General features: G+C 35.3%; 2 protein-coding genes across 3 annotated transcripts; one reads left to right on the top strand and one right to left on the bottom strand.

The window, feature by feature from the left end:
- Nucleotides 1-33,782: 33,782 nt before the first annotated feature.
- On the top strand, nucleotides 33,783-89,226 carry LOC126969259 (alpha-tocopherol transfer protein-like). Of its 2 annotated transcripts, none has more exons than XM_050814631.1 (7): nucleotides 33,783-34,003; nucleotides 70,944-71,123; nucleotides 75,069-75,163; nucleotides 75,966-76,119; nucleotides 80,396-80,589; nucleotides 83,027-83,288; nucleotides 85,416-89,226. In XM_050814631.1, exons 1-7 carry the CDS (start codon nucleotides 33,946-33,948, stop codon nucleotides 85,448-85,450), a joined length of 978 nt encoding a protein of 325 aa, XP_050670588.1. In that variant the 5' UTR covers nucleotides 33,783-33,945; the 3' UTR covers nucleotides 85,451-89,226. The 2 variants fall into 2 exon arrangements, with proteins under 2 accessions (XP_050670588.1, XP_050670590.1); XM_050814633.1 differs by lacking the exon at nucleotides 33,783-34,003 and adding an exon at nucleotides 61,545-61,678.
- A 5,134-nt stretch (nucleotides 89,227-94,360) lies between these two features.
- On the bottom strand, nucleotides 94,361-110,783 carry LOC126969264 (clavesin-1-like). Its single transcript, XM_050814640.1, has 6 exons — nucleotides 110,368-110,783; nucleotides 102,129-102,223; nucleotides 100,759-100,912; nucleotides 99,530-99,723; nucleotides 97,190-97,451; nucleotides 94,361-95,823 (listed from the first exon to the last, which is right to left on the bottom strand). The coding sequence occupies exons 1-6, from the start codon at nucleotides 110,543-110,545 to the stop codon at nucleotides 95,783-95,785; spliced, it is 924 nt and encodes a 307-aa protein (XP_050670597.1). The 5' UTR covers nucleotides 110,546-110,783; the 3' UTR covers nucleotides 94,361-95,782.
- Nucleotides 110,784-129,089: the final 18,306 nt, after the last annotated feature.

The following is a 129,089-nucleotide window of genomic DNA, read 5'->3' as shown; positions in this document are numbered from 1 at the left end:
CAACTCCTCCAGAAACCTCAGCAACCTCATCTCCTTCCTAAATACCTCCGTGAGTGTTTTTGATATGCCAAGATGTTGAGCTCGGTAATTCAAATTCAAATTCAAAAACACTATATTGATGTAGGTCACAAAAATGACACTTATGAATGTCAAAAAAAAATATATAAATATTGTTTCTTATTGAATTTACCGCTACTGCGTAAAGGGTTGAGCTAATGAGAAGAAGTAGCAAGAAACTCATTGCCACTCTTTTTTATTATTTTAGTTGTTTTACAAATCATTTCAATTACAATATATGCAAAGTGACGCAACAAAAATATTCAAAAGTCAAAAGCTGAAAGGCTTACATGAGTAAGACAAAAAAAGAAAAAAAAGTAAATTAATATAAACACAAGAGTTATTGAGTATAGTAGATGCATCAATCCACACATACCGTAAATAAATAGAGGCATTATGTGAGCATTTCATAAAATAAAATATATAATAACTTTAACTTTAAAGGAAATAATAATAATAAAAAAACACATCAAGCAGACGTCCTGGTAACAAGATCATCCAGCCCCCACAAGTTAGGTTAGTTAGGTAAGTAAGGTCAGTTTAGGTAAGTTGCTGACACCTGGACCAGGTAAAAGTACCATGCCACCAGGCAGACCCTGCACAGCCCCTGTCAATTATCCCAGACACTTACTGGCTGCAGTTTTCCCGAAACGATACGACTTAGGGATCTTCAGGCTTAGAGCATACTCCGAACTTAAAGGCCGGCAACGATTCTCTTCACCCTTGGTGTTGTGGATGCACATGGGCGCTTGCCTCACCACTCCACATCCTCCACATTAAAAATAAACAAAATATCACATATTAATTTGGAATCTGTCATTTTTATATGATTGTTCATTGAGTTTTCTCATTTTGGCGCCACTTTATTTTACAATATTTTGCGATATTAAAATGGAGTGGGGTGATAAAGAAAACCGAATCGCTGTGATTGCATTACACAAAGTAGGTTTGGAGCCAAATGCAATTTTTAAAACTCTCCATACGCTTGATATTAGTAAAATATTTGCGTACCGTAATAGATACAATACCGTAATAGAGACCTCTTCTGTTAGTGATAGAGAAAGATTTGATTCTGTACGAAAAAGGTGGTCAACGCAGTAAGGGGAAGAATTCGAAGAAATCCTGTCCAGAAATTTTATCTCGGTAGATGAAGATAGCACCTAACCTAGCACCGTGTTGCGTATTTTAAAAGACGACTTAGGACTTGCAGCCTGTAAGAGACGTACTGGTCATTTCTTAACTGGTAATTTAAAAAAGAATAGGGTGGTAAAATCGAAACAATTACTGAAGCGGTCACAGAAAAAAATTGTTTACAGATGAGAAATTTTTTACAATTGAGCAACATTTTAACAAACAAAATGACCGTATTTATACTGAATCCTAAGGAAGCTTCCCAATTAGTCGATAGAGTACAACGTGGGCACTATCCGACTTCAGTGATGATTTGGTTGGGTATTAGCTATGAAGGAGTGACTGAGCCATATTTTTGTGAAAAAGGTATTGAGAATGGTAATGGAAAAGGTAATGAGACTCTTATGTCTCAACGTGACGAACTTTGGGTTCAATCTAGAAGTCCTGTTATCAGGTGTACGTCTTGGTCATCTCTTTACTATCTCTCAATAAAAATAACAATTATAACCACACTTGACATGGTATGATAATGACGAAAAGTATGCAAAGTATATTTTCATTTTAATAATTCACCGAGCCGATTAATAGTACCAAGGCTGAAACGTACAATCCACAGACCAAACCCTTCAATAATATGATAGTGAAATTTAAAAAGAATCTGTTATTTTACTAGCAAGGATCAAAACGGGAACGTTTGGCCACTGAAAGTTGTTTTGAATACAGATTGATAAACTGATAAGGGACGGTACATCCTTTCCATATAGTTTTCGAAATTAATATTAAACAAAAACATACAAAACTAAAAAGATATTATGTATTACAAAATATATTTTGTTCAGAGTTTAATTCTGGATTTTTGAAGTGAAATCTACTTTAGGCGCCCCCAGCACTTAATTATTATTGAACTATTAGTATTGAATGAGTCTGAGTGGTGTCGTTCGAATAAAGTAGCATTCATTTGAATAAAGAAGCATTCGTTCGAATAAAGTAGCAATTGTTTGGATAAAGAAGTATATTTTGTTCGAATTAAATAGCATTCGTTAAAGCTTATCGCATGTACGCGACAAATTGACGAATATCACGCCAACTGATTTCGATTATTATTTTTTTGGAAAGGATGTACTTCAACGATAGTGAGATGAGAGTTTGGTAAGGTTCTGATTATAGGATCCATGACATAGTACGGAACTCATCAATTCTTAGGTGCAAATTAACTATACACGGCTGATCTTTATATTATGCTGAGCTTATCTTTATATTTGAGTCACCTACGGTAACGTCGTTATAATCAAGTTATTGTTGTAGTCGAATATCAATGGAACTTCTTAACGACTTACAGTAAGGGTGCGATCTGTTGCAGGATTTCTAACCGTCTATAATCAAATTGCAAAGATCTTACGTTTGTGGCTGCAAGTCTGTTTCGAATCTTTGAGGTACATTTTCTCTGTTGAGATAGATGTTTGTCCCCGACTTGTGTGAAACGGCGCTGTATCACGTTTAGTAGTCCTACACACATTCAGACAAAATAGTAAGTAAGCGTACTTCAGATTCACTAAAAATCATAACATAAAAAATAATTGTCAAAAAACAACTGACTTAAAAAAAACTATTAAAAAAATAAAAAATAAAAATTGCCTATTTTTCTACAACTTAATAATCAACTTATTTTTTGTACTTAATCAATATAATGTAGTTACAATAATTTTGGATCAGCCAAGGTAGATTTGCAACTACATACATAGTTATAGGTCAGATATACCTGTGTCGCACGCGCGACGTGAGGAGGCGAGAGACGAGAGCGGGTCCTCGACGCGCGGGAGGACACCGATTCCAAAAATAACAATATTTGTAACTATATTATATTATATACATATATTGATTAGTAGAAAACGTAAGTTGATTATTAAGTTATAGAAGAAAATGCAATTATTTTTTTACTTTTTAGTGCATAATATATTCAGTCATTTTGACAGTATTCCTGTCCATTCTTCCGCGAACAAGTCACACTCGGGGTTTGCGTTCAGAAGCTCGTTGAGCGCGGTGAGGGTGCGTGTTATAGGTGACTGTGCATGCGCTACTGTGTGCCTCTGAGGAACCACAAACAGTTCATGCCCACGGTTACGGAGCTATTATTTCGGAACAAAAACAGACAAAGCTCACTATCATTTAACTTGGAGCATCGACCTTACCATGAAAAACTTTACAGGCAATAATGAGTTGTAGGTACTCTCGCCGAACTTCCAAAGAATTATAGTTCAGAGACCCTAAAAGAAATGGGATTCTCTTGCCAGAGTAATAACATGATCATGAAAGTTCAGTTTATGATCAAATGTGACCCCCCAGGTCTTTAATGTGTGCAGACCTAGTGACTATTTGTCCATCGATTTTATAGTCGAACTGGATGTAGTGCCACATTCGGCCATAAGTCATCATATATCATTTCCTAAGGTTAAGTCCATCTTATTTTTGATACTCCATCCGAGAACAGCATCTATGTCGCCGTGCAAAGCCAAGCAATCAATCTATATCCTTATTTCTGCAAAAAGGTTAATATCATCAGCGTACAGCAAGCACGTAGTGTGTTAGATGACTGCTGGAAGATCATTTATCATCAGTAGAAATAGAGTGGGTCAAGAATCGAGCCCTGACTAACTCCGGAAGGCGTGTGATAGGGGCTGGGACTCTATACGCCGATCCTGACCATATACAAGAACAACACATTTAGTATTTGGGACGAGAAGATTTTACGGAGCTTCCCGAAAGCTTCCCATCCGATTTGAATTGACGAGTGACCTCTTTCGCGAAATGACCTGCCTAACTGGATTGTTTGTCCAAGGTAGACGTACTCGTCAACAATTTTCTCGACTTCCCTCAAAACTTCGGGTTTAGACGAAACGACCCTGCCGTATCGGTCTTCAGCTTCGTCAGTTGGCTCTGCCCAATAAACAAATCTCATGCGAATACTTTGGAGCCTTTCTTACGCTCTATGGCCACCTTCACACAATCTGTATTGTGGCGGCGTATATCGCGAGTCAATGACTTGGAGATCTGTCTATTTAGCTGCCTATACTAGGAAGCATTGTCCGGGGACTGAAGTTATTTGGTGTCTTACATCCATCAATTTGAGGGTGTAGTCTGAGATTTTTCCGGTTCTTTTTAACGGTTGGCCTTGAAGAACTTAGAACCCAACCTTTTGCACGGATGCCACGAACCTGTTATTATACTCGTTCACGTCTTCGCAGTCACTGAGGCATTCCAGCGGTTTTGCAATTCGAGTTGAAAGTTTTAGGAGATTTGGATCTGGATGGGTGCAGGTCGGAGGGTAGACTTCACTAGTCGGGACCGCTCCAGTTTGTGATTAATATTCAATGTGCCTATTACTATACGCTGATCACACCCAGTTTTTACTGAGTTGATCACGGAGACATTAATGAATATGTATTTGGGTCGACATAATGAAGTCGATCTCATTTTTGGTGGCACCATCGGGGCTTATCCAACTCCATTTGCGTTGTTCTGGAGAAGGAGTTCATCATATAGAGTTTTTCGTTGAAGTCTCCCATGACAACGTTGAAGTTGGTCTGCGGAGTGTGAATGGCTATTGAGATGTCCCCATACATGGCCTCCACCTCCTCGTATGAGTGTGTCGAAGTCGAAGCGTAAACCTGTATGACGTTCAACGAATACCATTCAGTAATTCTGAGTATAAGGTACGCTACCCTAGTCGACACCCTCGGGTACGTTGTTGACGAGAGACTTTTGAACGAGGAATCCGACATCACAATGGGACAGTTGGTCGCCATCCCGGAGTACAGCATGTATCTAGAATTTTGGATTATCGAGTCCTCACCCTGTCTTCGGACCTCAGATAGCCCCACGACATCCCATCGTAATCTGGTCAAAGCTTCCTCCAGTACCTCCAACTTCCCGTCGATCCGCGATTGACATTGTATGTCGCCAGGGCTAATGGTCTTTGTTTATGTTAGCCTTGCCAAACCCGGGATTCTTAGCACCCCCTGCCCATAAGTGGCTGCTACCGTGGCCATCACGGATGGGGCCGCCGGGGACTGGGTTCTGGGGCCTTATAGTGTCTGTGTGTTGGGAGGTTTTGCCAGAATTACCACGTTTGGAAGGCGGGTTGACGATCGCAATACTTGGTGTGCTCTTAACTAAAGATGCCGCTGCCCATCCTCCATTGTTTCATTTTGTATCCCTTAGTCGCCTCTTATGACACCCACGGGAGGAAATGGGGTGGTGCTATTCTGGTGCGACGCATCACACAAATAAAACTACTTAATAGAGTTATTCTGATTTTAAATGATTATAAACAAGAGGTCAGAACATAAGCTAAATATAGTATATAGTCTGCTAACTTATAGCATTGCTAATTCACACTCTGTCTTCTTCTATTGACCTAAGTCAGAATGAGAAAAAACACTCCTTAGCTGTTTTAAGTTAGCGGACCATAAGGGGGTAGGCTTAATATTTTTGCTGCTTTATAGCTCCACACGGACGAAGTCGCGAGCAGTAGCTAGTAAGCTAATATCAAGGGATTAACTATACAAATTGCATAATAAAAAAACTGCCTGTAATTATTCAAAATACCATACAATAATGAGCAGCTTATAACTTAGCCGCGGGCGTGATTGTGTTTTTCTTAGAAATAAAACAAACAATGGTTTCGTAACGGATGACTTTGAAACTCACATCTGCCGTATAACGTTAAACAATGAGAATATTCAATAACTAATCCACAATATTCTCTTTGTCTTAAGAAGGTCTTACAACCTCGCTACTTAGCGATCTGTTTTGTACTTAATCTAATAATATACTACCAGCACTTCATCAGTAAACTTCCTGACTCCACAGACGTTGTCCTGTTTATAATAAATAAAATACTGAGATCATTCAGAAATACATGTATGTGTTATTTCTTTCATTGATTTATAGAACAAGAACCCGTGAACCCTAGACCTTCGTTATTTTATAAAAGCTGAAAGCTGTGGGTAAGAACGATGGCCATCAAAACATAATTTATAAGAGGGATGGCATTGTGCATAATGTGGTAGCACATTTTACTAATGTTTTATTATACACCTAAAAATTTTATTAAGTTACAAACAGACTTCATTTTTGATTTTTCCTTCTTGTGAGACGGTATCTGTGGTCAATTATTTTCTGATTTTACACCTAAAAATTTTATTAATTTACAAACAGACTTCATTTTTGATTTTTCCTTCTTGTGAGACGGTATCTGTGGTCAATTATTTTCTGATTTTACACCTAAAAATTTTATTAAGTTACAAACAGGCTTCATTTTTGATTTTTCCTTCTTCTGAGACGGTATCTGTGGTCAATTATTTTCTGATTATACACCTAAAAATTTTATTAATTTACAAACAGACTTCATTTTTGATTTTTCCTTCTTGTGAGACGGTATCTGTGGTCAATTATTTTCTGTGATTTCTTTCTTATACTCTTTGAAATTTTTCCTTTGTAAAAATGTGTATGTACACTAGTACACGCCTACACACAAAATCATAATTTCATTCTATTACTGAAAAACGAGTGGTTGAAACAAAGGTTAATACAGGGTTTTTGGAACTCGTTGTGTGCAAATAGTTTCAAATACCATTTGAAGATCTGGTTGTAGAAAGAAGACTTTTTGAAATCTTATCCTACAAGTTTAGCCAAGATCACATGAAACTTTTTTGGGGCGTTATATACTCGTACAACCATGGACGTTGCAACAATAAACCCGATGCAATGCAGTTCAAAGGGATTTGTAGAAAAACCATGCAAAACTAGGAACTTAGTTCAAAGTTAACAAAAAACTTCATTCCCCTTGAAGACTTTCCTGTCCTCAATTGCAGTAGCTCCTCCTTGTGGGTAATTAAAGAGACAACGCCAGGCTTTTGGTTTGAAAATACTCTTGACAGTCAAAGTAATAATGTGCACACTATGCTCGACAAAACTGTCAATTGCCAGTGACAATTGAACAATTAATTTTGTACATTTCCGGTTTAGGAAACCAAATAGAACATTAAGTTTACAGATTACAGAAAGTCTTTGTTCGCAACAGAAATTCTATATTTTCATAAACTGATCACCATAACATATTCCGGTGGATTTGCGTATTCTTAAACCAATGTGTTTAAAATTTGTAATCAATGCGAGTACTTAATACGTAATATCATGAAAGTGCAAAGTGGAAAATGATTCACAAGCGAAAATAATATGACGATTATATCAATGTTTCCAGTTCGTTACAAGCTTCAATGATATTCTTTATTTCTTAAAAAACACTCAGCCAATATTAAACATGATATACTGCTAGTTAAACGCATGATTGACGAGTTCGTTATATCTCGTACGCACTATATTGCAAAAAGAGGCTTCTTGCTTCACTCATATCGCCAAACATTAAATAAACTTATCTTCTTATATATTATTAACTTGACTTATGTAACATATAAAGTAATTTTCAGTATTGTAATAAGGATGTTCTCCACTTTTTCTTTTTAACAATATCGATTTTGTAATTTAATTTATTATTTTAAATAAAAAATATTTTAAAAATATAATGACTTATAATCAATATTAATTTTTTCCATGTTTTAATCAGTAGCTGTGCTTTGCCATTATAAATTAATTTCTTAACACATTAGTATAACAAATAACTCAAGACAATTTTTGACGGAAGTTCATTGACTGAGTCAGAACAGAATTGTTTTGCAGTTGTTTGTTGACAATTTTTTGTCAACACGTGCACTAAGGTTTGTATGAAAAAATGTTTCCATGCTGTAATACAAATATTGAATTACAGAATCATTTTAATTCAAGAAACACTCGAAATTCACACTTTTAAGTAAATATATTCTAAAATGTTATTTATGTAAATGTAAATAAAGTAATGTAAGTTAAGTGAAGTAATTATAATTAAGTACGTAAATGTAAGTAAAGTAAAGTAATTATAAATGTAACTGTATTTGTTATATAAGTTATTTGCGTAAGAGTTTTTATGATTTATTTATTTAACCCTTTGCAGGAGCACTTTTCATCCTTTAAAACGTATTTTATTTAAACACTCACGTTTATCAAATAATTTACTATACTTATTGTAAAATGATTTTTTTGGAAGACGAGGACAAACAAGCGTACGGGTCACTTGTTGATGTGATCACCGCCGCCCACACTCTCCAGAGGAATCACAGAAGACCGGCAGGGTCTTTAAGAAAAGTATACACGCTTTTTTTGAAAGGATACACTAATCTAGCTTATATAAATATCTGGACGACCGAGCCTTGCTCGGATTTCTAAGAATGTACAAAACTTGAACAAAAAAAACTATAATGACTAAAAAAACTCGTAGGGGTCTGCTGCTTTCTGGACCACCCAATGTCCTCTGATCTGAGCTATTATATATAGCGGCGAAATTTAACTTTGTATTCTAATGTTATTTTAGCTGTTTCTCATTAAAACACGGATAAATCTACATTTTTTAAAATTGAAACCTAGCTAGATCGATTTTTCGCCCCCGAAATTATCTGTACACTAAATCATTAAAATCTATGAAGCCGTTTCCGAATTCAGATTATATATATACAAGAATTGCTCGTTTAAAGGTAAAAGATATAAAGTTCAAAAATTCATTTCTTTTATTATGACTGATCCCTTCATACATAACGCATACATCGTCCACGTATCTGACATAATGCGATATTATGACAAGCGAACCAATTACCGTAATTATGTCATGCGGAGAACCATTCACGTAAATAACGTTGTGCGCATGACAAAATAACTGACAAAGGACATCCTAATATCGGCCTAGATTCAATATCAATAACATTCTTTCTATTATGCAGTGATCGTTTTCTGTATTTTGACTTAATTGTGTGAATTTTTGGCGCTAATAATCAACGGTAGATAGTATGACAAGACTGCTTCCATGTTTTATATGTGTTTATCTACACCCATGCTTTAAATCCTCTATTAAAGATTCTGAAACAGTTAGCTTATGGCCAACATTAAAACACCCAATGTTCTAATAACCATTACATCACCCAAAAGAGTGTTGGAACGTTGTACTGAATTTCATAACAACACTCTTATCTTTTTTTTTCATTACCTTCATGCTCAAAGAGTTTTAACAGACAGCCACATTCTTATTGCTCGATGCGTGGCATCTGTATGAATTTCAAAAAAAGAACATTTTGGTTTACGCGCGTTCCACACCACCAGAACGTCGCGCACCGTAAAAAAAAGTAAGTTATTCGAATCACCGCCATTTTTCTTCGATATTTTTACTGTTTTGTTTACAAAAAATGAGCGATTAATTTCCAAAAGAATATACATAATATTCAAGTGAATTTTAATTATTGCACTATATAAAATGTAAATTACTAGTAAAATAAATAATACTTTCATTAATGCTTAGATTATTTGTATAGAATCAGTAATGGATGATATAAGGTTACTACTAGGACTGGCTGTTTTAATGTTAGCAGTAAGCTAACTGTTTCAGAATCTTTTAGAGGATTCATATTATGGGTGTAGATAAAGTCTTGTATGCAACTGTTGATAATTAGGTATTAAAACACTCATGTGATACTATTATCACACTCGGCTTCACCTCGTGAGATAAATCCACATTCGTGTTTTAATACCCCTTATTACACAACAGTTGCATAAATAACTATTAATGCAGTCTACCAATTGTTATACAATCGTGCAAATAAAATCCAAACTGTTTTTATAATTTTAAAAGAATTATCAGCAAATTGTGTCATGAATCAATTTAGTCGATGGTAGGTACGTGACTGATTGTACATATATATTACAATGACCTTCCAAAATATATTGCGGAGTTGGGGTCAAATGAATTTAAATGTCATATTAAACTAATTTTATTCAATAAATCATACTATTATGTTGTTATTGAGTACACAACTATACAAGTAATATGACAATACGGTACGGTTAATAATAATAACTTTACCAACTCTTTTTCAATAATTTCTTATGGACGAGGCGGAGAAATCAAGTTACCTATTAAAGTGATCTCCGCAGTCTAAGTTCTCTTGCAACACTAGAGGAATAACTCATTATATTTATTACCAGTGGGAGGCTCCTTTGCATAGGATGCCGGCTAGATTATGGGTACCACAACGGCGCCTATTTCTGCCGTGAAGCAGTACTGTGTTAGCATTACTGTGTTTCGGTCTGAAGGACGCCGTAGCTAGTGAAATTACTGGGCAAATGAGACTTAACATCTTATGTCTCAAGTTGACGAGCGCAATTGTAGCGCCGCTCAGAATTTTTAGGGTTTTTCAAGAATCCTGAGCGGCACTGCATTGTAATGGGCAGGACGTATCATCATTACCATCAGCTGAACGTCCTGCTCGTCGCGTCCCTTATTTTAATAAAAAAAAATATATGTAATAGCTATTTTAAGAGGAACCTTACTTGAAATGATGTTTTTTATTTTCATTTATAGGTAATTAATACTATTACTTCTTAATAATACTAATCCTACTGCCACTGGCAGAGTTTTCGTTCAGTTGTATTTTGACCGCGCTTTGAATACAACGCCACGCAATGACAGTGTGTTCAGTGAAAAACTGTCCAAATAACAGCATATACAAACATAAAAATGATTGAGGATAACAAAATTGTGTAACTGGCGTTTATTTATTAACACAGCTTTACTCACGGTCTATCGGTATGGGTGTGGTCCTTCATCAGGGTGAGTGGACCTCCGCATGGTCGGAAATTAGTCGGTACCCATAAATAGTGAGTAAAGCTGTGTTAATTAAATAAAGTTATAATGTCTCATGAAATTTATTTTGCTCACTAATTACTTTACAATTGCTACAATAATTATTTGTTAATGTACCTACAGAACCTGTAACTTACAGATTATTCTCAAATCATGTTTCTACGTCAATATCTATGGTTGAAAGGAGAATGGGACTTTTGGGCCTAATGGTTAACAAGTTGAAATATACTTTTCAAAAAGGGTATATTTTTCTGATGTAAAATAGAAAAAACTAGCTCATTTTACAATCTACAAACCAAAAAAACATTAAAATAAAGAAAATCGATTAAAATGTAATCGAATAAATATTTAATCGATTAAAATAACATTAAGATCCAGTTGTTTTATTTCAATAATATTAGTTAGGTGCATAGTTTATGTTCGGATGACCATATTATTATGAATAAAATATATGATTTTCACAGGAAAAAAAAAATGAACTGAGCAATTATTTTATTATCAATAAATCGATCAATACATCGATTTACATAAAAAATCGATACTAGTGAAATCCATGTTCCTCAACGCTAACTTCACTTTGACATTGACAGTCTGACAGATCATTTTGTTTCTTCATCATTGTCACTTCGTTTCTTGTTGTATTCGTTGAGTTACCGACTTGTTAAATACCTACCCAATTTAATTCCAAGGAAAGTTGTCTCTAGCAGTCTGTTTTACAGTTCATGTATGAATGAGCTAATGCGTATATATTATTCTTATCTGAGAAAATAAAAACTATCTTTTAATTTAGGTATACTATGTCTAATTACCAATTGTCTTATATTATAATGCAAAAAAATGTCGCTACAGTAGTAGATAGGTATACGTAGATAGGTTGGTATTTTTTATCTAAAAAAAATCAAAGGTTGGTTACCCAACTAATATAGGTATGTGATAAATCCTTAGCAGCTAGGCATTTATTAAACCGACTATAGATGTGCTAGGGGAGTAAGGGGAGAACGGAACTAACACCCTATCCGACCCAATTGTCAACCTCACCTGCACGTGCCGTATGGCGGCGGAGTGGTGTGCCGTATGGCGTGTTACCGCTCCGTGGTGCTCCCTGCTAGACAACAGACGAGGATATGGCGACCGAGTTAATGGCGGTATAACCATACACCTGACTGGGAAACCGGTTGGAAGAGGCTACAGCGGCCTTGAAGACTAAATAACTTCTGAAATGACTGGTGCAGAAGGCAAGGGGAATCCACTGCACTATTTTTCCCATGATAGTCACGTATGAATATGAATAGACAACCAAAGAGACGAATCAGGAAGCCATGCGACCCGAATAGCACCCGGCGCTGCACTGCGTCCGGGGCAGACAGTGTGAAATGTGCTACCGGCCATGTGTTTGTAGGCGACCAGGCATCACATGGAAAGAATGCTACTGGAAAACCAGCCATTAAAATTAGAAGAGGCATTAAGATCGGGAACTGGAATGTACGTGGGATACTTCAACCGGGTAAGCTGGACATTGCAGAACAGGAACTCACACGGTATAGCGTCGATATCTGTTGCCTAAGTGAAGCACATCTGAAGGGAAATGGTCATTTTGAAACTACACAAAACATCGTATACTATTCTGATCATGACACAAAAAGTATAAATGGAGTAGCAATTGTACTACTGAAAAACATCAACAACTGCGTAATGAGATATAAGTCTTATAGCGATAGAATCATATCGATTAAAATAAGATCTAATCCGGTGAATCTTAACATCATACAAGTATATGCACTTACTTGTGCCGCAGAGGATGACGAGGTCGAAAATTTCTACCGCACCTTAAAAAACCGCAATCAATGAGACTTCTAATAGGGAATTACTGATCGTGTCAGGTGACTTTAACACAAAAATAGGAGCAACGACAACGGATGATGAATTGCGAGAGGTCATAGGAAGATATGGCCTTGGTCAACGAAATTAGCGTGGCACAAGGTTTATACAATTCGCGGCAGATAATGGTCTTACCATTACGAACAGTATGTTTAAACACCATCACAGAAGACTCTACACGTGGATTTTACCAGACGGGCATTACCGAAATCAAATCGACTATATACTGATCAGGTCAAGATGGAAATCATCCGTTAAAAACACCGTTACTAGGCCGGGCGCAGATTGTGGTACAGATCACCAGTTGCTGGAGGCGGAAGTTAAGGTAAAACTAAAGGCCGCGAGATCCACTGAGAAACGCGCTCGTATAAGTGTCGTGGACTGCGAAATTTTTTCCAAAAGTGTAGAGGAACAGAAACACAACTGGGTAAACCAGAAACCTGATCAGTGTACAGTAGATGAGGTCTGGTCTCAAGCCAAATTGATTATAATAGATTCCGCAAAATCTGCTGAGCGACTGAAGGACGTGACGACAAAACGCCAACGTTGGATGATGGACGAGACTCTCGCGCTTGTCGAAAAAAGACGTGTTTTAAAAGTTACTGGGGCTGACATTACGCAGCAGAACCGCCTAAGTTGCCGAATTCAAGCGGCTTGTCGTCGTGATAAAAATAGGTTTCTTCAAAATATATGTACCGAAATACAAATCCACGGCGAAAAGCATGAAACCAAAGACCTTCACAAGAAGATTCGTGAAATTACAAAAAAGTTCAGTTCTAAAACATAGACCATCGAAAACTCGGAGGGAAAGGTTGTGACTGAACTGGAAAATACTCTGGAAGTCTGGAAGAATTACTGCCAGTCGCTCTTCTTTGACCCTGATTCGCGCAGCTATATCTCCACTGAACCGGAAGATCAGGACTTGGAACCTCTTATTCTTAGAGAAGAAGTTAAAGCTGCAATCAACCATCTAAAAGGAGGGAAGGCAGTTGGAAATGACTGTATTCCAATAGAGACAATCAGATGTTGCGGAGATTTCGGAGTAGATATGTTTCACACTATATGTTACAAAATTTGGGTGAGTGGGATGTGGCCGAAGGAATGGACGCACTCTGTTTTCATACGATTACACAAAAAGGAGTCTACAACGAAATGCAATAACTATCGTCTTATAGCGGTCATACCACATGCCAGCAAAATTTTACTCCATATAGTAAACGAAAGACTGAAGGCTTATATTCTGAAGGAAATAGCACCAGAGCAGGCCAGTTTCGTAATGGGCAAAGGTACACGAGAACAGATCCTAATTGTTAGACAAATAAAAGAGAGAGCAAAGGAATTCAACAGACCGACTTTCATATGCTTCGTTGATTTCCAAAAGGCATTTGATTCTGTTAAATGGCCACAACTATGGAAGATACTCATAGAGATGGGAGTGCCCAAGCACTTGGTGCAAAACCTCAGAGCCCTTTATGAACGTGGTTCCGCTTCAGTCAATGTGGATAATGTCACGTCCGACCCACTTCATCCCTCTGCAGGAGTCAGGCAGGGCTGCATTTTGTCGCCTCTTCTGTTCAATATTTATACGGAGCACATTATGAGGATAGCTCTAGAAGATTGGACAGATGGCATATCAATTGGCGGCAAAAACATATCCAATCTCCGATATGCCGACGACACCACGTTAATAGCGACAAGTAAGGAAAACATTGCTGAATTATTACATCGTATCGAGCATACCAGCCTCCAGTATGGCCTTAAAATAAATCGGCAGAAAACAAAAATGATGATTGTCGATCGAAGTCAAAACAATGCACCAGATATAGTCGAGATTGCTACTTGCGAGGTTGTACAATTTTACATATACTTAGGATCACTTGTCGCTAATACTGGTGGCTCGGAAGACGAAATTAGAAGGCGAATTGCTATTACCAGATCTGCACTGCAGAAGTTGACGAGGATATGGCGGGACAGGAATATCACCAAAGCTACTAAAGTTCAGTTAGTAAGATCTCTAGTGTTTTCCATACTACTATATGGTGCCGAAACATGGACAGTCAAAGAACGAGAGAGACAAAGGATTGACGCACTAGAAATGTGGTGTTGGAGACGAATGCTACGAGTATCTTGGACACAACGCCGCACAAACGTCTCGATACTTGAAGAGGTCAAGGTGGAAGAAAGGCTTTCATCTATAGTCAGAGCCGGTATCCTCAGATACTTCGGACATATCACGCGACGTGGAGAGCATGCCATAGAGAGACTTGTTGTGCAGGGAAGGGTCAACAGCAGTAAGTTAAGAGGACGCTCCCCTATGCGGTGGATAGACCAGATCTAAGCCCTAACCAATACTCCCCTCAACACATGTGCCAGAGAAGCAACAACCAGGGATAACTGGCGTAGAATCGTTCGTCGTTCGACGTGACCACGACTGCTCTGTCAAGAGTAATCCGACGAAGAAGAAGAATTATGCAGTGATAGTTTTGTCTTTTGACTTAATTGTGTGAATTTTTGGCGCTAATAATCAACGGTAGATAGTATGACAAGACTGCTTTCATGTTTATATGTGTTTAATGCAGTCTACCAATTGTCATACAATCGTGCAAATAAAATCCAAACTGTTTTTATAATTTTAAAAGAATTATCAGCAAATTGTGTCATGAATCAATTTAGTCGATGGTAGGTACGTGACTGATTGTGAGGTATTACATATATATTACAATGACCTTCCAAAATATATTGCGGAGTTGGGGTCAAATGAATTTAAATGTCATATTAAACTAATTTTATTCAATAAATCATACTATTATGTTGTTATTGAGTACACAACTATACAAGTAATATGACAATACGGTACGGTTAATAATAATAACTTTACCAACTCTTTTTCAATAATTTCTTATGGACGAGGCGGAGAAATCAAGTTACCTATTAAAGTGATCTCCGCAGTCTAAGTTCTCTTGCAACACTAGAGAAATAACTCATTATATTTATTACCAGTGGGAGGCTCCTTTGCACAGGATGCCGGCTAGATTATGGGTACCACAACGGCGCCTATTTCTGCCGTGAAGCAGTACTGTGTTAGCATTACTGTGTTTCGGTCCGAAGGGCGCCGTAGCTAGTGAAATTACTGGGCAAATGAGACTTAACATCTTATGTCTCAAGTTGACGAGCGCAATTGTAGCGCCGCTCAGAATTTTTGGGGTTTTTCAAGAATCCTGAGCGGCACTGCATTGTAATGGGCAGGACGTATCATCATTACCATCAGCTGAACGTCCTGCTCGTCGCGTCCCTTATTTTAATAAAAAAAAAATATATATATAATAGCTATTTTAAAAGGAACCTTACTTGAAATGACGTTTTTTATTTTTATTTATAGGTAATTAATACTATTACTGCTTAATAATACTAATCCTACTCTGCCACAGGCAGAGTTTTCGTTCAGTTGTGTTTTGACCGCGCTTTGAATACAACGCCACGCAATGACAGTGTGTTCAGTGAAAAACTGTCCAAATAATAGCATATACAAAATAAAAATGATTGAGGATAACAAAATTGTGTAACTGGCGTTTATTTATTAACACATCTTAACTCACGGTCTATCGGTGTGGGTGTGGTCCTTCATCAGGGTTTGGACCTCCGGATGGTCGGAAACTAGTCGGTACCCACACCGATAAATAGTGAGTATAGCTGTGTTAATTAAATAAAGTTATAATGTCTCATGAAATTTATTTTGCTCAATAATTACTTTACAATTCCTACAATAATTATTTGTTAATGTAACATAAACAGTAACTTACAGATTATTCTCAAATCATGTTTCGACGTCAATATCTATGGGTGAAATTTGGTCGATATAACGCGGTCAAGACAGAGACCAGTAGGATGAGGACAACTACAGCTGTGACTTAACATCTTCAGTTAAACTAAACAATCAAGGTTTCGTTCATGACTATAAAATTACCATCTCAATAAGTTAACCAACTTCACTTATTGTTTTCGGTTTAATACACTTGACTTCTATTTGCGGCTTTTAATTCATAATAATATTGTGTTGTTTTCAGGACTACATAGCATAATTCTTCATCTTTCATGTGGCTAGAAGGATTATAATAAAAAAATACAACCAAAAATCAGAAGACTGCTGAACTGCTGCATTAGAAGAATCATATCGGAATTTATGGATAACGCCTCGTCAGGACGATTGGCTTAGTGGTTGGAACTCTGGGGATTTTAGGGATGCGGGTTCGATCCTGCCTTGTCCACAAATTTTGTTGGTATGTAAATTAGATTTTTACGTTTTACATGTCAGCAAATAAAGCGCAGGTATGGGGCTGAACTGGTGAAAGAATGTCCTAATGCCGTTTATTATGAAAGAGGAGAACAAACGAGCGTACGGGTTGATGACACCTGATGTTAAGTGATCTCTGCCACCCACAGTCTCCTGCAACACCTGACGAATGACACGAGCCTTGCCAGCCTTTATTTCAAGGTACTCATGTAATATCCTACTGGAAGTACCGAACAAGGGATTCTCATCCCATAGCCTGGTGGTACGTGAAAGACAGGTGCTTGAAAACCGCACTGTGGAGGAACGCCACACATCCGGATGGTGGGGATGATATCATTATTTGTGGCAAGTCGTGCAAAGGTGGAATTCGGTTCACGTTCAAGAGGTGCCAGAAAAGAGTTCCAAGGGACAGATGTACAAACGAAATAGTAGCGATGGCTGTAATCAGATTTTACTTGAACGGGGTCGATACAAACAATGAACAAATGAATTAATCAATAAATAAAATTAGAATTAATAACACGAACTTAATTTTAAAAATATAAAGTATTCTTTGTTTCGTAAATTAATAATATTAATATGTTTATGGACATATGACTGTAATATGTATGTTATTAAATGAAGGTCTATTATTACTATAATTATTATAAGTACAAATTCTACAAAGGTTAAGTGTTCAAATTACTAGGTTATATATTATGATCTATATAAGCAGAGTATGTTTACTGATAAAACCACATTGCCAATAATATATAGGTATGTATGAAGTAGATACACGTTAACCTTTTTGACCATCAGAATCATTGCAAAAAACTTTCAATAACATTTGAAATACGTTCAATAATTAAATTTGAGATATTTATGTAATTGCCAATAATTCGATCTTTAGCGATGTTTTATATCCATGTAATAATCGGTGCTGAACTGAAGATGCATAAGAAGTTGCAGTTTTATTGTTATAACTCATTTTATAATAACGCTTAATAGTTGGAATTTCGAAGCCACAAAAAACATTTATTGAATATCGACTTTTGAAATTTATACAAAGTTTCATCATACATAGATAGATATTATTATAAAGTTTCTACTTTATATTGGTATTATAACTGCAATTTACTTTAATCATTACTTAAAGTGAATAAGATCATCATAAAATAAGTTTGTAGAGTTTGATTATTAAGTAGGTGTATTTAAGTACATACTATATGCGAGAAAACGTGAGTTTCTTGGCAAATTGTGAAAATCTGTGTCTTAAAAAAGCCATCAGGTTGTTATATGATGTCTACATTATCTGTAATAAGTTTACCCGATATATTATGATCTAATCATCACATTTCGCATATAGATCCTTTTTGATGATATTAGCTACTTCGTTGCAATCAATAAGTGACTACCTAACAATAATAATATGACGAAACAGTCAATTGTATTCTGTTTTGCTGACATGTGGCTGTGTTTGTTTTCATTAAGATAACTCGCGCTTATGTATATATTGTCAACAGGAGTGAAATCTTAATTAAATAAGTACTTACCTCAATAAATTAATATTATTATTATCAATAATTATATTTGCACATGCATTTATATGAGGAGTAAGCTGATAAGAGATGTCTAGCTTTGTTTTTTGGCACTTATCTAAGTATCAAAGTTTGTTAAAGCTTTACAATCTATTTTGTTTTAACAATGTTTTTGAAGTTCTACCTGTTCATATTATACCAATTTGAGATTTTTAACCGACTTCAAAAAAGGAGGAGGTTTCAATTCGTCGGTATGTTCTTTTTTTTTAATGTTTGTTACCTCAAAACTTTCGACTGGGACGGATATTGATAATTCTTTTTTTATTTGAAAGCTAGTGCTTCCCGTGTGGTCCCATTGTAATTTGGTCCAGGTCTGACATTGGCACCCATGAGAAAACCGTAAAAGTCTTAAATTTGCTATACATGCGAATAGCAAAGTGGATGATAAAATAACGAATAACTCAATATCGCGCCAACAGATTTCGATGATTCTTTTTTTAATGGAAAGGGATATACTTCAAAGATAGTTTTGTGAGAGTTTAGATAGCCTCTGATTACGGAATCCATGACAAAGTAACGGAACTCTTCAATTCTTAGCAGCAAATTTATCTTTTTTAAGCTATCCGGATATTTAAGTCATCTATCATAACATAGTTATGGTCGAGTAATTATCCTAGTCGAATATGATGATCAATGGGACTCCTTAACGACTTACAGAAAGGGTGCGTCATCTGTGGCAGAATTTATAACTGTCTGTAATCACATTGCAAAGCACTGACGTTCATTGCTGCATTGAAAAATTTAGTATATCTACACATATTTAGACAAATTTTTAGTTAGTGTACTTCAAATTCACTAAAAAACATAAAATAAAATAAATTTTTAACAAACAAAACAACCAACTTAAAAATCACTTTTCCAAAACATCGTCGTGTCGGTGTCATCCAAGATAGGTTTGTTACTACATACATAGTTATAGGTGAGATGTGCTTGAGTCGTGAGGAGGCGAGAGGCGAGAGCGGTCGCGGCGGAAGGATACCAATTCCAAAAATAACAATAATCGTAACTAGAATTAGATTAAATAATTAGATTATATAAAAATACGCAATTATTTTTATACTTTTTAGTGCACATTATACCTTATATTGTTTTTGAAGTCGGTTGTTTTTTTGTTATAATTTTTTTTTACATTATTATATAAGATATAAAGTAATATAGGGCGTGTTCTGGTGACTGATGTTATTTTTAATAATGAAGGCGTTATATAAAGCTTCTTCTCGGGTAGGGTAGTTATGGATAGGATGTAAGTCAAAATATGAACATAGATTTAGAAACAGTTATACCTTTGTCTCCCATGTTTGTGAAACAATTTAAAGAATTTAGTGTATCCGATAGACTTAGTAGGAACGGTATAATGAAATAGGAAGTCCGTAAGGTTAATTTGTAGAATCACACCTTCGTTTGGGCTAAAATTTAATCTCGGAGTCGAACGATCATATCCATTTATCTTAAAATAGTTATTAAACTGATATGACAACTCCTCTAGTAGCTATTATTATTTCCAGATCAAAATTAATTTGTCGCAGTTCAAAATGACATCAATGGTGTATGATAAAATACATAGATATGTCTCACGTTTTTGGTAAACAATATATTATGTGTAATATTTATAAAAATATATAATATGAAAAAACTACTGACATTATAACTAGATGTTGTATTATAATAACTTATTTGATAACCTGTTTGTACGAAGCATTTATCATATCGAACAATAATTGTAACATCCAGTCTCAATCAAGATTAATTTATAAGTGTTTTCAACAAATTTGCCCATACTAAGGTAGATTAAGCTGAAGAGCGTTCTTATAGATTATAAAATTTTGTATTGTCAAAGAGTTGGTTATATAGAACTTTTTTTTGAATGAAACTTCATACATGTAAATAAATCATTAAATATAAGTACTTTCATTAACATATTTTTTATTATACACGTGGTCTTTTAGGTACTTCACTTTACAATTATTTATTAGACATTCACCACTTCCTTCTGTGTTTTGGAAGCAATAATGTTTGTTAGAAACCCAAAAATATTTGTAAAATATTTTTTTTTTCTACATACAATACAATGTGAAAAATAATATATTTAGATAAAATACTTTTCAAAGGATTGACAACAAAGTGTAATTTTTAACCGACTTCAAAAAGGAGGAGGTTATCAATTCGATCGGTATTTATTTTTAAGTATGTACACCGATTACTCTGAGATTTAGTATCCGATTTACGTAATTCTTCTTTTGTTTGTTATTATGCACTGACTTAAAACCAATCAATAGGTAAGTCAAAGTCAAGCACATATAATAGTATTTTATTAATATTAAAGGTAAAGGTTTGCATAAGAGGTGTATTAAATTAAATTTTTAGTTATTTGATACTTTTCAGTTTGTGAAGTCGGTTTTTTTAAACGTTGTTTCTTTTATTACCTGTATATTTTACATTTACATTTTTATTATTATTTTAGTTCACCCAATGTTTCGTGACCTTTTCAGATCACGTTTTCAGGGAGACTGTTTGAAAATAAAATAAATTTGTTGTCTTTCTCAATTTTTAAGTAGTATTTACCTATTACACAAAAACCCTAAGAGTGGAAAGAGAATGCTAACGCGGACTGTTTACGACTTCTCATTCACAATCGGTTACAGTTCGCTTTCATCTATCTTGCTGTGCCTCCGTTAGAGATGTCCTTCACTGTTATATATTGTAAGGTTAAAGGTGTATTTTAAGAAACTTACAGTACAACATACAAATTGTTATCTCTTGTGTCATAACAATAAAAATGATGATTTTCAGCAAAACCACTGAGAAAGAGTGGTCATTTAATTAATAATGTTATTATATTATGTTCATTATCACAATACATATTACAGTTATATGCGTCAAAATGGAGTCAATGCAACTTGAAGTGTAATAATGTGTCACAATGCACGTTTTAAATGCATTTTTATTTAGTGAGAGTGTGAGAAACGTTTCATTTTTATAACCAGCGGTACTTCCAGCGAATGTTTTATAAACATAATAAACAAAGATAACAATACCATGATAAGTGAATTAAAATAATTAGTGAGTTAACGACATTGTCACAACTTAGTAATGAGAACTCACAAAGTGGGGCATTACGAACGTGAAAATGTCTGCAAATGAAGTACTAAGGTACTAGTGTGTATTAAATGAAGGTTGTCATAGTTGTTGTATTAAATCTTCAGGTACCTGTCACGTATATAAATTGTCAATACCTACCAACCTACCACGATAAAATTAAAAGTTACTCAAAGTTTAAATATACTTCTTTTTTTTCTCCCTATCATGTAATTATGTAGTGACAAAGGTAAGATAAAGACAGAAAGTTTTAAATTTGGAGTAACTTTACTTCGCGTTTTTTAATTATGATATATATATATATATATATAACACACTTAGTGACGTAGTAGTACTTCTTAAAAAGGACTTTTGAAAATGCAAACCCTAAGGGGTAAAGAAGGGGTTGTAAAGTTTGTGTCGAACAAAGTGATTTCCTGGAAGAAATTTCAGGTCAAAAAATTTGTATACCCAATCAATTAATATTTATTTCGTTTTAGTTCCCTCAATATTTCGCCAGATGTCATATATATTTTCATCTCGTTTTTGAATCGCGTAAGTAACTGTTATACACTATTTTTATGTGTGGTTATTTTAGCTTATTCCACTAAAATAGTTAGAAATGTTGTTTATAATGAAATATTGTCGTAAACATCTTCTTAAGCAACAAATGTTGATCTATCAGTTAGTGAATCAAACAGTCACGGCCTGTTCGTTCTTCGATGTCTTCTGTCATTTCGATGGCCACGCGGACGAAGTCGAGGGCAAATGTTAGTATATTGCACTTTTGACAATACATACTTATCTAAGACTATAGACGAGAATTGATCGTTCCTTACCGTTTTTGCCTACTTCTGCCATCGATATTGTGTTTCGTTTTGAAGCCTGAAGGGCGTCGTAGATAGTGACAATACTGGCCTAATGAGACTTATCACTCAACATCTTAATTATATATCTCAAAGTGGCGGGCGCAGTTGTAACGCCGCTCAGTTTATTGTGATTAAACAAATATGACGACCCATATACCCTGCCTACTGAGCTAGAGGTCCCGGATTCGAATCTCGGTACGTGCAGACATTTATATTCAATTCGGATCGGCACTACATTTGCGCTCGTCACCTTGAGACATAAGATGTTAAGTCTCATTTGCCCAGTAATTTCTCTAGCTACGGCGCCCTTCAGACCGAAACATAAGTGCTTTACGGCAGAAAATGGCGCCGTTGTGGTACTCATAATCTAGCCGGCATCCTGTGTAAAGGATCCTCTCACTGGTACTCTGTGTCTTTGGGAAGAAAAGGATTGTTTAGAGACGGCGTGGTTTCCGAATAATATAAATTATTAAAATATGTAAGTTACAAGTTGTCTGTTTGAATATAAGTTCAATGTTAGCCGGTTTCACAATTGCGCCCATATTATAACCGGCACTCTAAAATTTAACGTTACGAAATTGTTCATGATTAATACTTTAGTTTTAACATTATCTTGCACGGATACGCAATTTAATATTTCGTTTGTAATTTTAAAATTGTATATTATAGTTGGCCAATGAATAAATGCCATTAATATATAGAATCTGTTAATATTCCATTATATACAGATGTTTGATAAATTACATCTACTATTTTTATCACTCGATTATTCTGGAACAAAGAACGAAGTACACATAGAATTACTTAGTACGTATAAACTGTACTATTTTTTAACCGACTTCAAAAAGGAGGAGGCTATCAATTCGATCGGTATTTTTTTTTTGACTCCAAAAATTTCAAGTTTCAAATTCCAGTTGTTGAAGTCGGTTTTATTAAACGTAGTTTTTTTTTTTAAATGAAAACTTCTTTAGCGGCGTTGAGCACTTTGCTTGGGTATAAAATGACACATGACCTGATCGGAAATTCGTAAGACAGTCGTTGAAACTATGGAAGCACGTTCATATTTGTGTGTTTTATTAACCACATAAATGCTAGTACTTTTATACTGATAAATAAAGCATTTTTTATACATATATTTGTATTAAAAATGCTTTATTTATCAGTAAAGTATTTGTTTTGGAAATGGAGGACTAACGAGCGTACGGGTCACTCGGTGTTAAGTGATCACTGCCGCCCACATTCTCTTGCAACACCAGAGGAATCACAGAAGCGTTGCCGGCCTTATATAAGAGGAGGAGAGGAGGCAAACGGACATGAGCCTCACGTGATGGGAAGTGGTGAGACAACCGGCCGTGAACATTCAGATCAGAAGACAAGAGATGCGGTGCCGGCCCTTATATAACTACACAAAGTGTAGGTTCTCGTAAATTGCGCGGTTGTAGAACTCCAGACGTCAACAACATGATGCGGGTGGTATTTAGCATTTTGATGTAATATCCGGTCATGGGTGCTGGAACCCGATGGCTGGTGTCAACCCGAATAAGTCCTCTGAGCACTCTTCGCGATGTATGCGGATTACGGTAGAAGATGCAGAGACAACCCACATCTGACTGGCTGTCGATTAATTTATGATATTAATACAACTATTATAAATGCAGAATTAACCCTGTTTATGTATGCGTCTGTTGTCTAAATGAACTATTCCACGCCGACGAAATGGCGCGTAGAAGACAGTAAGAATAAGTAAAAGCGATTGCAATCATTCATTAGGGTCATAAAACATAATATTATGCCGACTACTTTGCCAAGAGTTACGTTGAGGCAGTGTAAAGTCAGTTTGTGAAGAATAATACAATTATTTAAAGATGATCTCCGGTACAAGCCCCACGGTAACATACTGTCCCATATCGCAAACCATGTCCCGTATGGACCACTAATTTTAGACGGATGATGTACAAAAGTTGGCAATTACAATAGGTACGATACACAAAAACAGCATTCATTCGCAAAACTATTGAATTTTAAACGATAGTTATGTAATAAAAAGTACTTACTTCAGCGAAAGTTAATTTATATCTTATAAAAAAAGTGCACTAAACTTCCAAAACAAAATAAAGTTTTGCTCTCCCGGAGATCTTTGTTGTCAAAATTAATACCGAAGTTTTGAGGATTGGATTACGACTGGGTGCGTTGTGCTACTAGATTGTTCCTCTGCCAGGGTCCCAGATCAGAGGTGGCCTTTAAAACCTACAAAATGGAGTGGTCTCTCAGGTAACTAAAATGAGGTGGAGTGGTGACCTTACAGTGGAAGGTAAAAACTGGCTGGAGAAAGCAACAAATACCGAGTTTTGGAAGAAGATAGAGGAGGCATATACCAGGTTGGGATCAAGATTAATATAAGTAATAACATTTCCCGGCGCGAGAGTGAATGCTTTGAGCGCAAGGCGCTCATTCAGGGCAAAGTGGAGGGTACCAGAGGGCGGGGACGGTCACCCATGTGTTGGACCGACCAAATTAAGTGTAGGCGGTCCATTGAATTAGTGCACAAGACTGTCGGCCAGCAGGGAAAAGTGGCGAAGTCTCGTTGGGCGCATCACATCTGCCCCAAAAGATTCCACTTCGTGATGACCACGATCGCTCTGTCAAGAGTGTAACGACGAAGAAGAAGAATAACATTTGTTTAAGGTATAATTATTTAAGTTATTTTTCAAATTCAAATTCAAATATTTTTATTCAAAATGGGATGTGAAATCACCCATTGAAAGTCAAAAAAACTACCTGAGAAGAACGGGCGCAACAAACTCAGCGGCCTTTTTTTTTCATCAAAAATGTTTTACAATCAAAGTAACATTTACAAAGTAACATTGTACAATTAAACTTATTATTTAATAGCCTGAGGGCGGTCGCTCCATTCCCAATCTGTGGTATCATTAAGAAAGTCATTTATGTTATAGTAACCTTTACCACACAAACGTTTTTTAACAATTCTTTTGAATAACGTAACACCTTTGTTTTGAACATTTTCTGGGATCTTGTTGTAAAAGCATATACATCGCCCCACAAAAGACTTACTAACTCGACTTAGCCGAGTAGTAGGCATCATCAGTTTATGTCTGTTCCTGGTGTTAACATTATGGTTATGACAGTTTCTGGCAAATTCACTTATGTGCCTATGAACATAAATTACATTATCAAGAATATATTGATAAGCAACAGTCAAGATGTTAATTTCTTTGATTTTTGCTCTCAATGATTCCCTAGGACCTAGGTTATAAATAGCGCGAATAGCCCTCTTCTGCAGCACAAATATTGTATTAATATCGGCAGCGTTGCCCCATAGCAATATACCATAGGACATAATACTATGGAAATAACTAAAGTATACTAGTCGCGTAGTTTCTATGTCAGTTAAATGTCTAATATTAACATTTAAATGTATGTAATCTAGTAGTAGTCTTGAATAAACATGTTTATTATTATTATTGTAACTATCGCCAGCGAAGGCTTCATTTCACACAGTACACCTACCAGATGACAGCGTTGCGTTTTTCTGCCCTTTATTGTTTCGGTCTGAAGGCGCTGTAGCTAGTGACATTACTGGAAAAATTATACTTATCATATTATTAGGTCTCCAAGGGACGAGTGTTTTGACGTACTATTATGTGCAACTAGACTCCCAATCGCCTATTAAAAGGTCGTCAAATGTCTGAGCGGCGTTTTAGTCGTTTAGACAAACTTATACCGATAATAATAAAACTTTTATTCAAATGAACACCTTATTTCTTATCGATAATGTTCAAAGTCTATTGTATACGCTCATTAGAAGTTCGAACGTGAACACGATGCAAGAACATTTTGTTTTAACAATTGAAGTGTAATTATTTAGCAAAATGATTAAAAATGTCAAGTTAGGTACACAATATTGTTAATTTTAAGTGGCACTTACTTGAAATACGACACTCCAGCCTTTTCACGTTTGAATATGCTGTTATTTGGACAGTTTTTCACTGAACACTTCGTTACTGCGCGGCGTTGTATTTAAAGCGCGGTCGAAACATGAAGTTTTACTTCAGACAATTTTTGGGACAGTGATTACTTATGGTACACAGACGTGGTCGCTAAATATGGGCCTGATGAGTTTCGAGTTTCCCCATAATATAATACTTAGAAGAAACAAAGTCACCGACATAGCCCAAATGATTGCGAAACTTAAGTGGTAGTACGCAGGGCATATAGTTCGACAGACAAATGGCCGTTGGGGCAGCAAAGTCCTCGAATGGCGACAACATACCTACTGGAAGTCGCAGTGTTGGTAAATGGACCGACCATCTGGTCAAGATCGGTGGAATATGTTTGATGAGGGCAGCGCAGGGCTAATAGTCGTGGAGATCTTTGGAGGAGGCCTTTGTCCAGCAGTGGACGTCTACCGGCTGATGATAATGAATTTTTGAGAGTAGTTGTGAGTTTACTTGTTTATTGTTTGTCAATGAGCAGGACGTATAAGTTACCATCAGGTGAAGTCTTTGCTCATCTCGTAATATTTTCTGTCAATGTGAACGGAATACCGTAGTAAACATATTTTTGTATATTTTTCTTAAAACAGTAGAGTAAGTCTGATTTCAGAGAATGTAAGTATTAACAGTACAGATTAATAAAATAAAATAGTGTTTTTTATATTAAAATCCTTTAAAACTTTTTTACTGGCTGGGTGTAGGTATAAGTTCTCAACTTGGTAACTAAACAAATACAAGAGGCTTTTATTAAGTAAATACGTAGGTACAACGTCACTTCAATGTCGTGGCTTATAGAGCATGAACGCATAAAGAATATATTATAAAGATATCTTTAGAATTTTATCTGTATGCTAAATAGACATTTTATGAAGTAAAAAATCTATGCTCATAAATACAGTTGAATTTTCTGTTTGTATGGTCAGAAAAGTTGGATGGACACCAGAAAAACTATTTGTTTTTCTGTTTGTTTCGAGATTTTGAAGGTATTGCTTCTGAAAGATAGTCCATGTTATAAGGACTAGCTTAAGACATTCAGCCATCAAACTACTTCAAAAGGACTGTATAGGTTCTAATAAAAATTAAAATATTTACAGCCAATAAAATAAGATACTTATAGAACGTCACAAACTACCACCCATTAGAAAATATATGCTTTAGCCCTGAGAAGAAATTGTACAAGAAACTTAGCTGGCTTTTTTTTAATTATAATTCAAAAATTTATTATATAAATTTATCATAGCCTGAGGGCGAACGCTATAATTCCAAGGTATGGCATCATTATGAATTGTGTCTTAACGCCATCTGTCGGCTTCTACAGATACTAAGTAAAATACGCACATAATATTATCACTTTTATGCTAACATAACGTAGATTGATGAGTAGCAGTTATGATAAAATACTCTAGATGGCGCTAATTTAAAACTAAATAGATGTATATAGAAACGGAAAAATATTATTATAAATTAAATTAAGGGGCTGTTTCAGTGTACAAGTAAAGAAGCAGATTGTTAAAGGTTAGATAAATTAATCGCTACATAAAAGTTCCAAATAAAATAGATTGCGTTTCGTTTGATTTATCTTATCTGGCAGGTCGGTTCCGCAAAGTTGGCAACGTCACACTCAATAGGTAGTTCCGTTTGACCAAATGAAAATAATAAAAAAACTGTTTCTTACATGAAATAATTTTGTTTCATATTTACAATTTTCTATTTGTATACCTATATCTCTAAATAGCACTTCTACCACTATTTTCACTATACAATCAATCATCACATAGGTACATACCTCATTATTTTGGACTTTGGGAGCTTATAAAATGCTCACAGAATACCTTTATTGATTTATGGTGTATGTGGATGATGCAGCTACTGTACTCAATAACTTTTGTATTAATTTACATTTATTTTTTTGACTTACTCGTGTAAGACATTGACTATTTGACGTTTGAGTGTGTTTGTTGCATCATTTTACATTTTACATATTATCTGTAAATCTTGATATAAAAGAGTGGCAATGAGTTTCTTGCTACTTTTTCTCATTAGCTCAACCCTTTACGAAGTAGCGGTAGATTCAATAAGAAAAATATTTTTTTATTTTTTTGACATTCATAAGTGTCATTTTCGTGACCTACTTGAATAAACTGATTTTGATTTGATTTGATTTGACATTATTATAGTATTTCACATTACATTATCATACACATTAAAAGTGAAATTTTATTGCTCGACAGATAGAAATCAAAGAAATTATAACCACCAAATTTAAACCACAATTATGTTACCATTTAGTAATTTGAAAAGCCTGATATTTTAGATAAAATTCCGGACTTTTTAGTTGATCACGATTAAATTTCGTTTCTCGTAAATATCAAAGACTTATATGATACTATAATTAATATATAGTTTAATTACATCTAATTAAAAATAAATCCGGACAAGTAAGACAACCGGACAAATCCGGACGGAGGATAACTCTAGTTGAGTTAGAAGTAGGTTTGACTAGGTACATCTGCGGAGTATGTATTCAGTTATTGAGTTTAGCTGAGTATATTATAGTACATTGTACATTCTCCTCATCTCAGGGCCTCACGGTGCAGGTGTCTCGGTGTTTTCCTCACGAAACGGCACTTACATTCACTGAGACCGATACGTTTGTTGCTGTCTTCGGCAGTGCATGCAGCAACTCCAGCAAACACTGACGTAAGCCGGACATGAGAAGGTGCAGGAGTAACAACGAACACGTCCCACACCAACGGACTTTTTTTTTATGGAACAGGAGGACAAACGAGCGTACGGGTCACCTGGTGTTAAGTGATCACCGCCGCCCACAATCTCTTGCAACACCAGAGAAATCACAGGAGCGTTGCCGGCCTTTTAGGAAGGTATACGCGCGAAAATATTGATGCTGGTGGGGTGACTGTGATGGCCTGACTAAGCTGGTAAATTACTTTCGACCAGATGAGCCACTTTCCTATTTGCCCCTTTAATAATATAGTAAACACATGGCTCTAAACTATAAAAAAAAACGAAAAAACAACTGACTTAAAAAACACTATTCCAAAACAATAGATATAATGTATACTAAAAAGTATAAAAAAATTGCGTATTTTTATACAATCTAATTCTAGTTACGATTATTGTTATTTTTTGAATCGGTGTCCGCCGCGACCCGCTCTCGCCTCTCGCCTCCTCACGACTCAAGCACATCTCACCTATAACTATGTATGTAGTAACAAAACTATATAGGATGACACTGACTCCAAAAATTACAATAATCGTAACTAGAATTAGATTAACTAATTAGATTGTATCCAAATACGCAATTATTTTTATACTTTTTAGTGCACATTATATGTTTGTGACTATGCTGCCCCGGGGCTTAAAAAGAATAGGGTAGTCCCAGGTCCAAGGGGGTCGTAGGAGGCGACTACGGGCTTTTTGAAAGTGGGAGAGTCACGCTGCCGTCTTATTACGTCAGCATAATCGGGCCGGACTCGTGCGGGTTACTTACCACAGTCGCACAGAATAACGGCGTAAAGTAGCGACCTAGTGCCGCTATGTTTCGCATAGGTTAGTGTCGAGGACCGGAGGCCATCCCCCTCCCCATCACCCCCCAACAAAAATATGAGAGCGGTCCATAAAAAGATATTACCCCAGGAGGGTACCGGCTACACCAGAGTCGAAGAATCCCTCCCCGAGCATACAGCACAGTACCGCTAATATCTAAGGACAAACAGGGCAGCAACACCACGGCACCCCGCTCCATGCTTAATGTGGACTTCTGTAATATCAGAGGAATTCACTCCAATTTAAACGCCGTCCACCACCACCTTGAGACGGCGCAGCCGCCCTTGTGTTTCCTTACGGAGACGCAGATTTCTCGACCTAGCGATACGTCATATTTAACGTACCCCGGCTATAAAATTGAGCATAATTTCATGCCTCATGCCGGGGTATATGTGTACGTTCGGGAGGATTTTGAGGGTAGGGACCTGTCTATTCTCTGGCTCCGCGTAGATTTAGAGGACCGCGTCCGCATCTATGCGTGTGTCTACAGGTCCCATAGTGCTAACGCAGAAACGGATCACCTCATGGACTGCATTCAAGCGGCATTTGATGACGTGCTTGCTCAGATCCCCTCCACTGAAATCGTAGTCTTGGGTGATTTCAACGGTCACAATGCCGAATGGCTTGGATCACGTACTTCAGACTACGCAGGGCGATCTGTGCAAAATTTTGCATTGGCGTATGGTCTATCCCGATTGGTTGAGTCGCCAACGCTGCTCCCGGATGTGGATAGCCACATGCCGTCCTAATTAGATCTTCTGCTGACTACACATCCCGCTGGTTACCAGGTCTCTGTCGACGCCCCTCTCGGAACGTCCGACCATTGCCTGGTCAGGAGTGTAGTGCCTATCCGACGCCAACGTCGCAGACCACCAGCGACCCGCCGCGTTTGGCACTACAAGTCAGCAGATTGGGATAGGATGCGTTCCTTTTTTTGCATCCTACCCTTGGAGCAGGGTTTGTTTCGCTTCGGATGATCCTAGTGCCTGCGCCGTTGCAGTAGCCGATGTGATACTGCAAGGCATGGATATTTTTATACCAAGCTCTGTAGTACCGATCGGTGGCAGATCACAGCCCTGGTTCGATGCGTCAGTTAAACTTAAAGCAGCATCTGACTGCAAAAAACCGGCGTATCGAACTTGGGTTGCGGCGCTGGGCTCAAAGGATCCTAACGTGTCAGAACTCCATGCCTGAAGTACAGTTCCGACAGAAAACTGTTAGGCGAGCTCTGTTTTCGTCGGACGTCAGGAAGTCGAGCGGGCCGGATGGCATTTCTCCAATCGTGCTTAGAACGTGTGCCCCTGAGTTGACGCCGGTGCTAACGCGTTTATTCCGACACTCTTATTTAAAAGGCGTAGTCCCTGATTCATGGAAGTCAGCCCATGTCCATCCGATCCCAAAAAAAGGAGACGGTTCGGATCCGGCAAACTACAGGCCTATTGCTATTACCTCCCTATTCTCCAAAATCATGGAGAGCATAATTAACCGCCAGCTCTTGGTATACCCTGAGGGTCACCAGTTGATCAACGACCGGCAGTACGGCTTTCGCCATGGTCGGTCGACTGGCCATCTTCTGGCATACCTAACACATATGCGGGCTATTGAAAGCAAGGGGGAAGGCCTGGCGTTAGCCTGGATATAGCGAAGTCCTTTGATCGTGTATGGCACAAGGCGCTCCTCTCAAAACTTCCATCATTTGGGCTTCCCGAGAGCTTATGCAAGTGGACCTCCAGCTTCCTCACTGGGCGCAGCACACAGGTCGTTGTCGATGGTTATTGCTCGAATCCCAAGCCCGTGAACGCTGGAGTGCCCCAGGCTGTGTGCTATCTCCCAAGCTGTTTCTTCTGCATATCAATGATATGTTGGACACCGCCAACACACATTGCTATGCAGACGACAGCACTGGTGATGCCGTATACACGGGCCATGCAGATCTCTCTCGGGAAAACGTCGACCAGTGCCGGGAGAAACTTGTGTCTTCCGTCGAGTCCTCTCTCGAGAAGGTCGCGGAATGGGGTAAGTTGAACCTTGTCCAATTTAACCCCCAGAAGACTCAAGTTTGCGCGTTTACCACTATAAAAACCCCATTTGCCGTATCAACGCTGTTCGAGAACACTTCCATTAAAGCCTCGCCTAGTATCGGAATACTGGGTCTCGAAATCTCGAGCGATTGCCAATTCCGTGGCCATCTGGAGGGGCAAAGCCAAATTGGCTTCGAAGAAACTGGGCGTCATAAATAGAGCACGGCAATACTTCAAGCCGGCCCACATTCTAGCGCTCTACAAAGCGCAGGTCCGGCCTCACATGGAGTATTGCTGTCATCTCTGGTCTGGCGCACCCCAGTATCAGCTCAATCCATTTGACCGCGTGCAACGCAGAGCAGCTCGAATTGTCAGGGACCTAGCGCTCTGTGAACGGCTGGATCACTTGGCGTTGCGTAGAGACGTCGCTTCATTGTGTGTCTTCTACCGCATTTATCACGGGGAGTGTTCCGAAGAGCTGTTTAACCTGATTCCTGCCGCCGAATTTCACATTCGCACGATACGCCACAAGTTAGGATATCATCCCCACCATCTGGATTTGTGGCGGTCCTCCACAGTGCGGTTTTCAAGGAGCTTTCTTCCACGTACTACGAAGCTGTGGAATGAGCTTCCTTGTGCGGTATTTCCGGGACGATACGACATGGGTACCTTCAAGAAAAGCGTGTACACCTTCCTTAAAGGCCGGCAACGTTCTCGTGATTCCTCTGGTGTTGCCAGAGAATGTGGGCGGCGGTGATCACTTAACACCAGGTGACCCGAACGCTCGTTTGTCCTCCTATTCCATAAAAAAAAATACAATGGAACCACACGGGAAGCACCAGCTTTCAAATAAAAAAAGAATTATCTAAATCGGTTAACAAACATAAAAAAAGAACATACCGACGAATTGAGAACCCCTCTGAAGTCGGTTAAAAAAATTGTTATTCTTGCAGGCCATTCATTACATATTAAATTATGTGTTGACAAAAGGCTTGTGAAAGTTGAAACCATTCATTATTTTCAAGACACAATTTTGCCACCACCAAGGTGGCAATTTTGATAAAATTATGTCTTTATAATGTACTTGCATAAGTTCAAAACTTTTTCTATTACACTTAAGTTCAATAATTAAATAACAATGCCTCTCAAGGGATGAAAATTTCTTGGAAGCTCGGGTATAAGGTTAAGCGACCAATATTTTTCATAGATTATAAAATACCTATGTAGTGTCTCTAAGTCGAAAGAATTTTAATTGTTTTATCTAAACTATGCAAAAATATATTACAAGTATTTACTCACTGTGTACGAAGTAGGTAGGAACCGCAATCTCATTATTAGAAGTAAAAATTAAGGATAATATTATAATCCTAGGCACCACAGACGACACCATAGCCCACGGGGCACGGAGTATGCGCATTGTGCCTTAAAAATATTTACGGTTCACCGTGACGTTTCAGAATTCAGACTCTAGTTAAGTCAGTATCAGTAACGACAGTAACCAGTTAGGCAGTTACGTGTCAAACATCGTCGTGAGAACACGTTTCGACGCGGCTACACTTATCCGGATCAAAACAATAGATAAAGTGATCGTATATAACGAAACCATATGAGAAATACGATTTAAAAAGCTTACGTTTACCGTTGTGTTCAAAACTAATAACAATAGGTGGTCGTAACAACTAACAATGCCTGCAGAAACGGAAGCTTTGTCTAAAGTTGTGTTTCGTGATATCACCAACGATGGTAAGTTTTGATACCTACATTTGAACAACCACTGTTAATTCGAGATTAATAACAAAAACCGGCGTTTAAATTGAATCTATTATCTCCTCTATCTATCTACTTATATCGGAAGCTTCTTAAAGTGTTCGGTTTTTGACACACGGCTTTGCTTGATCCACTTAAAAATAACAGTAAAATGCAACTTTGCTTATGTGGGTCAAGTGTGTAAAAACCTAATCGAAATATTTAACTTTTCAGTAAGTATTTAGGTCTAACATAATATTTAAACGTACCTAATACTACTAGTGAATCATTCCAATAATTTTGTTATTCATTATCATAATACCTACATATCTTTGGCATAGTACCTACCAGTATACATCGTAAAGTTATGAAGGCTGAAGCTAAGTTGTTAAAATTGTTTTATAAGAGAATTCTGTTTATTTAGAAAGCTCTACTTTTTTAAATAAACAATAAATAATAATAAATAATATTAAATAAACAAATAAAGAAGAAAATACATTTTCCATAACTCTGACATTCATAAGTGTATATAATTATGACATAAACAGTTTGTAATTTTGTATAGTGTATCCGTGTATCCCGCATATCTGGGACTAAATAAACAAATTTAATTTGAGTACCATCACAAATTAATTTTGATTTGATAAATTTTAAACACTTGTTTTTTTACGAAAGATTAGGCATTATTGTCAAAAGAGAGCACAGAATAGAATAGACAACGTATAATATATATGTAAACTGTATAGGTACCTACTCTACACATACTACCTATTTTACGGAAGGCATACAGATATATAACTTATATCCATAGGGATACAACAGCAAGGTATATCACGGGCTTAACCATCTTACTGTGATATATACACGAAAATTCTTGTGTAAATAAATTAAAAATCTTAATACCTAATGTAATTAATGAAAGGTTGATGCATCCAATGTACGATAATTTATATTTATACAGTTAATTCTATATTACTTTTTGTGAAATAGTTTATATTATTGCATTGATGCATCCCCTTACAAACTAATTTGTTATGTATACAAAGAATACAGCCATTGTAAAATACTCTATTTGATTGAAAAGAGTGGCCGTGGAAATTACACAATTACCCATTATAGCTATTACTTAATACTGGATGATTTCGTATTTCAAAACACAGTTGAGGCCTCCTCAGCTTAGGTCTTTAATGCAACTGAAATTAAGAAATACAAACCCAAGTAATGTTTGGTAATGCCTAGTTGATTATTTCATTCATCATTCTTTGCCTTTAAGATTAGTTTTGAAGATAAGGTCCTCATGGTATATGTCCTTATGAGTTGGATGTCGCGATTATAGTTACATTCTTAGTAATATAGCTATAAAGTATATCTTTAAGTGGTTATCAATATGTGTCGCAATTTTAGCGATTTTTCGAATCTCCCTCTCCACTTGGTGGCTCGTCTTAAGATTTTTCTCAAGCTAGTTAGGTACCTACTCAATATCTTCGCGAGTTTTACACAATGCGTATTTTTAATGTACATTTACTTATCTGCACTTTGTTGTATTGCATTGGATTTATGCGTTATTATTTTTATTTACGACAGTTAGCTATCATTATTTTTAAACTCAATTTAACCCAGATTTCACACTGACTCTCGAGGTGAACACAAAACATGAAGTGATATCTGGACCCCTCGCGCCTAGTACCTTTTATTGATAATAATTATTAATAAAATAAAATAAGTAACAAATTGTTTTGCATTATTAATGATTATTATTTGATAACCCTTTGGTTGTGCCGTCTGTGTAAAAAAGTATTTGTTAGACCGTTTTGTTTAAAATAAGTCATCATATTTTATGCAAATCAATTTAAATATAAATATGTATCTATTAATTGTAGTTATTATTTTAAGTAAATAGATAAAAGTTCATGCAAACAAATATTCCTATAAAGACAAATGAACTTATTTCATATCCTTATAACTATTAACTATTTCACGGTAGATATATAGTTATATCCATACGGATATATAACTATATAACCGGTCTTAACCAACTTTAACAGGCACTAATGCGACATCGTCATAAAACTTACGTCGATTTCACTTTTCTTATATATTAGCAATGAGTTATACATTAGGTACGTTTTCATAATTTAATAATAAAATAAAATAACTGAACATATTTTGTTAAAATTTAATTAGATATTGATTGATCATTGATTAAAGAATATAATAAGAAAGTCATAATCTTACTATATACATATATGTATAAATTACGTGACACGTTGTTTGTCCGCGATGGACTCCTAAACTAATGAAAGGATTTAGATCGAGTTTACTTCATGGAGTGCAGTTTAGTCCAACTTGAGAGATAGGATACTTTTTATTTCGATTTAGGACCCATAATTATTTTTATTTCCAATATTTGTTTTGTATGGTCATATTTTCTGTGAGAGAATTAAGTGACCCACGGTTTGACAGTTCCACTGTGAAACAATTTCATTATAACAACAGCGAGCATATTGTACGAAATAATTCTTGATTTTTTGAAATATTACCTATTGGCAAATTCCTATAAAACACAATTTTTTTATTATCTACAGAACAACGTCTGTCGGGTAAGCTAGTAAGATAATATTAATAAAATAGCCTCGGTAAGTCACACTACTTAGCTATCAAATAGAAAAAATATATAATAATAGGTACATATAAATTACTAAATATTTGTTTTATCTTGAACTAGTTGTGATCATGCAAGGGCTAAGGCTAGGGTTGCTAAGTTATCTGTAAGATTCTCTGCATCTTAATTGTGATGTCAGAGAGCGTAGTAGAGTAAACAGAGATTACTTGTCACATTCATATTACATTAGGAACAAACATAAACTTGTTATGCCTACTACTCGGTTGGGTCGAGTTAGTAAGTCTTTTGTTGGGCGATGTATATGCTTCTACAATATGATCCCAGAAAATGTACAAAACAAATGTGTTACGAAATTTAAAAGAATTGTTAAAAAAACGTTTGTGTGGGAAAGGTTATTATAGCATAAACGATTTCTTTAATGACACCACGGACTGGGAATAAAGCGAACACCCTCAGGCTCTTTAATTATAAATGTTTATTGTACGATATTACATTGTAATCCATATTTTATATTTAAAAAAAAAAGCCCGCTGAGTTTCTTGCGCCCATTCTTTTCAGGTCTGAGGCAGTCTCTTTTGAATGGGTGGTAGATTTGACGTTCAATAAGTGATTTTAAATCCTAATTTATCATTCATTATCATCATTATTATCGAATAAAAATATTTGAATTTGAATTTGAATTGACTTGACTGGTAGAGTCTGCATTTAGAAACATTCGTGTGTTATGGGTATGGCTACCTACCACTGCATAGTTCGCTAAATAAAAAAGTTTTTTACTGTAAGCGATTGGTATGGGCTGAAAAATTTAGATTTTGTACAAAGAGTATTTCTACATGCTTTATTAGTCTTAAAGTTTACAAAGTACACCTACATGAAACAGAGTACAATACTAAATATTTCAAAGTACGGTTGGCGACCCTACCAAAGTATTTGTTTTGGAATGCATTTAAATGTTTTTGTTTCATTCATGATTTAAACAAAACAATAATTAACAAGCAAATCAATTAGATGTTCCGGTTACAGTATGACTAATCTTGTTCATATTTTTAATTAATTGATTCACTTCCGGTCATGTTTGTGAGCAAGGTCTAGCTCACTTTGTTTAAAGAACAAACAAACACACGAACACATAATTTAATATAAACCCATCTATCAACATGGACCTAAATCCAAATTCCAACTTAGTGTTTTTAAAGTGAAAACTTCTTTTGGAACACATATTTTTTTAAATGTTAGTCCGATCCGTCACGCTCTGAAGTGAAAGGCTCGATCGGGTGAACTCGGGACTGGCAAGTGTACCCGAGCGAGATAGATACAGTCAGCTCTTCGCTGTCGTGTTGCCATTGTTTCTAATACGTAATAATTTATTAGTAACTAGCTGACCCGACAGACGTTGTTCTGTACATAATAAATAAAATAATGTTTTTGTATGAATTTGTCAATAATATATCATAACATCAAAAATTACTTCGTAAAATATGCACCCTGCTGTCGTAATGAAATTGTTTCACAGCAGAACTGTCAAACCGTGCGTCAATAAATTCTCTCATAGAATTTATGTATGGACACATCAAAGGAAAATAAATTTGTTGTTTTTATTTAATTTAGCAGCTGTTTCCTATTTATTCATCTTTTAAACCTTCTCTGGACTTCCACAAATAATTCAATTAGCCAAATCGGTCCAGCCGTTCTCGAGTTGTAGCGAGACTAACGAACAGCAATTCATTTTTATATATATAGATAATAATTATTTATCAATTATTTGGTTTACATTGTGAGGTTAGTGTGTGTAGTTAGTGGTTTATCGTGCGAATATTATATATATTGAGAAAATATTATAAACATTTAAGTAACTTTATACAAACAATTATTGTCATTTCTTATGTTAATTAACACCTATTGTATCTTTTGTAGAATACGTATATATATACGCATTTATATATACAATTAAATAAATAATAATAATTTTTAAATTTGTGACTAGTTTATCATTTAAAATACGATCCATAATAATACTACTTATTATATTATATAAATGGATTGCTATTGCCAATGAAGTTTCTGCCGTGCGATCTGAACGCACTCAATTTTTTTTTAAATTGAAATTTCGCTGCGGCACGATGTTTTCCAAAGCACTACTACCGCGGTACGTGATTTTTACTGAAAAAAAAAACCGAATAATGAGTTGCATTTCATCTTTGAAGTTCCTTTTAAATAATAAAGGAACTACTGCTATAGAATTATTGTTATTTTATTACGTTTTAAACTAAAGGTAAATAGTTAGTAGCATGTCTACGGGTTTTAATTACTGCTTTAAGTTTTTGACATTTCTCTCGATGATAGAGTTCGAATGGAACTCTATCATAATAAGAAAACGCCGTACGGCTCTTATTGTGCCGCTGTCGGAGCTCGCATCAAAGATCGACTGTTACCTGGAGCTGGTCACTCTGACACACAACCTGACAGCGATCTGAGGTGATGTGCGTGCCATAGAGCGAGGTCGTGCTGGAATGTCCAAATAAACGGAAGCACGTCTCCAGCATTCAGATAACATTGGTACTTCCAGTATATTTTAGTATTGCTATGGGGCGACGCAACGATATTAATACCATCTTTGTGAAGAAGAGGGCTATTCGCGATATTTATAACCTAGCTCCTAATGAATCATTGAGAGCAAAATTTGCTGTTGCTTCTCAATATATTCTTGATAATGTTATGTATGTAGTAGGTACATAGGCACATAAGTGAAGTTGCTGGAAAATATTATAGCCATAATGTTTATACCAAGAACAGACACAAACTTATAATGTCTACTACTCGGGTAAGTCGAGTTAGTGAGTCTTTTGTGGGGCGATGTATATGCTTTTACAACAAGATCCCAGAAAATGTTCAAAACAACGACCGCTCTCCGACTATTAAATAATAAGTTTTATTGCACGATATAACATTATAATATATTGAGAAATAAAAGAAGCCCGCTGAGTTTGTTGCGCCCGTTCTTCTCAGTGTGAGGCAACCTTTTTCCAGTCGGTGGTAGTTTTTGACTTTCATTAACTGATATCCTATTATCCTATTATTGAATACAAATTGATCCTAGTTCCTTTCATCTGTTGAACGGAAAAGATTTATCTTTTACATACCTTTCCCACCATTCCTTAATGCCACTTTTCTATATTTAGGGTCAAATGTTTTATTCGAAATGTGTTTATGCATATATCCTATGCAAAAACATGCGACTATTACAGCACGTAATATCACCAAACCTACAACCACAAAGCCGTTCTATTTAAAAAACATACTGTAGTGAGTAAAAAAAATTATTGAAGTAGGCGTTACTTTGCGGAAATCCATAATTATCCAAATGATTTGAGTGTTCTCTATTTAAATTATATAAAAACTAGCTGACCCGGCAAACGTTGTTTTGCCATATAATTTGTATTGATCTTTTCCTTGCTAGTTGACAAGAGATGGCGCTAGTTGTATTCATTAGTAACAATCTTCTTTTATATTTTAGTTTTATAAATTATAGCCTATTTGTTATTCTGGTGTGTAAGCTATATTATTGTAAAGTTTCATCAAAATCTTTTCAGTAGATTTTGCGTTAAAGAAGTTCAAACATACATCCAGACATACAAACTTTCACATTTATAATATTAGTAGGATGTAAGCACACTTTACACCTTAGTCGTGTGTCAACTGTCATTGTCCGAATAAAATCTGACCTAAATAAATATTTTACATTGCTGCTTATTGACCTGTGACAAAGAATATTTTAAGCAATTATTGGAGTAAATACGGCAATGTATAGATGTATCAGTTGAAACTTATTATTATGATGTAATTCAACATCTTGTTTAATATTTCGGGTTTTTTTTTAATACGTCGTGATTTGTCTTTATGTATTAGAACGTCATTGGAGTTTTTACTCGAAGTTTTCATCGCACTTTGACGTGAAGTTCGTTGAAATAAGGCTGCTTGTATTGTTATTTTACTGCGAGTGATAAGTTTTACAGGAAAACCTGAGCCAGGTTATACCATTTTTGCCACTTTTAGAATTCATTTTTGATAGGTAAATAATAACATTCAGAAACTGAAATAAATATAGATTTTAGGATCCACTCTTTGTTCTTACCATGTACCCGTTTAATACACGATACAATACAATTTCTCGATAGAAAAAAAATCCCGAACGCACTTCGATTTACAGTTTTTTTTCAAGCCAAATTACATTTTAAACATGTTATAAAAAACTCTTTATCTTCTATAATTAATACCACTTTATAGTTAATTTTGGAATCGATTCTACCTGATCGTTCTTTTTTTCATTACATTTATATATTTTTTTATCGATTATTCAAGTGATTTTTGAAGGTTACTCATCGAGGAGGCTTTGCTTCATGCCCGCGAATAGGTTATTTCGATTGGTAAAACGTCAGGTTAAACGCTCAAACATACTCTTACTATTAACCTTGTTATAAGTAAGTAGGTATTGTAGACACAATTGTGAATATTGATTGGTCACGTGACTTTATAAACAATTGAACATATTTAAAATATACACACGTATTATATTAAGAACATATCAATTATTACTGTATGTTCTGTATAGCTCAACAGATTTTCTAAATATTAGCGTCTGTTTTACATTTACAAGTAGAGTTCTGTGGATTTTTATTATAATTTTGTGACGGAAAGATCAATTTAGTCTTTGTTTTTCTGCAAAATATTTAAATCACTTAATTACTCCTAATTTGGTTACTTTTTATTTCTATTGTTATTCATAGTTTACACACATATTTCCTCCAGTCGCTTAAAGTTTCATGTACACAGGGTTCCCACAGGACAACATTTGTTTGCGTCCACTACAAGATTATATTAAAATAAAATATATTTAAACATGAAAAGGAGTTATAAAGTTATATAGTTCTGCGGCTTACGTTTTAAACCTTTATAAAGTATTTTTTAAAAGAAATGTTAAAATATTGATGACCGCACTAGTCATTATATAAATATAACATTTGTTTAAAAGTTACTAAATCGTCTCCGCAAATAAATGTATTTATGTGTAGAAATAAAAATATGCATATAAATATGTGACATAAGCAATGGATGAGTAACTCTGCCGGAACTGATAGAAAACCTTGATGAATTATGACGAATGTACAAAGTTCTGTAAGTAATAATTAAAATTACTTTAAGCCGCGACCACAGATTATTAATTTATACAAATGATTTAAGTTTTCTTTAGTGTCGAATTGTTTTAAAAACAAATATTGGCGGAATTAACACTAAAGAAAACTTAAATCATTTGTATAATTATGGATTTCCGCAAAGTAACGCCTAATTCAATAAATTTTCTTATTAATTTATGTTTATTATATAGAAACTCTCCAACATACACTGCTATGCAGACGACAGCACTGGTGATGCCGTATGGGAATCGTCGACCAGTGCCGGGAGAAACTTGTGTCTTGATACGACTCCTCTTTTGAGAAGGTCGTGGGGTAAATTATACCATGTCTAATTTAACCCCCAGAAGACTCAAGTTTGCGCGTTTACCACTACACATTCTAGCGCTTTACAAAGCGCAGGTCTGTGTGGCCGACACATGGCGTATTGCTGTCATCTCTGGTCTGGCGCACCCCAGTATCAGCTTGATCCATTTGACCGCGTGCAACGTAGAGCAGCTCGAATTGTCGGGGACACATCGGCTGGATCACTTGGCGTTGCGTAGAGAGGTCGCATCATTGTGTGTCTTCTACCGCATTTATCACGGGGAGTGTTCCGAAGAGCTGTCTGTCTTTCACCTGATTCCTGCCGCTGACATTCCATTCATTCCACCTTCGCACAACACGCCACAAATTGGGATATCATCCACACCATCTGGATGTGTGCGGTCCTCCACAGTGTGCTTTGCACGGAGCTTTCTTTCACGTACTACAAAGCTGTGGAATGAGCCTCCTTGTGATATGTTTCCGGGACAATAAGACATGGGTACCTTCAAAAAAGCACGTACACCTTGTAGAATAAATAAAAAAAAAATAATAAAAATGTAGAAAGCAATGACGTTCTGTATATTATACATATGGACATATCATTCTGATAGCGGAACAGCAAAAGTGTGCTTGCTCACTTTTCTCCTTAGTCGTCTGTCATCACTGTCCGAATAAAATGTGAACTGAACATTGCTGCTAATTGACCAAGAATATTTTAAACAACTGGAGTCAATGCGGCAATGTATAGATATATCATACGAAGCTACGTATAACAACTTAACTAACGTAACAAAGGCAATATAATACACCATTATAAGTTTATTATACACAGTATATATCTACATACATATCTATTTAGAACGTCATTGGTAAAAAGTGATTCATCCCGAGGTCATAATGATGAACACACTGTAAAGTCGTTCCATCAAACATATTACAGTATATTTTTATTGAATTAGGTGTTACTTTGCGGAAATCCATAATTATACAAATGATTTAAGTTTTCTTTAGTATTGGCGGAATTAACACTAAAGAAAACTTAAATCATTTGTATATTACAGTATATTATAATCAGCTTTTGTTCACGACTCCGTCTGCGTGGTCGCATTACGTTCCCTCGGTAACTCTAACCAAAAAAAAAACTGACACACCACTTTTACATTGTAATTATTATTATGACTGGTACTCACGATATTTATTTTATATATTTATTTTCATGTAATCAACAGCGTCACAATTTATATACTTAATAATTACATTATTAAGTATAAAAATAAGGCCAAAACTGATTACATTATACCTATATACTGTAATCAGTTTTATTTTTATATTAAACAAAAGAAGTAACATTTTATGATTTAAACAAGCCAGAAAGGGATAACAAAATATTTACAATTACTATAGTAAGCAACTTAGAAAATAAGCCTTACAAAATAAGGTTAAGTTAGGTAAGTGTGTGTGCGTGTATGTAAGGTTGTGTGACTGTGTGTAGTGTATTTGAGGGTATGTAGTATGTGTGTGTGTGTGTTAAGATAATCATTGCAGTCAATGTATATTTCTTATTTCTTTTTTTAGCTGTAATTTGGACAAGCAAAACATATCTAAATTAAAATAAGCTTTATTGTAGGTGAGAGCCAGACGTTGCAGAACACAGTTTTGTGTGTAGTTGGTGTTAGCTTTTGATACAGCCAGAAGGTGCGTGTGACGAGTTCTAAATGATGGGACGTTCAATGAACAACTAATCGCTAATAAGGAGGGACAATCAATTTTACCATTTAGGATTGCTTGCAATAGCAGCATATCGTTTAGCTTTCTTCGATTGGATGCCGATATTCGATCCAATTGCATGAATCGTGGTCACGGCGGAACTCCGCCGTCATCGGATCAAATATCGGCATCAAATATATATATATCGTGAGTACCCGTTATAATAATTACAATGTTGAAGTTCCATGAAAGCTTAATAACATACACCACTTTTATTTTTTAAAGAATTTCACTTTTTTAATACCAGAGGAATCATTAGGGCTCTTTAGAAAATTGTACTAGCTCTAATTCTAACTCTAATTGTACTACCCATGTCGTATAACCCTGCTTATTCCATAGTTTCGTTGTACATGGAAGAAAGCCCTTTCAAACAGCACTGTAGAGTGTAGAGGAACCCTAGGCATCTTAATGTAGATGATATCTTAATTCATGTCGTGTCATGCCAAGGTATCAAAAAAATTTAATAGCCGATCGTTGTAATGGTTCGAGCTGATACTGGGGTGCTCACTCTTCGATGATATCTGTCATTGCATGAAGCTTCAATACAATCAACTACAGATAAAAAAAAACCCTTTTTATTTAGAAACAAACATGACCGAGCTAGAACGCCCGCGCCGTACTGAATATTACCGGTTTTTTTAAAAGTGGTCTGAAAGTCTTTTAAAAGATCCGATTGTCTTTTAAAAGGCGCAAAAAAAGGTTGGTTTTTTTTCGTATCCTTCGATTTTGATAAATAAAATAAAATAATTATATCTAAATAAGATTTAAATTACCTATCTTGATACAATTGGAAAGAAATTATTATTTTTTTATTTTATGACATAATATTGAAATTTATTTAATTATCGGCCATTGGTGGTGGGCCAGACACGAGAGCTACAAGAGGCTTATCTTATATCTTTAAACGAGCAATTCTTGTATATATATATATATATAATCTGAATCTCGGAAACGGCTCCAACGATTTTCATAAAATTAAGTATGCAGGGGATTTCGGGGGTGATAAATCGATCTAGCTAGGTTTCAATTTAAAAAAAAAATGGTTTTATCCATGTTTGAATGAGAAACAGCTACAATAACATTAGAATACAAAGGTAAATTTCGCCACTATATACAAGACTATTATAGCTCAGAATTGGGACATTGGGTGATCCGGAAAGCAGAAGACCCCGGTTCAAATCCAGATGTCCTATATATAAGTTTTTTTTTTTGTTCAAGTTTTGTACATTCTTAAAAATCCGAGCAAGGCTCAGTCGTCCGGATATTGATAATATAATGTGTGATAAAAGTTGTATGTATGTGCATACTAAAAATTCACCATGATCATTTTTCTTAACGCGACAAAGCTGATTCTGTTCAGCTGATGGGTAGCCTGCCCAATGCGGTGCCGCTCCGGTTTCTTGAAAAACCGAACGCGAGACCGAAACACAATAATGTTTACACATTTCTGCATCACGGCAGAAATAGGCGTCGTTGTTTTACCCATAATCAAGCCGGCGTCCAGTATGACGACTCCTACTGGTAAAACTATAACATATGAAATAATTAACAAGATAAATAAATTAAATTATTTAACTTTCGTGATTCATAATTCAATTATCTATTAATACGGCTTTACTCACGTTTTTGTCGGTGTCGGTACCGACTAGTTTCGGACCATTCGGAGGTCCTCCATCAGGGTGAGTGTGGTGTGGTGCAATTAGACCCATAGTGCTGATGATCACGTAGTGGACATTGTGAGTACATTCTGTGCACCCGTGGACACCAATAGTGATACAGTGTCAGTGATACCGTGATCGTCATCACCGGCTCCCCCCGCCCTGTCCAGCCGCGCACTACGAGCTCAAGTCCGCAGTAAGAGATGGGACGTTATCGCGAACCCACCACACTCACCCTGATGAAGGACCTCCGAATGGTCCGATACTAGTCGGTACCGACACCGACAAAAACGTGAGTAAAGCCGTATTAATAGATAAAAGATAAATAAAGTGGGTCATAATCATAATAGTATGTTTATATTCAGATGTAGATATCCTGTCGTAATTATCTCGCGGCCAGTGATCTATGAACCGCCCATATTTGTACACATTGTCATAATGTGCTAATGTTTTGCAATCCTTATCAATTCCGTTCCGAATGATTGCACTACCCGCACATGACCCAAATACTGTTATAAAACCATTGTTTATTACAGAATGGTTCGCTATGATTTTTCTCATAATTGGCTTTTCATACTACATTTATAATTATAACAAGATAAATGCCAGAACAAATCTTTGTTTTTGATTTTAAAAAGTATATATATAAGTAATATTGATTATACTAAAGTTAATTGCAGGTTGTGGCTAACTTTTATAGACCACCTACCGCTAATACATTATATAATAACTAGTGGACCCGACAGACGTTGTCCTGAACACACGTCTTAAATTTGAAAAGTCGGTCCAGCCGTTAGGAGGAGTTCACTAACATACACATGAGCAGGAGAATTAAATTATATGAACGGAATTGAGAATCTAATCCAATCTCAAATTCACTGGAACACACAAAAAAATCATCAAAATCGGTCCTGCCGTTAAGGAGGTAGTTCAATTGTGAATCTTAACCATTCTCGAATCCACCTGAAGACAGACACCAATCTCAAATTCACTGGAACACACAAAAAAATCATGAAAATCGTTTAGGAGGAGTTCAGTTACAACAGACGCACAATAACAGAAAGATGCAGAATAGATCAGTGGGATCTTGTACTATGTTATGTTCTTCAATACTTTTTATATGTATAAAGGTCCTCAAAGTTTTTTTATGGGGACATAATCAATTGCCCGCTCTGATACACTCACCCACACACACACACACATGTGTAAGTGTGCTTAACAACACACATTCATTTGTAAAGGTAAAAAGACTTTTTCTTTTTAATATTGCATACAATAAAAAGGTTGCTGGTAGTCGAGGTGTTAAGTTTGAGTAGGATTGGATATATTATGGCTCCGAGCTATATAATATGTATAATAACGATATACACAACCGTAGGGATGAGGAGATGGTTTGAAAACAGCGCTGCATGGAAACATGAATCCATGATCCCATCTCAGGTGAAGCCGAGCCTTCTCTTTTTGCCTATAGCTCCATCGCTTTATTATGCATTTAATTTTTGTAATGTTCTCTTTCCATGATGATCCTATTTTGGAGAACTGAATTGATATTATCTGCTACACCATTTTATGTATCTCTTAAGCTTATGCCTACGTAAGCAATGTAAGTTAATTTTTCTGCGATTTAGTAGCAAACATTTATTTATATATTTTCACAAAATATTAACCTGGTTCTAATACCTACATACTTTCGTGAAATTAGCAAACTGACTGTGAAAACCGTATCAGAATCAATAGTCAGTCAGTCGAGCTAGCGGATATATATGCAATGTATATATTGATAGCGCGGATTGCGGTTAATGTAATTTCGGCGATTGCTTTTATACTTACTCTATAGAGAAGTTCCAAGTAAAGGTTTCTTGACGTATACCCCACACCGATGCAATCACATCCAACAAACTGGTGTTAACAGTCTCTACGGGCTCATTTCATTATAGCGAGCGGTTTGCGTGCGCGTGGAAGTCTTGAGCTTGTGCAAGTATAGATGGCGCTAGTTGTCGCTTATATCGCGCTAACAAGATTCATGTGTGTATAGTTAGACTTCTCATGTAATGATATTTGATGTCTATGACTTGTCGATATCATCAAAATCGGTTACAGTAACTATTTTTTGAAGTAGTGGAATTTGAAACAAATTACCACTTTTAAAATACCTCGAAAATTAACTCCTAACTTAAGACTTAAAGATGATGGCGACAGGCCATCATGTGACAGAATATTAATTGAAGGCGGCCCTGCTTAACGTTCCCAGGTCGCTAAACCTAATGTCGGAAAAGGCCGGATGGATATTCGATAATGAAGGATCATTATTGAGGATTTTGTGACCCAGTTTTTCTAAAAAATTGTATGCAAAATCCAGCTGTTTTGATTATTCGATACCATAAATCTTAAATTCTAATGAAATATTAATAAAATTGAATGCCAAATCAGTCTTAGTACTTTATTATTATACAGTTAAATAAAGTCAATAGTCAAAATTAAATTCAACATTAACACTTATCAACTTTTTAAATTAAAATAAGTATATATATCCACGGTCCACCTTTTCGAAAAGATTGCCTCAAACACTAGAAAAACAGGGGCTATATACTCAGCGGGTCATTTGTTTAATTACAATTAAATAACATATATTCATGTATTAGCATGGGTCGGTTCATTCACAAATTCTTCACCATAACATAAGTATTTAACTGCATAAACCATAAAACAGTACAAACACAAAATTTTACGGGACTTAGGATATACAAGAAAGTATAACAAACATCATTATATAATGTTAAAGAGTCTTACGAGTCGTGGGTCAAAAGTATGATTCGATCACCTGAGCGTGAATGCCAGCTGTGAACCGGTTTACTGGTTGAGTACTGCTCGTGGGTCGAGGTTGATAGAGTGCATTGCCCGGACCTCAGGCTGAGATCTATTCAACATACGTACTCAGACTTTGCTCAGACTTTACTTACGTAAAACTCAACTGAATTCAAGCTTAGCGCAATCTTTGATTTGGTATTTATAGTCATATGACAGATGAGATTATGATGAGCTTAAGTTGAGACAGACCAATAGAAAGGCCAAGCGCGCGTATCATTATACAGAGTACATTGTTGATTATTAAACAAACATTATACTAAATAATAACAGTATTTAAAACTTATCTGATTATTAGTATTACTGAAATAAGTGGAAATCGACGAACTTGATAACTTATTTGGTGTGAGAAACGGAACAAATTTTTAGATGCGTGACAGCTATGGGTGACAGCAGACAGTGAATTACGGGTATATTGAAACGTCAACAACAGCTGTTGTGATGACGCAAAAAATAGGTCTGGTTCATCCGTCAAAATTTAATTACGAAAGTATGTTATTGATAGTTTTTTTTTTATTTAAAAAAATACGAATTCAATACTACTTTATTATAAAAACATCAGAATTATTTATATTTTCAAAATAAAAATCATATTTGTACTATCCGTATGTCACGTGACCGACCACTATTTTGTGACGTCAATTTGTTTTTTAGCAACACACTAATGGCCGTTCCCAATATACTATCTACAGATAGAGATAGATTACTTTATTCCACTGTCAGTAAATAGCTGTCAATAATCTGAAGCTGTCCCAATATTCCCGATAACTCATTCTTATCGCCTTACATTGGAACGCGTGAATTGCAATTTCCTTACAAACTTCTATTGCTGGTAAGCTATACGCCTCCCATTGACAGACAGTGCGTACGGATAAGGTGAGTTACCGTCGATAAGTTGATTGGGACAGAGAAGTCAACGATAGTTACGATTTTGATCTCAAGCCACAACCGGAGATAGACTGAATATTGGGAACGGCCTTAAGGATGGAGGAAGAGTAAAATGGAAGAAGGTAAACTATGAAATGTCGTTTTTATTTCTAGAACAGTCAATGACGATTGCACGGCACATTTGACGTTTATGACGATATTAAGACGTCACGATCATGGCGACACCCTTTTTAGCGCGACTATTACTGGCAACAACAAGGCACCCCGCTCCACACTGAATGTGGACTTTTGTAACATCAGGGGAATCGACTCCAATTTAATCGCCGTCCACCACCACCTATAGACGGCGCAGACGGCCTTGTCTTTCCTTACGGAGCCGCAGATAACTCGACCTAGCGATACGTCATATTTAACGTACCCCGGGTACAAAATTGAGCATAATTTTTTGCCTCATGCCGGGGTATGTGTGTACGTTAGGGAGGATATCTGCTGTCGCCGTGTCGGCAATTTTGAGGGTAGGGACCTGTCTACTCTCTGGCTCCGCGTAGCTTTTGCGGACCGCGTCCGGATCTATGCGTGTGTCTAAAGGTCCCATAGTGGTAACGCAGAAACGGATCACCTCATGGGCTGCGTTCAAGCGGCATTAGATAAAGTGCTTGCACAGATCCCCTCCGCTGAAATCGTAGTCTTGGGTGATTTCAACGGGCACAATGCCGAATGGCTTGGATCACGTACCACAAACTACGCAGGGCGATCTGTGCATAGTTTCGCATTGGCGTATGGTCTGTCCCAATTGGTTGAGTCGTCAACGCTGCTCCCGGATATGGATAGCCACATGCCGTCCTTATTAGATCTTCTGCTGACTACACATCCCGATCACCAGGTCTCTGTCGACGCCCCTCTCGGAATGTCCGACCATTGCCTGGTCAGGAGTGTAGTGCCTATCCGATGCCGATGATTCGGATGAACCTAGTGCCTGCGCCGTTGCAGTAGCCGATGTGCTACTGCAGGGCATGGATATTTTTATACCAAGCTCTGTAGTACCGATCGGTGCCATATCACAGCCCTGGTTCGAGGCGTTAGTTAAACTTAAAGCAGCACCTGATTGCAAAAAACAGGCGTATCAAACTTGGGTTGCGGCAAGAGGAAATATAACCGTGCCTCCAGATTTTTTAAGCGGCAAATCGCCCGTGCGTAATCGAAGCACGTCGTCAAAATCGTCCGGTTTCCAGTTACCCGACCGGACTACGCAAGTTCTGGTCGTTGTCAAAAGCTGCTCTTGATAACTTCGACCAGACGTCCCTACCGCCATTGCACATGAGGAATGACACCCTGGCCCATACGGCAAAAGAGAAAGCCTATCTTCTATGCGCTCCTTTTGCCTCCAACTCGACTCTTGATGACAACAGAAATACACCGCCGACCATCCCGCGGTGTCAGAGCTGAAGTACAGTTCAGACAGAAAACTGTTAGGCGAGCTCTGTTTTCGTTGGACGTCAGGAAGTCGAGCGGGCCGGATGGCATTTCTCCAATCGTGCTTAGAACGTGTGCCCCTGAGTTGACGCCGGTGCTAACGCGTTTATTCCGGCACTCTTATTCCAAAGGCGTAGTCCCTGACTCATGGAAGTCAGCCCTTCTCCATTCGATCCAAAAAAAGGAGACAGTTCGGATCCGGCAAACTACAGGCCTATAACTATTATCTTGCTGCTCTTCAAAATCATGGAGAGCATATTTAACCGCCAGCTCTTAGGATACCCTAATTCAATTTTATTTTTAGCCATGTAATACTTAAGTGAACAATACAAATTAATTATCAATCAATTAATGCCAAAACCAACCAATTAAAACCATTTGACACCTACAACTATAAAAATAGGAAATCTTAATTACTTCTAAAGTTCATAATTTATATATATTTAATAGTAAGATGACTGTATTGGTGTTGTCTGTTGTCATTAAAGATGAATACATCATTATGATGTACAATTGTATAACTCTGTATTAAAAAGTAACTTGGATTTCTATTATAAAGTATAGTGCACATCGTAAGAGAGTGTGATTCCCTATCTCTGATGTACGGATGGAGTATGGAAGCCGTCGGGTTACTTTCTCCCCTAGATAAACACAATATCAAAGTTTAAAAACTAGACACTTTTAATTAATTTAATTCATTATCCACTTTAAATCCCAAGAGAGCAAACATTTTATGAAACAATTTTAAAAAGGTGATTGTAAATATCATTCATAGACTTAAAATATATATTAGAGAATAGACGACCTGACAGATACGACGAGCCACGACGATCAATACCGTGTGATCAGTTTTAATCTATCAATGTGTGCGTTAGCTATTCAAAATACTAAGGAGCTAATACTAAAAGCTGACTGTTTACGATTTATCAATCAAAGATGTTTACAGTAACAACATATTTATTTGTTTATTCAGGAACAAAACAGTATTTTACAATAGTGAGTTACAAATATACATAAAATAGAAGACAAAACAGTTCCATAAATTAAATACTAATTATCTTTACAGTGGACAATAAAGCAAAACAAAAAACAACATAGATATTTTGAACCAAAAGTAAAAACTACAAAATTACAATGTACAAAACGAAAATTTAAACAGTTATAAAGAGTTAAGTTAAAAACAGGACACAACAACAATGATTTTATTATTTAGAATTATTAATTTTTTAAATTGAGTATAATATCACCTACTATTTTCTTATATTTTTGTATATTTAATGAAGATATATCAATTTCAGTAAGATGTTTATTGTACAAACTACAAGAGCGCCTCACAAATGTATTTCCTGCATAATTGCTTTTATAAGGTGATACATAAAATGTAATCTTAGAACGAGAGGAGATTCGCGGTGTTATAAATTTAATTAGATTTAACAAGGATGCTGAGTCAAGCTTACTGTTAATAATTTTAAATAGAAAAATTCGATCGACATAATTTCTTCTGTTAATTAGTGGGGATATTCTGTGCCTTTGTAACGCAGTGGCATAATCGATAAAAATATGCCCAGTCGGGTATTCCAATGATCTTAAGAACTTATTTTGTATACCTTCAATACGAGCGATATAAACCTCGTACTGAGGGTTCCAAATAACGCAAGCAAACTCGAGGATACTGCGGATGAAAGCGTAGTAAAGAATTTTGAGTGTATTTGGTTGCCTAAATGGTTAATATATTCTCATAAATATATTCTCATTATTTTCTATCTTGCTGTTCCGTTAGAGATCGTTCTTCTCTCTCGCACGCTTGGTTTGTCTATACGCTAGTATATTGTAAGAGTACGGTGTCGGTACTCGGTAGCCCCAACAAAACGAATACGCACCGCGTGGTCGAATTCACGAACAATGTTAGTACTTCGCGTCGTGTTGGACGTCACAGTTTGTTCACTACTTACTTACTGTCAGAGAAACCCATTTTACTTTAACATGTTTTTCTGTACTGAAAGTGATGCGGTAAAAGTATTAAGTAATTATAATCAGTATTCTATTAAAAAATATCGAAATCATGCTTGCGATAAACGCCCTCTAGTATTGAAGCAACATACTAATAGAGCGATTGCGCTAAAAATAAATAGTATGGTTTGGTAAGACTGGTGAGCCGCAATGTTTGCAACGCATCTAGTTACACTATATTTTAACAGATGGCGCTATAATATTTGTTTTGGCAATTATTTTCCAAATTATTTCGCCTGGTCATATTATATTAATAGGACTTTCAATGATTACTTGAATAATTTTAACACACTTATCACTATAATATAACCCTAAAATAATTTGAGAGTGGACGAAGCGAAACAAGTATGTAAGGATCGTACCAAGCGGAAAGAAGTGGTCTCTGCCTACCCCTACGGGAAAGAGGCGGGGGATAAATGTATGTATGTATGTATGTATGTAAACTAAATTGGTATATCTACTTAGGTACTGTACAAGACATAAATTATATCCATCCCTACTCTGTGGTACAAGTTTGAAGTACCATATAAAATATTTTTTTACTAGATCTAGACGCTTTAAAGCAGCAAATATGCCTACAAAATCCTTCACCGCATCTATCCTTCTGTCTGTTCGCAATAAACTCAAAAACTACTGCACCAACTTGTTAAACTTTTGTACACATTAACGATATTTCTTAGAGGTGTCGAAAAAAAACCATCTCGGAGCTTTTAATAAAAAAATATATGTGTGTGTGTGTGTACACACGGTAGAAGTAAAACTTCTGAAAAGTTGATTGATTGAAAATACTCATTGAAAAGTATTGAAAAAATAAACAGTCGCGTCATGTAAACTGTATACATATTTATAAAGATATAAAAAAGAATTAGGATTATTGGAAATAATTCAAATTTCATCATTTTCCATACTTTTTTCAATGAGTAAGTTGGGATTTAATTATTCATTAAGTACAACCACATTACACATATCTAAGTATTATCCTTACAAATTAGTTTTATACTATACAGAGTAACGTATCTGATATGTGCAATCATAGTGTGCAACAACTATGGTGTACATAGCTTTGTCAAAACACTTAAAAAATACTAATACTAAATGACATTATATTTTATAAAACTATTAACAATAATATAAACTAAATTCTAAAATGCTCCCAAATCTTTCGTTTAAAACTATATAAAGAGTCATGAAACACGTCCAACTCAATGCGACCATTTACTATAATATTGTACTGGGACAGTAAGCCTAGATTCGATCTAAGTACATGGTGGGGTATAGAACATTTTAGATAACTTAGCTCTCGGATACTTGTAAGCGACCTAATTACTATACGACTGAGCAGGTACAAATTCACAATTTACATAACGATTCATTGTGCTATGGAGAAAGCATGGGTCATCAATCTCCTGTCCTTCAGTTTGACCATGTTAAGCTCAGCCAGTAGTTCCTCATAGGGTTGTCGATGCGAGAAACCATGAGAACTGAACGCAAAATGACGCATAAATGATCTTTGTATACTCTCAACTCGTTGTGATTGGTTTGCATAAAAAGGACACCATGCAACACTTGCATATTCGAGATGGCTACGAACTAGAGAGCTATAGAGTATAATTTTAGTTTTAGGGAATTTGAAACCTTTGGTGTTTCTTTTAAGAAAATGATACAATGGTTTAATGGTTTATGGGATATGTTGTTATTTGGACAGTTTTTCAATGAAAACTGTCATTTTGTTGCATTGTATTTAAAGCACGGTCGAAATACATGTTTCAATATAACAGTACGATTAGTGTTTAGACAATTTTGTAACATATTTTGCATGTCAATTGACGAAACATATTGGATTATCCATTATATTGTTAACACCTTAAGTACAATGTTTCCTGCAAATAAAATTTCATTTCATTTCATTTCATTTCATTTCATTACAACTGAACCAAAACTCTACCTAATAGAAGCGTAGGCAGAGTTTTGTTTCAGACAATTTTTAAGCGTGATTGTGAGTCCAGTTTTTTATTGTACGTAAATGAGGAAATGCGTCAAATATTATATTATAGTTCTATACTTGCGGTTCTGGTTGGAGCGGTTATTAACTTAGGTCAGAACATTAAAATTGAATTGCAAAATATAAAGTATACTGTAAGTATATACTGAAAGTATCAACTATTAGGCGACATTCAATATGTCTTTCAATCCTCAGGACTTGGATGACGTAACAACAAAATTTATATAATATGGTCAGAGAGAAGCTCATTTAGTCTTAATCTAGCTAAATCAAGATATAAAATAGTTTACGGTACACAGAATGGCTTAAACGGAATTGAGCGATACAATATTAAAATTAATAGGTAATATTGAGGTCTAATAATGATTGAAAATATACGATTCGAAAATTATATAAACCAAAACGAGTGCAAGTTGTTTTTATCGTCTTACGATGTTAAATGAATTAAGACAATACTTATATCTATAAAGACGTATACGTCAGTGCGAGAATACCCTAGTTGCTATCGTCTTAACGTGAGTTATCAGACTATATTGTTTCAAAGTTTTTATAAAACACATGTCTGAAATTGTTTGTTATGTGACAGTGACCTGTAAGAGTGTGTAATCATAAATTTTGTGAAGAAGAATAAGTACTATAATGTATATGTATGTACTGAACATGTAAAGAATGGCGGATAAATTATTACATCATATTTTTATGTTCTCATGTAAGTGTCAATATTATGTTTTTAATGAGAAATAAATATCTTTAAACCTAAGTCTTGTCAGTTGCACAAGCCAGTCACACTATATTCATATCAACATAATAGCCTAAACACATGATCGGATTTGGTACGGCCGGACCATCGGACGCGGTCTGGTAGCGGACCATATTTGATGGTTTGTCGCATTGTACATCGCACTAAATTATTACTATTACTGTCCTTACCGTATCGAGTACGAAGTCGAACCAATTATGGGTGCGAGGCGCCTACCGGTACGTCCGATAATCCGGCCGTACCAAATCTGACCATAATATGTTTAAGCTTTAAACATGTATTGCTCAGAAGTGCCCACGCATTGGCGGTCGGTCGCAGGTGTGAGGTGTGCTCTCACAGCGACTATCTCTCCATGCTGGTTAGATATTATTTAGCCAAAGTAAACACGCTCATTGTATTACACATAATTAATTAATTAAATTTCAATTCAAAAAAATATCTTTTTAAAAAATATCTTTCGTGGCGTCCTCCGTACAAGTCTATCTGTAGAGTAAAACGAAAACCTCTTATTTTTTACCTACCAGACAATGTGTTGTGAATAACATGTTTTAAATTACTTACCCGTAAACTTGAATGGCCTTTCAAATAAACTTTATATAATGTTACATAATATGTATATACTAAAGACAACGAGATGAGATAAAGAATGTAAACAAACGGATCGCTACTGTGTTACATTATTCTGAGTTATATTTTCATAAATACGGTTGATTTGGACTCTTCCAACGAATCATATCTGTCTAATACAGATGACAGCGATTAGAAAAGGGCATCCATTCTAATTGTGTAATTCCATTCCAAAATGTTTTGAAGCCCTGAAACTTTGCATAGATTCTTTATCCACATTACAAATAGACATATTGCTTATGATTGGTTTATTCAGACGTATAACATTTCTCGCGTTTATTTGCCAGGCTGCTTTGACATTCGGAAAACTTTAGAATTATTATTGTATTGACAGTGTTGTCAGTGATACAGTGAACATTTTGCATATTTTTGGTTTATTCTCGTTTTTAACTTTATACCAAGTATATTTGTAAGGCCGTAAGTCTGGTATCTTTGGATACAAGATGTTATCAATTCTACAGCAACGAATAATAATACTAATGTAATTCAGTTATAATAACAATCGTTCTAACAAAAAACTACCAAATTGAAGGTAAATTATAAAATATATTATAATATATTCAGTTTTTTCTTTACGTTTGTATTGAGTCACACGATTGAATCGAATGACGGGACGTATGTAAATATATATACATAAGAAGAGTTTAATGAAATGTTTACTAAAAAAGGTAAGTGATCACCTGTGACCCATCAGCGACCAGATATGAACTCGTCGGACTATGTAAAAGACCATGAATGCTGCCCATTGAGATGAGGCGCATTCCAGACGGTAATTATAATAATTTTATAATAAAATAATAACTTATTTTGACGTAAATACGTCTTTTGTTTTGCTTTTGTAGTGGGAGGTAATAAAGAAAAGAATTTATGACAATCATAAACTATATATAATATCATAATAACAAAAATATAATTAGTAAGTTGAATTATGTAATATAAAATGTAATTTTTGTGTACGATAGCGCAATAAATGAATATTGTATTTAACCACATAAATAAGCAATTCTTGCGAAATTCAACGATAATTTTCAAGTTTTCATTTCTGTCGGCACTCCCGGAGCGCAGACCGTTATTGCTTTAGCTATAATATTAATCTATCATGCACATTCAATGTTTTAAACATACTTTGCGATAGATTATTATTAAAAATCAAAGGTATTGCGTTGATTGAGGAGTGTGAATTATTAAGCCTGGTAAAAGAGGTACCATCCCCGTTTTGAGCTATATTCGCTGCACCAAACAACTTCCACTTAGTGCTGCATCTTTATCCTTGACGATCTTATGACGTTCGTTTCTGAGACATTTAAACGTCTAGAAAAACTGTGACTGTTGTAAACACGTTGCAAAACATAGCAGAGAGCTGTTAACCTCTATTTTCAGCAATGTGTACACACTAAAACAAATTAACTAATGTATCGCGAGTGTAATAGTCTAAACACATGATCGGATTTGGTCCGACCGAACCATCGGACACTGAGTACGACGGACCAATTGGTGTGAGGTGCCCACGCCCTCCGGACCGTCCGATGGTCCGGCCGTACCAAATCCGACCATGTGTGTAGGCTATAAGACGTGGTTGTCATGTATGCAATAAACCTGGCCTGCTGTCAGGTGATTTTTAGCCGCAACAGCATCTATCTACACGTGTTAATTATGTAAGGCTTGTTTATATTTCAATTGTCAGCTTCGGTTGAGACTTTTCGACTTGGTATTATAATATTTGTTCGATATAGTTGAATGGACTGAAGGCTTCGGTGGCCCTGGATGCTGGTCAGGTTAGCCGGTAGGGTGAAGGAACCATAGAGGTGCCTTTGTCTGTGGTGAACCAAACATTATTGGTTTTGATCTTGAAGGTAGTGTGACATTACTGAGCTAATCTGACACAATTATAATATATTTATTTCATGCTAACTTCTGGCCGTGACTTCGTCCGCGTGGAACAGTGACCTTAGGTTAACGGTTAAAGGGTTAAAGTACCCGCGACTACTAAGTGTTTTTAACTAAAGAATTTTTCAAATCGGACCAGAAGTTCCTGAGACTAGCGCGTTCAAACAAACAAACTCTTCAGCTTTATAATATTTTTTAAATGCGTCATCATTATGTCTGCTTAGTCAAATGTCAAATAAGATTTTATTTTTAGTTGTAACCTAAAGCTGGTTTTCATTCTTATATTATAATCAACTTAATTTACTTATAATTGTGTTGTAGTTAATAACGGTAGACTTTATTCGGTTCCTAAAAATTAATTATGCAAAGTATTAACTTAATTTTTATTTTAACTAAGATTAAGAAAACGTGACCTTGTTACAATTTTTTGTTTATTACTTATAGCCTAAACACATGGTCGCATTTGGTACTGCGGCTAGGTTAGGCTTGGTCTCATAATAAATTCGTGCGATGTACATACAATACGAAAAACCATTGAATAAGGTCCGCTACTAGACCGCGTCCGATGGTTCGGCCGGACCAAAACCTATCAACGAGGTTTTGAAGTCGGTTTCTTAAACGTAGTTTTTACTTTTATTTTTTAGTGTCAGTAATCAGGTAAACTATAAGATTTCGTTGCTCTCTATTGTCATATATTAAGTAGTAATTTTTTTAAGTAGCTATTATGCAAATGCTATGGGTAGGCCTACGAAAGGTTCCCTATTTCACGTTCTTGTGAAAAAAATACTGAAATATCGTGAAGAACGTTTGTTAGCTATGAATGACAGGTAGACTTAGACCCACTTTTCGGTAAACGGGTTAATAATTATAATAATATATAATCAAACTAAATGAAAACTCGTAAAAAAGCAGTACACAAACTGTAATAATATCATCCACGTAAACAAAAATCTTCATAAAAAATGTTCATAAAATCAAAACTACTGGGACAATCTATGTGAAATTTATATGGGACCAAATGGCATCTATTTCGCATCGAACTAAAGAAGAATTACGTAAATCGGATCATAAATCTGTGTGTGGGTGTACATACATAAAAAAAAATGGCGTGCGTACAAAGTACACATGTCAGAAGTGAAACTTCTTTGGACAACTAATTTTTAAATCTCGTTTATATCAATTATCCTAATCTGTTCTCTAAACCAAATGTTTTTTGTCAATATTAGAAATTACTCGATGTTCTACTTACTCGCGGCCACGTGCTAAATTCAAATATTTTTATTCAAAAAAGGATTTAAAATCACTTATTGAACGTTAAAAACTACCACCCATTCGAAAGAGACTGCCTCAGACCTGAGAAAAATGGGCGCAAGAAACTCAGCGGGCTTTTTTTTATAAACCTGCAAGATACAACGCTAGTAGGGAAGATGTTCTTCTTTCTCGCGGCCGTGCGCTATACCTGCATGATACCACGCTAGAAGCGAAGTTGTTCTACTTATTAGCGGTGCCATGTGCTTCATGCTACGTTTGCCCATTCTCACTCTATCTCAATCGGTCTCAATCTCCCTCTCCCGATTCTTGGATAAAAACGTCCCGCATTTTCGTGACACTTTATTGGCACATATAGACACTGGATTTAAAAAATTATCCCAAATTCATTCTCTGCACCCTCGAGAACCTCGGATAGGATATCCATATTGTTGAAATCGTAATTTTGCGCGGCGGCCATCTTGGATATCAAAAACGATCTCAAATACGTTCTCTGCACCCTGGAGAAGCTCGGATTCGATATCCAGGGAAGATGTTTTACTTACTAGCGGCCGCGCGCTAAACCTGCCCGATACAAGGCTAGTAAGGAAGATGTTCTACTTACTTGCGGCCGCACACTAAACCTGCACGATACAAGGGTAGTAGGGAAGATGTTCTACTTACTAGCGGCCGCGCGCTAAACCTGCACGATACAAGGCTAGTAGGGAAGATGTTCTACTTACTAGCGGCCGCGCAACCGAGAGTAAGAAATGCTCTTCCTCAATCGGTGTCAATCGTGACGCTCTATTCCGTTTCATTCGTAAAATTTTTACCCTCATGCGCCCAAAGAAGTTTCACTTCAAAAATACCGATCGGATTGAGAACCTCCTCCTTTTTGAAGTCGATTAGTTAAAATTATTTTAACCTGTGGAAGGATTCTTCCATAGAAGCTGGTTTGTAATAACTATTTTATTCTTATTCCTTGTGTTGATAATATAATGTATATCTTTATTTTGAATGTATTCATTTCTTCTATTAAAAACTATCCATATATTATTCTACAAATGAATTGGCATGCTTTTGTATGAATACCTATTTGTTTGAAGTGATTTCCTTGGAATTCTCTAGAATTCAGATTATAGATGGCCATTATCACCCCTTTTTGTAAAATAAATTTATGTCGATATTAGCTGCTTTCCCCATAGCAAAATGTCATATAACATAATGCTATGGAAATAACTAAAATAAATCAATCTCTCTGTATAAGTATCAGTAAGATTTTTAATGCTTCTAATAGCAAAAGCAGTAGAACTGAGTTTATTATTTCAAATACAATTTACGTATAGTGGTGCAGCAAAATATCTGGATAAGTTAAAAAATAAAAAATGTAAACATAATATTGAACAATAAACTCAAGAGTTATTATAAGATACATAATACCAACAATCTACAAATACTGTATATGTTTTAACACCAATACGCACGTTTAAAGTAAGTACTAATTTTAAGAAATGCTTGTTAATCTAACTTCAAACTTAATAACATCAGTAGTTTTTTGATAACCGGACCGTAGCCAGGTACTTCAAGTAGTGGCCGCTCACAAGCATAACGAATGGAAAAGACATTGCTTCCCTCGACCACGTTTTAAGGAACGACCCTTCCCACGTCACCACCACATGCATACAATATCATAATGATCATCAACCGGAAGACATCCACTGCTGGACAAAGACCTTCCCCGAAGATCTTCAAGACGATCGGCTGCCAGTGCTGCCCTCATGCAAAGTATTCCGGCGCTCTTGACCAGATCATCGGTCCATCTTGTGTCCATCCTACCAACACTGCGTACGTAGGTACTAGGTACGTGGTCGCCATTCGGGGACCTTACTGTCCCACCGGCCATATGTCCGTTGAACTAGGTGCCCTGTCCAAAGCCACTTCAGTTTCGCAATCATTCTAATCTCTTCAGGGAATCTCCGAGCATAGACCTCCCCGTTGCCTTCTGAGCGACCATGAGCTCTCTCATCAGGCCCATAGTTAGCAACCACGTCTGCATACCGTGAGACACAGCATACAATAAAACTCCTTGGAATTCGATAGAATACCGGGTTATACACATTGCCGACAGCGTATACTTGAATAACTTGCTAACTTGCCATTTGCGAGCATTGTAAACGATTCCTTACCGGCATATAAATCGTTGTCAATGGTCCGTGAAGCGTAGTCTTCTCTGTTCACTGTTCAGTCGTCACTCGTCAGTGTTACTCCAAGTGTGCGGAGTGTTTGTCAACGTTCTCTCAGTCGTGCACTTTCTACTGTATCTATAACACTCATTCAATTGTTTTCATCACATATCACCATGGGTAGAGGTTAGTTAAAATTATTTATAATTACTTTATATTCTAATTAATATTTTAAAGTATCGAGGAAAGTGGAATCATAAACCGAAACGCATACATTGCGAAAATTGTATTTTAGGTTACTGTGTTTGTGTTCCACGAGTTAGTTACTACTATAATTGTTGTTTTTATGATTGATTTAGCTTTGTTTAATTTCTAATGATCTTATATTTTTCAAATATTTCAGTTTTTAGTCCGTATGTTTCATGTCTTCTTTTAGTGTCAGTTCTCCTTCCTACCAAATATGATCTTATGGTCGATTTAATTGATTTTTATTTTGTCAATTTATTTATTTGTTTTCTTTTATTACAAGGATTACAGTGTGTTGTTCTATTTTCGGATTTTTGACATTAATTGTGATGTTGTAGTTATTTATATTTCGCAATATTTCCAAACATTTCTTTTTAATTGGTTTACTATTTTCAATACCATTGTAATAATTAGATAATTTCAAAATTAGTTGAATCTAATTCTCGACATCAATATTGTCAATAAAAGAAACATTAAAATTGTCATGCGGCCATTAAATATGTCAGGAACCATTGTTGAAGACACCGGAAAATATCTCAAATATTGTCATTATCCTCATTACTCATATCATGGGGTCTTTGTGTTTTGTAACAGAATACATAATATATTATATCCTTTGGATGTAACATATGGAATACAGTCCACATTAATTAATCGTTAATATTACATACAAAACAGAAAAACAATCGAATTGCTTTTAATATTTAAATCGATTAACGCTTACTAAAAGAGATAATTAATGTGAAGTCGGAATAATCACGTGTAATAATTAATAATAGTATTACAAGTTAAAAATGTTTCTAAATTATATTATTAATTATTTACACAATTAACATTATTTATTAGAATGTTGTTAATGTGGTCATTTTGATATTAATATCAAATTAAATATTAATTTCTTAATTAAACCAATTGAAAACAAATTTTCGTGCTTACATTATTCGTCTATTAAAAAAATATGAATTATTAAAATATACTTAAAATAAAATAAGAACAAATGACCACAACTTTGTGCTTTGCAAGCTAGAGTACATCTTAAACGATAACCATATTGTTGAAATCATAATATAAGCGGCGACCATCTTGGATTGAATGACCACACTTAGTTCTCCGCAAGCCAGAGAACCCTTTAATCGATATCCATTTGTGGATCACTAATTATACGCGGCGACCATCTTTGATTTCAAAAGTGATCACAAATTTGTTCTCTGCAAGCCAGAGAACCTTTTAACCGATATCTATTTGTGGATCACTAATTTTACGCGGCGACCATCTTTGATTTAAAAAAATGATCACAAATTTGTTCTCTGCAAGCCAGAGAACCTTTTAACCGATATCCATTTGTGTATCACAAATTTTACGCGGCGACCATCTTTGATTTAAAAAATGATCACAAATTTGTTCTCTGCAAGAACCTTTCAAACGATATCCATTGTTTTGAATGATATCATATGTTTTGCGTCTTAGATTACATAAAAACGATCCCAGTCTCGTTTATCACTACTCCGCGAACCTTGAAAATTATTCGCTTTCCTTCTATAGCTTTCTCATCTCTCATCTGAGTGTCTTAGCTCATATGGCTAGGTCAGGTAAGCAGGGCGGACGAGTTGTGTTTAAATATTGAAATAATTATTTAATAATAATAATTGATGACAAAAAAAATAGAAAAGGACCCGATATATCTTTTCTGCATTGTTTCAAACAAACATTATGTTATATAGAGTGAAATTAGCCGAACGTTTACGGTTAAACTAAATATACCGAGGTCAATTTATGATATTTAGTAAAAACTTGTGATTTGAAAAAATTGAAGTACAACAACTGTCCAACGTATAATACGTCGTCAATCATACACTTTAATATGCATTATTTCTGAAGTGCTAGTTATATCTTAACCTAATTCAGAGCTAAACGTTTATAATTGTGAGGGTGAATTATCGGTATTCAAAGTCAATTCGAAACGATTCGAAACGGCCGTGCCCAAAGCTGACTAAAAACGGTTCACAGCCGCGGAGAGTGACCCGACGGGACTCAAATCACGGACCGCCTGTGTACTGGACTAAATACGGAATAGTTTATTAAAAACAAGTAGTATATATTGTGTACATCAACGCGTGTATGTATGTACCTGTACACCTGCGCGCGGTTAATCATCTGCAGTTTCTAAAAATAAGTCATACCAAGAAAACTTAAATGCCAGGAATGAGGAAAAACCCGAATTGCTCACCACTTGGGTCCATAAGATCAACGCAAGTACTTACATCTCGTTAATTTTAAAGGTCAATACGTATGTGCAACAAAATTTTCCACTTGAATTGGAAAAATGTCTGTTGATAAATTTAAAATACCATCGGACAGGACGTAAGTACTTTTGTAGAGGAAACATTTTGTTTTAACTTTCGGCAGTTGAGGAGTTTGCAGACTTCGTTTTTGTGCTGAAGCCGTCTTAACACGTAATGCATAATCAAGTGTATTTGTCTTTTTTTCGCACAGCTAACTAAATAGAGCACGGCAATACTTCAAGCCGGCCCACATACTAGCGCTCTACAAAGCGCAGGTCCGGCCACACATGGAGTATTGTTGTCATCTCTGGTCTGGCGCACCCCAGTATCAGCTCGATTCATTTTACTTGATTTTTAATTGACATTTGATCCGGTGCTCTGTGAACGGCTAGATCACAAGTGCTCATTGTGTGTCTTCTGCCGCATTAATCACGGGCAGTGTTCTGAAGAGCTCTTTGACCTGATTCCTGCCGCCGTATTCCACCTTCGCACGACACGCCACAAATTAGGATATCATCCCCACCATCTGGATGTGTGGCGTTCCTCCAAGAGCGGTTTTTAAGGATCATTCTTACACGTACAACCAAGTTGTGCAGTGAGCTACCTTGTGACAGCACAACCGGAACAATACGCCAAAAGGGCTGGAAATGAGGGTGAGCCAAGAAAATGTAGGCGGTGTTGATCAATGAACATCATCCGGTAACCCGTGCTGTAACCCGTGCTCGTTGGTCCTCTTCTTCCATGCAAAAGCTATGAAAATTATTACCCATGCTGGTATAGCGAATCGAAATCGAAAGTGAAACGAACCAACTTTTTCCGATTTTCCAGGTTTTTTTTTATTCTGACGAATCTAATGTCGACGAAACAGTATCTAATGTTAGCAAAATTATTATTTTTATTAGTTAATATGGTATTAAGATGTACTTTTTTTTTCTACTATAATATTATGTATACTTCGTTTCGTATGTTTTGACAGGTGTTTGCCTTACTCTCAGCTGTTAGCATACTTTTAAATCTGACAAGTGACAACCTAATCTTGGATACCACCACCATTTGATTGATTTGTCAACGACAGTTGGTGGTAGGTTTCATGCGCTTGAGACATAGTTGGGTCATGGGTGCAGGATCTCGTACACAACAGACGTTTTAAGAATTAAGCTCAAAAATTCACTGTCACCAGTTCACCCAATTAGTTTCATTCCTGACTTTTATACAAATATACCGAAACAGTAATAATTACAAACAACTGAAATTTTTAAACTAATATAAATACTTAGCCTGGCCATAAATACTGTTACAATTATCAATAAACAAAATTTTACAATTGAGCAACATTTTAACAAACAAAATGTCCGTATCTATGCTCAGAGCTCTATGGAAGATTTGAGTCCAGCATCGGCATTAATTTTGGTTACAAATTTAATTTGTATATTCAAATTCAAATATTTTTATTGAAAATAGGATGTGAAATCACTTATTCAAAGTCAAAAAGCCACCCATTCCAAAATGAATGACTCAGGCCTGAGAAGAATGGGCTCAACAAACTCAGCGGGCTTTTTTTTCATCAAAAATATGTTTTACATTTAAAGTAACATTTACAAAGTAACATTCTACAATTAAACTTATTATTTAATAGCCTGAGGGCGGTCACTCCATTCCCAATCTGTGGTATCATAAGTCATTTATGTTATAGTAACCTTTACCACACAAACGTTTTTTAACAATTCTTTTGATGATGAATTATAAAAACAGTTATTGTGATATCACGAATCATGTTGATGACGAATTCCAAAACTCCAGCCATACAAATAAAATTATAATGTTATTTCTACAAAAGTATGTAGAAGTATGTACATATTTTTACAAAAATAATATATTATCATATAATCCGCATGGAATGTGTGAGTTTTAGTGACTGGAGCCAACCGGAGTCTAGCTCCGGTGAATATCAAACTTATAGCCAAAACATGTCAGTTTGATTGATGGCTAAATAAACAAAATAATGATACTTTGACATCGAATAAGAATGTTTGCCCGCGGTTACCTATGCTTAAACTTGTAATAAAATCTCTTTGTCTGTATTTGTTTCTGGGATGAGAAGAACGTCAGTTTTGGATGTGCGTAATGGTAGAGGTGCTGACATTGACAGTGACCACCATCTTGTAGTTACAGAAGTGCGTCTCAAAGTACCGGCATCACAAAGAATGTTTGATGTTAGCAAGCTGAATAATCCAGACATCATCAACAAATTAAACCGCTTTTCGATCTTCGATACTAAAACCCCACACCTGTCGACGCAGAATGGAATTGCATCAAAATTACCTTCATAGAGACCAGCTCCGCCGTTATTGGACATAAAACAAACACTATAGACGAGTGCATGTCACTAAGAACTTGGGACCTCATTACAAAAAGTGTACAGGAAGATGTCAGACAGCATTACTGACCGCACAACACTGACGCAGACGTTAACGGGGAAACAAAGTTCAAGGAGAAAACATTTAAAGAGCAGAGAGTGCCAACTTATTGTGACTTCAGAAGGGCAGCTACAGTGCTGGCAAAAGCACTTTGAGGATCTCTTCCGCATCCCCAATGACCCCGATAACAACATGACGCCAACGGATACTTTGACCTCACGAACTCTTGACATTGACTGCTCACGTCGGACTGGTAATAAAGTATTGCACACCATCCGCACACTTTTTTTTAAAGAAAATAAGGGACGAGACGAGCCCATTACTATGCAGTGCCGCTCAGGATTCTTGAAAAACCCATGAGCGTCGTCGTTGAGACAAAAGATGTTAAGTCTCATTTGCCCAATAATTTCACAAGATACGGCGCCCTTCAGACCGAAACACAGTAATTTTTATACATTATTGCTTCACGGCAGAAATAGGCGCCGATGTGGTACCCATAACGTAGCCGGCTTCCTGTGCAAAGGAGCCTCCCACTGGTAAAATTAAAATTGGCAAAGCCCTAGGAGCTGATCTCATCATCGCAGAAATGATTAAGGTTGACGCCACTGCTCCAGTGCATCTGACACGGCAAAGAAATACCAAATGATTGGAGTACAGGTCTCTTTAACACTGTTCAAAAAAAGGAAACCTTAGCCAATGCAACAACTGGAGAGGCATTACTCTACTATCAACGTCATCCGTAGAGAGGAAGCAGGTTTCCACCACAATTGATCGTGTGAGGACCACATAAACACACACTACGTATTATACTGGAACAGGGATCAGAATGGCAAAGAGAACTGTGCCTAACATTTGTGGATTTTGAAAAAGCCTTTGACACGTTGAGGTGGACCGGACTGGAGGATGGACCGAAATACGACACTTTGACAGTCTATCACTAAACAATTTGTTATTGCGTGTCGTTGTATTCAAAGCGCGGTCAAAATACAACTGAACAAAAACTCTGCCCAAAAGACGCGTAGGCCGAGTTTTGATTCAGATATTTTTGAGCGTGATTGTGAGTTTAGTTGTTTATTGTCAATACCTACCTACCTAACCTCCCAAAAACATAGCCCTCTGAAATAACCACTCTTTCATTCACGTACAGATAAACTATGAAATAAATGTATCATTAAACCATTACTCAAGTGAACTACGTTAATCAAATACCATCATCCATCCTCCTATTCCATTAAAAACTTCACACTCATTTGGTGACAGTGCCAATAAGGATACATAATTCAAACGTACAACTTAGATGTCGCTGCCAAAAGCAATAAAATTTGCCATTTATTCCTCATTTAACTAAAGATCCGTTTATTATTCCAGCTAGCTCTGCCATGCAAACTGAAAAGCGATATTGATTATCGCGGTATTTATTGACTTCAACAAAATTATATTTTAGATTTTTATTTGTATTTTGAAAATAAAATTTAGTTACAAAAATTGTATATCTGTGAAAAGTATGGTAGTAACTTATTATATATATTATGTAATGTAATAAATGCACTTCTTAACGTCACGTAGGCGTAAATATAATAATGATCCACATGTGGCCAGTAACTGCGGATGTATATATCGGTATATAATGTATATAATATGTATTTATGTATAAGTTTCCGGATTTATCCGATTCTAGGAAAACTAGTTATTCCCAGGCTAAATCAGTTCTGCCTTTAGGTAAATGAGTAAATAAAAGGTGCAGAGAAAAAGCTTCAAACCAACAACCACTCGAAACGGTTGCACTACAGTGATTACAACAATGATCCGGGGCCCATGCCCCACTCACCCATGTGAGTGTCCACTGGCCGCTTGTTGCGTACGAAACTGGTTATATCCGGTTGACAATCGCACAGACAGTTGGCAATGTCACGATTAGCGCGTACACACGTAACACACGTATTGTCTTTTTGACTGCAAGCTTTGAATATTTGAACATATAAAGTGATATTATATTATTAAATTGGTTGTTAACTTTACTGTATGCATGATAGGATAAACCGGTACAGTCTAGGTTCAACTAGTTTCTCCTATAGGTCTTTGGACAAAACCGTTTAGCCAAGTTTTTTTGTTTAATTGCTCTTTATTTGAATAAAGTTTGCAATCTTGGTACTTATACAATTTGCAAACTTTTTACATGACGACTATAATGCATCGTCAAGGACGAACAACATGGCGATTATTTTGTGTAATAATTTTACAAATATGCTTATTTAAGATTTAAAATAATTTTATTATATTTAAAATTTAAAAATTATTATTATAACAAAACATTAATAGGAATACGTCTATTATTTTATACTCCTATAGTATTGAAGAGGGGTGTGTGTTTTCGTTTTCATCACGTTATACAATTTTATTTTTTTATATACTAAATGTTGAGATTATGTGTAAAAAGAGTTGCGCACGTTAAAAAATACTATAATAAACTTCAAGTAAAAAAGCCTATCTTTCAAAAAATAAATCTATCGAGATTTCTTTTCGTAATCGTGTTTTCGAAAATATAAATACTTAGATAAAGAAATGAAGATAAACATGTCAAAAAACTGGAACCGTAGTATTTGTAGAAGTATTTTAAGTAGAGTTTCAAAAATGTTAGTTTTTAAGACTATAGGGCTTTAAACATCGCGACAATGTCTGCAGCTGTGTACTTCTCTGGTATTCTACTGGTCAAATAAACTTACATATTAATTGGAAAACCGAAAACACAAAGGTACTTGGCGGGCGAGGATTGAACCGGGGTCTCCGTGGTGAGAGTCAACGGTTCTACCTATTGTGCCACTGAAGCCTTACTCCAGTAAATAACCTCACAAATATGTAACAATGAAAGTGATTAGGTAACTGGCGTGACCAGTCAGCTATGTAATGGAATATTTCAGTGTAAATTTCCACTTATACCTACGTTAGATTAACTTTAATTTATGGCAGAATATTGATTTTTTTATATAACTAGCTGACCCGACAGACGTTGTTCTGTATATAATAAATAAAATAATGTTTTTATAAGAATTTGTCAATAATATGTCATAACATCAAAAATGACTTCGTAAAATATGCACCCTGCTGTCGTAATGAAATTGTTTCACAGCAGAACTGTCAAACCGTGCGTCAATAAATTCTCTCATAGAAATTATGTATGTCCATACATAATTTCTAACTTCAAAGGAAAAACAAATTTGTTGTTTTTATTTAATTTAGCAGCATTTTCCTATTTTTTTACCTTTTAAACCTTCTCTGGACTTCCACATATAATTCAAGACCTAAATTTACCAAATCGGTCCAGCCGTTTTCGAGTTTTAGCGAGACTAAAGAACAGCAATTCATTTATATATATATATATATATATATATATATATATATATAGATTTGTTTTGTTAATATTTTGAGACAAGTAAATAGTACCCGGTTTCAATGATGTCACGTCGTCGCTTTTGTTACGGTGTACAAAACACGTATTACTAAGACATTATTATTTTTAATAAATAAACAACGATTTTTTTTCAGTATTATATATTGATGTTAAGGTGTTGTGTTGTGATTATTATTATTTTAATTATGAAAAATCAACAAAAGTATTTGGATTAAGTAAAAAAATTATTAATTTTTAGGCAGTAGGTATTATTATAGACACACAGAACACCAGAAATTACAGAACTATCAACAACAAAAGTCTACCGTAACAATAAAAACTTTAAAAACAAGGCAGTGATAACACTATAATATCAGTTTTTGCCACTTATTCTGGTTAAAGCTGAACTTAAGCGATGAGAACTTGATAATACATATTTTAATACTATCCCAGCCGGTACCGCCGCAACCGCTAAGTCTCTGCAATTCAAACCTGTAATATCTTTGAAAATATTCATTAAAATTACATGCTGTAAAGTCCTTATTCATCTATATTAAATTCACAATGTATTTAATGTACTTAATAGTATAATAATTAATGCTGTTATTGCTTAAAACCGCTTCGTAAATAACCTATTATTTCTCATACAATGTAACGGATAATAAATTGTTATTGTGGTTTATACCTAAGAGATATACATAATATACCATTGCAGACTTTTTTGTAGACGTTTTTAAGGTATTTTGATCCGTGTACAATACTTTAGTACATTATTTTGATCTGTGTACAATACTTAAGTACATTATTTTGATCTATCTCATAGGGTTTAAGCCAGCGTTTGCAATATAATTGCAAGATTTATTGACGACATCACATTATAAACATTTAAAATTATCAGTGTTTCTCTACTATATTATGCATGTATATATACATAAAATCCTTCCTCTTGAATCACTCTATCTACTGATAGAAACTGCATCGAAATCCGTTGCGTAGTTTTAGAGATCTAAGCATACATAGTGACAGACAACGGGAAGCGAATTTATATTATATTATATATGTTTAGGTGAAGGTCGGTCACCAGCTTGTAGAAATATAATGTTGTCTGTTTATTACAGTGTCCCAACACATGCTGTCAGACGTGTCCAAGTTGCCCGGAGTACAACTGGGGGACTTTCTGCTTCAGTTTGAGTTGGAAGAACCCAAAGAGTCTGTGAAGGAGATTGCCAGGAGAGAGCTTAGAGAGACACCTGACATTGTTGAACCTGCAGTACAAGAGTTGAGGAGACTGTTAGAAGGTAACGTTTTGATCCAGCTGTCCAAGTTTTATTTGATAGATATATACCTTCAAGATACTGTACACTTGAATATATCGTTTCAATTTCAACTCGATACCTCGACGTGTTCTCGAGGTTAAGGATCTTGACAGACAGATGAACGGAGAACAAAGTGATTGAGTGAACTGAAATGCGTGTTTCGCTCCCCCGAGAACCTTGGAAACTAATCCATAGAGATCTTACAGATAGTAATAAAAAAAACACTAACACAAGACGTGCCTTTGATATATTTTGTTGTAGCAGCCATATGATCCTTCGTGACTTATCTGATACTGAACAATCAGTTATGATTAAGACAAGTTATGTTTTATCATTATTAATAATTTTATCAAATGTTTTTATATCTCTTTTAATTACATTATAATTACGGTTGAGTCTTTTTAACGTGATTTGTTTATCATAACTTCTAACGATGATGAGTTTCCTTGTTCGGTGTTTCTAACGATGTAGAGATATACATTGTATGTTTCATAATTTCATGACTTCATTCGACTGTGATTTGTCTAATACGATACGGGTACCTTCCTAAAAGGCAGGCAACTCTCCTGTGATTGTGGGAGACTATTGACATCGGTGATCACCTAACAGTAGGTGACCCATATGTCATAAATACTTTATTCTTCGGTGGATGGAAAAATCTCTGTCAGTAATTGTTAGTACATTTGTAAAGATTATACGTTCACAAAATTCATCACCTTTTTGTTCTAAATAGTGATTTTCATTATTATAACACTAGAAATAAGGGATTGCTTGTAACTAATTCTAGTAGACTTCATAAAATACACAATAGCTTAAATCGAAAATGTATACACTTTTATAATAAAGTCCCAGTCACTGTTCAGGCATTATATATAAATATATTTAAATGTTTTATTAAAAATGGCTCTGTAGTAAAGGCTCTGGGACTAGATTAAGATTATTTTATAGCAATAACAATGACAGTACTATCTTACTAATATTATAAATGTGAAAGTTTGTATGTCTGGACGTATGTTTGAACTTCTTTAACGCAAAATCTACTGAATAGATTTTGATGAAACTTGACAATAATATAGCTTACACACACGAATAACAAATAGGCTATAAATAAATAATTTATAAAACTATAGTGTGAAATATACAAAATATAAAAGGAGTGTGATTGTTACTAATGAATACAACTAGCGCCATCTCTTATCAACTAGCAAGGAAAATATCAATACAATTTATATGGTAAAACAACGTTTGCCGGGTCAGCTAGTATTGTATATTTGATTAAAAAGTGTGCAAAAAAGAATGCTGGGAGAGTTTCTTGAGCCGATTCTTCTCTCTTAGAGCGCCATTTGTATCCCAAGCTGTGGTATTTTTTGAACTGACATCAAAAATTCTGACTTCAGGAATCAATTTTGATAAAATAAATGCTGTTTGAACCGATATGCCTTATCTAAAAGATTCAGTATGTTATATATGTATATATTAACATCGTGTGGAGTTGATAACAGTTTAACGGATATAGTGTGATAATACTGATAAACATTGTTAATTTTTCAAGCCTTATGAATTTTTCTCATTTGTAGAAATAATTGTTTAAATAAAGTAGAATACGAGAAATAGTAACAGAAAAACAAAATATAACCAATTTAACTTAAAATATTTAAGATTTATATTAGCAAATTGTATCAATACCTTCGCTGTGCTGTGGTTTTGTCAAAAACACTGGCTGAATTTCCGCCTTGGACAGCTAGACTGATACGTTGATCAAAATAAATAATGTTGGGTTTCACATACGTTAAAAAGGGCTTTGTGCAGATACTACTGAAAGTCTATCTAACTTACCGGGGATACTGGGATTTTGGGATGCTTCTTAAAGTGTTTGATTGAAGCAAGAATTTCTGAATTAATATAAAACCGCTAACACATGTAGCAACGAATATTTAAAAAAAATAATACTGTCCATTTTTTTCAAAATTATCTTTTTGCGGGAGCAAAGCCGCCCGGATCAGTTACAAATGAGGCAGAAATAAGTATAATTATGTCATATACGGAATTAACACTCCCGGAAACCTCGAAAATGATACCCATATTGATGTTACTGAAAAAGTTGCAACCGAAATTTTTGATTTCCAAATAGATGTCATATTCATAACTGACACTCTCGAAAACTTCGAAAATGATACCCATATTAATTTTATTAAAGTCACATCCGCCATCTTGGATCTTAAAATAGATGTTCTTAATTGACACTCACGAAAACCTCGAAAATGAAAGTGACAGAACGATATCTGTCGTGTAATTATTATTCTAAAATGGAACAATCTTTTACTCCGAAATATGGCAAGCAAAGGTTTAATTAAAATTGCGAACTGGGTTGCAAATAGAAAGCTGTTTATTGAAAAAAAAAAATAAACACATTGACGCGGGAAACAATATTTTTGATTCTTCGCAAGTAATCTATTATTAGTTAATTAAATTAAAACCTACCTTTCTTCCATGTACGGAAACTGTTGAAATTTTAAATCCCTCTTATTACGAGATGATGGCTTACATTCTCTCACTGCACATGAAGTATGAATCATTTTTAAATTTAGCCTAATATTTGAAAATGAACTACGTGTCAGCCCTGGCTGAAGTGTCCCGAGCGAGTTGTATGGCCACTTGGGACGCTCCCTCCCCTCTCGCGCCCTGTGCACCCTGCATGATTGCTCCGTCTAGACATGTTCGTTGTATGACTGTAGGGAAGAGTTTCTTAAGACTGTGCTTAGTACGTTAACCGTTATCCATAGATAAAGAGTTAGTCCCAAAGCCATTGAAGACCTCAAATACTACCAGAGTGTAAGGCCATTACTATTGTAAAAGTGGGGGCTGCCTTATTCTTCTTGTACTGTAAGAAGACACATGATGATCAACGACCGACACTACGGATTTTGCCATGGTCGGTCGGCAGGCGATCTTCTAGTATACCTAACACATAGATGGGCCGATATGAGCCTGGATATAGCGAAGACATTTGATCGTGTATGGCACAAGGTGCTTCTCTCAAAACTTCCATCATTTGGGCTTCCCCAGAGTTTATGCAAGTGGACCTCCAGCTTCCTCACTGGGCGCAGCATACAGGTCGTTCTCGACGGTTATTGATCGAACTCGAAGCCTCACAGCGCTGGAGTGCTATATCCTACACTGTTTCTTCTGCATATCAATGATATGTGAGAGACCTGCGACATACATTGCTATGCAGATGATAGCACTGGTGATGCCGTATACACGGACTATGCACGTCTCTCTCGGGAAAACGTCGACCAGTGCCGGGAGAAACTTGTGTCTTCTATCGAGTCTTCTCTTCAGAAGATTGCGGAATGGGGTAAATTGAACCTTGTCCAATTTAACCCCAGTAGACTCAAGCATACGCGTTTACCACTTATAAATTCCCATTTGTCGTATCACCGCTCTTCGATAACACATCCGTTAAAGTCTCGCCTAGTATCGGAGTATTGGGTCTCTAAATCTCCAGCGATTGCCAACTCCGTGTTCATCTGGAGGGTAAAGCCAAATTGTCATAAATAGAGCGCGGAAATACTTCTACAATGTTGGCACAACAGAATCACGAATTTAAGTGATTCAGGGAGTTAAAGGCTATTTATTAAAATTAAAGTTCCAAACAGAATGACGAATATTCTAGTGAACTATCTAATATTACAACAAGACGAATTGGAAATCTCCATAATGTTAAAGCAAGATGAACAATGATTATGGATTGATTGTCATGGGAATGTTATCGTTATATTTTGTACGTAAACTAAACGTGAAGTATTATATTAATTATTTGTATAAAGGAAGGATGGAAAAGTAGAAAAACATATTCACAATTTAGTAGATAGGTACTCAAAAGTAAAGTATGTGTGTACATGACTGATAATGTTGTATTTGCAGAAGAAAAAGACCTCCACGTTCCATTGGACAGAGATGCCTGGCTCATCAGATTTCTTCGCCCTTGCAAGTTTTACCCAGAAAGTGCCCTCGAATTGGTAAGATTTATAAATATCTATGACTCATATTATGATTGATATTGTCATATAATGCTCAGTCTATACTTACTACCCGGTTACATTATCTCTGGACCTTATAAAATAATAATAAAAGTGTGTGTGTCAGCTCCGACGCACGACTGGAGTTTACTCCTCAAGAACGATTGTCTTTGAACAGGTACTAAACAAAATCAAGTCCAATTGAGTCGGTTACAAACAGACATACAGCAGAAGCTAATAAAAGCGTATTAATTAAAAAAGATCGACATCATATGTAAGGGTAAATAAACGCATTAATGAAAATTCTTACAGAATATATAAAAAAATGCCTTTATTAATATTATTTTATCAAGTGAGATTTTATATATTTTACAAAGAATGCTATAATGTTATGTTTTGATATTATTATTCATCAGAACATAAACACTTACTTTACAGGTTAATTCATTATCAGGTTCTTGATCTTCTCTTTTATTCTTATATCAATAAGAAGAAAGAGTTAAATGTTCCTAGGATTCCGCCATTTTATTTGACAGATTTCACAGAACTAAAAAGTGAAAGGTGCGCGAGAAATGATGCGCACTAAAAACGTTAATATCCCATTTGATGAGTAGGTTTTACTCTCCATATTTTTCTCATACCGGGCTCCTTATATGAACATCGATTCTTAAGGAGTAAACTCCAATAATAATCAGCATCAAAATATTATGTTTTAGTGCAAGAATATTGTCTTTAAATTGGCGTTTATTTTCTAGAGTCTTTCTGGCATATTCGACACAAACGTATTGATTATATTTCACAGATCAAACGATACTACAGCTTTAAAGTGAAGCATCACAAGCATTACGAGGGTCTGACACCCAGTAAGGAGCAGAACATCTTCAACCAGAACATTCTGAAGGTTCTTCCAACGCGCGACCAACTGGGCCGCCGAGTATTGGTGCTAGAACTTGGCAGTAAGTATTGGCACTGTAGAAACCATGCAGTTAGAATATTGAAAGAAATAGAAAAGAAAAGAAAGAAAATATATTTATTGGCATATTGGATACATAAAAATTCAAAATTAGCAGCGCTTTCCGTACTAGGCATGCCTGTATCGCGGAAAATTATTAAATATTATTATAACAATAAGAGTCGAATCGAGCTGGACATACAGCTGAAGGTTATTGATACGCCCAGCCCATTACAATGCAGTGTCGCTCAGGATTCATAATGTCAAGTCTCATTTGCCCAGTAATTTCACTAATTACTGCTTCACGGCACAAAAATGCGCCATGGTTTTACCTATAATCTAGCTGAAATCCTGTGCAAAGAAGCATCCCACTGGTAAATGCCCTTAGTCGCCTCTTACGACACCCTTGAGACTAGGACTTCCCTATTCTTTTTATGCCCCGAGGAAGCACTGGGTATATATTTGTCAGTGTGTGCGTTAGATAGTGGCTTAACAACAACATACAATGAGGTGTTGCCAAGCGTGGCTGACTGTTTATGACTTGTCAATCAAATATGATCAATTACGCTAACAATATATTCATGTGCCTACTATTTCATTCGTTATATTTTATTTTATTTTATTTGGGAAACTTACAGCCATTTTTACAAATTTTACACAACAAATAGATTAATAAATGCTAATTACCTACAAGTTTCCACATATGTTTTAAAATTGCTTAAACTCAGATTAATATATAACACAAACAATACTGTAACACAAAATAGGTTCTAACTTATGAGATTAAGTGCTTCTTTTTTTTTATGTTAGACTTACATCGATACTGTCTTTGGTAAGCACATTCTTAGCTACACGAGGACTACAAGTAAAGAAGTCAAAACGGTCATCAGGGTTAAGCTTGTTGAACTGCCGCATGCAACGAGGAAAAAAGCTATTTTCCGGTAGTTAGTGTGGATGGAATCGATGTTCTTCTCTTTCGCACGCTTTGTCTCTACGCTAGTATATTGTAAGTCTATGGTAATAACAGTATTTAAAATATGTCATAGATGCTGTTTGGTTAAAACATGACTCAGCAATTGGCCAGTGGCGAAGTACACTTTATTTAGGTCATTGACCTACTTACGAACGCGCTCTACGTTCGAACCAACTGACAGATAATCGCTTCAATATATTTTGATGGAACGGCTGATGTCTGTGACACAATCTTGTGTCAAATCTCGAAAGTGATTTTTTATTCCAAAAATTATCTATATGTACTTGATTTCCAATATGCACCTAAAGTATAAACATAGACAGACAAAAATACATGTCAAACGTAATTCAATACGTAAATCATAAGTTAAATTCTTATATACGCTTTTATGTATTGAAGTAACTGTAAAAAACAATGTATCTGGAAGTAACTAGTATTAAAATACAGGCCCGGCCTAGTTTAATGCTAGTGACAACTAAAATAATCTATACTATAATATTATAAAGCTGCAGCGTTTGTTTGTTTGTTTGTTTGTTTGAACGCGCTAATCTCTGGTACTACTGGTCCGATTTGAATGATTCTTTCAGTGTTGGGTAGTCCATTTATCGAGGAAGGCTATAGGCTAGGCTGTTTTTTTTTCAATATTAGGGATCCGTAATAAAATTGCTATTTTGTAACACAAGGTGTAAAATCGAAAACCTATTTTTGCGTGCGCTGCAAAACTATTGACAATAGAACAAAATGATGTACGCCTGTACAATATAGGCAATATAGGCAATATTTTATTACTTATAAAACTATCGTGTGAATTATACTTTATATGGCAAAACAACGTTTGCCGGGTCAGCTAGTATAAAATATTTTAACCAACTATTAGAAACACTACTTACGTAAAACTACAATTACTTTCGTCTTACACTTATTTCTTGTGATAACATTCATATAACGTCTTCACAGCTATAATATGTTTTATTTTTATCTTTGTATTTTTCAGCTGTTCGTATTAAATTTGTAAAAATTTGTATTGTTAAAATATAGAATAATTCATAAATGATTAGTATAAGATTAATAGTGTATCTAATGTTACTTACTTACTTACTTGAATTGAATTGAATTGAATAAAGTTTATATATATTTGTAAAATTATGAACGAGCAGGATGTAGGAAATTTTATTGAATTAGGCGTTACTTTGCGGAAATCCATAATTATACAAATGATTTAAGTTCTCTTTAGTGTTAATTAGAGTCAATAGAGTCAGACTCTCGTGCCAGATTTTGGCGAGACAACACGTCCTGAGGATGCCTCGTGTAGAGGCGAAACACGTGTCGAATTGTTTTAAAAACAAATATTGGCGGAATTAGCACTAAAGAGAACTTAAATCATTTGTATAATGAGCAGAATGTATTTAATTACATTAATTACTACTTCATATCACAGAGTTTGGTATCATTAGAGGAAAACATTAATGTATGCAAGGTTTTTTGGTTGAAATTGAAATCATAAAACATTACGTACAGCAAAATTATGGGTTATTATATGTATATATCTACGTGTACGTACGTAAAAACTAGCTACATGAAAAATTACCTCGTCATTGCGTTATTATACATTGTTAGGTATAATTTTATAAAACCATGAATATGACTTCGACATAGAGATCGTGAACACGTTAATTGATTAAAACCATTTATAATACGCGACGACCTTAATACGCTGGTTGAAAGTTATTTCTAAAAAAAACATAAATGATGAGAATCTGAATGTATAGCCTGCCGTTTTGATTGTGCATTTGAGAATCATTGGTTGGAGGATAAAATATAGTGTCCGTCCACATATAAATGAATAAATATGTCAGCATAAGTTTCTAGCAATGCTAACATAGGTAATTAAGATCTCTTGTAACTAAAGACTAACAAATTATGGATATAACCTCCTTGGTATTGTCCGAAATGAAGATAAATAAAGACTACAGATATTAAACAAATTATCATACATTAAAATCTTTTAATTTTTTTTTATTCCAATAATTTGTCTCTTTGACAGACATTATATTTTGATCTGTCTGAAAGGGTCCAGAAACGGCCGAGTTTTATGGTTTTGTGTACCATCATCTACCAGTAAATTTAGTTCAGTAAATAGAAAGTACTTTTTACGTTTGTTTCGAAAGGTCATTTATTTATAAAACAGTACTTAAGCGTCCTCTATATAGATTTTAGAGTAATTATATAGCTGAAATAGAATACAAAGCCCTATTTCAGAGCACGATTGGCGGCACTTGACAACCCTGAAATATGTTCTGTTCGGTAGCCCCCCGTGCCTTCGTGATAAGTGTGGTCATGTGAAATTTAGCCCTAAAGCACAATACAAATAGAACAGTAGCTTAACTCAGCGGTCTCCTTAAAATTTATACCTATGTCTGGGCGGAGCACTTGGGTTGGTACATACAAAAATATTAACGACGTGGACGGCGCGGCGCAAATAATCAACTCGGACAGCGACCAGTCTCGGCGACGTACGACGTGACACTCAATAGTTTTGTCTCCCCAAGATAGCTTAACGGCTGTGTAAATTGTGTGTATGTGTGCGTGTGACGTCTCGGGTGCTCTAGTAGTTAGAGTACTGTTCTATTACTGTATTGGTCTATTAGGGCCTACGCGCACTTATTCAGCTCCATTCCCGTATCGCTGAACGATTTTGGTCACACTTATACAGCTCAGCTTCTATCAGCCGCGTACGGCGTCTTAAGAATCAGAATAATAACTTTAAGGGACTACGCGCACTTATTCAGCTCTATTCAGCTTTTGTCCATATAAAACAACAATTTTGTATGGAGACGTGTGCGTGTCGATTCGGCTTTCCGCGTCCATTCTGCGACGCGAACCATCCCTGTAAAGAGCTGTTCCGCCGCATTCGACGACGAACAGCGCTGTACGCGCCGAACGCTCTCTATAGCATTCGCATAATAAAAACACATTTATTCAAAATTGTTGTTTTCTATGGACAAAAGCTGAAAAGAGCTGAATAAGTGCGCGTAGTCCCTTACTGTGGTGTCCGTGAGCTGCCAACCCTACAGGTACTACAGCACGGTGCGGGTGGCGCCACTGATGTGCCGCTGTTGTGTCCCAACCCTAACACGAATACCGAATCATTTATTTATTTACAACACTTACGTCTAGCATTACAGGAATATTCCTAATGCACTAGTGTAATATTCACCTTAAAAAATAATGTAATATTTAAAATGAGCATCATCTTCTTACTCTCATCTTGTGCTCTATCAATATATAATATACACTCTCTCTCCAGCTAAATGGAACCACAACAAGTGCACGCTGGACGAGGTGTTCAAGGGCTGCGTGCTGTTCCTGGAGGCTGCCATGTTGGAGCCGGAGACTCAGATCTGCGGCGCCGTCGTCATCTTCGACATGGACGGTCTCTCACTCCAGCAGTGCTGGCAGTTCACGCCACAGTTCGCCAAGAGGATTGTGGACTGGCTGCAGGTAAGGTTACCATCGGGACGAGAGCGAACTTGGCTCAGACTTATCTAGAGAGCAAAGTGGGAGTTCGTATTTATAAATATCACCTTGAGTGTAAGCTATACTTAAGAATATGTCTATAATAACGACGACTTGGGAAATACTCAGACTATAAGCCGAACAAAAGGGATGTCAACAATTACTAGCGTCATCACAACAGCTATTGTTGACGTTTCAATATACCCGTAATTCACTGTCTGCTGTCACCCATAGCTGTCACGCATCTTAAAATGCGTTCCGTTTCTCACACTAAATAAGTTATAAATCATTACATTCATTATTTTGATTGAGAAGTTGTAAACAGTCAGCCACGCTGTATTTGGAATTTTGAACTAGGTAACATATAAATTGACAAATCAACAATGTACCGCGCGCTCGTCTATATATAATAACATTGAAAGTCATTTTTCAAAGTTATCATCAGCGTTGATTGATTCATTCACAGAAGTTTGTAATAAATTGTAAATAATAAAAGAGTGATCATAGAATGTATTAATATTATACAATGAATACCTGCACAGGTTATAAGTGATCGGCCCCAGCTTCACTTCGCTTGTCAAAATAAAAGTAACTCTTAATTTTACATAAACAAACAAATTTCCCAGCGAACAGTATCCATCTATAGAATCGATATCTACTATCTATTTGTATTTCCATAAAACATGTAAAATTATTGGATGCCCTCCTGACTCACTTGAAATTGGCAGAATTTGCAATATGTCTGTGTTTGAAAATTGTACACAAGATGGCATTGCAGTACCTTTAACTTGTATATCCTACAAACACAAAAATATTTATTTACAAATGTACTAAAAACTATAATATTTTATCATATAGAAATCCTATAATATGACATATCTTTTAGAACTCATTGAACTTTTCGTATAATGTATTTTAATATAACTTGCCACAAGACATTGCACCGCATCAACTTATTACTTACCATTTACCTTATCTATATATATAAAAATGAATTGCTGTTCGTTAGTCTCGCTAAAACTGGAGAATGGCTGGACCGATTTGGCTAATTTTGGCCCTGAATTATTTGTGGAAGTCCAGAGAAGGTTTAAAAGGTGAATAAATATGAAATGCTCGGAATTAAATAAAAACAAACGATTTTGATTTTCCGTAGATGTGTCCCCCGTTGTTCAGAAATCAAATTAAAATAATTGTTTAAAATGAATAACTAATTTGAATTTTTATATCTTTCTAACTTTCTCAGGTGGTAAATAATAAACTTAATTTTAACTATAGTAGGTAGATTAACTACAGTTGTTAACTATCTATCAAATTATTTTTATGTAGATTGATAATTCTTCAGTTTTGTCAAAAAATAAAATTTCTGAACCTAATCACCACACAACAAAACAAAGAATATAGTTTATCAGAAAGCTTTAAATTTATTAACAGACTGTATCATAACTGTGTGTGTCTGTCAATATCAAATTGAAACCTTATAAATAGGTAGTATTTCAGGAAAACTCTGTTTTGTTAGTAAGCAACGTCATGTGTAATTAATCGAAAATAATAAAAAAAATCATTCATACCGAGTATTTTCTTTATTTGTTTTAATAAAAAAAATGATTCCTTTTGTTTGTTTAAGTTTATTTTATACAAAAGTTTAGGTCTTTCTTTTTCCGATTGTGGCAGTACGAAGTCTGCCCGGTCAGCTTGTCTTATACTATATTTAATACGTCTAGAATCTAGATGGAGCCTCCTTCTGTAAGGTACCGCATGACAACAGTCCACGTTTATTACTTTAGCATGGCAGGTACGTCTTACACTCGCGATACGTCTCTCACTTTTTTTTGGTGTGCGTGCGTTTGCCGAAAATAAAGGCTAACAGTTCGTTGTTACTTTGTTGGACATGTTCACAACTGTCACACATTATAGACGTATATATTATCTATGAGTTATACCATCAAAATAAGCCCTCCTTAGTCAGTATATTTATAAAGTTTTAAGATGTTTCATAATGTAATTATGCACGAATAACAAGGAATAGAAGGACTTGAAAATGCTGGCAAATTGCCTTTATTTATCCGCGATGTGTATCGATGTAACTACTGTATCCAATAATTCTTGTGTTTTTACTTATTAATTTACCTTTACTTTTTTTTTACTTACTCGTGTAAGGGAGTGAATATTTGACATTTGAGTAGAAATTATTATTGCATCATTTTACATATATTGTAGTTGAAATTATTTGTAAAACGATGAAGATTTAAAAGAGCGGCAATGAGTTTCTTGCCACTTCTTCTCATTAAAGATCAACCTCATCCAAAGTGGTGGTAAAAAGAAAAGAAAAGATTTGACATTGTTAAGTGTCATTTCCGTGACCTACCTACATGAATTAAGTGATTTTGATTTTATTTGTAAAAGCGTCGTGCAATGTTTTCAGGAAGCCATACCCCTGCGCATCAAAGGTTTCTACATCATCAACCAGCCCTACATCTTCAACATGGTGTTCCAACTGTTCAAGCCCCTTCTGAAAGAGAAGCTGCGTTCCCGGATTGTATTCATGGGAAACGACAAGGAACTGCTGCACAAACACATCAGCGCTAAGAATCTTCCAGAAAAATACGGCGGCAGCCTGGCGATCCCTGACGTGACCGGCGCGCAATGGTTGGAGCTCCTGTTGCACTGTGATAAGGAATTTCAAGGTGAGTCTTATATTATGATACAAGTGATACAAGTAGTTCATTATACACGGCACCATAAATGTTACTTGTAAACAGTTATATAAATGTAATTATTAATTGGGATATCCTATGGCTCCATAACGTTGGCACCGCTTGTTAACACATTATAATCATATAAAAATATTACAATAATAAAATAAATATTTTGAAGGATAGGGTTTCAGTAGTTAACACTTCTACCAATACCTATAGCGATCTTTGAAAATACTGGATAATTTTACCATTACACATCCTTTCGCATCAACTTCAGACGGTTCTTCCATTGATCATTCAAACCCACACAGGCATGCCACCTCTATCTCTGTAGATATATATATAAGAGATTTCCACCTATATTATATATATATATACTCGTATATATATATATATATATATATATATACTGATCACGATATGTCCGGAACCATAAGGCGTAAAAGGACCGTAAGGAGTAAGACTTAAAATTTGGTAGGAATTTTCCTTGCGCCGAGTAGAGGTCAGCTATGGATTTCACGAAATTCCATCGGCAAGATTTTTTAGTTAGTATGAACAGAACAACGTCTGTCGGGTCAGCTAGTAGGTGTATACAGTCCAACAACGGCGTTGTAAATTATATTCCTCGGCAACCACAATAGGTACCTACGTACATATGTCTACCAAAATATATCGTTGCAAAGTTCTTGATAAAAATGAGTTTGTGTTTCTAATTGGTCGGGATCAAAAGCTATTTAGGTTCAAACATTACTCATTAAGTTATATTGACAATGAAGTATTTTTTTTAGAACGAGCCAACAAAAACAAGCGAGTCGTCACTAATATAATATAATTGTTCCCAACAATGAATATGTAGCCCCGATGTAACAGACGCCAGAACCAGTGAATATGAACATGTACCTTCATACATCATGGTGCGAAGTTCTAACTAGTTTATTAATCTAGTTCGGTGGTTGGGCAGTGGGCTCCCATTCCGTATTTAGACACACAAGTGGTCCGTTATGCGTGAAATGGGACATTCGGATACACCAACCCTTCTAGAAGCTAAGAACTCTTCTGTGACGGTCACAGGCCTCTAGGAGCGACCTCGGCCTACCGAGGGCCTGTGTTGTTCCGTCAGTCACCCTCACATTGCGGTTTCTTTGCGGTTGTTCAACATTTTCTGTGAGTCGATTCCTCCTTGGCTGAGCAGTATTTTGTTCAGTAGCGGGTTAAGTGCAGGCAACGCCTTTCTAAAATGTCTACAGTTAGTTGGTTGTTGTTGTCCATCAAGTATTATGTTTGGTTTGGGTGATCATACGTATCCAAGAAGTGATCTGCCTGAAAGAGATTGGTAGGTGTGGTTCAGGCCTAGCTATAATAGTTTTTGATCCAGTGGGTCGCTATGTCCCTTAATCTATTAAAATTAACCCATGATGGGATTTCTTGTAACTTTAGATGACATTAGGTGGCAGAGGGCACCTTCCGTGATTTAATAATTATTATCAATCTGTAATAATGTAACACTTTCCACCAGTGAGTAACATGCACTCTGTATCACACAAATTATCTCACCTTGTTACTTTGTAAGACGCTTGTTTGCGCGCCAGCTGTAGTACACTCACTCAGTCTATGCTTTGCTAAGTCGTTATAGTAATGACACGCATTTGATTGTTGGGTCTTGTGTAAATATACCTTTATTATGGAATAGTATGACGATAAAGGTCACCTCATTTTAAGTCACCGCCACTCTTTTCTCCTGCAACACTGAAGTAATCACAGAAGCGTCGCCATCAAGATAAAAAATTGGCATAAAGGCATAAAAGGCATTTATTTTCTCAAAATTGATTCCTTAGGGTTGGGTTAAACAAATGGCGCTCTGAGAGAGAAGAAACCTCTCAGCATTATTTTTTGCACTCTTTTTAATAAGATATACAATATTGTAATGGCTTTGTTATTGCTATAAAATAATCATAATCTAGTCCCAGGCTGTCCGATCACATTGTTGTAGTTAACTAATGAACTGAGTTATGTAGTCATATTAAGTCATTAAAATTCATTTAGAGTATTAAATTTTGACCTAAGTTCATTATTATATGTAAGTTCTAAGTGATAAATTAACTGTTTTTTTTCCAGCTATCAACTCGTACGGATACAAGACAACGGATTAATGCAGCAACATTCAAACAATAATCTAAATGTGATATTAAATTTAACATGAGGTGCTCTAGATATCTCGAATTTTGAAAAGGTAATAATCATTTAGTAAGTAAGTTTGTAGAATATTTTGTATTAATAAAAGAAATTATATTTATAGTACTCACTATACCCGAGCTAGGTTATCAGCTTAGATCGTTTATACGTCTAGTTTCTAGATAGGTTGGTTGGCTGTTAACCTCTATTTTGAGCAATGCACGTACACTTACACAAAGTGACATACAAATCGCGAGTGTAAGATGTAGCTTGTCACGCACTCTAAAGTAATAAACCTGGCCTGTTTTTATCGGTTTTTTAGCAGTAAGAGCTCTATCTGGACGTATAAATTATCTTGGTTATTAATTTTAAATTTAACATACTAAAAACTATGAATCTACTTAGATTTGTAGTTAAACTACGGTTAAGGTATGTAAGGCCTGTTTTCTGATAGACTGGGCGAAACTCAATTTTATTTTTTATATTATAATTATTACTGACGCTATATTGAAATAATATTTGATCATAAACATTTATTTATATTCCTTTTATTTAGTACTTTCATAATATATATAATAATTGATTGACCAATCAAACAGCTTCTGTATTTATTTATCTATCTATTTTAAACATTTCTTAAGCAGATTACCTATTATGTAATGATAATTTTACATACTGAGAACGAATTTCAACACTAAGTTGGCACTTATTAAAATAACCTTTTATCATTGGCTTACGATAAATAACTTGTCTCCCAATCGCCTATAAAAGATAGTAAAAACTTTTATATTTAGCGTTTTATACACGTATACATTTACTTAATAATATTTAATTACTTATATACAGAACTAAACTAAACATTCATTCAAATTAATACCTTATTTCGTGCCAGTAATGTTCAAATTCTATTTATCTAATCTTTGCGTGGCCATTGTATTTAAAGCGCGGTAGAAATACATCGGAACGAAAACTCTGCCTAATAGACGCGTAGGTAGAGTTTCGATACAGACAACTTTTGGCCGTGTTTGTGAGCCTTGTTGTTTATTGTACGTCAATATCTTTTATTAATTATATTATATATTTGACACACATCTGTTTAACTCATATTTTATTAAAGTATTCTTGTAATAATAAGATTTATATTAAATCTTGCGTGTTGACTCCGCCTGAAGCTGTAACACTCAGCCACATATCTGTGTGTCATCTATATGTTGATTTAACGCTTGCCAATAAATAAACGAATCTAAAATGGCAGTCGCATGAGTCACTCTCACTCGCACATGTTAAGGGCCGCGTCCATCAGTTCGCCAAGTCATGTCGAAGCGTGCTTCATTGAATTGACCGCGCGAGTTGCTCGACAGGCGAATTACTATTTACTCCACAGATGCGATTCGGTTCGACTCGGCGCGCCTCACACGACGCAGAGTATTTTATTATTTCTGCAAATATGTAGTTAGCGTCAAAAAGATAAGCGTAACCTGATTGTTACACATACTTTGTGAATCGATTTATATGGTTACGATGGGTGTTGCCATGTTTTTGAATACAATGGGTGACGTTGACTGTATCTATCGTTTGAAAATTCATAAATTAAAAAAATCTTTTATTGGAACGAAGTTCCTTACGTAAGAAAAAATCCGTGGAAAAAAGTGCGTGGAATAAAACCGTTAAATGAGACGTGTGCAGGCGCGACAGTCGCATACACAAGCGAGTAGTGTATATATTATCAATATTATTATATTAATATATGATAACGATTATAGCAATATTAGAACGATTTTTTTTGCAATTTGTGTCGATTCTACATTAGCCGAAGGAACTTCGTTCCTACCTGGTGTCCCACGACACCACATCATTTTTTTTAAATAAAAATGAAAGTAAACTGTTGATATTACTGGTCCAACAAAGCTACGGACTTGTTCAATCATGAACATCCACATTATCACGATCACCAGAAACGGATGAATATACAGAAAGAACGACCTAAGTTGCGATAAATGCGATTCGTTTCAATTCGATGCGTTTCTGCTGCACCTATACTCGACGCTGGGCTTAACATCACATAGGTATCTGCCGTCCATATTTCGCTGTCAGACTCACCTGTATCACGGCCATTTTGGTTTCGTTTCATTATTGGCACTGTTTATAGAATTAAATAATAAATTTCTTAATCGTAGGTACTTAAAATCCATATATAGTGTCCGTTGACAACGGTCCCACAAATTTGCTCATGTAGAATTGTGTGGTTAGAAATAGATTTGTTCATAAATATACTCCTTGCATTCCTCATGCTAACACCTATATAAAAAACATTAAATAGTTGGATCTTAGCTCATTTATACATCTAGATAGACTGTGACAGTTGTGAAAACGTCGAAAAAAATTGAGTATGTTGAGCATAACATAGCTTGACACGCACACTAAAGCTATAAACCTGGCCTGTTTTCATCGGCTCTATCTAGACGAATAAAATATCTAAGAGTTGTATAATCCGTTTTATATAGAAGGCTGTGATAATGAATAACTGGCGAAGAGTACATTAATTTTTTTTAATTCCATTTAAACAATATAATATATATACTTAACTAAAATAATAGAAATTTTTATTTGTGCGTGCATCACGGAACAGCTACTGAATAGTTTTCAATTAAGTCTTCAAAGTATTATTCCTTAGACTTTGGCCCTTATGAAAAAAAAAATATTGCGATATCTTCATTAAATAAAAAGTTATAAATTGTTTAAAAATCAACGTTTTTTATAAGGCCTATGTGCTCGTTCATGTGTGTATGCAAATGAAGTCACGGGTAGGGGCTAGTTTTGAAATAAAAAAAAAACTTATCAAATTACTATTAATTTTATTAGGTTTTGTAATATTAATTTGGTGTAATTTATAAAAGTATCATTAATATTTAAACTCGTTCATATGAGATTCTGTACTGATTAGGAGTAATAAATATTATGTCACCCCGTAATATATATATTATATTATATTAACAATAGATACTGTAACCATACCAATGTTCTCTACTCTTTTTATTTTATGGTTTTTAACGAAAGATCAAAATTATTTTGAAATAAGAACAACATCAATATGACCTGTGTCCCTCTGTTTCGATATTACGAGAAACTTCTTTATCAACGTATGATAGAAATTTTGAAGCAAATCGTTACGATTTTCGGTCACGCGCCATCTTGTTTTTGTTGATAACTGTGTCATTTAAAGTTTATTAAATACACTGGTTATTCCAATTGAATTTTTCAAGTGAAACTTCTATTTCCACGTATGGCAGACTAAAAAAAAAAATTAAGTAATTACATTATTAAATTAGGTCCTAAGCTAATTTTACCTCTTATTATTATTTTATATATATTTATTGTGTGATATTCCTGTTAATGAGGTGAACATATAAAACTACGAGTAAACTTCGAGTGCAGTATTTATACTGCAGCAACACTCATTATTATAAATATATTAAATTTATTTATAAGTTTTTAGTTTATAAGTGGCCTAAAATCTATATATTATATCACGAATAAGTATTTAGTTAATAGAAATATGCCTTGGCTTGCCAAAATATAATAATATAGTCCTCGCGACCCTTGACTAAATAATGTCAGCGTTACTGATTGGAGGAATATAGTAGCGTTTAGATGACGTGACAGCCCGATCATGTTATGTTTATGTTAGCTGGCGACTGATTGTTGATGACTTGTCAATCAAAATCGGTCATAGTAACAATATATTCGCTTTCCTTGTAGACAATAGATATTGCTATATCTCCGTTAGAGATGTTCTCCCTCGCACGCTTTGTTCGTCTCTACGTTAGTATATTCTTAGTATTTGGTCAACGTACGCCTATGTTCTGCTGCCATAGCTGGGAGTATTGTCTGTACTAAGCCAACTTGTAGAACACGTGGCCCGACTGGTTTAAGATTCTATTTTAAAATTTTAATTTTGTAATATCACATTATTGTCTTCAATCTTTTTATATGATACCGTAAGCTTGTTTTATATTCCTTTTATTTTATAAGTTAATTAAAAAAAATTACTGCATTATTATGTTTTTTAATTTACCAATTACCCTTATACCACAGGAAGCAGTCTTACTAGTGAAGTTAGACTTAGATAAACTATGGTAGACGACGTAACAGTCCGATACTAATAAATTGTCATTATTGTGTGCGTTAGCTAGTTTTATTAAAAGAACTACGGAGCTAACCCCAAGCGTGGTTGACTGTTGTTTATAGAACAGGAGCAAAAACGAGCGTACGAGTTCACCTAGTGTTAAGTGATCACCGCCGCACACATTCACTTGCAATACTAGAGGAATCACAGGAGGGTTGCTGGCGTTTAAAGGAAAGTATATGCGTATTTTTTTTTAAAGGCTATGTCGTAGCGTCCTGAAAACACTGCACAAGGAAGCTCATTCCACAGCTTTGTGGAAGAAAGTTTCTTGTAAACCGCACCGTGGAGGAACGCCACACATCTAGATGGTGGGGATGATATCTTAATTTGTCAGTCAAATCAGGTGGTCTCGTGTCATTTAATGATTGGGCAACAGCTGGCATTCATAGAAGCAGACAAAGGCTATATGAACTATATAGTGAGAGATTATTATATAAACATGATGCATCTTTTCTCGGGTATGTTAAAAAATACTCTAAATTATTTAAAAGTGTTTGTTCTATTGCAAAGTCTATGCATATCAGACAGATAATTAAAACTGCACCGACTAATATAAAGATAACTTGGAATGTGATTAACTGGAAATCTGGAAGAGTGAAAGACCGCTACATTGAATACAATTTATCAATAAACAATACTATAATTCAATCTCAGCAGGAAGTTGCTTCTGCTTTTGAGATTTTTTTTCTAACATTCCAGTTTCTATCACAAGCACTCTTGTCTCCTCCACCAGTGTTGCTGACTCACTTCTTCTGGAAAATATTAAAGAATGCCAACAAACTTTCAATTTTAGTTTTGTTAGCCCTGGAGAAATAATTAAAACTTTTAAGTCTCTCGACAAGAAAAAAACTGCGGATATATGGGGCATTTCTGTTAAAATAATAAGTTCAATAATTGATGTCATAACACCATATCTTGCAGTAGTCTTTAATAATTGTATTAATCGTGGCGTGTTTCCTAACCTTTTGAAACATAGTAAAATTACACCAATATACCCGACCCGAATAACTATCGTCCTGTGTCGGTTTTGCCGACCCTTAGTAAAACATTTGAAAAAATAATTTTAAGCCAAATGCTTACTTACTTTCACTCTCATAAGTTACTTCATTTGAAACAATTTGGCTTTACTAGGGGACGTTCAACAACGGATGCAGGTGTTGAGCTGATCAAGAATATTTTTGATGCCTGGGAGGAATCCCAGAATGCACTTGGCATCTTCTGTGATTTATCTATGGCTTTTAATTTTGTTCAACATTCAACGCTGGTCAGGAAGCTATACCACTATGGCATAAAAGGAACTGGAAAGGAAATTCAGAGGGTCGACGTGAATGGCAGGAGATCTCCTGGGACTCCTCTCAGTATGGGGGTACCACCAGGGTCTATTCTTAGATCGTTCCTCTTTCTTATCTATATAAATGATCTTCCTAATGTTATAGAGAAAAAAATAAGGTAGTATTGGTTGCGGATGACACTTCACTGATTTTCATCTGACATCGTGTTCTGGTTTAGCGCTAATAACCTATTGTTAAATAGCAAGAAAACTAAATACATTAAATTTACCGTACCAAATGTCAAAAATGTAAGTGCACATGTTTTGTTAAGCGAAGAGGTGACAGAACCGGTGGAATCTGCTATATTTCTTGGCATAACTCTAGATTCCAAATTATAATGGGGCCCCCATATAGAAGGATTGGCAAACAGACATAGTTCTGCAGCATACGTGGTGAAAAAGATTAAACAATTAACTGATATAGATACGGCGCGACTAGTATACTTTAGTTATTTCCATAGTATTATGTCCTATGGTATATTGCTATGGGGCAACGCTGCTGATATTAATACAATATTTGTGCTGCACAAGAGGACTGTTCGCGCTATTTATAACCTAGGTCCTACAGCATCTTTGAGAGCAAAATTCAAAGAAATTAACATCTTGACTGTTGCTTCTCAATATATTCTTGATAATGTAATGTATGTTTTGTTATGTTATGTTAATTTGCCAGAAACTGCCATGACGGAACCTTCGACAAACCCTTGATGGTTCCGGCGTGACAAATTATAAGTCGCGATCATTTTCCAACAGGAACTTTCGACGTAGATGCTGCAGTGTGATCGGTCCAAGAACGGTTTACAGTATGGTTAGCATTAAGCCATGTTTCATCCAAAAACACAACATTTTGCCAATTTTCAATTTCTTTCACTTGCCGTAAAAAACTATATCTTGCCATCACGATATCAAATCTTTCCATCAATATTAGTATGTAGTAGTAGTTGTATAAGTACTTTCCCCACCGAAAAATAATCCAGCTTCCTTCAGTGATTGCACTAACTTTTTTCTTGTTGGATACTCTTTCCGTAAATAGTAGCCGAACACATGTCTTCGGATGGCATCGGCATATAAGCTATCGATACCTACGACTGGTTTTGCTCGTTTTCTCTTTTTTGGTGTTTAAAGTTTATTTTCTTCTGTTCCAGTCTCGCCATATTTTTCTTTAGTTATTCGTCTAATAGTTCGTTGTCCAATATTAAGCGCATTAGCTACGAGTTTAACCACTGACGTGATAGGTTATATTGGCCCTCCATATTGAGATTCCCGATCGAAATAGTTACAAAGGCGTATACCGAACTCACGTGTCTGACTGTTTAGAACAGTTCTCTGCGTACGTTCGGCCATATCGACGAAATCCACAACAAAAGGCGTAAATAGAGTCCAAATTATCGAGCAAGGGTCAACAGTAGTGCAGTATCAATATCCGAAATCCAAAGCCAGGTCAAAACTATATCACAATGGCAGTGAACTCACAATTTGTACTTTTCGAAGCAACGTCAAGTCGAAACTGCTTTGTTTTGGATTGAGCATTGACGCGAGTTTGCCGGAGGTTGTACTTGTGCTGGCCAGCGATCCTATGTGGCGATCGTATTAGATTTCATTTTTCAAAATTTTGAATTTCGAAAAACAAATGCCGTGTTTTGTGGTAAATAAGTCTGTGTGTGTAATACCTACATTAATAATGATAATCTTATAAAAATAAAAAATAAATGTTCGCGGGACCCTAATATAGTTTAGAAATCAATGTAATAAATAAATTTTGTGTCCTAAAATTATACGTTCGATAAATTTGTATGACTAACTGCACGTCACTTTTGACATTATAGAACAGAAATTTGCTCCTTCAATGTAATTATTAAATAATACGAAACTTCATGAGTGGACAAACGTCAAAACGGCCATCATAGCGTGCCGTACGTATAGGTCGTCATCACTAATTTTTGTACTGCAGGCTCTCGCTACATGGCCAACAGCGCTAAAATGGCGAATATCAAACAGGCACAAAAGCACTTTGACAGCTGCCAGTCTAGTGGTATATAGTGGTCAGTGACCAGAAAGCTTTAAATTGATTAGCAGACTATATCATAACTGTGTGTTTCTGTCAATATCAAATTGATACCTCATAAATACCCAGTATTTCAGAAAAACTCTGTTTTGTAAGCAACATCGATTTCCTTGACAAATTGGAGTGTCTATTTGTAATATTGAAATAACCGTTTTATACTACACGATATGAATTTTATTTCATTAATTTTTTAAAATTTTGTCTGTCTGTCTGTTTGTTCCGGCTAATCTATGAAATGGCTGGACCGATTTTGACGGGACTTTTATTGGCAGGTAGTTGTAGGAGTAAGGAGTAACATAGGCTACGTGTATTTTTATACAAAATATTTTATTTTAGAAAAATTAAGTAATTTTGCAATGTCCAAGAAACGGGCTAACTCTAAAAATAATTTATATGACAAAACAACGTTTGCCGAATCAGCTAGTTTTGAATTAAAATATTTAACTGAATTTGAACGATTTACAAGTGAGTTCCTAGCATTATGTTTACGAGATGATTACCACAATGGCCGCATATACATTAGAAAATTTATTGAATAAGGCGTTACTTTGCGGAAATCCATAATTATACAAATTATTTAAGTTTTCTTTAGTGTTAATTCCGCCAATATTTGTCTTTAAAACAATTCGACACGTGTCAGTCTCGTGCCAGATTTTGGCGAGACAACACGTCCTGAGGATGCCTCGTGTAGAGGCGAAACACGTGTCGAATTGTTTTAAAGACAAATATTGGCGGAATTAACACTAAAGAAAACTTAAATAATTTGCATATACATTAGTTAAAATCTGATTACAAAAATAGATCAATATATTAGAGTAACAGCAGTATTCTTTGACCCAAGCTTTTGACTGTATCGACTTTGAAATACTCATAAACAAATGTAATTTATATTGGCTTAGAGGTGTCACTTCAAAAAGGCTGGAAAATTATATTAAAAATAGGCAACAGTGTGTCCAGATTGAAAAGATGGACGTAAGATCAAATATAGTACGATATGAATAAAGTTGGAATCAAACTAACGCCGGGGTACCTCAGGGCTGTGTACTTCGACCATTATTATTTCTAGTATATATCAACAACCTACCAAATTATACAGAAAATAAGTGTGTCTTATATGCTGATGACATTACAATAATTATCCCTGACACAAGCTCAAAAAGACCATACGACTCGGTCATAAATGATGAAATCATTAAGATCGGCATATGGTTAGAAAGTAATAATATTAATATTAATATAATAAAAACAAAACTCATACAATTTAAAAATTATAATACCTTAGAAACATAACATACAATGAAATTAAAATTGATGAGGTTTTCAAATTAAACAAATCAAATTCTTAGGCATAATAATGGATAGTAATCGTAATTGGAAAGCTCACATTGAATCATTGTACAATTATCTTAATAAGTTTGTTTTTGCAATAAGGAGAAAAAAAACTTTATCGGAAAAAGCGGCTTTAATGGCTTACCACGCTTTCGTGGAATCTATAATAAGTTATGGTATCATAATACGGGGTAACTCAACAGTAATAAAAAAAAATGTTTGTGCATAAAAATCTATAATCACATCCCAATCATAATAAGAGAGGTATTGTCAAATAGGAATTTCTCATCTAAATTGAAAATATTCCTTAGTAAAAACTGCTTTTTTTTTAAATAATATAATACTAAAAAATAATACTGCTACTAACTTTGTTAAATTGATATTATTGAACTAATGATTTAGAAAAGTATTTTGTAAAATTTGCACGTCATAAATGTGGCAAACATGTACTTTATAATATTTATGTAACATCAATCTAACATGTTTATGCAAATAAAAACTGTGACTTATGACTTTGAGAGATATTATATTTAATAAAGCAGTATTTTAGGTAAAATACTCAGGCACCCAATAAAATGTATTATTTTGGTATAGTTGCAGGTCGAATTTCCGCAATTAGATATACTGAAATACACCATATTTACACGTTGTTTTACGTAAGCCGTTCCGATTAATACTAAATCTTTTCTTACAAGCTGGTGGTCTATAAGTCCTCTGTAAAGCGACATGTCACTTCTTCTTCTTAGTTTTCTCATGCCAGAGGATCGTGACTCATATCGTTGATCACATTGATCAACGAGCATCCATAGGTTTCGCTCCGTCGCCTGCGGACCTTCGGCGGGATCCTCAGATTTTTGGTAATTTGATCGTCGGATCAACCTTTTAGTACATGCGTGCAACATGACCACAGTATCACACAACGCTATAAGCAGACCATGTACAGACGCTGAACATCCTCTATCTGGAGCTGTTTTAAGATGCAGATGTTTGTGCGACGGGCCGTCCATGGTATTCGGAGCATACAACACCAATACACACATTTCAAGGTATCAGCACCAGGAGTATTTTAGTTCGATTGCTAGTACTTCTGTGTCGCCACACGTTGCTCAGTTGAGTCATTGCTGTTGTTGCCGTGCTGACGTATTTCTAGCTCAGATTTGCCGGTGTTGTGTAAAGTCACTTCTAGTACCTGCTTATTTAAATTTATATCATTTGAAGTCACCAGTTTAATATAATTTATTTAGGGTTCACACGTGTAAACCCTAAATGATAAAAATATGATGACCCAGCAGCCAGTTAAAGATCACAGTCGCCACATATTGTAAGGAAGTTGTTTCCATAATGAAGCCTCGCAATGAAACTAAACTATAATACATCTGATATGTTGCACCAATCCCGGTTTACTTGTTATTGTTATTGATATATCCGTAGGTATTTAATACTGTAACAAAACAGACATATTAAATATCTTTTATTAGAGACAAATTTATAACAGCAGTGTGATTGACCTTAACAAAGTTGTCGCAATAACTGATGGACACTGGAATTAGATATCGATTAGGAATTAGATATGGAATTAGATTATCGCTTTACCTCAATGTGGCCCTAGCACTGATAGACAAAGGCTATGCAATAAAAAGTATTGTGTTATGAATAAGTGGCCTAAAGTTTGTAAGAGACCACTGCCACGAAAGTGTTCCTGCAACACCAGGAGCGTTGCCATCTTTTAAGATGAGCGAGTCATGTCATACCAGCAAGAAAGTTTCCGGCCACATAACAAACAACTTTGAAACACACGGTGGTGCTGTCCAGCGCACTTCTTCTATATCACGTATCTAGCGAGGCAGCAGGCCAGTCCTTAGAACTCCTCGCCATCAATGGTACACTGGAACGCACTAGAGCGCGCGGAAGGTAACCTATACGATGGACCGATCAGATCAAATCTGATGTGGGCATTCCCGTATATGAGTGTACTCCTCTTTGACCTATGTTTGTGTTCTGTGATATTTGTGACCTCTGACTGATTGTGAAGCGAAAAATTACATCTGCCCCTAATAAAACTTGTTGATAGCCACGACCGCTATGTCAAGAGTGTATTGACCGAGAAAAGATTACATATATTAGCGTTGCATGGCCAACCGTAACAACTCAGCATCATCATACACACAATATAAATGCTAAAGTAGTTTTCACTTCAATAAATTGATACTTTTAGTGTTTATCATTTCAGCCAAAAGATATCCACTGTTGGACAAAGGCCTCAACCAAGATCTCAGTCACGGCTCAGTTCTGAGCTGCTCTCGGACCATCTTATGGGGTGTCTACCAACAATGCGTCTTCCAGTACGCGCTGGCCATTAGAGGACTTTACTATCCCCGCGGTTATCCAACTATGTGCCGTGCCCACTGCCACTTCAGTTTCGCAATCATTCGGGCTATGTCGGTGAGTTTGGTTCTCCTACGGATTATTGATTCGGTCTCGCAGGGAAACTTCGAGCATAGCCTCCTCCACTGCCCTATGAGCGAAAATGAGCTTCCTCATGAAGCCTGCGTCTGCATCCTGTATATCACAACTTGCAATATACACTGCTTAAAAACATTCGTCTTTCGTAGTATTTGGGGCGATAAGATTCCGGAACGCTGCCCATTCGAGTTGGATTTGGACTTTTAGTGTTATCTGTGATGAAATTAGAAGTTATAAATAAACTCTTAAAATTTCGCTGACTTCAATGGTTTCAGTGGCAACTATGATATTAAGTCTAGTAATAATTCATTAGTTGGTACCTTAAATGTATTACATAAACTTACCTCTGAAATTCTCATCATAATGGTGCAGCATATTCCAAATCATATCTCCAGTAATTTCATTGTCTGGCAAGGTTCCACCTAACTTCTGCATCAGAGCTACCCCGTTTATGTGTTGGAGGAGTGAGTTTTTGTCCGTCCCGTGGAAGTATATTCGAGATCGCAGCTTCTCTCGAAGGAATGGCTTGAATAGAGCGAACAGCATATTGAAGATATATGGCTGGTTCACTATGTGGATACCCTTCACTCGCATTGGTATACAATCCTGAAACAAATGTTATATTGGTCATTCATTAGTCTTAAAGTATTTGTGTGGAGCGTCAGACGTGCAATGGTTAAGTCTCTTAAAACCTATCAGTATGTAGCACATATTAATAATAGTATTTTATTAATATTAAAGGTAAATGTATGCATAAGAGGTGTATTAAATTAAATTTTTAGTTATTTGATGCTTTCAGTTTTTGAAGTCGGTTTTTTTAAACGTATTTTTTTAATAACATGATGTTTGTTAGAAGAAAAAATGAATAATCGACGTGATGCAGCTGAGTCGTGTCTGGCTGAAGTTGATATCTGTAATGATGTTTATGAAGTTGAATCAAGCTCCGACGAAGAAATTGATTATTTAGAAAAGCAAGACTATTAATCGGAATCCGAGGAAGATGAGATAAGGTGAGGGATCAGTCGAAATCTCTGCTGAAGCTACGCCGCCGGTGCACTGACTTTTACAAAGAAGTGGATATTTTTTTTGGTCAACAATTACCCTAAACAGAGGAATACACAACGGACAATACGAAGTTATAATATGGTGCTGTGTGCCCCCTGGGCCAAAAATAGCTCGTCAAACAGCTGTTGAAGACTGCATGTCACTGTTGATGATCATATATTTTTTCTCATAGAAAAAGGAAGACGAACGAGTGATTAAGTAATTAAGATTAAGTGATCACCGCCGCCTACATTCTCTTGCAACAACAGAGGAAACACATGAGCGTTGTCGGCCTTAAGGAAGGTGTATGAGATTTTTTTGAAGATTCCCATGTCGTATCGTTCCGGAAGCACCGTACAAGGAAGCTCATTCCACGGCTTTGTAGTACGTGGAAGAAAGCTCCTTGAAAACTGTTGGGACCGCCACACATCCAGATGGTGGGGATGATAACCTAATTTGTGGAGTGTGGAATTCCGCGGTAAGAATCACATGAAGCAGTTCTTCGGAACACTCCCTATGATACCTGCGGTAGAAGACGCACTATAAAGCAACGTCTCTACGCAACGCTAAGTTCTCCAGCCGTCAACAGTCTGGGTCCTAGAGTAAAGGTAAAGCTGCTCTCGTTACACGTGGTTAAATGGATTGAGCTGATACTGGGGTGATGGGGGTGACAGCAATACTCCATGTGTGGCCGGACCTGCGCTTTGTACAGCGCTAGAATCTGGGCCGGCTTTAAGTATTGCCGTGCTCTATTTATGACTTTGACAGTTTGGCTTTGCTCTCCAGATGGCCACGGAATTTGGAATCCCTCGAGATTTCGAGACCCAGTATTCCGATACTTGGCGAGACTTTATGCGCGGTTCTGTGACCTTCCCAGAATACGACTCGAGAATGCTTGGGGAGGGATTCTCATCATTATGTTATCTATTTTATTATTATTACTATATATATTATAAAAATTAATAGATGCCAAGAACTCTAATAATAACAGATTTTCGTGGCATTACGTGCCTGCGCAATGTAAGATCTAGAAAGATTAAGGGTGTCATTTATAGATAACTTGTCTGTGCTGAACAGAAAATAATATTAAGATATTACTTTCTACAATTTAAATAAGCCAATAAGAATAATCCATGTGATTTTTGAAAAAAAAAATATGTCTTTTTAGAGAGGATTTTTGATATTGTTGATTATTTGTAACACAGACGCTATGATTAAGTGTTGATAAATAAATTTAATTAAGAAAACTATACTGACTATATTTTCTATTTCTTTCAATTTGATTATGGACTTCGTGTGTAGTCCACGCAACAGGGTTTTGTTCAGCTTATAGCCTGAGTGTTTCCCAAGTCGTCGTTATGATGGACATATGCATAAGTACCTATAGCTCGCACACAAAGCGATATTTATAAATACGAAGAAGTCTCTAGATAAGTCTGAGCCAAGTGTAAGTACGCTTTATAAATCTCAGCCTTTGGACATTTGGCCCTTATCTAAAAAAAACTATTTGGATATCTTCATTTAATATAAAGTAGTTAAGAGTTTTAAGAATTAAAATTTTATTGATATAGAAATAGAATGTGAATGAAGTCGCGGGAATCAGCTAGTTGAAAACGAATGAAAGATGAAAAGTGTTAAACCTGAATCCAGTCAACGATCATCTTCGCGAAGGATGGTGTGAACTGCATGATGTGTGTGAAGGACAGGCCCTTCATGTTCAATATGACGCTGACCCCAGCCACTTGCGTCTTCGGCTCCACCATGGCTGACTCAAGGCCCATTTGGACACCACGAAATACTTCAGCGAGCGGCACTTCACGGGAATTCCAACATTCTGGAAAAGTACCAATCGACAAAATTAACAAAAAGTCAAAGTTTTTATTTGCATAAACATGTTGATGTTACCCAAATATTATAAAGTACATGTTTGCCAATACATTATGACGGGCAAGTTATAAAAAATACATAATACATTAGTTAATCATAATTTATAATCAATATTTTTTGTTTCTTGTCTACTGCATATCTTATCACTGTGATTTTGCTTGATGTTAGAAAAAAATTTCACTTTAGAAATGAAAATGATTGTTCTTGAGGGCTAAAACAATTAATTTGCTTCCATACGAGTAGTAGTACAACTGAGGGGCGTTGGTTCATTTTACGGGTATCGAATGAGTCCGAGTCGCTTAGTAGTGTACAAGTATTGTGAAGACCGCTGTCGGCGTTTATAGCAATAGCAATGACAGTACAATTATTGTATATTTTTATTAAAAAGAGCGCAAAAAAAAATTCTGGGAGTATCTTGCGCTGCTTCTTCTCTCTCAGAGCGCCATTTGTTTCCGAAGCGGTAGTAGTATCCAGTATATTAGAAATGACATCAAAAATAATTCTAAAGGAATAAATTTTGAGAAAATAAATGCCTTTTAGCAATGCAGCCGCAGTTCAGCGGACTTCTTGCGGAGTGGACTGTGTGTAGGACTAGAAAACGCAGGACACGACCTCCGATCCTTGTTTGTAGTCCAACTGGTTCAAGCGGTTTTCCTCCTTTTCACAATTCGTTTCGCGGTGCGATAGTTTGCGAGCGGAGCGAGTTCACTTGGTATCAAGCGCGTGCGCGGACCGTGAATATAATATTGGTGAAAGACTGGTCCGTCCTTCAAAATGGCGCGGTGCAGCGAAGTGGGGAAGAGAGAGAGCGTGATAGAAGGACAAGGGTAGAGATAGATAGTGGCGTTAACAAATGTACGTAACGTTCGTTCAGATATCGTCTTCGCTCTATCAACGTAGGTGTATTTCGTTGTATAAGCTCATAGTGCCCATAGGAAAACGATGTTCATGACATTTGGCCAAATATTTACCAAGTTCTCACCTCCAGACTCAACTAACATAGTGCGTCGTCCATCTTGGTCTCGAGGAGATAGTATGGACACGACAGAGTGGTCGAAAGCTGACCGCACTGCGTCCGGCCTCAGATCTTTACAGTAATATTCGTGGGCTAATCGAAACTTGTAATAAGCTTGGATCTGAAACCATTGAACACATCTTTTATTAAAATATTCTTGTCACACTTCCTGCGTTTATTTGCAAGGCTTGACGTTGGGAAAACTTAAGAATTATCAATAACAGTGTTGCCAGCTCGACATAGACTCAACATTTTGATGTTCTTGGTTTTTTACAGGTACTTAAACTAAATTTATTTGTAAGGCCGTTTTACTATTGCAAATATGATCAGATACATATAAGATTTTTTTTGTTGTAAATAAATTACATTTAAATTAATAATATAAATTGATATATTATATTCAGTATTATTGAAAAAATGTTTTAATATACTATATTGTAAAATATTCTAATTTAATAAAGTTATGTTTAATAAGTAATTTTCCATATTGAACACGATTTGTGAATATCAGCCTCGAAGACATCTAACTTAAATATTTTATCTCATTAAGGTCCCTTGCCAATACAATAATAATATAATCAGAGAGGAGCTTTCGCTATCGAGTATATTTATACCTAATTAACTTACAAATTGCAGTTATATCTGTAGAACGACTTTAAATAACTAATTACTTATCTTCAATGTAACCTAGTTAAATGAACTCATGTCATTATTTCAATAAATTGTTATCAATAATGTGTGTTAGGGAGATCCCTACACCGTTAAGGAAAATTTATAGTACATAAAATATATTTTGTATTATTTAATATGACAAGCACAAACATAAGCAATAGAATACAAAATGTTTTGTGTTTTTTATGGAAGCTGGAGCCCTGTGATGTCCTAAATTTCAACGTCAAGCTCTTTCATTTTCCATGCTGTTTACCATCTGTCTAATTCAAATTAAATTGTTTTTATTTTTTTACTAGATACCCCAATGTTTCACCAAGTGCATTTTAAGCGATAATGTCTATTTTATTTTAATATAATGGACAATCTTACAACTAATTATACTGTAAGAGTTGTAAAATGTACACATACGACGAATTACAAGTTTTCACAGGTAATAAATAAAGATGTACACAATTATGTAGGAAATAGGTAAAGGCGTTCGCAATTTTCAATTTTTAAGTTATGTACGCTCACCACATTTTAATGCGGATTACTGTACATGATACCGTTAGGGAGGATAACTGATGTACATGAGCTAAAACCATACATAAATGATAAATTTTTGATTTATTTGTTTCTCACTATCTTTATCGGAAATCGACTCATATTATTATGTTAGTGTTTACCTTTTTAAACGCGCTCTCTGCATAGAACTTACAAGGTCTCAGAAACTTCATCAGGAAGTCATCGTCCTCGAACGGGATCACAAGATTTGTTTCACCTGCAACAAATGTAAGCTTAGATTCACAAACACTGGACAACAATAGCTCTATTTCACGAAAAAGATTCAAGGCCTCTCCACAATCCCGAGTCTGTACACGGCTTAGCTAATAATTTACTAGCGCTCTACAAAGCGCAGGTCCGGCCACACATGGAGTATTGCTGTCATCTCTGGTCTGGCGCACCCCAGTATCAGCTCGATCCATTTGACCGCGTGCAATGCAGAGCAGCTCGAATTGTCGGGGACCCAGTGCTCTGTGAACGGCTGGATCACTTGGCGTTGCGTAGAGACGTCGCCTCAATGTGTGTCTTCTACCGCATTTATCACGGGGAGTGTTCCGAAGAGCTGTTTAAGCTGATTCCTGTCGCCGAATTCCACCTTCGCACGACACGCCACAAGTTAGGTTATCATCCTCACCATCTGGATGTGTGGCGGTCCTCCACAGTGCGGTTTTCAAGGAGCTTTCTTCCACGTACTACAAAGCTGTGGAATGAGCTTCCTTGTGCGGTGTTTTCGGGACGATACGACATGGGTACTTTCAAAAAAAACGCGTACACCTTCCTTAAAGGCCGGCAACGCTCTTGTGATTCCTCTGGTGTTGCAAGAGAATGTGGGCGGCGGTGATCACTTAACAACAGGTGACCCGTACGCTCGTTTGTACTCTATTCCATAAAAAAAAATGCAATGAAAAGCGCGAGCGAGAAAGAAGATGTTTCGGTACTCATCTTGGGTCGGTGTATGATTGACGTGCGGTTCAAGTGCGGTAGGCAAAAGTCAGGACAACATACACACTACATACTACCACACTAAATGTAGACATATTATTTGTTCTTGTTTATAACATCCACGCGGACGTCATCATGGGCACCAACTAGTACTGTATATGAACGGTACTTACCTACGGTTCAACGTACTTAACTGTCATTACATAATTGTAAAACCAGCACTCGTGTAAATATTATTATATTAATAATTATGGAAATTATATTTTTTCATTTAGAATATGTTGGGCAATTTATTTCTTCTATATAGAATATGTTGCGCAATTAATCTTTTCTGCCGTGAAGCAGTAATTTACAATCATTACTCTGAAATGCACTTACGACGTAGCTAGTGAATATACTGAGCTAATAGCTAATGAGACAAACTGACGAGCGCAGTGCAATGCCGATCAGAATTTTGTGATTCTCAATAACTGTGAGCGGCACTAGATTGTAAGTAGTAGGGTAGTAAGGGCGTATCACTAACCAATAGCTGAAAGTCCTACTCGTGTCCTCACTTTATCTCATATAAAAATCGCAGCGAAATTTTCTGCATGTGGACGGGGGAGGTGTAACCTGTGTTGATATAGTTTGATACCTACCAATGTGTTTTTGGTTTTCCAATTCATATACTTTATTCGACGTTTTATAAAGTATACAACGCTCTTGTGATTCCTCTGCTGTTACAATCGTTCTAACCTGTATCGTAGAGCAAGGCTAGAAAGTTAGCGATTCCTAACGAGGTTGCAATTTGTAGACATGAGACGTTATCGAGACCCCAATACACTCGAGTAGTGAAATTCTACTTTCCCCCGAGTAGGTACATATATATATTAGCGAATAAATACTAAAATATATAATACAGAACAAACCAAAAAACAGTCAACGCACTCAGTAGTAAGACGTAGTAAACCACGCCGGAACGGCTTACATACCTGCGTTTCGCTTAGGTACGTTATTATTAGATGACCTACGGATATGGTTAGATGATCTACGGTTAGATGACCTACGGATATGGCCAACAGTTAGATTACCTACGGTTAAATGACCTACGGATATGGCCTACAGTTAGATGACCTACGGTTAGATGACCTACGGATATGGCCTACGGTTAGATGACCTCAAGATATGGCCAAGTGTTAGATGTTCTACGCATATGGTCTACGGTTAGATGACATACGATTAGATGACCTATGGATATGCCCTACCGTTAGATGACCTACGGTGCTCGTTATATTAAAATCGTTAACTTTAAGTTCCGATCCAACCCACGTTTTTTTCCAAATACTAATAAATTTAGTAATAACACAAAGTGTCATACAAATCGCGAGTGTAAGACGTAGCTAGTCACACTCAAGTAATATTTCTGGCCTGTTGTTATCGGTTGTGTAACTGCAAGAGACTATCTTGACTTATACATTATCCAAGCCCAATTTGTCTGTACCCGGCTCAACAGTTAGAGAGGCTAAATCTGCAAAATTATGCAAGCGGATTTTCTTTATATTTAATTTAAATTTATTTTTATTTATTTTATGTTACTCACATACATAAAAGTAACTGCATAATAATTTTTTAATAAAATTTTGTTTCAATACCTTACCTGACTAACTATGATGACCTAACTATATTAATAAACTATTCAACAACTTAACTTAAGACTAACAATTTACCTGATTATAATTAAACAAACACTTTAATTAATAAAAACATTTAGAATACTGAAATTAAAACTCTCTTGAATCATGAAGCCGGTACAAAGTGAAAGTTAAGTTACACTAAGTTAAGTAATATTACTGGGTTACTTTCAATTTGTGTTAAATAATTTAGTTCAAAATCGACGTCTACTTCTGTACCTATAGTTAGGCACAATAATAATTATGTTCTTAATCTGATAAAGTTCAAAGCAACATAATTTTTGATAAAACATAATTTTAAATTTTCACATTCCGTAGTCTATGTTACTTGTATTACTTAACTGGCGGACTTAGTACTGTACTGTACTGTACTGTACTGTACTGTACTTATACTGTACTGTACTGTACTGTACTATACTGTACTGTACTGTACTGTACACGTTCACGATTTGTAAATCTAAATCGGTTACAGAAATAATAGATTGCTTTTCTCTCCGTTACAGATGTTTTTCCTCTCTTGCACGCCTTGTTCATCTATACGCCATTATATTGTATCTCGGCCCGCGAACCTTGTTGCACACAACACTCGTATACCTGACAGACTGACGACAGGTTTTAAGAATTTACATTCACTTTGTTTTCGATTTATGCAATTGATGCTCATTGCAAATGACACACACTTTCACAACAGAACCTGCGATAGCTCATACTTCTTAATACAATACGGTCGCTTAGTGACATTAAGAGACGAGACAAACAGGACGTTCAGCTGATGATCATTAATACGCCCTGCCCATTACAATGTAGTGCCGCTCAGGATTCATGAAAAACCCAAAAATTTTGAGCAGCACTACAATTGCGCTGGTCACCTGACACATAAGTTGTCAAGACTCATCAGTAATTTCACTAGCTAGAGCGCCCTTCAGATCGAAACACAAAAATGTATACATATGACTGCTTCACGGCTGAAATAGGCGCCGTTGTTTTACCCATAATCTAGCCGGCATCCTGTGTAAAGGAGCCCCCCACTAGTAAATTGGCTAGTCTGTTAATAAAAGTCCTTCATCTTAATAGATAGTATATTTTATAATAGTGGACTAATAACCAGTATTATAATAGTCACTGACCTGCCATTCAGTTCGGTTCAGTAGCTTTTTTTTATGGAATAGGAGGACAAACGACCGTACGTCACCTGGTGTTAAGTGATCACCGCCGCCCACATTCTCTTGCAACACCAGAGGAATCACAAGAGCGTTGCCGGCCTTTGAGCTATCTCAGAATAACCGATCAAAAAAACCGGCTGTCCGTTTATTAATATAGATAGACTAGGTGACCCGGCAAACGTTGTTTTGACATATTAATTAGGTATGTATGCCCGCTCATTGTATGAATTATAATATTATGTAATGAAATGACCTTATATAATTTATACGTCTACATAGATCATCTTTCTACTCTAGCACCAAGAACCGATGATAACAGGCCAGGCTTATTACTTTAGTGTGCGTGACAAGCTATGTATTACACTTCCTATTCTTATATCACTTTTTGTTAGTGTGCGTGCATTGCTCAAAATAGAGGTTGACAGTCATTCTTAATTTTTTTCGACGTTTTCACAGCTGTCACAGTTAATCTAGACGTATAAGTGGCCTGAGAAAATATGTATCTAGAAATTTATCATATTAGAGGCTTAAGAGCTTTTTATTTTTTCCGTTTAATTTAATTTAATTTATATATTTAATAATTGTGTGTATCGTTCATACTATATAATATACATAGTATGTATACTTCATTGGAAAGCAAAACTATTGAGCGCAAAAAAAGAATGCTGGGAGAGTTTCTTGCGCCGCTTCTTCTCTCTCAGAGAGCCATTTGTTTCCGAAGCGGTAGTAGTATCTAGTAGTATAAGAAATGACATCAAAAAGAATTCTAAAGGAATCAATTTTGAGAAAATAAATGCCTTTTATGCCTTTATTATTTTAATTGCACTGGAAAAATAATTTCAATATACATTCCTAGTAGAAAAAAGTGCGTACACCTTCCTTAAAGGCCGGCAACGCTCCTGTGATTCCTCTGGTGTTGCAGGAGAATGGGGATGCGGTGATAATATGACAGCGTACACGCTCGTTTGTCCTCCTTTTCCATAAAAAAAGTAAATAAATTGTCGAAAAGCAAGTTAAAATGTTAGTAAGTATACCTGCATTTCAGTTGAAATCATTATTCTAATAATTATTAATCAACATAAGTCTAGCTCTTTTTAAGGAAGATGATGTCAATAAGGGTCACAGTATGGTATGTGATCACCGAGACCCATTCATTACCCATCACTCAAGGAGCGTTGCCGACCTTATAAAGCTAAAATAAACATACATATTAATAAGAAAATCGAAAACACAATTGATATGTGACGGTCGAGGATCGAACCGCGGGCTGCGTGGAGAGAACCAACAGTTCTTTTTATCAATAATATTATATTGCGACACCAACGCTTTTGAATGAAACTTTGACCCGCTGAATCATTATAAAAGAACTAAATGAACAATTAGATGATGAACAATCAATACGTTTTACAATAATGAATTGATTTATTGACCAACAATGATGTTACCAATAAAGAAGCTGATTGTAATAAAGAAACTTCCAAATAGTTAATTTCATTGATTCATAAATAATTAGGTCACAATCACGTTTAAAAATTGTCTGAAGCAAAAGTGTGCCTACGCATCTTTTAAGCAGAGATTTCATTTAGTTGTGTTTCGACCGCGCTTAGAATACAACGCCGCGCAATGACAAAACGTTCAGTGAAAAACTGTCCAAATAACAGCATGCCGAAACATAAAATGAATGGAGTGTCGCATTTCACGTAAATATCCCTTTAAATGATGATTGTTTTATGTATATCATCGAACTTCAAGTCAGGTGCATCAAACAAGAGATGATAACAATACTCAATATGTGGCCGAAACCGGCACCTATAAAGTGATAAAATATTGTCTGACTTTATTGATCTAATGGACATCATTTAGAGTTTCTTTGAAACGAATGTAGGTCTGCGTTAAAGTTGACCGCGGAAATTGTAATCTTTCTAGACTGCTTATTCCAATACTTGGCAATACTTTATGGAGAATATTGTACAAGAGTCTATAGTTAACTGGATCTCAGCGTGCACCTATTTTAAAAATCTGACACAGGCTTAACTTACTACCAACTTCAGAGTGTTATATGTACCTAAAGGCATAAAAGGCATTTGTTTTCTCAATGTTGAATCCTTTAGAATTCGTTTTGATGTCATTTCTAATATACTAGATACTACTACCGCTTCGGAAACAAATGGCGCTCTGAGAAAGAAGAAGCGGCGCAAGAAACTCTCCCAGCAATCTTTTTTTTTCGTTCTTTTGTTGTCTTCTTTGCCCTATGCACGCACTACCAAATACAACAAAATACCGACTTCAAACATAATACTCATTAATAAGCCTACATGTAATAATATAACTTCTTTTAAACAAGGCCACACAAAATTTAAAAAAAAAAAACAAATACGACAGCCTTTTTATATTGTGTAAAATTTTGAATGTGGTTTAACTTCAAAATTTTGTAATTTTCAGTTACGTCAGTTTAAAGTATAAGTGTGATTTATGAATTATGATGAATACTGTATTAATTATTTCTCTCCCATTGCTGTACGAATTGATACACTTAATATCATATTCAATAATCATACACATTGATTTATCAAGAATAGGTATTAAGATCGAAAAATTTACATATTATTATGATACTAGCTGACCCCGCAAACGTTGTTTTGCCATATAAAGTATAATTCACGCGATAGTTTTATAAGTAATAAAATATTGCCTATATTATAGCCTGTACATCATTTTGTTCTATTGTCAATAGTTTTTGCAGCGCACGCAAAAAAAGGTTTTCGATTTTACACCTTGTGTTACAAAATAGCAATTTTATTACGGATCCCTAATTTTGAAAAAAAAAATACATAGCCTATAGCCTTCCTCGATAAATGGACTACCCAACACTGAAAGAATCATTCAAATCGGACCTGTAGTACCCGAGATTAGCGCGTTCAAACAAACAAACAAACACTGCAGCTTTATTATATTATTAGTATAGATATTTATCGGGAATAAATACTGCTATTCATTGGGACAATACATATTTGTTTTAATTTGTTCTGTGGTCGGCACAACTCAATTAACTAAAGAATGCAGTGAGTGGACAGTAATCTACGGGTCAAAGGCAGTATTATCCTGTTGTAAATACACCGAATTCTTTGGAAAACTTTGAAATTTTTTTGAAAAAAAAACTCTTTCGTATTTAAACTTGATGTAAGTAAATAAGTACATAAAATAAGGTTTATTTTTTCTAAAATCTAAAATGACACTATTAATATATTAAATAAATATATTAAATGTCTTATAAGATATTAGCATAGTTTATAAATAACATTAATATTCACATGTTTTACGATTGCGTATCTATTGTTTAATAACTGTCCCCATTAATACATCACAAGGTTGATTTATGAATTTATTGTTCGATCAACAATCATTTGGGGAACTTGTATAATATGAATGATTATAAATTGTGCCTTAATGTATACATATTATAATTATTTGTCCTCACTGACTGCCTGATCTCTCAACACAATGCCTAAACCGCCTGGAGATATACTCGAAGGACAAAAAGCAACTAGCGGTGACATAACTGGGGAAAAAATAGTTTGTGGGTACTTATGTATGTATGCACGCAAGAGGTTTTAATTCTTTGGCCTAAGAGAGCAATAATTCTTAAAATTATTTATTCCTCGTGCTATTCTATGTTTGTAGAAAGAAAAATATTGTAAAAATCTTGCAACGATGGCTTTGACAATCAATTATTAAATAACGAATACGGCTGTACGGGCTTCAACCCTTTGTCTATCCTAATAATAGACGAAGAAAACAAAAAAAAATAACGAATGACGCAAACGTCAGAAAATTTTAGGAACCAACTTCACCCTGTTGCTTTTGTGTTACAGTGATGCGCGCACATCTTAAAATTTCACTCTCATAATTATTTCATAACGCGCCTAAAGAAGTATAACTTTAATATGTAAATAATTAATCATAATCATAGTATTGTAAATATAGCTATAAGATTTGTTTTGTATGAATAGGAATAAAATTAAAAAAAAAAGAACAAAATATGTGTTCACGGCGAAAAAGTGATTAAGCTAAAATACCTAAAGACTCTTCCAATATGTGGGCAATTCCAGGGTATAGCGCTCATCGAAAGTAATAAATTAATTAATTATTAACTTTATTATAAACCCTGACAATCTCCTTCCGCCCCTACCAGGGGGTGAGAGGAAGACGTGTCTCAGAAATTATACTTAGAAGACTTAATTTATTTATTTAGAATTTTATCCAGTAGGTTTTTCATGATGCGCACATAAATTAAAACCTCTATAAATATATATATATATATACTATATTTATATATGAAATTCTCGTATCAGTGTATGTTGCCATATTGCACATATTTTTCATCGATTTTTATGAAATTTCAGAAAAAGGTCGTTATGTATTTTTATACCCCAAAAAAATTATTTAAAGGTATTTCCTTCCACAAGTTAAGTCCACATCTTTTGCTTTGTTACTCCAACAATTAATCTAAATACAATTGAAATGTATATAGTATTTGCATAGTAAATTAAAAATAATAAAAATGAAAATAATTCATTAAAACAAACCTTTGAGAAGTTCCCTCAACTCTTTTAAAGCTTTTTCCACATTTTCCGGCGTCTCCCGCAGTTCCTTTTCAGCTTTTTCAATAAACGTAATTTCATTTAAAGGTTCCCTTTCCAGTTTTATTTTATGTCCATTCCAATGAACATACGGCGTCCCATCAGCTTCATATCGCAATCCCATTCTAAGATTTCCTAATTTCTAACTGGTCAGAGAAAACGGCCCTTCACTTCGGTTAAGTAACTTGGTCTGGTTTTCGTTACTGTTTCGTAACTTACTACACCGGCTACTTGAACTTTAAAAAGAGAGAAATCTCAAAATAAACACTCACACGTATTAATTCGATTAATTTTTTATCGATTTTTGATTGTTATTAATGAAAAGCGCAGGCTTCTGTGTGCGCGCGCAGTTCTATATTGAACCAAACCTCGACTGTGATTTCATCTCAGTCTTGTCCCACCTCTTTACTATGAAACGTTTGTGTAAGATACAATATTTGATGTAAGTAGGAGCGAATTGAAAATGAATATAAGTAGGTATGTTGGCTTTCATTTTCACTCAAAATGGAATTATGGTTTGTTAGAAATACCTACAGCAACAACTTTTTATGTATGTTTTTTATTTTTTAGCACTTGCTTTAGATTCAAATCACATCAAAATCACTTTATTCATTTAGATCAAGTAAATGCCACTTATGAATGTCAAGAGTTTTTTTTTCTTTTTACCAGTTGCCACCACTTCGGAGAAGGTTGAGCTTTTACGAGAAGAAGTGGCAAAAATCTCATTGTCACTCTTTTATATCAACGTTTACAGCTTCATCGTTTCACAAATGAATTTAATTATATATTTATATAAGCTGAGTGGTGAAATAAACGTAAAGTGGTGCAACAAAAATACTCCAACATCAAATACTCAATGACGTTAAATAACTCTTACACGAGTAAGTCAAAAGTTTTTTTTTTTAATAATCAATAAATAAAATCACAAGATTTATTGAGTGTAGTACATCAATCCACACAAACCGTAAATAAATAAATAAAGATGTTTTGCGATCATTATACTAACGATTATTAAAATATATATAAAACTATAAATATATTAAATAACTTTTAAAATTATTCTTTGGGTAATATCAGAGGATTTATATTTTTTCACATTAACTACGTCATATCTTTTTGTTAACACCGCGAACGAAAAATGGTTTTAATGCCTTGTTGAAATGACGTTCTATGTATAGCCCTCATTGCCTATTTGCCTAATAATTATTTCTTTTTAAACCTGTGGATTAATATAATTAAAAATTAATAATTATAATATTAATGCTACAAAGAACATTTCAAGGTCGGGGAGTTAGTAGTTAAGTTTCTACCATAGACAACTATTACATATTCGTTACCATAGGGTACGATGGTACGAATGTCTAGGTACTTGTCGGAATTCATATATTCAAAATATTGTATTATTCACATATTAGTACCACGCATTCGAAATAGTATATCTCAGACTAGAGGGGAACGGGCGCAACAAACTCAGTTCAAACTCTCTTTTCTTAATTTGATTACAATATAATATGTACAAGAAAATTAATAATTAGCCTGAGACCATTCGCTCCATTTTCAGTCTGTGGTATCATTAAATAAATGTTACCTATATCATAAATTATTGTCCACAATTCCAACATAGAATGGAGGACGTATTATCAAAATTCAGCAAAACCAAGCAAGGAGATTTCAATATAAAATTACTTGAACCTTCTGTCAATTGTACTTACCTTAAAAATTTATTTCAAAGTTTTAATTTTTTCAATGTGTTTTGGGAACCTAGTAGAATCACTTCTACTACATCAACCTGCTTATATAACATTTTTAACAAATGTTATTATTACCTACTAGTAAACTTATAATTAACTAGCTGACCCGGCAAACGTTGTTTTGCCATATAAAGTATAATTCACGCGATAGTTTTATAAGTAATAAAATATTGCCTGTATTATAGCCTCTACATCATTTTGTTCTATTGTCAATAGTTTTTGCAGCGCACGCAAAAATAGGTTTTCGATTTTACACCTTGTGTTACAAAATAGCAATTTTATTACGGATCCCTAATTTAAAAAAAACATAGCCTATAGCCTTCCTCGATAAATGGACTACCCAACACTGAAAGAATCATTCAAATCGGACCAGTAGTACCAGAGATTAGCGCGTTCAAACAAACAAACAAACACTGCAGCTTTATTATATTAGTATAGATAATTTCAGTCCGACCATAGTGGGTAACTTATAAAAGTAAATACAGGATTGGACAATGTCAGACCAAAAAAGGTGACGATTATACCAGTTACCGGCAGCCGTCTTGAGGGGTTAAGAAATATTTTGGTAAATATTTAATATTTATTTTTACACTGTGGTGAAAGTGCTAATTTTCAATATTACTTACAGTTGAATTCCTTCTGTAAGGAATTTGGCAGGATCTTTACTCCGATAACGGTAACAGTGAACAACAAACATTGTTTTAATCATTGGGTATTGTTGCCCAATGTTGGTTAATCGGTATCCACAAAAGTTGTAAACTCTTATATGACCTTTATTGTGAGAAACATTACAATAATAGTAAAGAATTTAAAATATATGTAAAAAAATACTCCAAGCTCTTTAAAGTAGTTTGTCACGAAGCGAAGACAGGTTTCATTGCAGATAAAAATAAAAACAACAATAATAAAGTAAAAGCCACTTGGAATATAATGAATAATGAATCTGGTAGGTCGAGTTGCGATAACACTTATGTGTGTTTAAATATTAATAATCACGTTATAAATTCGGAAATAGGAATTGCAAATGAATTTGATAAATACTTCTCAGAAATCCAAATTATCACGACCAAAGACCAGAAAAGAGGATATGCTAAAATTACACGTTCCAGTATCTTCAATTGATTTCAAATTTAAGTATGTTATGTCGATATAAATAGCAAACGGTCATCGGGTAAACCTGTAGGAATAGGTGTTCCGCAGGGTTCTATTCTCGGTCCTTTCTTATTGGACAATTCAAGGAAACCCTGGCTTAACGCCGACAGGTACGATGGTACGAATCAGGTCTAGGTACTTGTCGGAATTCATATATTCAAAATATTGTATTAATCACATATTATATAGGGAACGGGCGCAACAAACTCAGTACAAACTCATATATATTAACTTATCTCAAACTTATACCTATATATTAACGATTTACCATTTGTGGTGGGTGATAGCCATGAGATTGTATTGTTTACTGATGATGCTTCTCTTATTTTTGAAGTTGCAGATATTGATGACGAGGTAAGCAATGCACTCTCAAAGATAGTGCGTTGGTTTGAGACGAATAATCTGTACTTAAACAGTAATAAAAACGAAGTGTTTACGGTTCTTTACACCAAACACAGCAGAAAGTACAAATCAACGTACTTATGAATGACCAGACATTAGAACTTGTGGACACTACGGTCTTTTTGGGTATCACGTTAGATATAAAGCTTCAGTGGGGTCCACATATTGCCCAACTAGCAGATAGACTCAGCTCTGCGGCATACGCCGTTAAAAAGATTAGAGAGAAAAACGAATGTTGCGACCGCTAGATTGGTGTACTTTAGTCATTTTCATAGCATCATGACGTACGGTATTTTACTGTGGGGTCATGCTGCTGACATTGATATAGTCTTGCTCTGCAAAAGAGAGCTGTTTGTGCTATATATCTGCTTGGTTATAAATAGTCTCTCATAGAAAATTTTAAAGAAATAAATATTATGACTGTTCATTGTCAGTACATTAATAAAAATTTAATATACGTTCACGAACGTCGACGACGACGTTGCTCTTAATAGTGATTTTCATTATTATAACACTAGAAATAAGGGATTGCTTGTAACTAATCCTAGTAGGCTTCATAAAATACATAATAGCTTTAAGGGTAAATGTATACACTTTTATAATAAAGTCCCAGCCACTGTTCAGGCATTACTTTTAAATCAATTTAAATGTATTATTAATTTTGAATTCGAATTTGAATAGCATTGACAGTACAATAATATTGTATAATTCATTAAAAAGAATGCTGAGATAGTTTCTTGCGCCACTTCTTCTCTCTCAGGGTGTCATTTGATTCCGAAGCGGTAGTAGTATTTAGTATAATATTAGAAATGACATCAAAATAATTCTAAAGAGTCAATTTTGAGAAAATAAATGCCTTTTATGCCTTTTGAAAATATTGTACTCATTTGCTCCGATTCAATCAGATAACAGCTGCGAGCTATTCTCTAGTTTACTACATTGTCTCACGTCTGTCAGTTAACATAGAACGTGATACAACTTAATATACAAATTCCTCATCTCGATTTGTACATTTACAGATTACATTTGACGACCCATATAACCCATTAATCAGTGACCCTGCCTACTAAACTAGAAATCCCGGGTTAAAATCCCGGTAAGAGCCAAATATGAGTGTTTCTTTTCGAGTCATGGATATATAAGAGATAGCCTAAGCAAATGGTCGGGTCTGGGCACCTATTACGAAAATCGAAATACGTAGTTTCGGTCCGAAACGAAAGAACGACGAACTTCGATTTAAATCCTATTACCAAAGTACGTCGGATCCGTATAGTGCGGACGTAATTCGTTTCGGAACTATAGACATAAAAAAAGTGTACAAAGATGATATGAATGTACATACTTATATTACCGGTAAATCGTGCCAAAACCGATAACAAATTAGAAATTTACAAATAAGTTTTTCCTTATGTTAACATGTATTTAAATAATGGAATTGCTTTATATTCCGTTTAAGTTATCTATTTAAAAAATAATCCTATTTTACTGCAAGAAATTATGCTTTAATAGTTAAATTAAATTTGACGTATCATGTCATCTACTGCATTATATTTTTATTTAGTCTGTGGTAGTTTAACATACTTTCGCGGTTTTTTAGTTTAAATTTTTTCAGAAGTAAAGTGAAAGTTATATGCGAGTAAGTATTATTTAGAATAGAATAGAATAGAAACATTTATTACCAATAAAAAAAACACTCACACAAAAAAAAAACAATTTACAATATTAATTAGTATAGTAGTATTTAATTATTAATATAAAACAAGAAATACTTACTTATAGATTTCAGAAAAATTTAGAAGGCATCCTGGGCGAAAGTAAAAGAACTAAATAATAATTTTAAAAATATAATATATGATAAATTTAATCCCTTTTTTTATTTATATGTACAAAAACCTCTCTTTATCTGCAACAAAAGAAATAATATTTTTTTGTGTTTACACGACTATACACAAATTTTTATGATTTATTAGAATATAATTTGTTGAATATTGAACAGACTAGTCTTCATCTTATCTTTTTATTTTATCACTTACAGGCAGATTGCAATAATAGTTATATCTAGTAGATTATTATTCTTAAATTTCTGTTGAGTAATTATTGTATTACCTCATTTCGTGTGCGTGGTGGTCCAGTAACATATTGGTTCATCCTGCTTTGCATTTCATCTTCCCCGACTGAACACACATGTTATGTAAAACACAACATGCGATTGTGATTTGTGATCTTTGCGACCATTCCTGGCTTGTAATGGAGCTCCTTTATAACTAATATAAATAGTATAACTTACCTTGATAGAGGGATCAATCCCTCTCGTATTTTTATAGTGGCTTTATTAGTATAATCTCTTTACAAAGTTTTTCAAATAAAGTATGATTATGGCGATAATTCATAACAATTTAGGGAATCAACCATCGGGAATTTGTTTATTTAATAAATATTGCCGGAGTCGACGTCGCTCTCTTGCTCTTTCAAGGTTTTCTTCGTACAAGAAGACCTCTTCGTACATTAAAAAACGTGCCATTTTATAATAAAATAAATATGTTTTATCTAAAACGAAACATATAAGTCTGTCGTTAAAAGTGACGTCAAACAACGAAAACGTAAGTGTCGAGTGAATTTGGGAATAAGGTAAACGAAAGACAAAATGTCTAATCTCCAACTTCGTTTCGATCTTCGGATTCGAAACACTTTCGTAATAGAAAAATGTACGATCCGTCAACCGAAACTTCGTATCAACAACGTCACTTTTAACGACAGACTTTTATGTTTCGTTTTAGATAAAACATATTTATTTTATTATAAAATGGCACGTTTTTTAATGTACGAAGAGGTCTTCTTGTACGAAGAAAACCTTGAAAGAGCAAGAGAGCGACGTCGACTCCGGCAATATTTATTAAATTACAAATTCCCGATGGTTGATTCCCTAAATTGTTATGAATTATCGCCATAATCATACTTTATTTGAAAAACTTTGTGAAGAGATTATACTAATAAAGCCACTATAAAAATACGAGAGGGATTGATCCCTCTATCAAGGTAAGTTATACTATTTATATTAGTTATAAAGGAGCTCCATTACAAGCCAGGAATGGTCGCAAAGATCACAAATCACAATCGCATGTTGTGTTTTACATAACATGTGTGTTCAGTCGGGGAAGATGAAATGCAAAGCAGGATGAACCAATATGTTACTGGACCACCACGCACACGAAATGAGGTAATACAATAATTACTCAACAGAAATTTAAGAATAATAATCTACTAGATATAACTATTATTGCAATCTGCCTGTAAGTGATAAAATAAAAAGATAAGATGAAGACTAGTCTGTTCAATATTCAACAAATTATATTCTAATAAATCATAAAAATTTGTGTATAGTCGTGTAAACACAAAAAAATATTATTTCTTTTGTTGCAGATAAAGAGAGGTTTTTGTACATATAAATAAAAAAAGGGATTAAATTTATCATATATTATATTTTTAAAATTATTATTTAGTTCTTTTACTTTCGCCCAGGATGCCTTCTAAATTTTTCTGAAATCTATAAGTAAGTATTTCTTGTTTTATATTAATAATTAAATACTACTATACTAATTAATATTGTAAATTGTTTTTTTTTGTGTGAGTGTTTTTTTTATTGCTAATAAAGTGTTTCTATTCTATTCTAAATAATACTTACTCGCATATAACTTTCACATTACTTCTGAAAAAATTTAAACTAAAAAACCGCGAAAGTATGTTAAACTACCAGAGACTAAATAAAAATATAATGCAGTAGATGACATGATACGGCAAATTTAATTTAACTAATAAAGCATATTTTCTTGCAGTAAAATAGGATTATTTTTTAAATAGATAACTTAAACGGAATATAAAGCAATTCCATTATTTAAATAGATGTTAACATAACGAAAAACTTATTTTTAAATTTCTAATTTGTTATCGGTTTTGGCACGATTTACCGGTAATATAAGTATGTACATTCATATCATCTTTGTACAATTTTTTTATGTCTATGGTTCCGAAACGAATTACGTCCGCACTATTCGGATCCGAAGTACTTTGGGAATAGGATTTAAATCGAAGTTCGTCGTTCTTTCGTTTCGGACCGAAACTACGTATTTCGGTTTTCGTAATAGGTGCCCTGATCCGACCGAACCATCGGACGCGGTCCAGGGGGTCTACTCTCTTTCTCCGAATCGAAACTTCGTAAACGAAGTTTCGGTAGTGACCCTACTCTATTTTGTGTTCGGACACATCGACGAAAATCGGAACCGTAGACAATATTCGTCAACGAATGGTGAACGATTGAAATGAACATTATATTAATCCAACTAATTTGAAGAGTTATATTTCATTCCAACATTGGGAAGTAACTTATGACAACCAAAAATGTCTGTATTACAGACGCAATGTAAACATGTCAAATTAGTACTTCAGTAGGTCTACTCTAATTCAACGAAAAACGAAGTTTCGGATGTTTCCTAATACGGTTCCATTCGTTTCCAAGTTTCGTCCCGAACGTCATTGCTTGACATTTCGAATTTATAAACCTACTCTAAATCATTGACGTTCCGAACGAAATTAGAAGATGACAGCTGTTTGTTCGGAATTCTAACGTCAATTTGACGAAACCAAAGATGTTTTTCAAGAATGAATTTTGTTTGTGTGTATTTGGTTGCAAATAGGCTTGAAATAGTTTCAGAATGCTATTTATCGAGGCCGCATATGCAATCAATTTAATATTTGTGAAATTCCCTACTTAAGAGTTTGTAGGAAATTACACAATAAAATTAATGTTACGTAAGTGAACTCCAATGTGAAAGAAGCAGAGAGGTTCCCTTTTAATCAGCTCCATCTTCACGTGAAGCTCTACATACAGGTCGAATACCATGAACTGGTAATAATAATAGTTTTATGTGATGGACAATGTGATATACCATCGAATATGGTCCGCTTCCAGACAACGTCCACGTGTGGTTCAGCCGGACCAAATGCGAGCATGTTAAGAAACTACGTAAGTGGGTATGTCATCGACTGTCGACGATGTATTGGAACTGTGTCACCATATTATAATTAAAAGTAAAGACGAGCCGTTACATAAAACGTTAATTAAGAATAAAATTATAAAAAAAAATATTGAATTAGGCGTAACTTTGCGGAAATCCATAATAATACAAATGCTTTAAGTTTTCTTTAGTGTTAATTCCGCCAATATTTGTTTTATGCGTTTATTTAGGCGTTTATAAACTAAGTTGTGACACTTGTAATGGGGTATATATAGGACAAACAGGTCGAAATTTCGAAATTAGATTAAAGGAACATATTGCCGCATTTAGGAATAATCATCCCGAAAAATCACACTTCACGAAACGTTTAATTGATACAGGTCACTCACTCGGAAACAATAATAATTTTAATATTTTACATACATGTGAAAAAGGATTTCGCTTAAATGTGTTAGAGCAATTAGAAATAATAAAACACAAAAATATCATATTTACATTGTTGAATGAACAAACAAATTTTGTCCCATCACCTTTGTTACGTATCTCTTCCGGGGGTAATACGTCACAACAGCCGACCAATCACAGCGCGTCATTTCATGGGACGAGGGTATAATTTTCATTTGATTCAGTCATGTGCCAGATTTTGGCGAGACAACACGTCCTGAGGATGCCTCGTGTAGAGGCGAAACACGTGTCGAATTGTTTTAAAAACAAATATTGGCGGAATTAACACTAAAGAAAACTTAAATCATTTGTATAATAAAGTTATAGTTGCACTCACGTATTTCAGTAATACTTATAAACACACAATCACGGAAATATGTCTTTTACTTATAAATCAATTGTTCAATTTAATTTATCTTTTTTATCTTATCCATTTTCATTCTGATAATCAGTATGGTGACTTTGTTTTAGGGACATTATTTAAGTATCAATTAAAATACAAATTTATCTTATAGAAATCAATTGCAATTAGAAGTTCTTGGAAACAAATCTTCTAACTATACTTACAATACTACGATTACATTAAATAAAAACTATCATTACGGGGAAGTATACCAAGAATACTGGTAGCATTTCTTCCTTGGATAGCTAGGCTGTTCAAAATAGCTGCCAGCGCTTGGGTTTCCAGTAGCCCTGTTGAGGCGCGAATAGTATACTTTGTACACTCTCCCCGCCTCTGGGCCCCAGGGCCAAGTGTCTCGACACCAAACAGCACAAAGATGAAAGACTCATTGAGACCGACATATTTGCGACGCTTGCTGTCTTCGGCAATCGAAGCAGCAGCCCCAGTACCAACTGACGTAACGTGGACATGAGAAGGAGCCAAAGTGTCGACGCAATCGTCTCCCACACTAGCGACCTGCCCCGTGCCCAGGCCTGGTTCAGTTTTATACCTAGCTGGAGTGAAACACGCATATTGACAATGTCATATTGTCAAGTAGCGTTCCAATCGGCGCAGAAGGTAACGCTTGTAACCAAAAGCCCGACTCATTTTGTGTCACGGCCAAAAAAGAAAAGATCATCAAAGACTGACTTACAAAGAAGTACGTCTCATGCTTTTTTTTGACAGTTTAAATAGTCTGGATAACTTTGAGTATTTGCAATATTTAGCCAAGCATTGTTACCTTCATTCAAATACGCAATCTCTGAGTTACCTGGTACATGATTTACAATTCTAGTAACCAAAAGCTGTGCACTATTAACTGAAGATAGAAATGCTGGTAAGGCAACGACCGAAACTTTACGAGTATCCAAACCACTGAACCGTATCGGTAAAGAGGGTTGAGGACATGCACATGCACATCAACATCAACCCGGTCTAAAATTTGGAAATTTTCGCATTTCGAAAATTTTAACTTAAGGCCGATTGAGCTAAAACTTTCTATTACAACTTTCAAATCATCTAAAACAGATTCCACTTCACCACCCAAAGTACCATTATCCAAGTTCCAAACATTATATTATATTACTTAGTTTTGTTATGGTGCAATGCCTAAATATTGCTGGACCAAGAGGGTCGCCTTGTTGGCAGCCAACGGAAAACCAAATATTATGATTTTTGAATAATAACTTGAATGGTTTACCACATTGCCAAAATAATGATAGATTGAAGGAGTTGAATTTTTGACTTCTCTCAGCAGAACTTCTCTATCCAGAGTTAAAATTATTTTTCACATCTAATTTTAGGAAGACATCACTAGAGTTACTCTCCAAAAGCTTAAGTATTATAAGTTATAATAAGTTCTTGAATATATTCAAATTCAAATATATTTATTCAAAATGGTATGGGGAAAATCACTTATTGAACGTCAACAACTAACACCCATTCAAAAAAGACTGCCTCAGACCTGAGAAGAATGGGTGCAAGAAACTCAGCGGGCTATTTTTTTTATATAGATTAGAATGTGATATCTGAGGTGTTCGTTCATTCCCAGTCTGTGGTGTCATTAAGAAAATCGTTTATGCTATAGTTTCCTACTACCTTTCCTACGCAAACGTTTTTTAACAATTCTTTTAAATTTCGTTATAGATTTGTTTTGTGCATTTTCTGGGATCATATTGTAGAAGCATATACATCGCCCAACAAAATACTTACTAAGGCGACCCAACCGAGTAGTAGGTATAACAAGTTTATGTTTGTTCTTCGTGTTAACATTATGAATATCACAGTTTCTAGAAAATTACTCAATGTGCTAATGAACATACAGAACATTATCAAAAATGTATTGAGAAGCAACAGTCAAAATGTTTACATCTTTAAATTTTTCTACTAATGATTCTGTATAATATAGTTTAATACAGTTTTCTAAGATAATACCTATCACATAATGTTTATGAATCAAATAATAATTAATATTCATTTTATTTGATTTGTTGCTAATCTAATTGCGACGATATCCGATAAATATTTATTGTAAACACGATAGCTACAAATATATCTCTACACCCACAATTTTGTAAGATGCTGTAACAAGGCTTCTACAGTTTTTAGCATATACAGAAGTTTGCTATGCGGCCATGCTTGTGACCACAGACGCAGCTATTAGTGACGTAAATATAGTTTTTGCGCTGCAGAAGAGCTATTCGTGCTATATATCAATTTGGTTATGGAATGCCACACATGCAAAGAGAGGTTGGTTGTCAGTTGGTACAGGTATTAACTTAAATAATTTATATGTCTAGGTAGAGTCTCCTGCTGTTAGGCACTGCATGACAACAGTCCAGGCTTATTACTTTAGTGTGCATGACAGCTACGTCTGATACACGCGATTCACTTTGTTTTAGTGTGCGTGTATCAACAAACTTCAAGTCTTCGTTGATGATACGCGAACGAGTCCTAGGGGGAATCTTCATTTACCGCGATAGTTTTTGAAGTGAAAATTTCTTTAGCCGCGTTGGGCACTTTTTGGTAGGGGAAAATCTAATCGGTTCGTGTCCCCGACATGCTCATGACCGACACGATAAACAAATATATAAAAAAATATGAATATATTATATAGTTAGACACTTTTTGGATTGATAAAATCTCGTGAGTTCGCGTCACCGAAATGCTTATAGCAGTATATCTGTAGCTATACGGCTGACATATTGTGCAACATTAGTGCTGTGTATATCTTATTATTATTGAATTTGTTTAGTGAAACAACAATATGAAATGTGTTTTAAAACAACATATAATTTTAATACCTTTAATTCTTAGTGTTCATATCTATCGGTAGTCTCTTCACCTTCAATTTTTTTTCCTTATTCGGGAAATTCTGGCATTTACAACTTTTTCAGATCTAACATAAAGGTACGGATAGACGTGCTCAAAAAAAGCGTGCTTCTAAGTATGCTTAAAGTGAGCATGCTCATGCAACTGTTCACATTTAGCAGCAATAAGCATGCTTGCTTAAGCATACTCATAAATAAGCATGCTCAAAGCAAACGTACCGGACAGACGTGCTGCTATTTGGCACCAGGCTCTTGGACAAAATGGATGTACAAAGATATAGTGACAGTGATATCCATACAGAACTCAATAAAATAATCATAGTCACCCGCCGCGGATCGAGATCAAATCGACAATAGCATGCTAATAAGCAAACCTGTTCAGACGCGCTCGGAGCACGCCCCCTTCTACCCGCGCCTCAGGTAGCATGCTCGAAAATCAAACGTCGGTTGATTTTTAAGCACGCTCTAAATAAGTATGCTCATTATAGTACACACGTGCTACTAATGAGCACATGCTCAATAAAAGCATGCTTTCGTGCTAGTAATGAGCACGTCTGTCCGTACCTTAACGCGGCCGCCCCGATCTTATAATATGGTCTTTGGCCGCATCCTCCTTAGTAAGTATCTGCTTTAATGATACATTGTTAGTTTTAGTCATTTATGTTGTAGGTTTGGAAGAGTAGTGGTGTGTGGTTTGGAGATAGGGATGTACCTTACTTGTGTCGTGTCATGAGGGTACTGTGTGCTATTAAGTCAATAAATAATAACTATTGAAACTACAATAGTCTAACATACGATTGATACCTAGCCTTTGAAGTATCTTATAAATGACAGACGGCTCCACACTCCACAGTCCACACCCACTGTCGACCACAATCACTGCAATTCAGTTTTGTTCAACACCCCTATTAAATATCTGAAATGGCTGGAAATGAGTTTCTAAAAAATAATAAACGCGTTCCATATTTGAATTAAAAAAAAGTAAACATTAGAGGTTGTTAAGTTGTAATATTATTTATGGCAAGACTTACGTGATCTAGAATGATCTAATAATATTCGAATTTTAAATAAAGATCCAGTATGCCCTTGACTTACTCGGTAATTGTTATTACAACGAATTATTGTTAAAATAATTATTGGCTAATTATAATGTTATCGAAAATGCAATTATTATGAACAATGTATGTAATTGCAGTATATTACTTATAGGTATTTTAAAAAAATAACTTGACATTACAAAAAATATTTTATCAGAATTCCTGCGATACATATAAATAAATAAGTAAAATTGTAATGCGTAAAGTTGATTGGCCTTGCAAATATACTTGGTATAAAGTTATAAGTACCTGAGAATAATCCAAGAACATGCAAAATATTGAATATATGTAAGTATGACAACACTACCACTACAATGATAATTTTGATGTGCAGCCTTGCGAATAAACGCGGGGATCGTTAAAGTACAGTAGACATATGTACCAGTATGGAAACTAAGCCTTGTTGATAAAATACTTACCTATACATGCGTACACTCCATTGAAGCAATAGGGTTGTCAGTTATTTTTCTAAACGACTTCTAAAAATGACGAGGTTCTGAAATCGACTGTATTTTAGGAACGAAGTTCCTTATGGGGCGTTGCGGAGCGTAAAAAAGTAAAAAGCGTAAGATTTTTATGTATAGTGTATAAACATACACTATACATAAAAATATAGGACTATGCATATAAATATTGCATAAGACACTGTTATGGAATATTTTTAAACAACTTTTCAATTTTTTAAATTCTCGTTGAAATATTATATTTGAAATATTGACGGGAACTTTGTATGTTTATACACTATACATAAAAATATAGGACTATGCATATAAATATTGCATAAGACACTGTTATGGAATATTTTTAAACAACTTTTCAATTTTTTAAATTCTCGTTGAAATATCATATTTGAAATATTGACGGGAACTTTGAAATATGTGCTTTTAAACTTTGTCCGTTGAAGTTTCACTTCTATCACAGTCTTAAGAAACTCATCCCTGCAGTCAAGCTACGATCATGTCAAGACGGGGCAATTATCGTTTTCGTGATGACGATATGTGACATTTTCAATAAAATCAGTACGGATATCGTTTCCGAGATTTTAGAGAGTTTCAGTGAAGACACAATTTTATTTCAAAAGTCCAGCATTAATGGTTTCAACACCCTCAAGAATCATGAAAACAACACCCATGATAAAAAAGTTGATAATTTCGAATTTCATGTAGCACCAACTTAGATTTACATTTTAACAGCACTCTCAGTTTTAACATCCTCAAAAACTATGAAAACGACACCCGTGACAAAAAAGTTGATAATTTTTTGCAGCCACCATCTTAAAATTTCATTTTTACAGCACTAGCTAGTATTGGTTTCAACACCCACGAAAACCATGACAAAACACATGTAGGTAACTATTTTTTGTCCAAAATAAATAAATATATAAAAACATCCTCGAAAACCAAACCACACACATAAAAATAAATGACAGTAAATATTGCAGGCACCATCTTAGTTTACCATTGTGGATTATGTACCCGAATTTATTATAATCGATCTCACGCACTTTTAATTCGAATACCTACTATTTATTATGATAATGTAACAATAAATTATTCATAGTATACTACTTTATAGTTTTAAAAACGAAAACCGGAGTTTTGATGGAACCGAGTTCAAACAGCCGTTTACCACGCAATATGCTGGCATTTTTAAAAAGTACTCGGAAACAAATAACAGCGTGACACTCGTCTCGTCTTAACCGCGAAAACCGCTTAGGGGCCTCGTCGATGAGCATGTTTGTGTGAGTGCGTCATTTCGAACGTTCGTAGGTAGTTTCCGTACTGGTACATATGTCTACTGTGGTTATAGGTTCAAATACCAATCATAAGCAAAATGTCTATTGGTAAAATATTGCATATTCTTGGTTTATTCAAGTTTATTTGTCAAATCGTTTGAGTTTTGGAAGTTTTTACGCCCGCTCTTAATATAAGATCTCTAATCTAAGATTATTTAGCTATGGTTTCTAAGTCAAAAAAATTGAGGTTGCATTTTATTAACCGACTTCAAAAAAGGAGGAGGTTCTCAATTCGTCGGTATGTTTTTACCTCATAACTTTCGACTGGGTGAACCGATTATGATAATTCTTTTTATTTGAAAGTTGGTGCTTCCCGTGTGATCGCATTGAAATTTGGTGCAGATCTGACAATGGCATCCAAGAGAAAACTATAAAGTCTTAAATTTGCTATACATACGTATAGCAAAGTGGATGATAAATTTACGAATAACTCAATATCGCGCCAACCGATTTCGATGATTCTTTTTTTATCGGCAAGGATATATATACTTCAAAAATACACTGGCCTTCAAAAGTAAGTATCACACTTTTAAAATTGGGATAACGTTTTAAGTTCACAAGATATACTTTCGAAATAAAAAGGACTCCAAAGAGAATTTAATTTTGTACATAAAATTTTTATAGTCGGTAACTTTCTTTTAAGAATTGGCTGAAAAAAAACTTCAAAAACAAAACCATTCCTTTTTCAAAGTGGACGTTTCCGAATTACAATTTTACCATTCACATTTTTCTTTCTGTTTTAAATTTTTTCAAGATCGATGGGTCTTGTTTTAAAAATTTATGCTAAAAAGCACATAACATTTTTTTATCATGCCTCTTTTAGTTGAAGAATGTGCTAGGATCATGGCTTTTCTGGAACTAGGCATCAGTATGCATCGCACTGCAAGAATGGTGGGTGTGACGGTACGAACGGTCCAGAAGGTAAAGCGAAGGTACGAAGAGACTGGACACCATCCTAGGGGACCTTGTAATAGCAGACCCAGGTGTACTAGTGCCCGAGAAGATCGTTATATTATTTCCACTGTGTTAAGAAATCACCACCAAAATGCAGTTGAAGTCCAGCAACAGCTACTTCAGACCCGGAGGGACTACATTAGTGACAGTACAGTGAGAAGAAGACTTGCTGAAGCAAATTTGAAACCCCGAAGACCAGCGAGTGGCCCAAAACTCGAGAGACAGCATCGAGTAGCGAGACTGCGACACGCCCGTGAACACATGCAGTGGGATGAAGAAGAATGGTCAAGAATTTTGTTTGCAGATGAGTCTCGATTCTCCCTTTACACTTCTGATGGAAGGCGAAGTGTTTACAGGCGACCTGGTGAGCGATACGTTCAAGCCTGCATCTCAGAAAGATTCCAATACGGTGGAGGCAGTGTACATGTATGGGCTGGCATATCTTCAGAAGGTCGCACAGAGCTAGTAGCCATAGAAAATGGCACCCTCACTGGGCAAAGATATGCTCAAGAGATTCTCAATGAGTATGCAGGGCCGTATTTAGCAAATATGGGTGATGGATCGATGCTGATGCATGATAATGCCCGGCCACACACGGCTCATATCGTACAAGAGTATATTCAGGAGGTCGATATCAGCGTGATGGCTTGGCCATCAAGAAGTCCTGATCTCAACCCGATTGAACACGCCTGGGATGAGCTTGGGAGGCTAGTCAGAAATCGCAGACCACCACCTACTACCCTCAGGGCACTAAAGCAGGCCCTGGTAGAAGAATGGGAGAATATTCCCCAACATCGGCTCCGAAACCTAGTGTTCAGTATGCCAAACCGGCTCGAAGCTGTAATCAGAGCTCGAGGAGGCAATACCAATTATTAAAAATTAAATAACATGTAACATTTTAGTTGAATTTTTTTACACTAAACTAAAAATGTCTATTTTCATTGTTTTATCTTTTTTAAGTTAAAAATGTTACTAATGTATAATTTTAGTTTCTAAGAATTAAAGCCTATAAAATTTGCAACAAAACGTTTTTAATCTTAAATCTCTACCTTCCATAGTGAAGAAAAACAATTAATTTGAAAAGTGTGATACTTACTTTTGCAGGCCAGTGTAGTTTGGTGAGAGTTTGGTTAAGTTCTGATTTCCGAATCCATGGCAAAGTAAAGGAACTCTTCAATTCTTAGTCAACTCTCAATCTACACAAATTTAGATAAATTATTGTTAGTTAGCCACATCTCACCTATAACTATGTAGTTATAGGTGAGATGTGCTTGAGTCGTGAGGAGGCGAGAGGCGAGAGCGAGTCGCGGCGGAAGGACACCGATTACATAAATAACAATAATCGTAACTAGAATTAGATTAATTAATTAGATTGTATATGAAATACATAATTATTTTTATACTTTTTAGTGCATATTATATCTATTGTATTTGAATAGTGTTTTTGAAGTCGGTATTTTTGTTAAAATATTTTTGGTATATAAGTATTATTCCGATCTGTTCAATAGTTTTTGAAATAAAACCGAACAAAAAATGGCTCTCCATTTATGATGTAGATTTCGAGGAATAATTTTTGGTCTGAAAGAACATTACTGTGATTGAACAAAAATATCTTTTACACTATCAATTATTATGATTGTTCAGCCACGTAGTACACCGTCACTCATCAGAGCAATTTACACCTGACTGCACGTTGCTACTACGATATAAAAAGGTGATTAGTTTTTGTATCTTTATTTAATCCTATTAAAGTAAAAATTTGTTAGAGTGAGAGGAGTGGAGCTTGCCTACCGCTGACGTATGCGTGAGAGAAAGGGAAGCCAGACAAACTGGTGCCGTAACGCGTTACGTTACGAAGCAGTTTACCCTCCCATAAGAAGTTATCACTTAACAGATGATTTCTTCATTGATGATCTTCTTTTCACACAATTGGAAGCTTGTTCAGACAAATGAGAAATGACGGGGAGATAATTTGTGGGACTATGCCACATATGTGATGCAGTGGATGAACTGGCAAGGAGGAGCTCAGTGACTGAGATGGTTAGCAAAATCCCAGTGTTGTCACTGTCTTTCAGCCTAATACATTCATGGATACTCTCTCCTGCTATGACGCTGCACTACCCAACGGGCAAACTACATAAAGAAGCGATACTGGTCTTAACATATTAACTGTTACTTCTCAATTTATTGTATATATCGTATGTACTTACTTAGGAACATAAGTTAGTTTGATAGAAACTGTCATAACCATAATGTTAACACCAGGAACAGACATAACCTTATAATGCCTAATACTCGGCTAAGTCGAGTTAGTAAGTCCAAGAAAATGGTCAAAACAAATGTATTACGAAATTCAAAAGAATTGTTAAAAACTTTTGTGTGGTAAAGGTTACTATAACATAAATAACATTCTTAATGATACCACAGACTGGGAAAGGAGCGACCGCCCTCAGGCTATTAAATTATACATTATATTACATTGTAACCATATTCTTTTGAGGAAAAAAGAAATAAGCCCGCTGAGTTTCTTGCGCCCGTTCTTCTCAGGTCTGAGGCATACTTTTTCGAATGGGTGGTAGTTTTGACTTTCAATAAGTGATATTAAATATATCTATCCTATTTTAAATCAAAATATTTCAATTTCCGAAACTGATAGATCGACTCATCAGGTGACAGGTTATTATAGCATAAACGATTTTCTTAATGACACCACGGACTGGGAATGAAGCGAACACCCTCAGGCTCTTTAATTATAAATGTTTATTGTACGATATTACATTGTAATCCA

This window comes from Leptidea sinapis, chromosome 17, assembly GCF_905404315.1.
Source record: "Leptidea sinapis chromosome 17, ilLepSina1.1, whole genome shotgun sequence".
In the NCBI taxonomy this organism is placed as follows: domain Eukaryota; kingdom Metazoa; phylum Arthropoda; class Insecta; order Lepidoptera; family Pieridae; genus Leptidea; species Leptidea sinapis.
This window is presented reverse-complemented; position numbering and strand designations above follow the sequence as displayed.

Coding starts and splice junctions, on each gene's coding strand:
- LOC126969264 (XM_050814640.1), bottom strand. CDS start 110,545: ATGGGATTGCGATATGAAGCTGATGGGACGCCGTATGTTCATTGGAAT. Junction 102,224..110,367: donor GTTGAGGGAACTTCTCAAAG/GTTTGTTTTAAT, acceptor CATTTGTTGCAG/GTGAAACAAATCTTGTGATC. Junction 100,913..102,128: donor CAGAGAGCGCGTTTAAAAAG/GTAAACACTAAC, acceptor CAATGGTTTCAG/ATCCAAGCTTATTACAAGTT.
- LOC126969259 (XM_050814631.1), top strand. CDS start 33,946: ATGCCTGCAGAAACGGAAGCTTTGTCTAAAGTTGTGTTTCGTGATATC. Junction 76,120..80,395: donor ATTGGTGCTAGAACTTGGCA/GTAAGTATTGGC, acceptor CTCTCTCTCCAG/CTAAATGGAACCACAACAAG. Junction 83,289..85,415: donor CTGTGATAAGGAATTTCAAG/GTGAGTCTTATA, acceptor TTTTTTTTCCAG/CTATCAACTCGTACGGATAC.